General features: G+C 45.9%; 14 protein-coding genes across 58 annotated transcripts; 7 read left to right on the top strand and 7 right to left on the bottom strand.

The window, feature by feature from the left end:
• Nucleotides 1-10627: 10627 nt before the first annotated feature.
• Nucleotides 10628-12314, top strand: LOC119224871 (nuclear factor 7, brain-like). The gene has a single exon (XM_062562571.1). It carries the CDS (start codon nt 10774-10776, stop codon nt 12199-12201), a length of 1428 nt encoding a protein of 475 aa, XP_062418555.1. The 5' UTR covers nt 10628-10773; the 3' UTR covers nt 12202-12314.
• A 6154-nt stretch (nt 12315-18468) lies between these two features.
• Nucleotides 18469-20106, top strand: LOC119224870 (zinc-binding protein A33-like). The gene has a single exon (XM_037482320.2). The coding sequence runs from the start codon at nt 18613-18615 to the stop codon at nt 20020-20022; it is 1410 nt and encodes a 469-aa protein (XP_037338217.2). The 5' UTR covers nt 18469-18612; the 3' UTR covers nt 20023-20106.
• Nucleotides 20107-26859: 6753 nt separating this feature from the next.
• Nucleotides 26860-28638, top strand: LOC119224864 (zinc-binding protein A33-like). Its single transcript, XM_037482314.2, has one exon. It carries the CDS (start codon nt 26908-26910, stop codon nt 28282-28284), a length of 1377 nt encoding a protein of 458 aa, XP_037338211.2. The 5' UTR covers nt 26860-26907; the 3' UTR covers nt 28285-28638.
• A 1102-nt stretch (nt 28639-29740) lies between these two features.
• LOC119224824 (uncharacterized) lies at nt 29741-35723 on the top strand. Of its 2 annotated transcripts, XM_037482223.2 has the most exons (10): nt 29741-30056; nt 30404-31085; nt 31382-31461; nt 31601-31681; nt 31859-31909; nt 32015-32104; nt 32558-32656; nt 32919-34770; nt 34863-34937; nt 35039-35723. In XM_037482223.2, exons 2-10 carry the CDS (start codon nt 30449-30451, stop codon nt 35272-35274), a joined length of 3201 nt encoding a protein of 1066 aa, XP_037338120.2. In that variant the 5' UTR covers nt 29741-30056; nt 30404-30448; the 3' UTR covers nt 35275-35723. The 2 variants fall into 2 exon arrangements, with proteins under 2 accessions (XP_037338120.2, XP_037338121.2); XM_037482224.2 differs by lacking the exons at nt 29741-30056; nt 30404-31085; nt 31382-31461 and having other exon boundaries at nt 31605-31685.
• Nucleotides 35724-36019: 296 nt separating this feature from the next.
• On the top strand, nt 36020-42122 carry si:dkey-13n15.2 (protein transport protein Sec24C). Its single transcript, XM_062562577.1, has 21 exons — nt 36020-36194; nt 36586-37174; nt 37290-37348; nt 37642-37695; nt 37795-37934; nt 38173-38269; nt 38353-38488; nt 38584-38693; nt 38780-38892; nt 38983-39159; nt 39252-39360; nt 39449-39553; nt 39629-39796; nt 39884-39980; nt 40083-40234; nt 40365-40503; nt 40668-40789; nt 40883-41062; nt 41152-41349; nt 41451-41540; nt 41766-42122. Exons 2-21 carry the CDS (start codon nt 36619-36621, stop codon nt 41904-41906), a joined length of 2943 nt encoding a protein of 980 aa, XP_062418561.1. The 5' UTR covers nt 36020-36194; nt 36586-36618; the 3' UTR covers nt 41907-42122.
• Nucleotides 42123-43756: 1634 nt separating this feature from the next.
• On the top strand, nt 43757-78901 carry camk2b1 (calcium/calmodulin-dependent protein kinase (CaM kinase) II beta 1). Of its 44 annotated transcripts, none has more exons than XM_062562548.1 (25): nt 43757-44073; nt 47045-47139; nt 50254-50313; nt 50920-50974; nt 51314-51379; nt 56655-56727; nt 58523-58625; nt 58722-58805; nt 58957-59051; nt 59248-59370; nt 59520-59603; nt 60374-60416; nt 61514-61621; nt 64828-64862; nt 66889-66921; nt 69118-69186; nt 71005-71049; nt 72415-72463; nt 74127-74204; nt 74598-74741; nt 75155-75319; nt 75815-75890; nt 75970-76064; nt 76189-76422; nt 76561-78901. In XM_062562548.1, exons 1-24 carry the CDS (start codon nt 44012-44014, stop codon nt 76419-76421), a joined length of 2073 nt encoding a protein of 690 aa, XP_062418532.1. In that variant the 5' UTR covers nt 43757-44011; the 3' UTR covers nt 76422; nt 76561-78901. The 44 variants fall into 44 exon arrangements, with proteins under 44 accessions (XP_062418532.1, XP_062418530.1, XP_062418531.1 ...); XM_062562546.1 differs by having other exon boundaries at nt 64825-64862; XM_062562547.1 differs by lacking the exon at nt 56655-56727 and adding an exon at nt 53993-54065 and having other exon boundaries at nt 64825-64862.
• Nucleotides 78902-80693: 1792 nt separating this feature from the next.
• LOC119224862 (zinc-binding protein A33-like) lies at nt 80694-83515 on the bottom strand. Its single transcript, XM_062562570.1, has one exon. The coding sequence runs from the start codon at nt 82870-82872 to the stop codon at nt 81445-81447; it is 1428 nt and encodes a 475-aa protein (XP_062418554.1). The 5' UTR covers nt 82873-83515; the 3' UTR covers nt 80694-81444.
• On the top strand, nt 83205-88016 carry LOC134129031 (calcium/calmodulin-dependent protein kinase type II subunit beta-like). The gene is made up of 5 exons (XM_062562195.1): nt 83205-83245; nt 83491-83853; nt 83933-84027; nt 84142-84375; nt 84510-88016. The coding sequence occupies exons 1-4, from the start codon at nt 83205-83207 to the stop codon at nt 84372-84374; spliced, it is 732 nt and encodes a 243-aa protein (XP_062418179.1). The 3' UTR covers nt 84375; nt 84510-88016.
• Nucleotides 88017-88654: 638 nt separating this feature from the next.
• Nucleotides 88655-90986, bottom strand: LOC119224868 (zinc-binding protein A33-like). Its single transcript, XM_037482317.2, has one exon. It carries the CDS (start codon nt 90880-90882, stop codon nt 89455-89457), a length of 1428 nt encoding a protein of 475 aa, XP_037338214.2. The 5' UTR covers nt 90883-90986; the 3' UTR covers nt 88655-89454.
• Nucleotides 90987-96844: 5858 nt separating this feature from the next.
• Nucleotides 96845-98572, bottom strand: LOC119224874 (zinc-binding protein A33-like). The gene has a single exon (XM_062562573.1). The coding sequence runs from the start codon at nt 98570-98572 to the stop codon at nt 97166-97168; it is 1407 nt and encodes a 468-aa protein (XP_062418557.1). The 3' UTR covers nt 96845-97165.
• Nucleotides 98573-101359: 2787 nt separating this feature from the next.
• Nucleotides 101360-104244, bottom strand: LOC119224869 (zinc-binding protein A33-like). The gene has a single exon (XM_037482318.2). The coding sequence runs from the start codon at nt 104088-104090 to the stop codon at nt 102663-102665; it is 1428 nt and encodes a 475-aa protein (XP_037338215.2). The 5' UTR covers nt 104091-104244; the 3' UTR covers nt 101360-102662.
• A 3971-nt stretch (nt 104245-108215) lies between these two features.
• On the bottom strand, nt 108216-110767 carry LOC119224867 (zinc-binding protein A33-like). Its single transcript, XM_062562572.1, has one exon. The coding sequence runs from the start codon at nt 110366-110368 to the stop codon at nt 108941-108943; it is 1428 nt and encodes a 475-aa protein (XP_062418556.1). The 5' UTR covers nt 110369-110767; the 3' UTR covers nt 108216-108940.
• A 1537-nt stretch (nt 110768-112304) lies between these two features.
• si:dkey-174n20.1 (uncharacterized protein LOC796174 homolog) lies at nt 112305-114721 on the bottom strand. The gene is made up of 4 exons (XM_037482378.2): nt 114330-114721; nt 113832-114074; nt 113364-113666; nt 112305-113234 (listed from the first exon to the last, which is right to left on the bottom strand). Exons 1-4 carry the CDS (start codon nt 114448-114450, stop codon nt 112975-112977), a joined length of 927 nt encoding a protein of 308 aa, XP_037338275.2. The 5' UTR covers nt 114451-114721; the 3' UTR covers nt 112305-112974.
• A 706-nt stretch (nt 114722-115427) lies between these two features.
• LOC119224865 (zinc-binding protein A33-like) lies at nt 115428-117515 on the bottom strand. Its single transcript, XM_037482315.2, has one exon. It carries the CDS (start codon nt 117320-117322, stop codon nt 115895-115897), a length of 1428 nt encoding a protein of 475 aa, XP_037338212.2. The 5' UTR covers nt 117323-117515; the 3' UTR covers nt 115428-115894.
• Nucleotides 117516-125112: the final 7597 nt, after the last annotated feature.

Below are 125112 nucleotides of genomic sequence, written 5' to 3'. Positions count from 1 at the left end.
CCAGCACATACACACACAGACCAGACAATGACTCCATTTATCTCCTCTCCCTCTCTGTCCTCCTCCTCCTCTTCCTCCTCCTGCTGTGCTCATATTCATGAACACGGAAAACACAACATGTGGGATCGGCTCGGGTCTGATCGGGTCTGATCGGGTCCGATCGGGTCCGATTAAGCTCTTCAGGTGTTCACAGTCGTCTTTTGCAGACTGACGTGGGAGCGGCTTAACGAGCGGACGGACAAGTGCTACGACTTGTTGTTGACCCCTTCGATGACCTTTAACAGTTTAGAGCTCTGATACCTGAGCTCAGACCATTGTTTGGGGGAATTGAGATAAAGCAACAAGTGCCGTGTAGGTATATAAAAAGTCATAATCAGCTTAAATCACCTTAACGAATATTAATAACAATGCAGCTTATAACTGTAATAATAAAGCCTTTTAAGTATGTCCTTAATGCATTATAGGGGTCATAGAAAGGTTTTCTAGTAGGTCTCTACTGTGAATGATCAATAAAAGGCACAAGTCAATCATTGACAAGCTACAAGAAGACGCTGTCACTTAACCCGTCGTTTGCCTCCTTTGTTAAAGAGGTGTTTGGTTCCGTCTTCACTTAAGGGAAAGGAACAAGTCGTTTGGTTCTCTTTGTTCTCGTTAAAGTCCTCCATACACGCTTTGAGACTCTCAAAGTGGATCTAAAACGTCCTTCCGTCTGGTTTCACTTCCCTCTCGTGTCTCTGGTCTCAGGTGCAAAAAAAAAACAAGGAAAGGAAACCTGTTCCTCACAGACGAATGAACCTCAACATTCCTCCCCATTGTCTCCCCACGCGTCTTCTTCTCCTGTCCTGAACCCCGTGGAGCCACAGAAGCCTCCGGAGACACGAGACCCCCCCCCCCCCCCCCTCAGAGAGGTGACATGAGGTCAACTGTGCTCGGCTTGGACACTTCCTTCTGACCTGACTCACGCCCCGTAGTTTCTTCTTGGTCAGGTTCACTGCCGGAGAAGATAAGAAGATAATAAAAGAGGTCCTACCTGGCTGATGTTTTCCCTCAAAATGTGCCTTCCTCTTCTTCCTTTCCTCCTTCCTTCTCGTCAGCTGAGGAGGCGTGTGCCGAGTGTGTCTGTGTGTGTCTGTGTGTGTGTGTTTGTGTGTGTGCGCGTGTGCAAGCTGGTAATAGAGCGACTCTGTTGTGCGTCCGACCCCGGTGAGCTCGTTGTTGCTTCTGACAGAGTGAGAGGGAGGGAGGGGTGTGTTTGAGTGTGTGTGTGTGTGTGTGTGTGTGTTTGTGTGTGAGAGAGAGAGAGAGATTAGTTCACACACACACACGTCTCCGCCTCAGGGAAACACCCCACTGTCTCCCCTCCTTCCTCCTCGTTTTCTCTACTTCTCTCACCTCAGGTCTTTTCTTTTCTTTCATCCGATCACCTCGGAGGACTTGCGCTGCTAAATAACGTTTTCCTCTCCTCCTCCTCCTCCTCCTCCTCCTCCTCAGCCACCGCTCTCCTTCGACTCCAGCTGTTCCTCCTTCTCAGTCTTTAGCCTCCTCTTTTGTCGCATCTCCTCCCCATAGTCATTTAGTTTTGCTGTTGTGAGTCCCCGGCATCATAAATAAGTCAAAAAGAGGCAACGAAACAGGCCAAATATCTCTGTTGGGCTTCTCTTCTGCTTTTCCTTTGACTCCGTGGAGTCAGTGAGAAATGAGAGGAAGAGAGGAACAAACGACATGTTGTGATGTTGAATGTTGGAGAACCATGACACGAGTACTTTGAATTACCATTACAAGGAGTAACGCATTTTCCAGATTTAAAAAGCAACCTGAAAGAAGTAAATACGTCTCCATGTGCCCAAGTTCTTTCTTAAGGTGACGCTCCAGACAAGTACTTTGGAAACAAGATAGAACATTAATTCCCCCCCCTGTGCCTCCTCCTTGAAAGAGTTGAAGACAGAAAATGACTCGATCAATGAGGGTTTTATGGAAAACACAACTTTCAACATCCCCAATCAATACCGGGACTCGTTTGAAAAAAAAGGGGGGGAAGCCGAGCACGTGAAGGAACACGGGCCGTTAATACGAAACGACAGCCGAGCCGTTTTAACCTTGACGAGACCCCTACTCCGTTCTCTTTAAGCCAATCATAGCGATTACAGGATCCAGCTCATAGCCGGCTAATCGGCTCCGGATCCGCATTAAACTGCTCCTCGGGAGGCCGAGCAGGGCGGCTTCTGCAATCATTTAGCGCCCGCACTCCTGGCCAACTCGTCTTTTTTGGGGGGGGGGGGTTCATGCAGGTCACCGACTTTGAAATTCAAAATCGATGACCTGCAGTCAAAAAAAAAGGCACACCGTCATTTAAAGGCTTCAAGGCTGAAAACACCCTTCACCACGATGAAGGACTTTCACCTCACGCCACACCCCATCTACGAACAAGTCCTTTCACTGTTCAAATGTCCCACAAAGTATTTTACTGACTAGTTTCTTCTTCGTCACTGTCCCTCTGTTGGAGTTCTGCCTCAATGTTTACGAGCATTTTAGTGCACGTGAGCGGTCACGAGGCGACAGGGCCGCTAACTGCTAGCTGCTAACTGCTAGCTTCCAGCTTCTAGCTCTGCCGTCACATTTTTTACACTTTCTTTTCATTGAAACTTTAGGTTTTAAAAAACATTTTTATAATGTATTAGATGTGCAGAATGTGTTATTTTTTAAAGGTGCAGGTGGATAGAAACACTTTTTCTTCTCATTGTTCATGCTCCAAACAAAGAGAAACGTGTCTCTGTTTCAAACACTGACAGACTGCGTGTCTACGTTTTTGTGTCAGTGAATGTGTGTTAAATCTCTTGGGCAGGGTGTCTGAGACTGTGGGGACGGAGCGTGGGGGTGTGGGGAATTAGAAGAAGAAGACGCCCCCCCCCCCCTAAACCGCGCGGTGAATGAGGCTCTGGTGTCGTCATGTTCCTCTCGAGGGGGCTGAGAAGGTTTGCTTTTCTTTTTTCCTTCTTCTCTCCAAAAACAAAAAGCCGACCCCCTGTTGAGATCTCTGCAAGGGGGGGCGCACTCGCCATCTTCCTCTCCCTCTGGGAGGACGCTCCGCCAGCCCCTCCTCTCCATCGACCCCCTCCACCCACTCCACCCCTCCCCATAGTCTCTCTCCTCTCATCTTTCTCTTCAAGTTAACTCTCATTTTCCCCCGTTGAACAACTCTTTTTCTTCCCTTTGTGTTTTCAGGTATCTCCATCTCCTCTCCTGCCGTCTCTCGACCCCCCCCCTCCGACCCCCCGACCCTCGGCCCTGTAACCTCCCTCCTCTCATCACCCTTTTATTTACAACTTCTTGGGAAAACACTGCCTTCTTTTTTTACTACTCTTTTGTCTTTCTTTCCTTTTCTCTCCGGTTTGGCGCCCGTGAGAAGACCTGGGGGGGGGGGGGGGGGGGGGGGGGGGTGGATCTGTGAAGCTGCATCTCAGAATAAATAAGCATCGGTAATTTGCTCCAAACCTGCAGCCCCCTTATTTATCTGTTCCTCTCCTCCCCCCCCCTTAGAGAGACGAGATAAAGACACAATAAAATGGAGGCAGATCGTCACATGGTTGTCAGCGAGGTTTCCTCACAGGGCTTTAGACGGGGGATCTACCGTCTACTCCTTTTCAGGGCAAAGCATCTACTTTGCATTCTTGTTTTTTTTTTCAACTGTTTTTTTTGCAATGAAGCGTCAATTGGAGCTCGGCAGCATCTTGTGCGCTGGACTGGGTGTGATGAATCCATCCATGGAGGTCGTAACACCAGTACCTAATTACCTGTCTGTGTCCGCCACACACACACACAGTGTTTGAGAGGCAGGTCAACTGTGAACATCAGGTATTATTAATGCACGGGAGGAAGCAGCGCCCCCCCCCCCCCCCCCCCCCCTGCTGTGAGGAGCGAAACAGACCGCAAGGAGGCCAGAGGTGTGTGTGTGTGTATAATAGAATGTGTGTACCGTCATGTAGAATCGGACCCGTTCTCCCTTTTGTCTCAACATATTCCACACACGGCAGTTAGAAAATGCAACTTCTGCATGAGGCCTGCCTCAGAATATCCAAACTGATAATGCAAATAACATGGAGCAACACAAATACCATGGAGAAACACAAATAACATGGAGAAACACGTCACTGAGAGACAACGTCCTGAATGGAAGCTGCCCTCTTCAGTTCCACCTTTGACTGAGTGGCCTCACAGTGATGTCCTCCCTATGTGAATGTATGGTGTGATAATAACCTTTCAGAGGTGTCTCTCCAGCACAGTTTCTTCCTTTATTGCATTTTTTAATGTGATTGTTTTACTTTGTGCCACAGAAAACTATGATTTTATTATTATTTGCATCTCCGCAGTGACTGGTTTGTTCTTGTGGATAAATCGATTAAAAAAAGGAGATAAAATCAGAATTTTTAATAAAGGTTGACTCACACAAGCACACCAGGTATTATTATCAGCAACAATTATTACGACTTTAAGGCAGAATTTCTGTGGAGTCTAAATGAGTTTCTGGTGAACTTTTATGACTCATCACTTTTAAATTAATGCTGTTAAAATTTTTTGTAACTTTGAACTTGACACTAAATTTAGGAGTTCCCACACTTTTCTTCTTAACTGCACAACTCGCCATCATTCACCGTTATTTCATTGGTTATTATTTATTTAAACAGTCTGCCGATGAGTCTGAAGGAAACCTGATAACCAGATAAAATGCATTGTGGCAGGAAATACACATTTCCTGGAGGTCACATCCGTTTCTTGCTATTTCGCTATCGACCCAATCGAACACATCTGCATTTCACAGTTTAACCTGAGAAACAGCAGTTTTCTCTGTGAAGAGACACGATGACCTGCAGGCTAAAGGCTAAAGGCTAAAGGCTAAAGATGCACGCACACCGTCTTCACAAATTAGGGTTTCACGCTCTTCACTAAACATTTCTGATATGTGCAGGTAACAAAACTACTACTCGGGTTTCAAGAAGTCTTTTTTTAAACTGAACGCAAACAGGCGGTTTTTACATATTTGGGTGTGTTGAAGGCCATGTGACTCCAGGCTTATTACGTCTCGTTCTGGTACGGATTCATATTTATGCCGACACCACAGCACCTTATCGCTTTGTCTAAAAATATGTATGAACACAAATAGAAGAGTGTTAGGCGCTTAGGTGTTAGGCTATGTGACATCTTTTGTTACTCTGCACACACACACACACACACACACACACACACACACACACACACACACACACACACACACACACACACACACACGTGTGTATCATTGTGCCTCAGCCCCGAATAGACATGACGTGTCATCCACGTGAAATAAATCAGATTCAAGCAACAGAGCATGAAGGCCTGCGGTGAGACTGCAAGGACACACAAACATGGTTAAAGTAAACACACACACACACACACACACACACACACACACACACACACACACACACACACACAGACATATAACTAACTCCCCATCTTCGTCGGCTCATCTCTCGCTCTCGTCTTGTTTTTTTATTTATTCGATCCTTCATTTCAGCTCATTTCATGTTCTACCAACCTCACCTGTCTGTTCACACCTGCCTGCACACCTGCTTGCCATCAGTCATCAGTGCCGACACGTAAACGCTCCTCAGCCGGCGTTCCGCCCTTTGCCAGATTGTCTGTCTGTGCGTTTTTTTTTTTTTAAAGACGTGGCTCAACTTTTTAGACTTCAGCTTTCCTCCGCATGGCGAGGTTTTGCATACGGACAGAATAGATGTGATGAATGCGTCCATGTTGTCAAATAACTTCTCCGCGCTGCCACTCACCGTCCGCCATGAACCCTTCAAAATAAAGTGCGTCTGAGCAACGCCGGGGGCCCTCGAGCCTCGGCTGCATGTCGCCCCCTTCTTACGCGCAATAGATGCCACGTTGAGCCGCGGTTAAGGGTTCTCGTGTGTGCACGAGGATGCGCGCGCACACACGCACACACACACACACACACACGCACACACACGCACACACAAAATGCAAGTAAACAGGTAAATGAGGAAAAGATGCAGGAAACACATTTTTTAGACCTCAGGGACGTAAACAATATGAAGCGTAACTACACACGGCTTAAGTTATTTTTGTGTGGTTTATAAATGGCAAAGAAGAGGAACATTTATTCTGATGATGTGCATTCTTCAGGGTTTCCAACATTCTGTAATACTGTGTAGGTTCATTTTACTTGGGTTGAGGACACGGATTTCAATGTGATGCATCTTTAAACTCCGATTTTTTTTTTAACAAGATGCAAGAATAGATTCTTTTTCACGTAGGAAGAGGACATTGTGTCTGAAGTGAAGGTGGTGAAATGATCGGTGGGTCTCCAAAGGAAGATCTCATCCGACCCCCCGTCGCCTAAAAACTAACCAGGATGTCACGCGTCACAATTCTGCTGGACACAAAAGTCACTTGCAGTAAAAAGTCACATGTGGTCCCATTTGCTCTTTTCTTCTCTTCTTAAAACATGAGGTTGGTTTGATCGGTTTGACATGGAATGAATTACAAACAAATAACTCAGAGTGAAAAACAGGAAAAGGCAACATCTGCGCGGCAATAAAACAAGGAAACACATTTTTCTTTTGCGAGAGAATATAAAACTTTGCTTTCAGTAGCAAAACTGTTAGAATGAAGGTTTCAATGTGTGAAAACTCCCAGAGATTTTAAAAATATGCTTCCTCCGCCATGTGAAGCCTCATATGAGTTCAGACCACAGGCTTTGCACTACGGAGGGTTTCTCATTGTGACCTTCGCCATCGGGTTTGTGCAACAACTAGTGTTAAATAAGATAAGCTGGATAAGATGTTTTTTATCTGACCTAAATGTTAAAGTTGAAGAACTGTGAAGGGTTTCAAGTTAAAAGACAAAAACAGAAAACTAACTAAATTGACTAAATTTATGACATGAATAGATAGTGACAGAAAACTACTGAAGTCAATCTTTCATTTAGATGAATAAATGTAATAATTCAATGAGTCAGTAATAACGGGTCATTTGTGGGTATCAGTCTTGAAGTCTGAAGATGCCAAAATCTGACAATGGAAGAAGTCAGCGTTGATTTATTTGTCACATGACTTCCAGACTTCTGTAGTTCTTCTAAACCAAAGATCCTGGGAGATAGACACATACTGTGCATTAGAAGAATGTGAGATAACGTTGGCTCTGTGCAGTGTGGAATCCCAGATAACCACCGGGAAAGCAACACAACGCTCCGAGGTCTTCGTCACTCCAAGGTCTTCGTCACTCCAAGGTCTTCGTCACTCCAAGGTCTTCATCACTCCAAGGTCTTCATCTTACCCTCCAGACACCCGGAGGCCGCTCACATAAAGCTCGCCGCGTGTGAAGGACTTTTTAAAAATACCAAACCATCACAATGCACACACCTCGCAGTCTTCTCAAGTATAATATTTACTTTTCAAAGATGACCCGGCTCAGCAGCACCTCCAGTGGTGACAACGCATCAAAACCACTGATACCACAAGAAGAATCATGAAGTAGGTAGAGCTGCTCCTCTGCTTGACGTTTATTCGCATCGGAGCACTCGATGAAGCAGCAGCTCATAGAAGGTGAAACATGAATGACTTTGCCTGGTGGTGGTGGTGTTGTTGTTGTTGTTGTTAGTGTTGCGCGTTGTTAATCCTCTCTGTCAGACTCGCTCCCTCGGGCCCTCGCCTGGATCGGGTGCCTTGTGTCTGGAGCCCTGAGCTTGGAGATGCTCCACTATGACGTTCCTCGGGGCCTTAGGGGTGCATGACACAAGAGGAGAGAGGAGAGGAGAGAGGAGAGAGGAAATAGATTCAGGAGATGAGGGAAAAAAAGACGAGGGAAAGGGGAGGAGACATGAAGGAAACAAGAAACTTAGGAAAGAAGGGAGGGAATTAAGAGGACAGGACACATACGAAGAAAAGAACAGAAAGGAGAAGAAGCAAGGACAGGAATGAAGTAGAGAGGAGGCATAGTGGCTTAAACAACAAAGGTAGAGGGGAGGAGTCAGGAGAGGATACAAGGAAATAAGGTTAGTGGAAACAGGGACGGGATGTGAGACATGAGAGGAAACAAGAAAAGGAGAAGGAAATAAGCAGTGAAGAAACAAGAAAGGAGAATGAAGGATGCGAGGAGAGGAGGGGAAAAGATCAAATGTCCAAAGGAGATGAGAAAGGAAATGAGAAAGCGGTAAATGAGGCGGAGAGGAAATAGGAAACAAGACAAGGAGGAGAAACACACATAGGAAGCAGAGGAGAGGAGGCAGGGAGACAAAGAAGGAAGAGGGGGGAGACACCTTATTGTGAGGAGAAGAAACAACGAGAGAAGGCGAACAGCTGAGAGGAGACAAGAGGAGAGGAGACAAGGCGCAGAGGAGAGGAGGGCATGAAGGACATGGCGGAGAAGACCACATTCATTAGTAATGTGGAAACCTGCAATGCCACTCCGACCCACCAGAGGGCCGCGGCCCAATCTTTGAGAATTATTTTACTGGCTTTCAAATGAAAGATGGGGCGTGAGTCATTGCATCAGGATGAGTTGACAAACACAATTTGTTTCCTGAGGGGTTTTTATTTGGTTTCAGGAGTCAAAGTGTGGAATAATACTAAAACTAAATGTCGCAGTTCAAAGAGATAAACTTTACATGAGGGGTTTGGCTCCCACCTTTCAGGGCGCCCCCCCCCCCCCCGGGGTTTAATCACAAAGCTGTGGGTCAGTTTTCAACAACTACTGTAATCCGCACTATGTGTGTAAATGTTGTGTGTCCCTCTGAGTGTGTTATTCCGTCTGAGCCCAAAGAGGATTTGGTGAACAGATCCCCCCCCGCCCCCCCCTCCTGTCAATTAGCTAACATGTTGATGTCAGCATGGTCAGTATGCCAGAATCCCTCGCTTAATGTACTGTAATAACCCCCCTCCCCTCCTCTGCTCACCTTCACTGGCACACACACACACACACACACACACGCACACACACGCCGCAGGGAAGCAGCCACACAACAACATGACAGGACGCTGCGTTGGCTCAGCCGTCACATTGAGCCAGGAGCATAAAAAAATCAGGTCCTTTGAAAGGGAGGGACTTAAAAACAAACTAATTTAAACCTTTTTTTTTTTACAAAATCACAGTTCTGTGTGTTTATTTTAAATAATTCGCTGTGTTTTGTTAGCTTGTGTAATTTAATTCAGACCTTCACAGCTGGAACAAAAATAGTCATCCAATTCCCCCCCCTCGAGAAACCTTCTACATTCATCGACACAAATCACAGCCTCGGCCTCCGTCCCTCTGCTTCTGGGGGGGCGCCGCGGCCAAGATGGCGGTTAATGATGTGCATCTCGCCAGGGGACGGAGGAGAGGACGCCATTTCAGCCGGCGGCCCGGTCCAGCCCGGCTAACGCATCCAAGACAGCTGGTGACACCAACCCAACGTTCAGAGGAGCTCCCCAGTTTGTGTGTGTGTGTACATGCGTGTGCATGCGTGTGCATGCGTGTGTGTGTGTGTGTGCGAGTGTGTGTGCGTGTGACAGAGCACCTCCAGGTGTCTTTTGCAAATCGTCGTGGTGTCAGGTGCCGCTGCCTGTCCCCTTCCTGCTGTTTAACACATCTGGCTGCGAAGCCGTGTACGCCTCACAAACACATGGATTGCACTCACCATGTGTGTACACACACACACACACACGCACACACACACACACACACACACACATTCTAATTGGGGAACAAACTCGACTCATTTGTTCAGATGAAACAATTTTGTTGTGAGATATTCCACTGGGTCGTCTGTGTATTAATAGATTATGGTGCCATTTGTGATGGTGTGTGTGTGTGTGTGTGTGTGTGTGTGTGTGTGTCAGTTGCTTTCTCCATCCGAGCCAGTGTGTGTTTTCTAGGGCTGACAATAGATTAAAAAAATAACCGCACATTTCTAAATTCATTAATCGATTAAATATATTACACTAACTAAAAGTGTGTTTTAGGGACACAGTGGTGGTCCTCTGATGACCGCGTGTCACACAGGGCAGATGTTTAGATGTATGTAGCCTTGCAGTTAGCTTAGCATAGCAGCTAGCTTAGCCTAGCAGTGATCAAAGTGGTCCTTTGTCACACTCATCCTCTGCACAGTCCTCCGCTGTACGTCGCCTCTGTTGGTTTTGGGGTGAAGGTTCCAACGCACAAAGCTCTCTCTTATCTGACTGACTGCAGAGAGCACCGCATTCGTTTCTCGGCACAGCGGAAAAGAAACAACATTTTTATCGCATTAATCTCGGGCAAATGAATCACTATTAATGGGTTGATTTTGACAGGCCTTAGTTTTTTCACATGGTTAAAGTTAAACCTAAAGGACATTTATTTGTTCAGCACATTTCAACAACATGGTGATTCAAAGTGCGTCACATGAAACCATTAAAAGTTTGTGTCAAAGATACGGCTTTGTCTTTGTGACAAGAAACGAATTCAAAAGTAGTATCAATGAACAATGAACATTATTAAAAGTAACAATTCTCCCTCACACCTATTGGATAGTTCTTGTAAAATCTGAGTATGAATGAAACATCACCACCTGCTGGTGACTAAAGGAAATGTCAACTACTTACACAATAAAAGGAGAGAAAGTGAAATTTAAAGCTGTTTTGCTTCCTCGTTGCTGAACGGAGCCAGAGACGCATCACAGGGTGAGATATCTCTACTAAACACAAGAACCATCCAGATCTGTAGTTCAGAGAGACTCAGATTTGATCATTAAAGGAAATGGCTGAAAAAATCGCTATAGTTGAAAGTTTCCTGAGCTGCCATGTTTGTTCAGAGACCTTCAGAGATCCCGTGTCTCTGAGCTGCAACCACAGCTTCTGTTCAAGCTGCCTGCAGCGATTCTGGGAACAAGCTGGAAACAAGAACTGTCCCATTTGTAAAACTAAGTCCTCAACGGATGAACCAGCAGTGAACTTAACGCTGAAGGGACTCGCTGACTCCTTTGCTGAGAGACAGAAGACTGGATCAACTGAGACGGAACCAGAGAAGGAGAAAGAGGAGGTGGTGTGTGAAGACCATCCAGAAGTCCCTTATTGGTTCTGTGAGGACGAGCAGAAAGCTGTGTGTCCTGTCTGTGAGTTCTCTCTCCACCAGAGTCACAAGGTGGTTCCTCTAGAACAAGCAGTCAGGAACCTGAAGGACCAGCTGAGATCTGACTTGAAGTCTCTGCAGGACAAGAGGGACACTAGTGAAGAAGTGATGGAAACATACAATGACATGATTGAACTCTCCAAGAAGCAGCTGGTGTCCACAGAGAGGAAGATCAGAGCAGACTTCAACAAGCTCCACCAGTTCCTGAGAGAAGAAGAGGAGTCCAGACTGACAGCTCTGAGGGAGGAAGAGGAGCAGAAGAGGAAGACCATCAACAGAGAGATGAAGATGATTGAGGAGCAGATCTCCTCTCTGTCAGACAGCATCTCTGCTGTTGAAGAAGACCTGCAGAAACACAAGGTGTCGTTCCTCAGCAGTTATAAAGCCACTCAGACCAGAGCCAGAGTCCAGAGCTCACTGACAGATCCACAGCTGCTCTCAGGAGCTCTGATAGATGTGGCCAAACACCTGGGCAACCTGTCCTTCAGAGTCTGGGAGAAGATGAAGGACCAGGTCCACTTCAGTCCTGTCATTCTGGACCCAAACACTGCAAAGTACAGTCTCTATCTGTCTGATGATCTGACCAGTGTGAGACGTGGAGACACAAAGCAGCAGCTTCCTGATAATCCAGAGAGATTCACTAAGTATGTAAATGTTCTGGGCTCTGAGGGCTTCAGCTCAGGGAAACACAGCTGGGAGGTGGAGGTGGGAGACCATCCTCACTGGTTTTTAGGTTTGGTTAAAGAGTCAATTGACAGAAAGGGAAAGATAGGCTCTTCACCAAAAGATGGAATCTGGTGTTTAGTTCATTACCATGGTGGATACACTGATGGAGCTTGTCAGACTGTCAGAGTGAAGAAGAGTCTCCAGAGGATCAGAGTCCAGCTGGACTATGACATGGGGGACGTGTCCTTCTACGACCCTGAAGACATGACTCACATCTACACTCACAGAGACACTTTCACTGAGAAACTCTTCCCATGGTTTAGTTTTGGAAAGTCTGGTGATGCTAAAACTACTGATATCAAAATCTGTCAAACTGATGTTTCTCTGTGATGTTCAGTGAAGGTGGTGAGGTCAAAGTGACTCATCAGCATGTTTAATATAGTTTTTTGTTGTTGTATTCTGTAAATATTTTCAAATTAAAGAATGAGAAACTAAAGTATAAATAAGCAATATCCTTCAAGTACAGATGAGTAGATTTACTGTGATAATTTTTTTTAAAGTGTAAAACTACTTAATTTGTGTTTGTAACGGCTTTATTCATGTCACAACATGAAGCCTCATCTTACTTTTTTATCTTTGACATTAAACAAGTTCTTCATTGTGTTTTATAGTAAACTGTTCAGTTTCATAAATAAATGGTTCGGTTCCTTCAGGTGTTTAATTTATTTACTTATTTTAGTTTTTATTGCTAATGATGCAGAATAATGTTTTATTCCTATCTTCCTTAACAAATGTTCAGCATATAAAATTAATGTAGAAGGATGATTTCATTATTTTTAGTCCAACAAAGTGGAGACAAAGTTCACATTTTGGTTGCAGACTGTCTTCATCACAATCTGACCTATTTTCAGCAGGAAATGCATTTTTGAGTCTTCAGATTTGTCCTTTTTCAATAATCACAAGTTCAAGTCAATAACCTTCTCAACATGCTTTCACCTGAAATCCTTCAAATCAATAAATAATTTTAGTTTTATCTGTATAAGCACGTGTGAACAGCATAAAATTCTAATAAAAAGTGACATTGATTTTAAGATGTGTTTTAGTGCTGAAACCAAAAGCTGATTCTACAATAATCTCTTAAGGATTTTAGTCAATCGATATCAGATAATTGTGGAAAAATCTGCGAATCATCAAATTTGAGCAAGCGGGTAGATTTTGCCGGATAAATTATTTAAAAGTGTGATGATTAGTGGTATTGTGAACAATACGTTCATTAAATTGCATGAGATCTACCTGCTCAGTAAATATTGTGGTCTAAAACATGATCGAGGGACATCTATCAATAAAAATAAGCTGTGCTGCAGTTTGATGAGTTTACACAGAAACCGACTCACTTTTCTATTTAAATGATCATTTTATTGATGACACCGTAACACATTTTGTTGAAGTCATAGAAACACGTAAGAGAACAGAGCACTAATCCAAAGAATCAGAGAACTAGAGGATCAATATTATTATACAGAAGAAACCCAGAGGGACACAAAGGGACAAAGGTGAAGTAGAAAGAGGCGACTGCAGAGAAATGATGAAATAAAGTCAGAAACAGAGGGAACGGGACAAAGAGTGAAAGAGCAGAGAAGTCAACTCAGTGTTGTCAGTGCAACTTAGTCCCTGTGTGGAGGGAGAAGATGGAGGAGCTTCAGAGGAACACAGTGGCTCCAGTGGATCTCAGTCCTGCTTCATGTGACTAAAGCAGCAGAGCTCTCACTGACCTCCAGAGACCAGAGAAGGAGCCTCACTCTACTTCCTTCTACTGGCTCTTCTTCTACGCTGATGACCTGCTGCAGGTTGGACACTAAAGTCAACTGGTTGTGCGTCTGCATCAGAAGCCTCACTGGGCTGTCTGTGTGTGTCTGTGCCTCACGTTGTGTGACTGCGCCCCCTGCTGGAGCTCCTTCTCTCTCTGCTGCCTCTCATCGGTCACTTGGACCCGACTGCTCTTCCTCAAAGAGACCTGCAGGCTCAGTGAAGCTCCACTCAGTCTTGGTGCTGATGGTCTACGATGCTCCTCGTGTTCTCTGAGCTACGTGAGGGCCACGTAGGAGAGCATCTTCATCATCATCATCATCACTGTCAAAATCTCTTCATTCGCTGAGAGAACAGACAGAAAGGTTGAGTATAACAGCATTCAGTAGAACATGAGGAACTTAAAACAAAGTGTCCAGTGACTGTCATACAAAGTAAATGCAGCTATTTATCAGCTAGTTATCTGCAGGTGTGTGATACTGTGTCCTCCCTCATTTCAAACAACATTAGAATGTAATGAGACCCAAGCCGTCATAGTGGACGTGGTCATCTTGCAGCACGGTGAGAACCCTTTTCCTCTCGCGCTATTCGAGGTATTTATTAATATTAGTTCCCTTATCGTGTTTTACTCGGACTCGCGGTCTTTCCCTTTAACTTCCCGTAAGGAGAAACACTTCTCGCGAGATCTCCGAGTGGAAATCCTCAGACGTGAATGAAACCCAGGTGTCCGGTGTCGCTGCACCTGTCCCCTCATCACCGGCGGACTGCGAGTAAAGAGGGAAGCGGGACGCTGAGAGAACCTGACACGCGGGTCATCGGTCCGCTTAAAAGTCCGTCTACAGCTTGTTTTATGAGGGATTTACAACCGTCACTAATCACGACTCCCACGCAGCAGATATTCATAATATGGATGATCATATGATCAAAAAGTCTTTAGTCTTGCTTGTAAGGTTAAAACACTTGTGTCCCCTCTTTCCTATCCTAAACCCTTCATGGTTATTCATCCTTAAAAGGTCATATAACGTCATATCCTCTCCACACTTAAAACACAATACTGGATTATGAGATTTAAAGTGATAAATGTTCCACTCAGCTGAAACGAGATCGTTCACCATGAAAATGCTTATTAAGTTTGCATAATTTCTCTCATTTACTGGTAATATACAGAAGAAATAAAATGAGCAAGTCCCAGACCAATCAGCAGGCAGTATTATAGTATATATTATATACACCACCACCAGGGGGCAGTTCTGATGACATGATTGACTAAAGGTTTCAGAGGAATTAAAACACAGATCAGTTCCTTCACCACTTGATTCTTCTGATTTCCTCACACTGCTTCCTTAAGCGATGCACTTGAGCTCATTACATTTATAACTGCAGTCATCTTTCATACAGAGACACGTGTGAGATGAGGCTGATCCAGTAGTCAAGCTTTAGTGTTTCTTTGTAATAATCTTCAGCCAGAACAACAGTGGAGGCATCAGGTGTCTGTTGAGGCGTTTAAGTGGTTTTAAATGTGACTTAAAAGAGGAATCGTGTGACTTTCATGGTGGATAAAGTATCTAATTATATATTGTAGATGTAGATGTTGCAGGAGGAAAGGTTCCTGCAAACAACTTCATGATTCAGCTCAACTTTTCAGTAACATTTATCCAGACAAAGCCCTCAATGCAGCAGATTCCCAGAGAGGCCCGAGGCAAACTTTAGGAGCAACAAGCGTCATTTTGTATACTCATAACTGAAACAAATACAGGGATTGTGTGGTCATTTTTGGAAGATGAACCATGATGAACCATTAAAGTTGAAAGAATTAAAAAATAAATGCTCTGACTTTGCACCAATCGTGTGTCTAAAGGTTCATGTCAAATAAACGGATTTGTCTTTGTGCCAAGAAACAAACTGAAGACTCTCAGTGTCAACTGCGTTAAAAAGTGAACTCTGACTGAGACTCATCATGTGGACACAGGGAAATAAAACAGGTTTCCGCACCTGAACGCCCAAAAGGAATTTTCCTGAAGAACAGGTTTGGTGAGTTAAAAACATCTGAATGAATGTATAGATGAATGTTTTTCCTTCACCAGCTTGGAAAAAGAATATGAAAGAATAAACCAAACATTTTGTGAAATCTTTTCATAAAAAACGTGGGGAAATTAAGTATTTAAACCCTAAATGCTTTCTTAAAATATTGAAGAGAATATAGAAGAGCTAAGGGGAAACTTGATGGTCACGTGACCTATTTGCGAGACAATGTAAATGTATAGGCCATAGAACGTGACATTGTCGTTTTCCCTTACTATTACACTTGTTTTTTGTGATACCGGGTTGGGCTAAATTTACAGTGCAGACATCAGTAACAGTGCTGTCCATGTTTACCTGAGGACGAACCAGCATCGACAGCATCGTTACATGTTTAACTGCAGTCATCTTTCATGTAGAGCAGGGGTCTCAAACTCAAATGAGCTGGGGGGCCGCTGGAGGCAGTATCTGTGTGTGGCTGGGCCGCATCAGGTATTCCACACAAAAAAAACTTCTCAAATGTCATTACTAACAGTTATTTAACTTAAATGGGTTCTTCTGAACATTAATAGAATATTGAAGAACATGAACGGTTCTGTAGATTGAGGGGCAATGTGTTCCCATCAGATTTTGTCCACACGTCCCAGTCACAGGCAGACACAGCTGTAGCGGCTGCTTCTCTGTCCAAAGCACGGGGATCTGAGTCAGGAGGAGCTGTGGATCTGCGCTCTGACGCGCTCCGGTGCGCAGTGGAGAGCCCAAAGAGGGAGAGGAGAGGACTATATGCGGGTCATTGTGTGACCACGGGGTTCAAATGCTGCTGGACACTGTCGGGGCTTTCGCTGTCATCAGTCACATCATCACATTTTTCTATACATTTCTGTGGTTACTTTGTGCCGGCGTGTTGTTACTAAATGACGTGTTATAAACTGCTGCGGTTTAGAATAATCCGTCTGCGTAAAGAAGCTCCAAATGCTCACAGCGCAGCGTGTGCGTAAAGGAGACGTGGTTTCCCTTGAATTTTCCTTCAATTTAACAAATGGTGTGTGTTGTGTGTGTGTGTGTGTGTGTGTGTGTGTTTCTCCGCTGCACACAGAAGTCGTCTTTGCTCAAGCTTCCACTTTATTAATCACTGACACAAAGACTGATACCATCACTGCAGTGTAGCCTCAAGTCGCACTGCATTGAAAGTGCATGTGTGCGCTGTTTTAAGTGTCGTTTTATGTGCGTTCCGGGACCTGTGCTCGTCGTACCTGCGCTGTCACGTGTACACCTTGTGATTTACAAAGGAAGCACTGGATCCATGAATTTCACCCTCCTGCTCTCCGCACATCCAAAACCACTCTTTTCTCTCCCGGCTCTCTCTCTCTCTCTCTTTCCCTCACTCACTTTCACACGTACACAAACACACACACACACACGACCCCGCCCCCCCCATGTCACTCACATTCATGCCGCATGCACTGGACAGGCACACAGTAGGAAACCAGAACATCAGAACATTGTCCCACACAGAAGCTAACAGCGGGGTCCCTACAATATAAAACTCGCGGGCCGCACCAACATTAAACTTTCATATCAAGGTGAGGGCCACAAAATGTCGTGCTGAGGGCCGCAATTGGCCCGCGGGCCGCGAGTTTGAGACCCCTGATATAGAGAGACGTGTGAGATGAGGCTGATCCAGTAGTCAAGCTTTAGTGTGTCTTTGTAATAATCTTCAGCCAGAACAACAGAGGAGGCACCACGTGTCTGTTGAGGTGTTTAAATACAACGTCAAGGAGTTACTAAAATATTTGATTTTAAGGGTGGATAAAGTATCTAATTATATTGTATATTGTATATACCTGTCTGCACGGTTTTGAAGCAGTTGTAGTTTGTTTATGTCCTTCTTAGAAGCTGCTGATCACACGAATGGACAAAAGACCACAGACCGCAACAGCTGACACACAACAGAGTGTTGAGTAAGCAAAGCACTTCCTGCTCATAGCTGTGCTTCTTCCCATTTTAGTGGCAATGCCGTCAATGTGCTCAGCACATTTTGCATTTACAGTTGTTGTTTTCAATGGTGCATTTTTACCAGCAATTACATTCATGAATAAACTGAGTGCCAAACACACACACATTTTTTTTCATCACTAGATTTATCCAACACTTCACACATTGAGTCTGAGCAGGACGTATCCGAGAGAAGGTTTAGTTTGTGGCAGGTGAACTTGTCACCACGGCTCCTCAATGTCACAAATCATTAAATCACCTGGTGATTGACAGGAATGTTGTTGTCGACATAAGAAGCCGCGCCTCCACCACACCTATTCCAGTCCTTCCTGAACAGTGTGGATCCTTCCACAGCTTGAGTTTTTAAATGAGGGCTAATACAGAAAGCATGAATTTAACTTTATGGATAAACACTCTCTGACGACCTGTTGCTCCCTGACTGAGTTACATCTGTTTTCCACTAAGAGGAAAAGATTTCATCATTTTGTAGACCAAACATTTATTTCAGAAAATATTCATTAGTTAAAGCCCTTCTTGTTTTTGGATTACCGTTTTTAGTAAAACAGTCAGAAACTGTTTGACATTATCGATTTACAATATTTTCAACTGTTATTTGAGGATGTAACATTTCAAACACTTTGCTTTTAAAACACATGAATAGAAGTGGTGATTAGTTCCTGTAACGTTTAAACAACTCAACCTAAGAAGTATTTTTGCATTTCAATTGTGTTTATTTGTGTTACTTTGAAATGCTTTTTTACGTTACAATTTGCCCTCACTTGTTGTCGTTTTGAGTCACGTGTGACTAAAGGAAATCTCAGTTACTCGCACAATAAAAGGAGAGAAAGTGAAACTTAAAGCTGATTTGCTTCCTCGTTGCTGAACGGAGCCAGAGACGCATCACAGGGTGAGATATCTCTACTAAACACAAGAACCATCCAGATCTGTTATTAACAGCCTCAGATTTTGAAATTAGAGCAAATGGCTGAAAAAATCACTCTTTTTGAAAGTTACCTGAGCTGCCATGTTTGTTCAGAGACCTTCAGAGATCCCGTGTCTCTGAGCTGCAACCACAGCTTCTGTTCAAGCTGCCTGCAGCGATTCTGGGAACAAGCTGGAAACAAGAACTGTCCCATTTGTAAGAGAAAATCCTCTAAAGATAATGTTTGGGTGAATTTCCAACTGAAGGAACTCGCTGACTCATTTGCTGAGAGACAGAAAACTGGATCAACTGAGACAGAAAGAGGAGAGAAGAAGGTGGAGGTGGTGTGTTGTGAACATGGAGAAGAGACTAAACTGTTCTGTGAGGACGAGCAGAAAGCTGTGTGTCCTGTCTGTGAGTTCTCTCTCCACCAGAGTCACAAGGTGGTTCCTCTAGAACAAGCAGTCAGGAACCTGAAGGACCAGCTGAGATATGACTTGGAGTCTCTGCAGGACAAGAAGAACAAACACCAACAAGTGAAGGAAACATACAATGAAGTGATTCAACTCTCCAAGAAGCAGCTGGTGTCCACAGAGAGGAAGATCAGAGCAGAGTTCAACAAGCTCCACCAGTTCCTGAGAGAGGAAGAGGAGTCCAGACTGGCAGCTCTGAGGGAGGAAGAGGAGCAGAAGGAGAAGACCATCAGCAGAGAGATGAAGATGATTGAGGAGCAGATCTCCTCTCTGTCAGACAGCATCTCTGCTGTTGAAGAAGACCTGCAGAAACACAAGGTGTTGTCCCTCAGCAGTTATAAAGCCACTCAGACCAGAGCCAGAGTCCAGAGCTCACTGACAGATCCACAGCTGCTCTCAGGAGCTCTGATAGATGTGGCCAAACACCTGGGAAAACTGTCCTTCAGAGTCTGGGAGAAGATGAAGGACCAGGTCCACTTCAGTCCTGTCATTCTGGACCCAAACACTGCATCCTACGGTCTCTATCTGTCTGATGATCTGACCAGTGTGAGACATGGAGAAACAAACCAGCAGCTTCCTGATAATCCAGAGAGATTCACTACGTATGCAGAAGTTCTGGGCTCTGAGGGCTTCAGCTCAGGGAAACACAGCTGGGAGGTGGAGGTGGGAGACCATCCTCTATGGCTGTTAGGTTTGGTTAAAGAGTCAGTTGACAGGAAGGGAGAGATAGGTGCTTCACCAAAAGATGGATTTTGGTGTTTTTATCATAAACGTGGTGAATACACTAATGGAGCTGGTCAGACTGTCAAAGTGAAGAAGAGTCTCCAGAGGATCAGAGTCCAGCTGGACTATGACAGGGGGAAGGTGTCCTTCTACTACGCTGAAGACAAGACTCACATCTACACTCACAGAGACACTTTCACTGAGAAACTCTTCCCATGGTTTAATATCGGATTTTCTGATGATGCTAAAACTACTGATATCAAGATCTTTTAAAGCAATGTTTCTCTGTGATGTTCAGTGAAGGTGGTGAGGTCAAAGTGACTCATCAGAATATTTATTATAGTTTGTTGTTGTTGTTGCTGTTGTGTTGTGTAAATATGTTCAAATTAAAGGGAAAAAAGAGTATTTTGTCAACCACCAATTGTGCAAGTTCTGCCACTCAAAAGACGAGAGAGGCATGTCATTTTTTGAAAGTACACTTCAATGAGACACAACGTTGGGGGAAGTATACAGGAAATCAAGTTTGTCATTGTCTTTTATAGTAAACTGTTTCAATAATAAATGGTAAAGTTCCTTCAGTTGTTTTTACAAATCAAAGTGTTTATAGCTGAGGGTTCAATCTAGGAGACATGCCGCGCTAGCGGTCGCCGGCCGGACTTGCACTCGCACAACTACACAACAACCGGGAGTTTTACGCGGGTCATTGACTTAGGAGGCTGTGATTGGAAGTCGGGACTGGAGCTGTCAAAAAGCTGGACAAATCAAAATTGCCCATAATTCGGGATGTCACGGGACGGTTGGCAACCCTACCCCCGGGAATTATGCATTCTTTCATTGAAAACTCATAAAAATAAGGCAATTTATGTTTAAAAAGTCATAATGTGATTCGAGTGCTTTGTGTTTATTTTGTTTGGCGATTAGTGGATTTAAGGCTGAACGGAACACAGTGGCTCCAGTGGATCTCAGTCCTGCTGCAGGTTGGACACTAAAGTCAACTGGTTGTGCGTCTGCATCAGAAGCCTCACTGGGCCGTCTGTGTGTGTCTGTGCCTCACGTTGTGTGACTGCGCCCCCTGCTGGAGCTCCTTCTCTCTGCTGCCTCTCATCGGTCACTTGGACCCGACTGCTCTTCCTCAAAGCGACCTGCAGGCGCAGTGAAGCTCCACTCAGTCTTGGTGCTGATGGTCAACGATGCTCCTCGTGTTCTCTGAGCTACGTGAGGGCCACGTAGGAGAGCATCTTCATCATCATCATCATCACTGTCAACATCTCTTGACATCTCTTCATTCGCTGAGAGAATAGACAGAAAGGTTGAGAATAACAGCATTCAGTAGAACATGAGGAACTTAAAATAAAGTGTCCAGTTGACTGTCATACAAAGTAAATGCAGCTATTTATCAGCTAGTTATCTTCAGGTGTGTGATACTGTGTCCTCCCTCATTTAATGTAATGAGACCCAAGCCGTCATAGTGGACGTGGTCATCTTGCAGCACAGTGAGGACACTTTTCCTCTCGCGCTATTCGAGGCATTTATTAATATTAGTTCCCTTATCGTGTTTTACTCGGACTCGCGGTCTTTCCCTTTAACTTCCCGTAAGGAGAAACACTTCTCGCGAGATCTCCGAGTGGAAATCCTCAGACGTGAATGAAACCCAGGTGTCCGGTGTCGCTGCACCTGTCCCCTCATCACCGGCGGACTGCGAGTAAAGAGGGAAGCGGGACGCTGAGAGAACCCGACACGCGGGTCATCGGTCCGCTTAAAAGTCCGTCTACAGCTTGTTTTATGAGGGATTTAAAATACAATACTGGATTATGAGATTTAAAGTGATAAATGTTCCACTCAGCCAAAGCGAGATCGTTCACTATGAACATGCAAATTAAGTTTGCATAATTTCTATCATTTACTGGTAATATACAGAATAAATAAAATGAGCAAGTTCCAGACCAATCAGCAGGCAGTATTATAGTGTATATTATATACACCACCACCAGGGGGCAGTTCTGATGACATGATTGACTAAAAGTTTCAGAGGAATTAAATCACAGATCATTTCCTTCACCACTTGATTCTTCTGATTTCCTCACACTGCTTCCTTAAGCGATGCACTTGAGCTCATTACATTTATAACTGCAGTCATCTTTCATACAGAGACACGTGTGAGATGAAGCTGATCCAGCCCAGTGAACATTTTTTGGTTGAAAAGACGTTGAATCAACGTCTTTTCAACGTCTATGCCCGACGTTGAAAAGACGTTGCAAAATGGTTTAAAAGGGAAAGTTGTTTCAACGTCTATTCGTAGACGTTGAAAAGACGTCTATGTTTAGACCACATATCAACGTGATTTTTAATACGGTAAAATGTCGTCCTCTACTTTGTGCTATAGCATTATTTTATAGGTGTAAAAAGAAATGACGTCTACATTTGTGCGTTTACCACCGATATTAAAAATCACGTTGAAAACTGGTCTAAACATAGACGTCTTTTCAACGTCTACAAATAGACGTTGAAACAACTTTCACTTTTAAACCAATTTTCAACGTATTTTCAACGTTATGCCATAGACGTCTTTTAAACGTCTTTTCAACGGCAAAATTGCTCGCTGGAAAAGTACAGGTTACACACAATCAGCTGTTGACAGTTGTCAATCATGTCAACAGCCCTTAACATGGACAACACAATTTGATTAATTTGTATTTATTCATATCAATATAAAACTAAACACTTTTCCTATACAAAAATAAATTATATTTTGTGAAAATAAACTATGAAATTATAAGTGGAGCAACAACATGAACCAGTTAGTTTAGAATTTTGGTGTTTGTAAACCGTTTTTCTGAATCATTGGCACTTCATTTTCAGATTCTGTAACAAGATCTAGCTCTGAGTCACTTGAATCCGGATCGTATACCTGAAATTAGCTCCGTCTCCCTCATCGTCACTTCAATGATTCAGATTGCGCAGAAGACACCTCAGCTGCAGATGCCTCTTGTCAACATGTTAATCCAATTCAATTAATTTTATTTTGTTCAACCCAAAATGAAAAATAAGCCTGAGGGAGGTTTACAGACTGTAAACATGCAGCATTCTGTCCCAAAACCATCACATCGGCACAGATAAAACTCCCTTCAACTGGACAACCCTTAAGGGTGAACAGCGGAGGAGTAGGTGTGTACAGAAAGAACAACTTAAAGATGTACAGTACGTTCAATTCCTACGACAGATATTATTCAAATATTCAGTAGTAGTACACCAGGTGTAAGGCAGGACAACTGCAGGGACAAACTCCATCAGGTGTAACCTCCATCCACAGGAACCTGTGAGGAGGGAAGAACAAAGACTTTAGGGAAAATGCAAAGTGTGTAATTTGGGTTTATAATGACAGTAATAAAAAAGTGACTTATAATGATAACAGCAGCAGGTGTTTTAGAACCCTTATTTATTGATTATTTACTTATGACATTATAAACAATTAATGACATTTCTAGAGTAACATTTCCAGGTATATTACACAGTACCATACTTTACAATGTTGCTTTAAGCATGCAGTAACTTACAATGTTTTGGCTAGCTTGTTTACAGGCCACAACTTGTTCACCTGCAATCTGTGTTTAGGCCGCGTTGCTTTAAAAACGTGTATTTTCTACATGAAATGGGAACGGCAATAATATGATATGGGTACAGCAACAACCTAACGCATAAGCAACTCCAAACACACGGAAAATACTCTATGATGTTTACTTTTGGTCCAGTTCATGTTGAACGCTAAGCATGCTCCGAGCTAGCATGCGCCAAGCTAGCGCGCTAACTAGCAAACTATCTGCGCTAACGCTAACTAGCTTACCAAAATAACAGTCCTTCCCGTATCGAGTGGGCAGCACAAGTAAAATAACTGGTTATAGTTCCCGGTGTGCTTCGTTCAAACACTCACGTACTTACAGAGTATTGGGGCCGGTAGCCGTGGTTGTATCAGCCAGTTCACGTCGCTCTGCTCCCGGTGGAAGCTCTGCAAGCAAGAACTTGCGCATGCGCGTTACAGATGTGATCAGAGTTACGTGTTTTCAACTAATGTTTGAAACGGCCCGCATTGTTTTGTCCTTAAAGCATATTGTTACGCCCCACCTCCTCTCCCGAGCCGGAGACTCTGTACACACACTCTCTATTTCCATATTCATGACGTTTTAAGGAAGATCTTAAATGCGTTGAAATCACGTCTTTGCGTAGACCAAATTTCGCCGACCAGTTCATTCATTATTATGATAATGTTAATGATATTATCGTCTCTCTTTCAACCATACGTTACAACATGACACGTAATCAATAAATTTACCCGTTTCTAGCACGTTGATGTTTCACGCACTGTTTTGCCGGTTGAAAAGACGTTGAAATGAGGTCTTAGACGTTCAGACCTCATTTCAACCCGATTTCAACCATATTTCAACGTTGAAATAACGTCTTGTGCTCACTGGGAGTAGTCAAGCTTTAGTGTTTCTTTGTAATAATCTTCAGCCAGAACAACAGTGGAGGCATCAGGTGTCTGTTGAGGCGTTTAAATACAACTTTAAGGAGTCACTAAAATGTGTGACTTTCAGGGTGGGTAAAGTATCTAATTATATATTGTAGCTGTAGATGTTGCAGGAGGAAAGGTTCCTGCAAACAACTTCATGATTCAGCTCAACTTTTCAGTAACATTCATCCAGACAAAGCCCTCAATGCAGCAGATTACCAGAGAGGCCCGAGGCAAACTTTACATCACATGTCATTTAGCTGACGCTTTTATCCAAAGCGACTTACAATAAGTGCATTTCCACATAGAGATACAAACTCAGAAGAACAAGTAACAAGAAAGTACATTTTTCATCAAATAAGCAGTTACAAAACATGTTAAAGATAAGTGGCATTATAAGTACAATTTAAGTGCTATCATTTGTTAGTGCTACGGTTTGCTAGTGTTTTAGTCAAGGTAGAGTCTAAAGAGGCGTGTCTTGAGTTTTCGACGGAAGATGTAGAGGCTCTCTGTGGTCCTGATGTCATCGGAGAGCTCATTCCACCATCTGGGAACCAGGACAGCAAAGAGTCGCGATCTTGTCGAGTGCTTTTCTCTCAGTGAGGGAGGAACAAGCCGCTTGGCAGATGCAGATCGAAGTGAACTTTAGGAGCAACAAGCACCATTTTGTCTACTCATCACTGCATCAAATACAGGGATTGTGTGGTCATTTTTTGAACCATGAACCATGAAAGATTGTTAAAGTTGAAAGATTTCAAAAATAAATGCTCTGACTTTGCACCAATCGTGTGTCTAAACGTTCATGTCAAATAAACGGCTTTGTCTTTGTGCCAAGAAATAAACTGAAGACTCTCAGTGTCGACTGTGTTAAAAAGTGAACTCTGACTGAGACTCAACATGTGGACACAAGGAAATAAAACAGGTTTCTGCACCTGAACGCCTGAAGGTCATTTTCCTGATGAACAGGTTTGGAGTTAACAGGAGAGTTGAGTTAAAAACATCTGAATGAAAGTATCAACAAATGTGTTTGCAGGTTATAAAGTTAATGACTAGAAAAAGGGGGGAATAACAGAATAAGAAAATATTAAACATTTGAAATGTTAGAGTTGAAAATTCAATTTGAAAGTGTGCATGGATGAAGCTTAAAAGAGAAAAAAGATGAAGTTAAAAAGAACGATAAATGATGCCGTTGAAACAATGAGGAAGGGACAGAGAAATCTTCTCAGAATTCTTCTCCACAGAGAGGTAATACACAGAAAACATGACGTAAAACAAAGTGTTAAAAATAACCAATTATATAGTCCGATACATAGTGCAGTCGAGGATTGTCCAAAACACCTGCAATTTTCAAAGAATCAGCAGATGAGTAAAAAAGCAGAGGCAATTCAAGTGATTAATGGCCAGATGTGCCCCTCACTTGTTTTTTAAAACACAAAACATGACTTGCATAAGTTAGATGAGGATGTAAATTCCAAGCAGTAAGTGCACAAAAGATAACTACGTTTTAGGAGGTTTGTTACGTTACATGTGATTCACTTCAACACGGCTAATAAGTTGTTTATGTCCTTAGAAGCTGCTGATCATACGAATGGACAAAAGACCACAGACCGCAACAGCTGACACACAACAGAGAGTGTTGAGTAAGCAAAGCACTTCCTGCTCATAGCTGTGCTTCTTCCCATTTTAGTGGCAATGCCGTCAATGTGCTCAGCAAATTTTGCATTTACAGTTGTTGTTTTCAATGGTGCATTTTTACCAGCATATATCAATGTTTAAATTGCAAACAAACACATCATGGTTTTCATCACCAGATTTATCCAACACTTCACACATTGAGTCTGAGCATGACGTATCCGAGAGAAGGTTTAGTTTGTGGCAGGTGAACTTGTCACCACGGCTCCTCAATGTCACAAATCACCTCGTAATTTACAGGAATGTTGTTGTCGACATAAGAAGCCACGCTTCGAACACCTATTCCAGTCCTTCCTGAACAGTGTGGATCCATCAACAGCTTGAGTTTTCAAATGAGGGCTCTAAATACAGGAAGCATGAATTTAACTTTCTGGATAAACACTCTCTGACGACCTGTTGCTCCCTGACTGAGTTACATCTGTTTTCCACTACGAGGAAACATTTTTATCATTTTGTAGACCAAACATTTCATTCAGAAAATATTCATTATAGGCCCTATTGACCTGTTGTTTTACCTTTTTTAGTAAAACAGTCAGAAACTGTTTGAATTATTGATTTGTAATATGTAATACATTTAATTGCAATGAGGATGTAATATTTCAGACACTTTCTATCTAAAACACATGATTTGAAGTGGTGATTATTTCCTATAACGTATAAACAACTTCATCTAAATTTGTATATAGTATTTTTGCATTGCGTTTATTTGTCTTACTTTGAAATGAATCTTTTTTTCTAAAGTTACAATTCTCCCTCACTTGTTGTTTGAATCACCTGCTGGTGACTAAAGGAAATGTCAGTTACTCACACAATAAAAGGAGAGAAAGTGAAACTTAAAGCTCATTTGCTTTGACGTTGCTGAACGGAGCCAGAGACGCATCACAGGGTGAGATATCTCTACTAAACACAAGAACCATCCAGATCTGTAGTTCAGAGAGACTCAGATTTGATCATTAAATAAAATGGCTGAAAAAATCACTCTTTTGAAAAGTTACCTGAGCTGCCATGTTTGTTCAGAGACCTTCAGAGATCCCGTGTCTCTGAGCTGCAACCACAGCTTCTGTTCAAGCTGCCTGCAGCGATTCTGGGAACAAGCTGGAAACAAGAACTGTCCCATTTGTAAAAGAAAACCGTCTAAGGAGAATCCTGAAGTGAATTTCCAACTGAAGGAACTGGCTGACTCGTTTGCTGAGGTGGTGTGTTGTGAACATGGAGAAGAGACTAAACTGTTCTGTGAGGACGAGCAGAAAGCTGTGTGTCCTGTCTGTGAGTCCTCTCTCCACCAGAGTCACAAGGTGGTTCCTCTAGAACAAGCAGTCAGGAACCTGAAGGACCAGCTGAGATCTGACTTGAAGTCTCTGCAGGACAAGAAGAACAAACACCAACAAGTGAAGAAAACATACAATGAAGTGATTCAACTCTCCAAGAAGCAGCTGGTGTCCACAGAGAGGAAGATCAGAGCAGAGTTCAACAAGCTCCACCAGTTCCTGAGAGAGGAAGAGGAGTCCAGACTGACAGCTCTGAGGGAGGAAGAGGAGCACAAGGGGAAGACTATCAGCAGAGAGATGAAGACGATTGAGGAGCAGATCTCCTCTCTGTCAGACAGCATCTCTGCTGTTGAAGAAGACCTGCAGAAACACAAGGTGTCGTTCCTCAGCAGTTATAAAGCCACTCAGACCAGAGCCAGAGTCCAGAGCTCACTGACAGATCCACAGCTGCTCTCAGGAGCTCTGATAGATGTGGCCAAACACCTGGGCAACCTGTCCTTCAGAGTCTGGGAGAAGATGAAGGACCAGGTCCACTTCAGTCCTGTCATTCTGGACCCAAACACTGCAAACTACAGTCTCTATCTGTCTGATGATCTGACCAGTGTGAGACGTGGAGACACATACCAGCAGCTTCCTGATAATCCAGAGAGATTCACTAACTATGCCAGTGTTCTGGGCTCTGAGGGCTTCTTCTCAGGGAAACACAGCTGGGAGGTGGAGGTGGGAGACCATCCTCACTGGGTGTTAGGTTTGGTTAAAGAGTCAGTTGACAGAAAGGGAAAGATAGGCTCTTCACCAATAGATGGAATCTGGTGTTTAGCTCATCGCAGTGGAGAATACACTGATGGAGTTGGTTTGCCTCTCAGAGTGAAGAAGAGTCTCCAGAAGATCAGAGTCCAGCTGGACTATGACAGGGCGGAGGTGTCCTTCTACGACCCTGAAGACATTATTCACACCTACACTCACAAAGACACTTTCACTGAGAAACTTTTCCCATGGTTTTATATTGGAAAGTCTGGTGATCCTAAAACTACTGAAATCAAAATCTCTCAAACTGATGTTTCTCTGTGATGTTCAGGGATCTTTGTGGTTTTGAAGGATTTACTCTGACTTCACTGTGTTGATATACTTAAATACGACTTTATTAAACTTTCAGATCCTTCATTTTTTACACAAAAACCGATCATTGTCTAACTATAGTTTAATCAAAATTTAGAATTTAGTCAAAACAAAATCTAACATTTAATAAATCAACTAAACAAAATTCTGTTGTTAAACGTTGTTTGTTTAACTTTAATCATCATTCCACATAAGATTTTGTTCAGATTTGTTCCTCATCTTTAGCTGAGTGTTTTCCTTTTTTACTTTACATTAAGTCTTAGAGGTCAGTGGATCAATACACATTTAGAGTTTTATTTTTTAATGTTTTTTTTTTGTATATGTTGTGATTGCTCTAACAGTGTTTTTTACAACTAATGTGGCTACAAAATAATACATCTTGATCATCAGATGATAACATTTACAAATAAATGTTATTTGTTATTATTAGCATTTTGGCAAAAAACATTGTACAGTAGTATCAGCTTTTTCTTAATTATTTTGTGGTACTTTGATGAGTTTCTTTTGTTCGTATAATTGTTGGAAATTCTTAAAGTCTTACAAAACTTCTTTATTCTGTTTATTCTAGTTTTTGTAGCGCATACATGCTCCATATTATGTGAAGGATTAACAACAAAGTTACGTTTAAAATTTAAATTATAGATAAATATATAATTTGTAATCTGAATCTGCATAAATGTTTCTGTCACGGTTTGGTTCTGCTTCCTGTTTTATTTTGTAGTTTCATGTCTCTTGTGTCCCTGGGGTAGCTTCACTTCCTGCCTTGTCCTGAGATTGCCTGATTGTTTCCACCTGTGTCCAATCACCTGCACCTCCCTTTTGTATTTAAGCCCCGTGTTGCCTGCTGTCGCGTCATTGTTAAGTCTACCCGCCGTTGGTGCACGTCGGTTTTGGAATAATGAGCACCTTTTTGGAAACCTGGAATCCCACTTTTGAGTCCTGCCTCCCTGAGGGAGGCTCCCTTAACCTACACCAGCAGCACCCCCGTGACAATTTCCAAATTCTGTGCATCACAAACCAGGAACCAAATTATATCACTGTGATAAAAGGCTAGTTTGCATACGAGTGAAGATTAAAGCATGGTATATTAAATAAGTTATTGCAATTTTGATTTTCCAGGGGTTGCTTTGAGTCTCAAGTTTGTATCTCATATGTGTTTTTTTAAATTAGAAACAGTCAGAAATCTCATCTAATGCAAGTCATTCACTTGCTAAGTACTAAAATCGTGGTATTGTTAATTTTGTTTAAATAAAGAGTTTTCTCTCCCGCCACTGTTTCCATTGATATTGGTTCAGTTGGCGTATTTCCAGATGTTTTCTCATTTTGTCATCGTGTCGCTGTCTGCTAACACCCGGAGAGAGATTCTGCTCTTATTCTGAAGAAAAAAAAACGCACCGGAGCGGAAGTCCTCTTTCAGCGAGTTGAGATGCGCGAGGTAAACAAACGGCGGATACTTCCTGTCATGTTCCCCGAGAGGCTCCTCGTGTGAATGCCTCTTTTTTAAAATAAGTTAGATGTATGTTGTGCACACACACACACACACACACACACACACACCCTTCTTTTTTTGAAGTCGTTGTCGGTTCTACGAAAACTCCGGAATTTCACAACTCGTCGTGCTAACAGCTAGTTAAGCTAACGTAGCTAGCTAAAGAAGAAAAGGGGGCGACGTGCTCATGGCTGCAGAGAGTTAGAAATACAACGTTAGCTGGGCATCCTCTACTGTAAGTATACATGTCGAGTGTTTAGGGACGAATTGGCTCCCTCTTAAACTGTCCTGAAAGTGACGTGTTTGTGTGATGTAGCGTCAGCTTCAACACTTTTTTACGTTTAGTATTTAACGTTAATACGCTGTAATCTAACGTTACGTTACTTAGCCCATTCTTCAACGCTAGTTTAAACATGGCTAGAACATGCTAACATATTATTATTGCATCAAAAAAAATAAGGTGCACGTCCTGAAAAGTCACACACAGTAACTTATTTTAAATAATTAAAAATAATCATGAGAAAACCATGACTCCTCGATTGTGTTTTTTTATTTTTTACTTTTCTACATCCTGTCTCCAAGGAAACAAAAGGCGGCAGCGAGCAGCAGACTCTTATGTGATGGAGAATGATGGATAACCTTGCATCCAACGAGAGCCACGCGCCCTGTCAGTCGTGGGGGGCCCAGAATGGCTGGTCCAATGCCTCGACTCCGGGACCCCTCCTCAACCCGCTTCCCGGCCCTCAGCACCTCGGCCTGGGCTCGTCTCCCGACCCGACGCCCTCCTACGACCACCTGCGCGAGTCCAACCAGAGCTGCATGAGCGACGCGCGTCACGCGGCGCTGTACAAGGCCTCGCTCATCACCGGGGGCCCTCCATCCAACGCGCTGTTTGCCCCCGCCCCCGCCGCCCCCCCTCTCGGTTCCTCTCGTGCGATGTCCTTCCCCCAGCAGGCCCCTCACGCTCCCGTGACCCTCTTCCACGCGACCCAACCTCCACAGCCCCGCGGGCCCCCGCTTCTACCGCTTTTCTCCCCCCACGACCCTTACAAAGCGCCGTTTCAACACGCGCTGTCCAATCAGAGTTTGCCAAACGGACTCCTGCCGGTGGGCGTGGCGCCGTGTGGACGACGCGCGAGTGCGCCGCGAGCTGCTTTTGATGGAATGCAGGTGGAGTTTTCCGGCGTGGCTCCAAACGCTCACAGCCGCGCCTCGTCCACGCCTCAGGAGCAGAGTCAGTGGACGCCTTCGTCCCACTGCAGGGGTGAGCTTTGTTGACCCTGTTGTGCGCTGCTATATTTGTCCATCAGTGAGGGATTGATTAATTTGATTGATTGATTGTAATTCACACCACGTTCAATACTTGAACTGGTTTATTGTTTGTTACCCTGGATGTGTGAATCCGATGTTTCCACCAGGATTTGTTCAAGCCAACATGAGCAAACACATTATTTCTGTTAAATATTTGATGATCTGGAGAGTGATGCAGTTCAGATCACTTTGCTGTTAGATGTTGCCTCCCAACTCTCTCTCATATTATCTAACTGCTTTTGTCCTCAGGTGCTGGAGAGATATCGATCCCTGTCACAGCTCCTCATCCTGAAAACCAGCTATCGCAAGAGGGGAGGATTAGTGCAGCGGTAAGTGACAGTTTTCCAAAATAAATGCTACTGTTAGCTGCATGCTATCATGAGGATGTTTCCAGAGCTTTCAGATTTTATAAGAGGTCTTTCCCTTTATTTTTAACCTCAGTTTCTCTCCACCTCCATCTCATTTCAGACCAACAACGAGAGACAACGTCAGGTGCTTTTACTTCAGCGTGCACAACTACTCCAACAAGTGGCAGAGCTGGATAAACTTGTAGGTGTGCTTTGAAATTCTCTTATCTTTATTGGTGGAAGATTGTTACCCAGTACAACTTAAAACTGTACCCTTTTTTTGTACGAATTGCTCACATTTCTGTTGTAGAAGTTATAAATAACACTGTAATTCTACACACTATCAGGACATTTGACTTTACTTTCTGCCCCTGCTAAGCTGGAATCAATACCCCCAGAGGAGAACGAGTCTCCACACGAAGCTCTTCAGGTAAGTTACCGTTTACTAGATGCTCCGTGGTTTGATTTGATCTCATCGAACGCAAAAAGATACGAATGCATATCTGTTTTTTTGTATTTTCTCCTTCACTTGTAGTCTCCTCCGTCGATGGAGGCTTCGTCTCAAGGGGAACAATCTGAGGCCAGTGATGCGCGGCAGCTTCCGCTGTCTGAGGGAAAGTCAAAGGTACGTCGGAACATGGGAGAAGAGCAGCTGCCTCTGTTAAATCCTCTTGAGTCTATTTATCTAGGTTAATTATTATTGATATTGTGCTATTTGTTAGATTACATTCCAGTGCAAAACATTTTAAAAATAAATATTGTGTCCTAAAATAAAAATGTCTAATCAAGAAGATGGACCTATTTATATCGGGCAAAATATACTACTTTAAACCGACTTTGTTCCCACTTGTCACACAAAGAGAAGCACGAATTGATGAGTTTCTTTAAAGTAACGTTGAGACTCCCCGTAATACTTTATTCACATCAAGGATCAAGCTATTTTTTAGGGTCACTTCTAAGATTCATTAAAAGCTTTAAAAGTAAGAACATTCATGTCCATTCTTTACATTTTAGAGTGTTAAACATGTACCTTAAAAGCTCAACCTTTCTACTTGTTTTTACTTTTTGTGTTTTTCAGTCCGAACTTTCCTCTGGTTGTTCATCTCCCGCCTCCCGTGATGAACAAAGTGAAGCCTCCGACACGCCAGACGATCAGATGTCAGCAGTAGAATCCAAGGTAGTATTCTGTGTTTCATCGACACTTCAACCCTCTGGAAATAATGCACGTTAGTTCATGTGTTGTTACAGAAAGTTATTAAATACACTCAATGTTTTGCCTTGTAACTTAGAAGTGGCTCTTTTTGAATAATATGAAGGCAGCAGGACATAACAGATTTAAAAAGATCATTTAGTGTTTATATATTGTTGTCTCTAGTTATAAAAATAGAATATTCCTAATTATTTTAAGGTGCAGATGTTTTTCTCCCCTTTTGTTCTAGAAAGAAGAAAGTGAGTCGGCCCACGACAGCGACAGTGACTTCTCTGACTTCCTGTCTGACTCTGACTGGGGCTCTTCGGATGAATCCAGCCCCTCGGCCCCCGCAGCAGAGGAGCCTCCTCCGCCTGACCTGAAAGGAGGTGAATCGGGGAGTTCTTTGGCTCAAGAAGAAAGCGTCAGTCCCCCAAAAAAGATCCGGCCCACCAATCCCAGGAATTCCTTTGAAACGGTCGTGCTGCCGAGTTCGAGCTCTAAATCGGGCCGCGTCTACGACAGGAGGAACTACTGCTTGTTTTGCAAGAATCCCTTATCCAAAATGTCCCGACATTTAGAGAAGATCCACAGCGACAAGCCGGAGGTCGCCGCTGTGTTCCAGCACCCCAAAAAATCCAGAGAAAGGAATAAAATCTGGAACCGACTCATAAATCAGGGAAACTTTGCCCACAACAAAGAGGTCTTGAAAACGGGGCGGGGCCAACTGGTCTCCCGAAAAAGGCCCAGCACGACTCAGAGGGCCCAGGACTTTCTCCACTGCCTGTACTGCCGAGGCCTCTTCATGAAGAAAGCTCTGCACCGCCACGTGAAATCCTGCCCGGAGAAGGAGGCCAACGACGCCTCCGACGAGCCGGAGCCGGGCCGGCGCCGCCTGGCTCTGCGCTGCGTGCTGGAGACCCTGGAGGACCTCGGGATCAGCGACGGCTTCAAGGGCATCATCTCCACCATGGTGTTCGACGACGTGACCCAGGGCATCATGGCGGACGGCGTCATCCTGCAGTACGGCGAGGAGCTCTTCGCCCAGCAGGGCGCCGATCCCAAGAAGCACCAGTGCATCCGGCAGAACCTGCGACAGATGGCGCGGCTGGTGCAGGAAGCGCGGCGGACCACCCCGCTGAGGAAGCTGGAGGACTTCTTCCTGCCGTCGGCGTTCCCGCACGTGGTGTCGGCGGTGAACGCGCTGGCGGGCTACGACCCGGAGAGGAAGACGTACGCCCTCCCGTCGCTCGCCATCAAGCTCGGCCACAACCTCCAGAAGACCTGCGCCATCGCGGAGGGCAACGCCGCCGGGCGCGGCGACGCCGCCGCGGCCGAGGCCGCCCGCAGCTTCCTGGCCGCGTACCGCGAGCGGTGGAACGCGCTGGTGTCGGGGGCCGCGCTGACGTCGCTGAGGGAGACCAAGCTGGCCAAGGACAAGAAGGTGCCGTTCGCCCGGGACGTGAAGCGGCTGAATTCCCACATGGAGGCGGCGCACCTCGTCGCCGAGAAGAACCTCCGGGAGGCGCCGACCGCGGAAAACTACGCCTCGCTGGCCAAGGTGACGCTCGCCCGCACGCTGCTCTTCAACCGGCGCAGCGTCTCGGAGGTGTCCTCGGTGGAGCTGTCGGCGTTCGAGTCGCGGGGGAAGTCCGGCGCGGCGGCGGACGACGACGGCGCCGCCCTCTCGGACCTGGAGAGGAACATGTGCGAGTTCTTCGCCAGGGTCGACGTTCGGGGCAGCACCGGGAGGATGGTGCCCGTCTTCCTGAAGCCGTCGTTCGTGGCGGCCATGGAGCTCCTGGTGGCCGTGCGCAAGAAGTGCGGCGTCCTCAGGCAGAACCCCTACGTCTTCGGCCGGCCGCAGACCCTGTCGGCCTACAGCGCCGCCGAGTGCGTCCGCAGGTTCGTCAAGGGCTGCGGCGCCGAGGACCCGGAGGCGCTGACGACCGCCAAGATCCGGAGGCACTACGGGCCGATGCTGCAGCTGATCAACCTGGACGAGGACGAGGCCGCGCAAATCCTGGGCCCCAACAGTCGAGTCCAAAGCCGCCTGCGAGAGGACAGCGGCCCGCGGCCCGATGCGGAGATGGACTCTGATGGTAGGAGCTTGTGTGCGAACGCTTAAGACGTGTATCCTTTGAAACGTCTTGATGTTGAATTACGTATTTTTCTTTCTTTTTATCATCGTCAGATCTTTGCCCAAAAAAAGCCCCCAAAGCAACGACAGAGGGCAACGCGACTCCACTTCTGAAATCAGACAAAGAAGGTATGGACGAAGAATGGCGTGCAAACAGTATCTTTTAGTCGTTTATTTAGTGATTTCGAACGTTAATCTTCCTTCCCTCCCCCCCCCCCCCCCCTACACAGGCTACAAATACAGGGGCAAACATAAATGGGCGGAAGAAGAGGTTCTTGCTGTTGAAAGACACATGAAGCGTTTAATCGAGGCTCACAAGGTCCCCCAGAAGTTCGACTGCTTCCAGTGTCTCGAGGCCGAGCCAAAGGCCCTGAAGATGCGCTCGTGGAAAGGCGTGAAGGACTACGTGAGAAACAGGATCACCGCGCTGAAGAGGCAAGGGAGAACCCCCAAAGCCCCGTCCTGAAGCGGGACCATGCCGCCTCAAGTGGAAACGCAGAAGAAGGGCTTCAGCGTTTTGTAGAAGGGACGTTTGGTCTTTGGTTTTTCCTTCTAGCAGCTTCACCTCCCCTTGTTCCTCCTTGCCTTTCCTTGGTCCATTAGAACGCAGACAATAGATTAAGTGATTAGTAATATCACTTTTATTCCTGCAGATTACAGTTCGGTTCGTTTCTATAATAACTGTACAGTTTTCACTGTAGTTTTGTTCCTTTGCCAAAGGACAAGTTATCTGTCTAATTCTCTAATGGATAAAAGTTCATACGTTCTTTGCAAGTTGACTTCTGTTATCAGGTATGATGCATTTAGTTATTCTTGTTGATCTAATGCATTATGTTTGACGTTCTATCACAGCTTTACCAACAATAAAGTACAGTTCGTCTGAGGAAAGCACAAGTTAACTCAAGTGGTGTTTCATTGATTTGTGTAAGGACGTACAGTATATATGAAAGACTGATGGAAGTATTCAGATATTTTAATAGTAGCAGTTAAGTCCCACATTTAAAATTATACTAATAATAGTACAGAACTTGCAGCAACACAATATACACATATTTTCCCACAGTTTTATATTTGCATAAATGTGTATGTGTTAAGTACGAATCCAACAAAGTAATTCCTGTTCTTGGCTTTACTTTGAAAGAATGACCGGAAATGCGTTGTCGTGTGCCTTCTAACTTGACGTCATTTACACTCAAGCTCCGGTACGTCAAACCACGAACTTAAACGCGTCGTACAATCATTTACACACAACCGTTTCTAGTCGAGTGGTGTAAGTTCAATACGTTTTAATTTAAATATTTAAGTATCTTGACTTTCTGTTTGTCGCAGAGGGGCTCGATGGAGACGAGGACACGCGCAGCCCCCCGTGTCTCCCGATGTCCAAAGGTATCCTCTCATCTCCTGTTACGTGAAATAATGGTTTCCTACTCGCGAGCTTTTCAATATATCGGCTTACTCGTGTCGGAACCTCTTCCTCCTCCCCGTGTTGTAGGCTAGCAGTTAACGTTAGCTTCATGCAGAATAACGCTGATGTTAGCTAATTCAACAAATTAGCTAACGTTAATCGGGTGTTGCCGACGATTTGCTTTAATTAGCATGTGTTTGGATAATGAAGTGAGTCAAATTTATTAGTGGTAAGACAGAACATTTATTAACTCATTAAAACACGTTGGGCCTCTGAGAAGAAAAAATGAGAGTCGCATCACGACCCTGATGGAGCCATTCGTCAAAAGACAGATGTGTAACGTCTTTTATTTTGTTGTTACCCGCCTCTCAGGTGAAACCGACCAATCGGTGATGGTTATGGAGGATGATGGACGCCCCCTCCGCCAATCAGAGCCGCGCACCCGGCACCCAGTCGTGGGCGGGCCAGAACGGCTGGTCTCCAGCTTCACCTCCAGGGGCCCCCTGCAACCCTCTGCCCGGCTTTCAGCATCTCAGCCTGAGCTCGCCTTCTGACCAGAGACCCGAGCACGGCCTGCTGCAGGGCTCCGCCCCCGCCTCTCCACCCGGAGACCACGCCCTGCACCCCCGCGGCGCCTCCTCAGCGGCCCCGGCCGCGGGCCAGGGGAGACGCGTTCCTCCGTGTTCCCTCCCCCTGGCGAAGGAGGATCCATGCAGGGTGCAACAAATGCCGTTTTACTCCCCTCACAGCCCTTACCAAGGCGCGTCGCCCCCGTACACACAGCAGGGTTCACCTTCCGTTGCCGACGGGCCGCTGTCCTCGCGTCAGAGTCACCTGCCGGTCGGCTCTCCGTCGCTGGGTGCGGACGGTCCGCCGTGCAGCCCTCGGCCCGCCTTCGAGAGGGCGGACGCGGGGTCCGCCTCGCGGCAGCCTCACTGGACGCTCGCAGCACCCTCGAGGGGTACGTTTGTTTGTGCACGACGTGTTAACGGAGCCTCCCTCGGGCAGTCCCGGAGCATTAGTGACACTCTAGCGTGGCTCCCTCCTCCACGGTGTAACTCCTGTCTTCTCCTCAGGAACCATCGACGAGTTGGTTCCCGATGCAGCAGCCCCGGCCTGGAACGCCGCGCCACAGGTGGGAGTTGCCTAAATTAAGAGTTTCTTAATTAATCAATGTAGTGTTTGGCTGATAAATATGTCACAGGTGTTCCGTGTTGACATCCTTAAATGTGCTCAAATCTAAAAGTTACTGCAAAGAAGCTTACAGTGATAACAACAACAACAACAGGAAGCGGCAGCGACGTCTACATTGAAGAAGAAACATAATATAATAAAGTGCATGAAAATGTGCTTACGTGACGGAGTGCAAGTTGAGATATTTGGCTTCAGAGCGGAAATTTATTTTGTTATGTTATTTTTCATTCCCAGTCCCCCCCCTGTGAGTCCCGTTACGGGCTGGACCCGGAGCTCCTGCCCAGCGTCGTAAGTCCTCACACAGCCAAACGCCCCCCGTAACTCTCCGCCGCCGCACCCTTATTGCCATAGCAACCCCTCAGCCCCCCCCCCCCCCTGCCTCCTCAGGTGAAGGTGATGGCAGAGGACGCGGCGGAGTGGGAGGGCAAGGTCTTCGTCTCGGAGCCCTTTTCCCGTCTTCCCCCTCTGGCGACCACGTCCTGCACCATAGAGGACCGGGGTAAACGCACACAGGGTTTGACCCGCTGCCGTGGGTTCTAGACGCTGGACACATGTAATGTAATGTAATGTAATGGACACATTGCATGTTTTTAATACCCAAATGACACCAAGCGGTAAATCAGACATAAAACGATAGAAACTAATTGAATTGTCCCACTTAATGTTGCAGCTTTGCACATCGCAGTGTTTTAAAGCCACATCAGCGCGGGAGGTTCATGCAACATGTCACCATGTCGAGTTTCAGCTTATTTTTTTATTTTTTTTTATTTTTTACTGCGTTCCTTGCGAAGGCCAGTCGGCGCTCCTCAGCCGCCTGCCGCTGGCAGCTCTGCTCACTCCTCTGGCCAAACTGAGCGAGGCGGTCAGTGCGCTTGAAACCACCCGCTGCGCAGCTTTCTGTCTGTAGTCATTACAACGTGTTGTTGTTGTTGTTGTGGCCTCTAGGAGCCGCTGCCGGTGGGCAGCGAGGCGGAGTGCGTGACGGGCTGTGGCTCCTGCGGCGCCGCCATGTGCCCGGCGATGGGCTGGCAGGACTGCGGTCAGAGGTTCTTCTGCCCCTTCTGCGGCAAACTCAACGAAGGTACGATTCCACGTTCAGCGCCGCTGCGGCGCGTCGAACCCGCTGAGCCTAACGCCCCCCCCCCCCCCCCCTCCCCCCCCCCTCTGGTGTTCCAGTGCCGTGGCACCACTACCAGCCCACCAGGGGGCCGGAGGGCGTCCGGGTGGACAGAGACCAAAGGCCTGAGCTCAGCAGGGGGTCCTACGAGATACTCGGTCCTCAGAGGGTTCGTGTTTAGATACGGGATGTGTCCCAGGGAGACGTGTGTGTGTGTGTGTCATTGTGTGTGTGTGATGCTGTACTTTCTTTCAGGGGGAACCTGCCGCCCTGATTCTGGCCGTAGATGTTTCCGCCTCAGCGGTGAGAGGAGGACATTTGGAGTTTGCCACTCAACAGATATTCACTCTGCTCACCTCTCTGAACAGGTGAGAACCGCACACACACACACACACCCAGGCACACACACACACACACACGCAGGCAGCCTCTTTACGGTTTCCTCCCGGCGCGCGCAGCGGGGACGGCGTCCGCGTGGGTCTGATGACGTACGACCGCCGGATCCACCTGTACGACCTGAGCCCGGCTCTGACCCGCCCGCACATGCTGGTCATCGCCGAGACCGAAGACCTGCAGCTGCCCGTGAGGGAGGGGCTGCTGGTGCCCCTGAAGGACTGCATCCACGGCCTCCACAGGTAGCGCCGGGGGCGTGGCCTCTGCTCCTGCAGCTGCATGCGCCGCACGCCTCACTCTCCCTCCGCTTGTGTGTGTGTGTGTGTGTGCGCAGTGTGTTGCAGCTTATTCCTCAGTTCAGTCCGGAGGGTGGAGGCTCGGGTGGAGGCTCGGGTGGAGTCCCCGTGGAGCTGCCGGTCAAAGCCGGCCTCGCCGTGCTGCAGGTCGGGCATCACCGACCAACAGAAACAGTTATTTACCGTTATTTTCACTCAACTTTAGACGCCTATGAACACGTGGACTTGGTTTCAGGCCCTCAGTTGTCCCGGCAAGCTGCTGGTCTTCCACGCGGCTCCTCTGGTGGAGACGGGGGACACAAACTCGTCCTCGGGGTTCTTCGGCTCCACCAAAGCGAAGGTGCGTCGCGCTTCCTCTGCTTTTCATCCTCTCGCACCCTCCGCAAAATGACTTTTGACCTTTTCCCCCCCTCAGTCCATCTTTCAGCCGTCGGAGGCGACCGCCTCATTGGCCGAGGAGTGCGTCCGTCAGGGCTGCGGCGTTCACCTGTTCGTCCTCGCCCAGCAAGACGTGGGCGGGGCTTGGCCGGGTCACATTCCATACCTGACGGGCGGAGCTCTGCGCACCTACGACCACCTGCAGGTACACCGGCGGCTTCCCCCCCCCCCTCAGCGTAACACATGATCGGCACGGGGATGAAATCTGTGTTGGGGGGGCGTCTCTCTGCAGGGAGAACTGGACCGGGAGCGTTTCATCGCGGACCTGCAGCGCGTCGTGGAGACGGACACCGGCTACAGGGCCCAGCTCAGCGTTCACGTCAGCAAAGGTGAGATTTTCATTTATTTTTTTGTGTTTTGGGAGTTGTCCTCAACAAAATACCTGAGGTTCCAGCATCCGTCCCCCCCCCCCCCCCCCGTCTCCCCACCAGATGTGCGCGTGTGCGGCTGTTACGGGCTCTTCCTCCCCACCGGGGCCAGCCCCGCCCACGTCGCCATGGCGACCCTTGACCGGAGGACGACGCTGGCCGTGGAGCTCGCACACAACCGAGCGCTGGACGAGGCGAGAGGCGTCGCCATACAGGTGGGGGTCATTCAGACCTCTAAACCCTGTAGTTGAGATTGAAATTATTTGTCGACTCCATTTGTAATTCAACCCCCCCCCCCCCCCCCCCCATAATGCCCCTCTCCCTCCCTCCCTCCCGCGCCGTCAGACCGTTTTGTCCTACAGCACCCAGGCGGGACGCAGGAGGACCCGGGTCCACACTCTGACGCTGCGATGCTCTCGTCACCTGCAGGACACTTTCCGGCAGTACCAGGCCCAGACGTTACTCACCTTCTACTGCAAAAAGAGTGAGGAGCAAGATGATTGATTTTAATTGACATTTTTCACCCAATTTCTGGAAATCAACAGACTTCCTGGTCCTGGTTTTATTTTATCATAAATATATCAGTCCAATGTTTACTCATCTTTGCATTGATGTTGTGCGTGTTACGTTTGTAACGTTCCCCGCTAGTTTACTGCTCGGTGTTGGAGCGCCCCCTGCAGGAGCTGAGGGAGGAGCTGCAGACGGAGGTGACGGAGGCGCTGGCCTCCTACCGCAAGCACTGCTGCTCCGCCTCCGTGTCCGCCGGGCAGGTGAGTTCAGGAAGGTCCGCAGAGCGCCATCATGAATCTGAATGACTCCTTTCACTGTGTGTGTGTGTGTGTGTGTGTGTGTGCGTCCCGCAGCTGGTCCTCCCTCAGTACCTGCGCGCACTTCCTGTTTACATCAACGGCCTGAGGAAGAGCGAGGTGCTGCTGCCGGGGCTGCGGAGCTCCGTCCACCAGCGGCTGCAGCAGCGCTGCCAGGTGCTCGCCATGGACGCCGCCGCCACCTCCGCCCACTTCTACCCGCTGCTGCTGCCTCTGGTCAGTCGTTTGACCTCTGACCTTAATTTCCCGCTCGGGCTGACGGCGGCGTCACTCTCTCCTTTTTGTCCCCCCCCCCCCCCCTGCAGCCGCTCTCGGTGGACGCCTCCTCCTCCTCCTCCTCTGCGGAGGCGCTGCGCTGCTGCGCCGCCAGCATGGAGCCCGGACGTCTGTACCTGGTGCACGCGCCCCTCACCCTGCTGCTGTGGGTGGGCTCCCGAGTCCCAGCATGCACCCTGATGGCGCTGTTCAACGCCGGCTGCTTCTCCTCGCTGCCCTCGGGGGAGGTGAGCGACCCCGCGCAGGCGCTCGGGACTCCCGCTTATGTTGCCGGCGGCGTTTCATCGCTCCCTTTTCTTTCTTTTCTTTTTTTTGGGTGTTTCTTTAGACCAAGCTGCCGGTTCTTGAGAACCGCCTCTCCGCCCGCGTCCGGTCCCTGGTCCACGCGCTGGACGCCGAGGCGCCCTGCGCCCGCAAGGTGAGCCGCTCTCAGCGCTTCGCTTCTCAAAACAACGCAAAATACACATATAATGAATACTTCTGCCAGGGGGCCTGTTTTAGCGCAGAAGTTGTCCACTAGAATATCAGAACATTAGAATACTAGAATATTCCTTCCATTGTTTTCCTTCCTCTTCCTCTTCCTCTTCCTCACCGGCCTCATGTCAGGATAAATGTCCCCTGACGTCCGTTTTTTCTGTCCCAGCTGTGGGTGGTGAAGCAGGGCGACGCCTGCGAGGAGGTCCTGCAGCGCCACCTGGTGGAGGACAAGAGTCCCAACGGGGGGGCGTCCTACGCCGACTTCCTCTACCATCTCCACGTCAACTCTGTCCGGCTCCTGCAGTGACCCCCCCCCCCGGCGCAGAAAGGACTCAGCCGCGTTACTAAAATGTGGGAGTTCTGAAGGCCTCTGGCAGGACATTTTTAAGAGTGCTGTGAAAGTGTTGAATGTGACCCGTGCTGTTCTGAGAAATGTGGTTATGATGTTAATTTATTTGTGTGTGTGTGTGTGTGTTTCTGTGTGGGAATAACCCAGAATTAAATCCATGAAGGCTTTAATTGAACCGTGTTTGAGGAGGGGTTTTTTCTGAACATTTCCCTTAACCACAGTCAATGGAGGATATTTAGTGCTGAGATTAAGAGGTTTTTTTTTAGACTTAGGCTATTAACGAGACCCCAATTGGTGAGTTCAGCATTATATAAAAAAAAATTGGTCATGCAAATAGCAGAAAAACAAGTTTGCATTGCTTTATAACTTTTATCAAAAATACAGCATATTAATAATGCATACAAGGAAATTAATGTCACAATTCCTTCTCCACATTTAATTCAGGCTTAAAAATGTTTGTAACGTTTCCTAGAAACCATGAGGAGAAGCCCCATCAATCAGCTGGGGTTCAGGTACACACGTGCCGTTTCAACACACACACACACACACACACGACCCCCCCAAGGCACAAAGGCAGCTCGCTCATATTTGCCCCTATTTGGAATTACGCACCGTGCAGGCGGCGGGAGGTGTGTTCGATTACAGCACCGCGCATTGCAGCTCTGCCTTCTGGCCGCCAGAGGGCGCCAAAGCGGCTCCCGCACCGCCTCTCACTGGAGCTGCTGCGACCGAAGCCAGCGCGGACTGCGTCAAGCTGGACACATTTATCGGCATAGCACCGGAAAACGGTTGATTGTTTCCTACAAAGTAAACTACGATTTTTGTCCAACACACTTCTGGGTGAGAAAAGGCGGGTAAAACATTTATGAAGCTGAATATAAATACGTACATTTAAAAAGGTGATTTATTTCTAAATATTATATCTAAAGACAAAGACTGTATACATAGTCACTGATTGTAGTTATTCACAGTGCACTATGGCCATCTTCTACCGGCATGGCAGGAAAAGTAAAAACACTCCATTAAAGCAATTAAGTATCTCCATTATTCAAAACAACATTTTTTACCATTCGTCTTCGTGAAAGGAAGAACTATTGTGAACGATGGAAAGAAGTACATTTAGGCTGAGCTGATGTGAATCAAGTGCATAAGTTTGGTACAGACAGTACAATCACTTATTTTTAATCATATCAATATGTGCGTGGAAAGACGAGTGCAGACGACATGCTAATAATCAGTCTGGAATAAACTGGTAACTCGATTATTTTATATTACCTTTTATGTAACCACATTTGTACGAGAAGGCTAAAACAGAGTCAGACCACTTCATCTGCATTACTGACTGATGACCACAAGAGGGCAGAAAATCCCTGAAAATACACTTATATTCGACCAATATTGAGAACTTGTTACTCAGAAAGTTAAGGTTCGGTATAGAGTTTTTAATTACATCCAAGCGGTTTGGAAGGTTATTTATGAGTCCCACCCCCAAAACTCCTAGCGTAGCGTTTGAACAAGCTAACACCGTAGCATGGTGACGTTAAACTGGTGAACACGCTGTTAGACAGTGTTGGTGAGTGGAGCTTCCCGGAAGTAGCTCCACCAACACTCACTTGTTTAATTTAGTCACTCAATTCATCGACAATTAAAATGTGTTGAATCAAATCTAATAATATGTACACACACAACACGAATATGTAGAAAATGGCATGTTTCTACTGTCAAAATAATGCTAAAAGAGATTTGGTTTTATTTTGTAACTCCCAGCAGGAAGTGGCTCCGCCTCGCCGGGTTGCCTGCGGGTGCGCGCGTGCGCGCGCGGGCTGTCAGAGAGCAGCACACAGACGCAGAGACGGAACAGCGAGCCGCGCGCCTCTCAGCATCGAAGCCTCCTTCCACTGAAAGGATCTCACTCGCTGCAGGGCGGACCCCGCGCGTGTCTGTGTGCGTGTATTTATATGTTTTAAAACGCTAATTTAGGCGCAAACGTACCTTAGTTTCTTTTTTTTTTTGCCTTTTGGGAGCTTTTCAAAGTAAAAGAATCGAGAGACCAGAGGAGAGCCATGGCCGCGACAACCTGCACCCGCTTCACGGACGAGTTCCAGCTGTACGAGGAGCTCGGGAAGTGAGTACCGGCCGTGTGTGTGTGTGCGTGCGCGCGTGCGTGTGCCTGTGTGTGTGCGAGCGCGTTTGTGTGTGTGTACGTGAGTGTGTTTGCTTTTTTTTGAGCTCTCAAAATACCCCCCCCCCCCGCTCTCTCTCCCTCCCTCCCTCTCTCTCCCTCTCTCTTAAACATTCGCTTGCTCTTTTCATAACACAGAGTCACGTGTGCAGCGGGATCGACGCAAACAAAAAAAAAGTGACGTAAAATGCAACAATGTCGCTATGACGCGCATTCGTGATGCGCGTGGATGTTTGTTGTACATCCTGCTGTACATCCTGCAGAGAAATGTGATCTTCGCGCACATACCAGTCGGGTTTTCACACCGTTATGTGAAGGCGTGACGCCTCCCTTGCAACATTGTGGGGGCAGATAACGCAAGTAGACACATTCTGCAGGGGCAACAACAACAACAACAACAACAACGGCCATCCGCCCCCTGCACGAGGCTCCACTAACCGCACGTGCACGCAGACCTCTTTGGAACAAGTTCTCAAGAAACATATTCTAGCAACGTATTTAGGCTTTTAAAATCATTTTATTACCACGTGACTGCAGACTTCTGTTTTTCTTCAGCTTCTCAGAAATGTCCTGCCAATAAATTTAATGTATTTGGCTTAATATAAAAATTAAAAAATTAAAATTATAATAAAAATTAATATTGTCCATTTAAGTATTGCGTTAAAAACATCCTAAAAAATGTATTTTATTCAAATTTCTCGCCCAAAACCCCAAATCCCTTTGACGATAAATGCGTTCCACGTGACCAACCATCAGTAACCGCCATGGCAACGGGGGACATCGGTGTGTGTTGAACCACACTGGACTGTTTTGTTTGCTAAATACTGAAAACAAGGATGCTAGCTAGCTATTACAAGTCTTTATTTGTATATTTATATAATATTTTTATTCGGGCCCTTCCTTTTCCTAGAGCCCACCTTCTGTAAGCTGAGCTAGACATTAAAGCAGTGTCACAGATCCACGACATACATCCCAGTTATTCTCTTTAGTAATGAACATCGTCAACATGGCAGAAGTTATTTTAATATTTCCCAAAGCCGGCGAGACTTCCTTCACAGTGTTATTCTCCCCTTTTTGCTTCCATATAATGATCTTTTACAGGGCACAAAGGCACCAAAGTAGTCGATGAATATGAGACGTGATCGAGTTTATGGCTTCATTCCCGCTCACGCCCACCGTCTCTCTGGGTCACGCTCGCCGTCTCTGGAGAACAATGCAACCGACGGAGGGAGATGAAACGTCTCGATGTCACACAATACTCCAATAATCCGACCATTTCGCACGAAAGCGCAGATGTGCTCTGAGGTTTCCGGGGAAATAAATCGGGCCCCGATTAGCCGACCCGACGGCGCCGTGGTCTCCTGAAGGCCTCTCTGATCCAGGAGCACCTCTCTCGAAGCTCGAGGGGGAGAGCGCAGGTGCGGATGGACTCTGCCGTCGCCACGGCAACGCTACCCCGCGATTCCCGCGACGCTAATCCGACATCTGAGGGGGGCGGCTAATTCGAGACATTTGAGCCCTCAGTGCGTTCGTCCCGTTTGTGTCTACGTTCTTTAATGTTCTGCCGGAGGGTCTCACCCTCGTGAGAAGATGTCGGTGTCTTATCTAAACGATTTAAAAGGACACTGCGGCACACCAGTGAGTGAATTCTTCACACTGGGAGCACAATAAAAGGAACGGCGACGCAGCGTCGAGCGTCGAGGAGGAGAAGGAGAAGAAGGAGAAGAAGAAAAAAAAAGAAGCCTCCGACAGAATGTCCTTCTGTCCCACACAGCTGCTAGAAAGACATTCCCAGCAGCCAATGGAGCTGACGGAGAACCCGCGCGTCCTCGCCGGGCCGGTGTCCCGTTTCACCTCGAGTTGGACTCCGAGCGGCCCGAGTGTAGATTTACAAACCCTCGTCCTACAGAGTCCCACCAGAGTCTTCATCGCGCTGCAGCAGAAGGTCGAAGTGATCCGCTTACAGAGAGCCTTTCGACCGCTGCAGCCACTAATTCGGTTTAAAAAAAAAAAAAGTTTCAATCCACTTTGATTCATGACCTGTGTGTGTGTGTGTGTGTGTGTGTGTGTGTGTGTTTCAATGGACTCTTACCTCACGCAGTGTGAACTTTCCAGGCACCGCTGTGGAGTTCGGTGTCAGCAACGAGTCACACTGTGACCCCGAGGGGGGGGGGGGGGGGGGGGGGGTCTACGGTCAGGTGGCGTATTGCACATAATCCAGATTTCACTTCCTGTCAGACGTTACCATGGATTTGCTCCCTTCGTGAAACATTCAAACCGCCGTCGTTGGTGTTTTGCGGCCGTGAGCCATAATTATCCCCTCACCTCGAATATAAAAGATGTCAAGCTCAAATCCCCCCCCCCCCCCCCCCCCCCCCAGTGTGCGAGTCACATGACGAAACGCATGGAACATCCAAACGGGGGAATCAGAGCTTTAATGCGATATTCCCGCGTGGAGGGAAACCTCGTTACTGCAGCAATCAATCTGATGGCCGCGATTCCCTGCTTTCTGTGCATAATCAATCACGGGGAGCTTTACATGGCTGTATGGGGGTGTATAATGTGGGGTGGGGGGGGGGGGGGGGTGGATTTGCATGCAGACTTTCTAAGTTAATTTGGGATTTTATATAAGGGGAAAATTGTGTCGAGGCCATCGCAAATGTGACTTTTAATATCCAGGCGCATCTCGCTCTCCCCCCACATGTTCATAATTTGCTGACGGCGCGTTATGGGGGGGGGGGGAAACCCCGCGGGAGCTCATTAAGCCAACAAACCCTGACGCCGGCGTCTTGCTGCTCGTGCAGAAAAAGTCGTTGTTTGAGGCGTCCTCAGGGGCCTCCGCGTCGGTTCCTACAAGGATCCAAAGTTGACCAAATGTCTGTCTTTCTTCTTTTTTTTCTTTTTTTATTTACAGGGGAGCCTTTTCGGTGGTGCGCCGGTGCGTGAAGCTGTGCACGGGACAGGAGTACGCCGCCAAAATAATCAACACCAAAAAGCTGTCGGCCAGAGGTGAGCGCCTCCGCCTGTCGGGGTTCCTGTTTGTGGTGGTGTTCTGCTTTTCCACCCGACCTTGGTGCCGCGTGGACGGGACGTCACACGCGTTCCGCGCGGACGCCGCACTCTTCACAGCTAACGCGACGTCGAACCGCTTCGTTAATGCAATAATGCCGTTTGACGCGTCACAACAACAACAACACCATCCGCACGGTGTGAATCTCCTGCGTAACCGGAGGCCCCCCCCCCCTCAAAAGCACTACGCCGTCCCCCCCCGGACGCATGCAGAGGGCATCGACCCCAGAAGGTCTGCTCTTAATGCGCTCTGTTGGAGGTTCTTTGTTGGTCAGACGGGCTTCCTGTGTGAAGCTCTGATGTCGTAATGCACTGTCTGCGTTTTATTTCAACACAACGTGCTTCCGCCAGCTGCAGCAAGCATTAAGAATGCATTTGGCTACTGAGGTTTTTAGAGGATTTAACAGTTTCTCAAATGTAAACAACAAAGTAAAGGCTCCTCCCTGCTTTCCATTTCAAATAAATCAAAAATTAGGATTTTTCGGTCGAGTTCGTGCTGCACACCCGGACATTTGTACGGTTTTCCTTTTGAGGCTTGAGTCTTCTTTTGGCCGCAGAGCCGCTGTCACGTCATATTTAATCTGGTTTGATTTGGTAATTAAATAAAGCAATTAAGGCTCGTCCACAACAACAACAACAACGGGGAAAAAACCCCAAGTCTGAGTTTTTATTTTTATTAGAACCGCCGCTGCCAACGGTTAATCCCGCCAACCAAAGCAACTCACTCACAGTAACGACACACCTGTGTTGTTGTTGTTGTTGTTGTTGTGGTATTTCTGCGGGGTCAGGTCTGTGAGCTTAGAGGGTTGCAGCCAAATCAGGAGGCGCGTTTCTTTTCTGCACTGGCAGATGGAGGTGGAGGCCGAGGGGAGGGAGGGGTCAAGCGAGAGAAGGCACCCCAGGCACTTGGCAGCTGAGGGCCCGCGCGCCTGTACGCCTACATGCCTTTAGCACGGGACGCTCATCTGACTCCGTGTTTCTCTCCGGCACGCCAACACACACACGCACACACACACACACACACACACACGCACACACACACACTCAAGCAGACATTCAGACATTGCAGAGGAGCTTAGAGTGATGCACTTGGTTTCTTGCTCGTTGCTCATAATATTACAAGCACACACCCCGGCTTCTTCTACTCGAGTGCGTGACATCTTCTAATAACCAAACCACCCTCCCCGGCCCCCCCTTCCCGACCCCCCCTCGGCCCCCCCCCACTGTGCAACAGCATGAAGGTTAATGCCAATGTAGGACAGGTCTGTTGGGCGAAGCTTCCGGCCAATGGCAGAGCTCGTTGGCAGTGATCTCTGGCCAGGGGTCGCCAGAGGTCGCCGTGTGGCCTTTCCATTTATCATGATGATGGAGATGATGTGTGTGTGTGTGTGTGTGTGTGTGTGCGCTCTACCTGCATTGCAGCAGCAGTGATCTGACCTGGTTTTTGGCCAGCGTCAAATAACCAGGGCAGATGCAGTCGCTTCAACTTTTAATATTAGGAAAAGTCCTTTGATGCATTCGAAGCACGTCAGCTGTGATCAGTAAATCCTGATTTGTTTGTCATTTTCTCCTCTTTATTTCTCACGCGAATACGGTCTTGTTTATGCGGTGTGGCTCCTTTGCGAAGAGACGCCATCAAAACGCCTTGTTTGAGAGGTCGGGTCCTCGGTCACGTGATGCTCATCCACCATTGATTGAAGCAGGTTTTTTTTAAAGTCAGAATAAAGGACTTGAATGTCAAACGTACTCCTCACAAAAGAGGTTGCGATGTCTCGTTTCAGGTCAACCTGAATCCGTAAATCCCCAAAGGCAAATTCTCAGTGTTCCATTTAAAGATTTAGCTTATTAGAGTCCAGAAAGAATTAGATCCAGTTGTATTTGGTATAACTAGTTTACATGCTTAATAATTATAGAATTATCTTGCTTCACTCCATCAGAAAGGAAAATGTGCTTTAACTTGCTACATTTATTGAGCAAATCAATTAAGTAAATTAAAGGATTTTCAGTCCTTTTATCCTAAAAATGGATTTTTATACAGCAAGTTAAACCTCACAGTATAAAACATGAAATGATATGCAATCATGTAACGACTCATTTGGCTGCACATTGTGTGCTTTTGCTTTGTGCTCTATAAACATTAATAGAAGCATCCGCAGTCTCCTCATTGCTCCTTTTTTAAAATAACTATTGACCGCTTCATTTTTGCAGCACAGGAAACAGCTGCACACACAAAAAAGGAAAAACAACAACAACAACAACAACAATCAGAGATGACGTCGTCTTCTTTAAGCAGAGCCACAGCACACAGGCCTCATGCATAATTACCCCCGCTTTGCTTTTACCCCCCCATCTCCCCCTCTCCAACACTCCTCCACTCCTTTTTCCTCCGCCTCGCTCCTCTCGCTTCCCCAGGCTTTAATCGCCGGGCTCACGCCCTTCGCCGTCGCTCCTCGCTGTCAGCGCCGCGTGCGCGCGCTGCGGTTTGGTGCATCGCGCCGTCCCCCCCCCCCCCCGATTGTGGGTATTTAATCCCATGCAATTTGCACATGTGTGTGGGTGCACTCGCATGTCTGCACACAAGCGGTGGAGGGCACCCGTGTGAGTGCATAACCGGCGCCTCCAGTCTGAATCAGAGGGAATTTAAATCCATGAGCCCATGTATTTCCTGTTAATGCAGAATAATGTAACAGAATGTAACAGAAAATAAAAAGTTGTTAGTTGGTTGCATTGTTTTTTTTGAGGGTTATAAATAATGTTCTTGCAGGAACCTTTTTAGAAGTGGAGCCTCTTGTTATGACGTATAAAGCTGTGTATTAAAATGGCTCGAGGGTGGCAGCAATATGAAATCTGCACTCAACCGCATCCGTCTGCAATAATCAACACAATCGCAATCGTTTGCAGCTCCTGCAGTACGTCTACGGTTCAGAGTATATGCGTCAGATCTCAGACCAGCAAACTGTATCCAGAGGTGTGAAGTGCATTTGCAGTAATATGATGTGAATAACGTGTGTGTGTGTGTGTGTGTGTGTGTGTGTGTGTGTGTGTGTTCTTCAGATCACCAGAAGCTGGAGCGAGAGGCTCGGATCTGTCGCCTGTTGAAACACTCCAACATCGGTGAAGACATTTCTCTCTTCTGTCGTCTCACTAAATGAATCCAAATGGACGCAAATTCCATTCGTTCGAAATAATTTATTACAACTCAATAAAAGGACAATTTGTCTTTGTTGACTAGCAGATATAAGAAATATTGATAAAAGAACGTAGCTTTTATATATTTAAATTGATATATAAAAGTTTTTTTCAAAGATTTCACCAATAATTCTTTTTTTTATTAAATAAATGTAATTTGGATTTTACAGATCTTATACATTTTTTATACATCTAATACATTTTTTATCCATTTATCTTGTGTGGTTCTTTCTCATAACACAAGTACATTTGATTGAAGCCTTTATTCTTATATTATATACCATGTGACACTGAATTATTATGACTCCCTGTAGATTCACCCACTCACACAATCTCACTCTCCCCTTTCCTCTCAAATATCTATTTTAATCTCCGAGGTAAAACGCAGCAGCGTAACTGTGTTTTTCACAAACGGTTGGCAGGCTGCATTTAAAAAAAAAAAAAACACACAACAATACCGACGCACAACGAGCACAACGACTCGCACACAACCAACATTCATCCATCCGACCGGTTCTCCTTCTCTTCCAGTTCGTCTCCATGACAGCATCTCAGAGGAGGGCTTCCACTACCTCCTGTTTGACTTGTAAGTCATCCTCCTCTCCTCCCCCTTTCCTCCTCTCCTCCCCCTTTCCTCCTCCCCCTCCACCACCCTGATTCCCCAGTTACATAACTCTCTACAGTATCTCCCCCCCCCCCCCCCCCCCCCCCAACACCACCACCACCACCACCACCCACGCCCGCACACCCATCTCTTGGCAATTCCCTCTAGTTTCCATGGTAACAGTGTGGGAAGGGGGAGGAAGTGTGGAGGGAGGGGGGGGGGGCGAATTTAGGTTTCCTAGACACCCCCCCCCCCCCCCCCATTTCTTTCCAACCCAGCGTTCCAATTGTGTGTGTGTGTGTGTGTGTGTGTGTGTGGCAGGGTGACTGGAGGTGAGCTCTTCGAGGACATCGTAGCCAGAGAGTATTACAGCGAGGCCGACGCCAGGTAGGAACGCCGCCGCCCCCCCCCCCCCCCCCTTGCCCCCCCCTCCCTCTGCGTGTGTGTCCTTGTCCTTAAATGGTCCCCGCTGTCTTCTCTTGTCTGTTGTCTTCTACTCAACTCATTGTTGTGTTTATTATTTTGCTTTCCGCTCCTCTTTATCTCGCTTTGGTCCTTTTCTGCTCCTCACGTCTCTTCTCCATAAGTTTCTACTTTGTTGCTCACTTCTTTTCTTTCGTCATTCTACTTGTTTCTGTAAAACCCAACGTCTGACTTTACCTCCTACGTCCACCTTCATATTAGTGCCAGTTGCTCTTTGCTCTTTCCATCTCTTCTATCTCGTTTCTCTTCATATTCCTTTCCCTGCACATGGAGCGACCTTCATGTCCAATCTCAGCATCAACGTCCGATTTAAATAAGTCTGACCCGAATGGGAAATTAAAGGTCTGAGTCCTCGGTTCAATCTAAAAAAACGTAAAGCCCCAAATGACCCCCACCAGCTTCACTAGTAATTCAGACTGAGTACGCAAAGTGGACATTTCTCACCTTCTCTGTGTCTTCTATCTCACTCTGACCACTCCTTCCTCTCCCTTCACCCCCCCCCCCATGCTGTTTGATATCTGGCTCCCACCACTCATGCTGACTCATACACACACACACACACACACACACACACACACACACACACTGGAGTGGACTGAGATGAGGGTGAGAGATACTTGGAAATGACAGTCCTGATGTGGGCGTCCATTCAGCTGAAAGCGAAGCGTCTGACGTCGTAGATGATCGTCTCCACTGCGCCGGACCACCGGGAACTCTGGGTAGTGGGCTCTTAATCAGACCCCCCCCCCCCCCCCCCCGCCTGTCAACCACAGAGTGATGGGTAGATTATTTAAGCGTTATTACTTTAACACACACACACTTTCCCTCTCTTCACTTTTTTGAATTTCAGTCATCCAGGCCAGTACCCCCCCCCCCCCCCCCCCCCCCCCCATCATTGCCTGGGAGAACAGGAAGAACTGGGACTTTAATTAGCTACGTTAATTAGTCTCAGACTCACTCGGACCCCAAACTGTGCTGCACCCCCCCCCCCCCCCCCCCCACCCGCCCCCCCAGCCTCCAATCAGAGTTTCTCCTCAGTAGCGTTTGTTTAGCTGGAGGCTAATTACGAGTAGAGCTAAACCTGAAGCTGAACTAAGCAGCGTTGATGTGGACGTTTCCACGGTGACGGGTCACATGGCTCCTGTTGGCTCCGGGCTTTCAGTCAAAGAGCAAACGGCAGCGCCTCCGTCAAAGGCTGCGTATTGATCTGTGTGTGTGTGTATCGGCCTTTCTGCACCAATGTATCACTGCTTTTGATGCACAGTGTAAAACGTTCCAAACCGCCCCCCCCCCCCCCCCCCCTGCAGCGGTAACCTTTTTGAGCGTAATTTATACCCGCTGCGACGAAGCCGCAAATGACGTTAACCGTGGCCCTGAGCTCGGTCGGGGGGGGGGGGGGGGGGGGGGGCTGTGAACGCTTTGTGGCTCGGTCATGTGACTGTGACCCCCCCCCCCCCCCACCCCCCCGATTACAGACTCTCACAGAGAAGGGCCATTCGCGTCTAAAAGCTTTAGACACAGGGGGCCTCCAAGATGTGGCCGAGTGGATTTGTTGACCGGATTGATCCAACGACCGGAATCAGCCGGTCTGATCCGGTAACTTCTAATTATCTCCATCGTGTTCTTCCCTCCCCCCCCCCTGCACCTCCATGTTTTCACTTCATCGCACTACACCTCCCAGGAGTGTTATGAGGGTAAAACGCTGCGTCGTGGGCCTTTTTTTTTTTTGTTCGTTAATGTTCACGACGTCGAGGAGTGTCGCGTCGGAAAGTGTGTTTGTGTCGAGTTTCCTTAGATTTGCGTGTATGGGAGCAGAGAGTTTCTGTGTGTGTGTGTGTGTGTGTGTGTGTGTGTGCACCCGGGTGTTGATGAGCCAGCGTGCACACATTTCTCTCTCAGTCCACCCACTAACTAGACACAGTGTGGGAGTGGATCCTGCAGGCCGCCTGTCTCTTTACGCCTGCTATTAGTCACATATTGCACTCTCTCTCTCTCTCTCTCTCTCTGCACCAAGCCTCACATGCACGCTCACAATAGAGTGAGGTAGGAATGTGTGTGTTTTTTTTTTTACTCTTTAGTGATGGAAAAATAGCCCTGGCGTCGGCCCACGGCTCTTCTTTGACTCAGATGCGTCCGATACGTACGCGTTCCATTCCTTTCATGCCTTATCTCTCCTTTGCTCGTTCCACCTTCTCTTTTTTCAATCTGTCTCCTTTCATTTGTTTCTCCTTTCCTCTCCTCTCCTCTCCTTACCTCCCTCCTATGTGTGGGTATTTGTTGTGGTTGCAGTCTGCCAGGTTGTTGTTCTGTGGCTGCTCTTGTCTGTCATGTTTAAAAAAAAAAAAAAAGAACAAGCAAAACGAAACGTTTTTTGTCTCCTCCACCTGCATCCACCCACCCAATCACACCCCCTCCCCTTCTGACTTCTGTACCTGCACCAATCACCCTCCTGTCCTCCCCTCCCTCCCCCCCTCCCTCCCTCCCACCATTCCTCCTACCTCTGTTTTGTCTTTGCAGTCACTGTATCCATCAGATTCTAGACAGTGTCCATCACATTCACCAACATGACATAGTGCACAGGGACCTGAAGGTTAGTACGTGTGCAGCAGCATCTGCACCCCCTGCTTCCTTCCCCTCCTCCGGCCCTTTCCTCCGTCCTCACTCCCCCCCCTCCCTCCCTTCGGTCTCGTCTGTTCTGTGTCGTCGGCTGCTGGTTCTAATGTCCGTCTGTCCGCCTTGTCTCTTGTTATGCCCCCCTTTTTTTGCCTGATCATTTAACGGTGTTTTTCTGTTTAACTGGACGACCCCCCCCACCCCCCCGCCCTGCTCCATCTGCCCTCCCCACCCTTCGTCATTTTACAAAAGATGAAAGAAACTCAACTGACCACCAGATCAATCGATTAAAGAGCGATGTATGCACACACACACACACACACACATACAAGTGGATATCCAGCGTTTAGACACGCCCACGGGCCATCAATCCCTCCCACCAGGTTTGTTAAATGAGGCCGCAGTCATATTTATTCTCATCTTCATTGATTTTATTTTCCTTCCCCGCTCTCCAGCTTTGAGGCTTTTATTTCCCTGTATTGATCTGTGAATCTTCCAGACGGCCTCGTTCAACATCTTGATGGTGTTTACAGATCTTCAGCCCAGCGATAAGCACCGTAATAGAAAAATTTCATTTTCTATTTGTCAGCCGGGGGTTCGTGGATGGAGATGCTTTTATCAGTCGGTCAGACTCAAACCATCAGGCTCATCAAAAGGACGCCACGCTTTAAATTCTTACATCATGTTCTTTTTTCTGCTTGCCATCTGACCAGAGAACAACATTTCTGCAGCTCTTGTTTTATTCTCTACTTTGAGTCAGCTGGTATTTAGTAGCGTATCATGTGAGACGTAATTAGTGCTCAAACTATATAATTACAGCTATTACAACAACTAAAGGGCTTTACACCTTTGATGTGGGCTAATTATGCAGATGCAATTAGAAAAAGGTGGAACATATGACTTAAATGTGTCTAAGTAGTATAGTACTGTTTTATTGCTTGCTTTAAGGGAACTTTACCCACAAAATTACCATTTGTATCACTTATTAAACAGAAGTTTCCTATATTCCTAGTATTTGGATTTAGTATTTAGTATACACCCCATCACTTCTATCCAGAAATGAGAAACAAGAGCTAACCGCTAACTAACTCGGGAACGCTAGGGAGGAACTCAACAGCTGAAAATGTGTGTGTGTGTGTGTGTGTGTGTGTGTGTGTGTGTCTGTGCGCATACCTACACACACACACACACACACACACTCACATTATGTGTGAATGAGGTTGCGTAAGAACTCGGCACACATTTCCATATTTCATGGGTGGGAAGTCTCTTCTGCCGCGGCCGCACACTCAGACGCATGCAGCCACATGCTCACACACACACACACACACACACACACACACACACACACACACACACGGCCCTGTGAGGCTGTAGATGTGAGCTGCCTAGGACTCATTCATTTAAAGACCTTTAGCAACCAGCCACAGAATTCAGGTGAGACGATGAAACATCGAGTCTGAGTAATTAATCCCTGAGATCAAAGGCTCATCTCACAGGAAAAGATGTTTCGATCGCCGCGTCATTTCGTCTTTCCGTGTGACGACCGATCGGATGCACCTGGCGAATTGGCTTCATTTTAAATTCGTCGCGTAGCATCAGATCCTCGTCTGTCGGGCTTCAAATTGTGACAGTCTGTTTGGTGCAGAGCCCTTTTTAAAATATTGTACACGTTGAATTCCTTGATATTTCCTAGGAATTTAAAAATGGCCACCACAGAAGTCCTCTTTACCAACAGCTGGTTGGTATAATTGATGAACTCTGACCTGCAGCTGAACGGTCCCACGTTCAACACCCCCCCCCCCCCCCCCCGGCCCTCGCCTGGTGGTTTCTGCATACACTCGGACCTCGAGCGTCCCTGCGTGTCCCCGTGTGTCCCTCACACCGTCCCTGAGCCTTTGTCTTCAGGTCCAGGTGTCCTGAGTGACACCGTAGAGTCAGATCTTGTCAGGTGGCCGTGGCATCGATCCCGGACACTTCTTCTTAAATGCTGTTAACTGCACAATGACTCACTCAACGTCAACGCCATCTGTTCCCCCCCTAACCCCCCCCCCCCCCCTCCCCGCCCCTCCCTGTGGCCACGTTTCTCACACCCTCTGTCATCACCTGAGGCTTGCCGACTGAGGGTGGGAGTGTCTAGGATCAGATGTAAAATGTGTGTCTTAGATGAGCGGGTCCGTGGATGATGTCATCCACCAAGAATAGAGTTCTGGAGGAGGTCATAGAGCCAGAAGAATGAATCACATCAAAGGAATCTTCACCACTAGCCACGGCTTGCTAAGATAACGGGTTCAAACGCCCCTAAAGCGCGCTGATCGAGGTCATCGACGACGCCTGCTAAGACTTTTTATTACTTGTAAACCATGTAGATCGACCCTGATTGGCCTCATTTGCATAATCCTGGGTGGGCCAGAGTTTGACAGCTGGTTACAGAAGAGCCCCCCCCCCCCCCCCCCCTCCCCCCCGACACACACACACACCTGGCCTGTGCACGGGATTGTAACGCTGCTCAGACTAACATGCTTAACCCCCCCCCCCCCCCCCCCTCCTTGGTGTGTGCATGCAGTCATTGCATCCAGCAGATCCTGGAGGCGGTGCTTCACTGCCATCAAATGGGCGTGGTGCACCGGGACCTGAAGGTGAGTAATGGCCGCCGTCTTTCTGTCCCTTCGGTTCCGGTGTCTTTAAACCATGTGTGTGGGAGGGGGCGGGGGGACTTGTGATGTGTGTGCGTGTGTGTGTGTGTGTGTAACGTTTGTTGACATCATGTCACCTGCACGTCCTCTGGACTCGGCGTGTAATCGAGGTCGTCACGCCCCGGCTGACGGGTGACCTTCGATCAGTCTTTTTTGGATCAGTTGATGATCTCAGTTTGTCAAAACGCGACCCGCCAATCTCCTGTGAGCGGCGATTGATTGACCTGTCAACCGCGCAGAGGTTTATCAATGGATGCATTTTAAATACAGCAAGTTTTAGACTAACAAATAAAAACAGATGGGGATTAAACCTCTAAGCCGCGCGCGAATCTGCAAAAAAAAAAAAAATGCATGTCCACGCCTTGCCGCTGCACGCTGCACGGTGCTGCTCGGGCCGAGTGGACCTCTTTCGATGCAAATGTCAGGCCCGGCGTGGCAGGCGGAGGCGCGTCGTGTTGGTCGGGGGCCGCTGTGTCTTTATTTAGCCGACGCGCCGATCCGGTTTCACGCCGGCGGACCGGAGGGCATTTGATGCGATAGGTCGCGGCGTGACGACTAGAGGGCGACCTGGGTGACAAGATCCCTCAAATTAGAATTTAGGCTGTTGGCAAATGAGATGACAAGCACCATATTGTTCAGAGTGCTCTCTGCAAGTAGGGTTTTAATCTCAGTTAACGTTGTACTGCCTTTCAGATTATTATTAATTATGGCTTTCATTCAAGGTGAAATATGTCTGTGACACAATCAACTTTTTTTTTGATGGTATGGTCTATTATTTAAATTCAAAATGACAAACTCCTGGCAGTTTTTAGTTGTTTTTTCTGTTCCTTTCTCTCAGGTGTCAAAGTAATACCTGAGCTTTCCTCTAATCCAGTCAGGTCGAAGCTCAAAGGGAATCATTTTATATGGAACACCCCCCTATGAACTGCTCTCTAGTGTGTGTGTGTGTGTGTGTGTGTGTGTGTGTGTTGCTTTGTCCATCCCTTCGATGCTTTGCATTCATGCACCTTTTTTTTTTTTAAAGCGAGTTCACGCTTCATCAGACATTCCACCCACATCCGTTTTCCAGGGATTATTTCACCGCTGCAGCGTTGGCGAGTTCCAACTCCCCGCTTTTACTCAAAGAGAGCGAAGCGGCAGGAGCGGGAGGACGTGACGCCACGCGGTGGGCACGGCGCCTTTCGGATTCTCCTCTCCTTCTCTTTTGCTTTAAAGCCGGCTTTTAAGCCTCTGCGCTTTTTAAGTAGACAGTTTTCTCTGTGTGCTTCTCCTCGATGAGGCGTTCCGAGAGAGAGAGAGAGAGAGATGTAAGAGATGCGGTTGCTTAGAATCGTACGAACGTTGAGCCTTGTTTGTCGTTCCGGACGCCAGTCGCTTTCACACAAGGCAGCGATCAAATGAGGGCTGAGGGACCGAGGACAGAGGAGGGAGGACTCGGGCCGGTGGGGATAGCGGCTCGTTATCAGAGCCCCGCTCCTGAGAGGGAAATAATGAGGCTGACTGCACTATCTGGGCCACGCGGAGCCTGCAGAACAAGTTCACACCACAGAAAAGCACCTTTACTCACACACGATACAAGTTAGTCCACAAAGTCCACTCGGGTTATGCAGATGACATCCATGTCTGTGTGTATTTTTGTCGTGTGTGTGTGTGTGTGTGCGCTGAATGTCAACATGGACTCCATTGTGCGCGATTGTCCGGTGACCAGATGCCTCTCCTCTCCGCCCCCTCCCTGTAGCCGGAGAACCTGCTCCTGGCGAGCAAATGCAAGAACGCCGCCGTGAAGCTGGCCGACTTCGGCCTCGCCATTGAGGTGCAGGGGGATCAGCAGGCCTGGTTCGGTAGGTACCGCGTGAGAAGAAGCTACTGCCCGTGGTGCGGATTGTGGTATGATGATTGGTGTGTGTGTGTGTGTGTGTGTGTGTGTGTGAGTGCAGGATTCGCTGGCACACCGGGGTACCTGTCTCCTGAGGTGTTGAGGAAGGAGGCATATGGCAAACCTGTGGACATCTGGGCCTGCGGTGAGTGAGACGCAGTCATTCAAACACAAAACACACACACACACACACACACACACACGTGGTGTTTCCTAGATAGCTACACACAAACACACACACAAGGACATTTTCTACCAGGTGTAGCATTGTGTGTGTTTGTGGCGTGCGTCTACAGGCGTGATCCTCTACATCCTGCTGGTGGGTTACCCTCCTTTCTGGGACGAGGACCAGCACAAGCTGTACCAGCAGATCAAGGCCGGGGCGTACGATGTGAGTCCCCCCCCCCCCCCCCCCCCACACACACACACACACCCTAAACTACAATGACAGAGGCAGGCAGATTCCCTTGATTTGGGGCCTGGGCTCAGCGGCGAACATTCATTGCTTGATTGACGCGTGTTAAATTGAAGATTTGATTAAACCGAGCTCAACGCTGGATGTCAAGCCGTGGTCCTGTTTTGTTCAGTTTCCTTCCCCCGAGTGGGACACAGTCACCCCAGAGGCCAAGAACCTCATCAACCAGATGCTCACCATCAACCCGGCCAAGAGGATCACCGCCCAGGAGGCCCTCAAGCACCCGTGGGTCTGCGTAAGTGTCGCCCCCCCCCCCCCCCCCTCGAGGCTTCTGCACACACGGAAAAGCCTTTCTAAGAACCTTAATTGACCGATGTCTCCTTGTCTCCTTCCCTTTCGCCTGGTCTCCTCCTGGCCTCCTCCTGGCCTCCTTCCCGCCGCCAGCAACGGTCCACGGTGGCGTCCATGATGCACAGACAGGAGACCGTGGAGTGCCTGAAGAAATTCAACGCCAGGAGGAAACTCAAGGTGCGTTTTCGGGGGTTTGCTCTGCCGCCCCCCCCAGCTTCGCTTCCTGTGCAGATTTAGCGCCGATTTAGCGCCGATTTAGCGCCGATTTAGCGCCGATTCGGCCGCGGTTTGCTCTTGAAGTACCAGCACACGTGTGAAAAAAAAAACAGGGGACGGCATTAGAGATTCACTTGCAGAGTAGGAAAGATGCATAATTGATTCTGTCTGTTCATCCAAGCATGTGGTGATTAAAACGTACAGGCCGGGGACTCTGTGATCCCACTTTGTTTAAATAAAAGAAAAGCATGTTGTAATATGCACATGAATCCCACATGATATTATTTTGTAGTCTGTTGAATATCAAAAGGCTTCGGGCAAAAAGATACATTTGCTGAACTCTTTTATCATACTATATTCAGAAAAACAAAATACAATGTAAAGAAACAAGCGTTGCAACAGATGAAAAAAAATACAAAATATTGTTTAGGAAAAAATGTCTTCCATCGAGGTGGAACAGGAAACCCACCTGTGCGAGTTTGTGCACTGCTCATTTCAGGTATGAAGTATAAAATAGCACTATAAAAGATATTTTTCTTTGGGAGTTAATCTGAATAAAATGTAAGCGTCACCTGCTGTGAGTGTGGATTTTTTCCAAAGAAAAGGACGCGTCTCTGTTTTGGGTTTTGAACAGCGAGCTTTAATCAAGTGGATTTTGATTCATTAATGCGATCAGTCACTGACAGTCAGTTTAAGCGGTTGAAATGAACCTTTTGTTGCTCTGCTTTCAGGGGGCCATTCTTACCACGATGCTGGTTTCTCGAAATTTCTCCGGTAAGTGTTGCCTTTTGTTTGTTGTGTCATTACCGTTGATATCCGTGAGCTGAACATCACTCAAACTAAACTATATGTAAACAAGCAAAATGTAGTTCTTATACCATCTAGGAGGACCTTTTCAAAATAAAAGCGTGTGACACAAAAAGCTGTTAGATTTATAGCGGTAAAGAACACTTCCAGATTTGCATTGTTTTGCTTATTTCTAACACGATTACCTTGTGCCCCCCCCCCCTCATCCGGAGGCTGCCCCTCAGAGACATCTTCCACTAATTACTTTCTCAAGCCAGACCACCTCAACCAAAACAAACTTCACCTACTGTTGGAGTCATTATGATGGAATAAAAAGCGATTGTTTTTTCTCTTCAGTGAGCAACAAGATGTCAGGGTTTGTGTGTGGGAACGTTCGGGTGCAGCCAGACTCGGATTAAATCTCATTTCTGAGCTTCATATCAATATGATTATCAGCTTTGACACATTCTAAATAACGATATCGGATCGAACACTTTGTTCAAATGAAACCATAACCTCTGAGGCTCACACGCCGGGCAGGTGTGCGCTGTACCTGCGTGGCGTAGACGCGCAAATAACGTGCGTTAAAGCATGAAGCTTCGCTAAAAACTCACAGGCGGCTAAATGCTCGCTCACATTCTCCAACTCCCCTTCATCCTCGCCCTCCTTTCGCTGTTAGCGCTGCGCTGTTAGCTGCGCTGTTAGCGCTGCGCTGTTAGCGTCGTTTAGGCCGTTAGGGGAGTGAGGAATCGCTACGAGGAAAAACATCGAGGAACAAACAAATCTCGAGTACAAAGAGCAGCAGCTTACCAGCTACAGTCTTGTGCGTCTTGTTCCCACGGCGGATGATCCACACACAACAGACACCGCCGTCGTCTCGTGGCGTTCGTTTAGGAGTCCTTGCACAGTGCAAGCTGTCAATTAATCCAGATTAATAAACACAATAAGCCCATTTGAAAATGTTGCGCACAGCTGTTTCCTCATTTTCCCCCTCTCCCCTACCCCCCCCCCCCCTTTTTTCTTGTCTGCCTTGCTTTCTAACCCTCTTTCTCCATGCGTGGCGGGGCGCTCGGACTCTTTAACAGTGGGCAGCAGACAGACCACCGCTCAGGCGTCTGTCACGGCGGCGGCGGCGGCGGCGGCAGCGGCGGCGGCTGCGGCCGCCGGCACCACCGCGGGGCTGGTGGAACAAGGTAGCGTTTGTGGCTCGGGCCCGGGGGGCATGCCACTCCTTCTTCTCTGTCGCTGTCTCTTACCACTTCTACACCGCCCCCCCCCCCCCACCTCAGAGCATGATGGACGGCACTCACTGCATCTGCCTCTGGCTCCTCGTCTGCAGCATGTTATCTTTGTTTCCATCTTCAGTCAGAGATAAGATTTATTTTTATTTATTTATGAAGAAAAGAGGAGTCGTCACCTTTTAGGTAATATGTCATGAATCTGTTATATTCCATGTTTGTTCTTATCTCAGTAAGACGTTTGGAGACATCATTTCAAACCTTCTTCACGGCTTATTAACATAATTCATATTTCATGCATAATTAGTAAAGTTTGCTCTGTCGTTCCCACTGACCCACATTCATCCCATCATCATCATCACCACCATCATCATCTTGATCTTCATCTCGCTGCATAAGAGCCTGGACCGAGCCCTCCGTCTCTCTTCCTCTCACTGCACCACTCGGCTTCACCTCATTCATTTCCACCTCCCTTATGATCACCTCTTAAGTCACTGTTCTATAACTCTACCGCCATCACTTCCATTTTAATTCATACTCACCTAGCCCCCCCTCCCCCCCCCATCACTTCTCCCCCCCCCCCCCACCCCCTCTCTCTTCTTTTCTCTGTCTGACAATGACACTGGAAAGTTTACTTTTTTAAGGACGGAGCTGCCGGTGAATGCTGCATGTGGCACTGGACTGGTGCATGTGCTGCTACACGGTGGGGGGGGGGGGGGGGGGACTATGGTGCATGGTGAACACTGTGGAAGACACGAGGCTGGGCCTGGATCTTCAGCGTTGGAGACATCGGACGATAAATCCTCAGACGAGCTGCAGCTCTCGTATCGCTGACGTTTTTCCAACGTTTTTAAAGGGGTCAAAAATGAATATTTCAGAATCGCTCACATTTAAAACCACCCCCCCCCCCCATTTAAAAATGCAGCAGAGGCCGAGCAACACGGCGAAAATGATCATTCACGTCTAGCCACCAACGCTACCGCAGTCCTTGTTGTCTTAACCATGTTTTTAGCCTTTTTTGTAGACAGAACCCCTTGATTTATTCATGCGCTGCCAACCCACGCTGCTCACAATAACACAGCCCCCCCCCCCCCCCCCCCTCCTCCCCTGACAAATGTAAATCTAATATTTACTCGCCCTAAGCTGTTTGAATTTGCCTCCTCTTCAGAGAAATATGGGCATCCTGAGAGGTCAGCCTGTGCGGTTTACACAGTATTTCATTAAAGATTAATACTGTTCATTCAAAGGTGTCTCAGCATTTTAATATGAGTGAAACAGCCCCTTTGTGTGCTTTTTTTCTTTTATTCTGGGTTTGCGGGGAGAGAAAAAAAAAAAAACCCCAGCGCCACATGCCAGCAGCATTGAGCTGGGGAGACAGAAGCCGCGTCCTTGTTTCTGAGGCCCCCCCCTGCGTCCCTGAGCCGCCGCCACGAGGCTCCCATCAAATATTCACGGTGGCGCTGTCTCCCCCGATCAGCCTCACGCCGCCTCGCTGGCGTCCCGCGGGCCTCGCTCTACCTCACCTTAAGTACGACCACTCGCTACTAGACCTCCTCCTCCTCTGCGGGAGGGGGTGAGGGGGGGGACGACACGTGTCCTTTCAAATCTGTCCCGGCCTTAAGCATTCAACAGTTTACTCCCCCTCCTCCCGACGTGGCTTTTTTGGGGTGCGTCTATCGCCTGGATTCTTCACGTGAACCCGAGCCCATCCTCGCCCCCCCCCCTCCCTCAGTGGTGCGCCTTGTGGGGATCAGCAGCGGTGACTTTGTTTTAATCTCTTCCCTCTCTCTCTCCTCGCTTCATGTGTCATTTGTGGCAAAGGTAAGGAGCGCCCTTCTGCTTCTCCACCTCCGGTTTCTATTACGCAACCGGTTTGGTTTTTCCAGGTGGCGCTTTGAGGTTTTCTGACTTTTTTTTTTTTTAGAAATGGCAGTTTTTTTTCTTCTTTTTCTTTAATATGCACTTTGACAGAACAAAGTTGTTTTAGAAGAAGCAGAGTCCATCCTCTCTCCTTATCTGCACAGCCGAATGCATGAACTTGACCTCTTCATGACCCCCTCTTTCTACTCCGCAGTAACAAGCAGCTTCCTTCTGCAAGAAGGAACAACAGCACAACAATAAGCTATGCAACATTCATGCCCTCCTCCCTTCTAAATTCTCCGCCCCGCTAACCTCACTTCGGGCATGAGACGCTGCGCTGGAAAAGTTAAAGGGGCGTAAGAGACACTTATATAAATGATGAGTCGTTATTTAAGAGGCTCCGCGAGACTTTGCTGATGTGATTGCTTCTGATTAGACTTCCAATTGCACTCAGCCCCCCCCATTTAAAAAAAAAAAAAAAAAAAAAAAAACCTGTCTCGGTGACTGAGAGAGTCGAGCGCTGGGAGTGGCAGGTCAAAGGCACCGGCATCGCACAAAATGACGTCGCGTATCCCCTTTGTAACGTTCCATTATGCAACGCGTTACTGTTCCTGATGCAGGAACCGTCCCAGAGAGGAAGATCTAATAAACTTCATCAATGCTCCCAAACACTGACGTCTGGCTCATGACGATGAAGACTCTTCCTCTAGGAAGCATTGTTCAGTGCTTACCTGCAAACATACAGTATGTTGTAACTTTTAGACATGACTAATAGCCGAATGGAGGATCTACTGCATCCCTCTGATGGACCACCTTCGCTCTCCGTATTTTCGGCGCAGTGACGGCTCGACGCTGGTGTGCCTGCGGCCTGTTGTCATTGTTGTAAGGGATTATGGGTATTATGCTCATCAGAGAGAGGCCATTGTCTGCCGCGCTACTCTTTATTAGAGAGCAGACGGAGGTCTAATCCTCCTTCAGAGCTCTTTAAAGGCCGGGCTCAGTGGCAGGCAGGGCAGCCATCTTTGTTTGTACCAGATCGGTCAGATTTGGATATTTTAAACGTCTTCAAAGATTTGCATAACGCTCTTTCGGCCTCAGGCTGCTTCATCCGACCCGTTGCTTTTGCCAAAAGATGTATTTTTTTTCTGCAGAGGTCAATGCAGAGCGTTTTTCTCCCCCCACAGAGTGAATGGAACGGGTTCAATGCAGCGTGAGGACGTAGCGGACGGAGTGAGTGCTCGCTGCTCTGTTTCCTCTGACTGGTGTTTTTTTTTTCTCTCCTGTGTTTGTCATTGCAGCAGCTAAGTCCTTGCTCAACAAGAAGGCCGACGTCAAGGTAAGGGTCACCGGGTCACTCGCCTCCCCCGTCACAGCCCTCACCTCCTCTCACGTTCTTCTCCTCCATCCTACTATTGGATTCTTTCCTTCTGTAGCGTGTGTCGTTTGCTCATTGATGTTGTGTCGTAGTCCCGGTGGATGTGTTGCTCACTGTGACATGTGTGGGGATGCTGTGCGTCTGCATCGGGGCTTCTGTTGAGTTTGGCACGGCGTGCGACGAGAAACTCACAGATTTGTTTTGTATGAAGCCAGGATGTGTGTCTGTGTGTGTGTGTGTGTGTGTGTGTGTGTGTGTGTGCGCGTCTCCTTTTGTCCGCTGTAACCGCACGCAGCACATCCTCCTGAAAGCATCCTTTATTTTGATCTGGCGCTATCCAGCTCACTGCCACCTCTCTCCGTCTCCATTATTAAATGCAACCATCTGTCGGCCTCCCTCTTCCTTTTTTTTTCCTTTTCTCTTTTTCTCCGCCTCTCATCCCTCCATTTCTGCCTCTTTCTCCTCTTTTCACTGCCTCCTTGTTCTGTGCTCACCCCATCTGGTCTTTAACCCCACATTCTAGTTCATCTTTTAATGAAGACCTCTCACCATCCCACGCTCGCTCGCACACACACACACACACACACACACACACACACACACACACACACACACACACACACACACACACACACACACACACACACACACGCACACACACAGTAACACATCCCACACAGAGCTTCTACCAACGTGTCTTGTCTGTGTGTGTGTGTGTGTGTGGCGTTCATGTGCGATGGAGGGCGACAAATCTGGGAACGCCGTGTACATGCAAAAGAATGCGTTTGCTTCTCGAGCTTTGCGCGCACGCTGTGTGTTTGTGTGTTTGTGCACGATGCAAATGTGACTGTGTGTGTGTCTGAATACATCACATTAGTTTGTCAGTTTGAAAAGTGTGTGCGTGGAGGTGAGGCGGGGGGGTGCGTAAGCGTGGGTGTCCACATGTGTGGTTTGCTCGTGTGCAGCGGTGTGCGCGCGCGCGTGTGTGTGTCTGTCTGTGCACGCTTCCCCCCCCCCCGCCCTCCGCCACTCATTCTCCTTGCTCGGTTCAGCCGGGAATGTGACTCCGGCTCCCGGAATAGCTGCCAGTCTGGACCCTGGAAACTCAGAAGACCGAAATAGACGCTCGCTTCCACTGCGGCGCGCTCGTCGCCTAGCAACAGGCTCCCCACACACTCGCCCCCCCAACCACTTCCAACGGCGTCTCCCTCGCTCGCTGCCCGCCCCTCCCTCTTCTCCCGTTTCCTCCCGCCCCGTGTCCTCTTGGCGACTCTGGCCTCCTCCCCCCCCTCGGCCTCCTCCTCCTCTTCCTCCTCTTCCTCCTCTCGCAGGTTCATTAATGCGTGGTGGCACCTGGCATTTTTTGCAGCTGTAACACCTGCTAAGAGCGAGCAGGCTGTCTCCACTCAGCACCTCATGCAGCGATGTGCCCAAAACATCTCGCATGTGGCCTTCTCACACGTCACTGCGCGGGGGGGGGGGGGGGGGGGGGGTTTGATGAGCCGCGACCAAACTACTCCCGTAACACCAGAATGTACCAGAATGAAAATACACCCTGACTGTGAGGTTGATTTGAAGTGATTACATCTATGTCCTAAAATGACACAACGGTGATTTAGTTGTTGTGTAAATGCAACAGGTGACTCGGGAGAACACTTCTTTCCTTTCCACTTTACCTCCATCTTGCTACTTAAGTCCTCTTCTTGATTACTTCCCCTCAAAACCACTGCTCTTTTTTTCCTCTGCTTGCCCCCCCTCCTTTCATCCGCCATGACACTCGAGGAGAAACACTCTTTTTCTGTTGAAGAATTGAAATCTCTTTTGCCGTCAAAGTGCACAAGTTTTAGTTTAGACTTTTTATTCTTTGTACTTTGTGACAGTCCATTCATTATTTTTTTTTGTTGTCATTCGTTACTTTTCTCTCCATCCTTCTGCCGTCCATCCATCTGTCAAAAAATCCATCCATCCATCAATCGCCTGCTGACAGAAACGCAAGTCCAGCTCCACCGTCCAGTACATGGTGAGCATGCTGTTTATGCATTTACCCGCTCACTCTTTCCCACTTTCTCCACTTCTTTTTTTCCTCTTCCTTTACCTTTACTCTATTCATGGAGTCTCCTTCACTTCCCTCACGTGGATCTATGGCCTGGAGTCATAACCACAAACACAGAATGTCCCACATCAGAAAAAGCCTTGCAAAGTGCGCATTGCCTTCCTTGACTCGTCTCCGGCAACATGGTGGAAGCAGGATCTTCTCTTTTTTTTTTTTTTTTTAAGCATCCGTCAGAGTTACTCCAGGGATTCTGCTCCAGATCTGTCACACTTTTAGAACAGAGGCGGAGCTGCTGCTCGTAGTTGAGACACGAGGCGTCTTTGGTCCTACGAGACAGATCTCCCAACATAAGGGAGGAGTGGAAGTACAGGTAGATGGGGGCACACCTGCATCCAGCCACTGACTGCATTCACAAATGTGAACAGAAACCTGCTACAAAACAGCAATAAATATCTCATTTAAGTAGATGAAGGTAAATGGTTGGAGGCCTCAAACCAGCCAGCGGGATTTAAAAGCCTAAGAAAGCTTTTGCACCCACCAGATCCTGTTAAAAAGCATCATTCTGCCCCCTTGTGCGTGCAGGAGGCTTTTGATTCGCTCCACTGAGAGCGGCGGGTTGACTCCTCTTCCCTCTGATCGATGTGACCTTTGCCCTCCACGTGCCCCTTCGCCTCCCCCACCTCTCCCTCCTTTGTTCTCCCAGATCGCTGCTTTCTTTGCCCTCCTAAAGTCTGTGTGATCTCCTCCTTTTGGAGCTCAAACGTGGGGACGTGTGTCACGAATCATCAGATCATTAAATGCCCTCAAAGACGCAAACGTGACACAGAAGCCGAGACCGCAAACGAGCTTTGGAGCGACACTCCTCAGCAGCCGGTCGCCTTGGCGAGGGACGCGTTGCTCCTCAGGTGAAGGACGGCGGCGGCGGGTTTTAAGGCGTGCGTTTGGCGTGTGTGATAGAGCTCAGTGTCTGTCTGTGTGTTTGCACGCATCGGCTTATCGTCCACTCACACCAGATTCTAACTGCACAGCTGTTTGGTGTTTGTACGTTTCGCATCATGTGTGGTGGCGTTTGAGGACTCTTCCTCTTCTCTTCCTCTCCTTCCTGTTCCTTCGGCTCAGACTCAGTTGGTTTGGCACAGAGCTTATTTTTCTGCAATAATCCTAAATCCTTTGTAGAAATCCTGTTGGCTCCTCGTTGGGGGAAACACTGGGATGCTGACTTTCATAAATGTGTCGTCCCTGCAGCAGCTTGTTATGACCTTAGCTATGGTCACCACATGGGGACCCAAGCAGTGACCTCACTCGTTTACTGTTTCATCCGTCGAGTCAGAAAAAACAAATTGTGCCACACCATTCATTTAATTTTATGCCTCTATCTTTTTTCCTAATTGCCGTGCTTTTCTTTTTTTTTCTGACATTTTCAACGAGGCTCAATGAGGAGTTGAGTAATTCATGACTTCTCTTGACCTCACCGACTAATAGGACTTATTAGATGTATGTTGGTGATTAGGAGGATTAAGCAGAAATAAGATTATTAGTAATTTAATGTAGATTTAATGTTAATGTCATTATGATCAAACTAAGCAGTAAAGAACTGACGGCTCTTTGATGTTCGTTCTTATAAAGGTGACTCGTTGTGGCCAATTAGCTCCGCTCAAACGTGGCGGTGTGTAATCAATCGTAAGCGGTGACAGCGTCACGGTGTCACCTGTCCCCGCCCCCCCCCCTCATGTCACAGATCATCACAGATCAGTCCGGTGAACAAATGGCTTCGGTAACGGTTCCATCAGTGCTTGCCGCCTGTCACCTACGACACCATTAGTTTTAATGGTTTATAACCCATTACAGACCTATTGATGAAGGAAGGTGTTGCCCCAATCACACTTTGTGGTGTCTGGGCCTCACAGTTTGACACAATAGACGGGATTTGTTTTAATTTAAACATTTTTTTAAAGGATTGTTCATTGGCTAAGCCCCGCCCACTCCTGCTGCTCCCACAGGCTGTCAGACGCGCGTCACCGAGTTGTCACACACGCCGATGTGCGAAGTGACACGGAGCTGCATACAAGCACACGCGTGCACGGACACACACACACACACACACACACACACACACATTTCACTGTTGTTAACACTCTTGTGTCTCCTCCCTTTCCTGCACAGCCCCAGACAAACAGCACCAAAAACAGCACAGTCACCAGCCCCAAAGGAAACGTCCCTTCACCTGCTCTGGTATTTACCTCCTAACACCCCCCCTCACTCACCCCCCCCCCGTATGTGTGTCCATCCAGACCCCCTGTCCCCACTCTCCCTCCACCTTCACTTGGTCTTTTCTCTCTGTCCGTCTTGCCGGTTCGAGGCCTCTGGGCGGCTTGTGCTTCTTTTGGTATTTACGTGTCACATGTGGGTGAAATGAAGAGATTCGATGGTCCCGCCTTACAGACACACACGTTGTTGTTGTTGTTTAATGATCTGTTTAGATTATAAGTCTTATATCCTGCACTCTGTTTGTCAGGAGATGCACTGCAGGAGGCGACGGTTCATTAACACGCACTCGCATGGATTTTCAGAGCCACTGTCGTTGAAATTTAAATGTTGAATACGTCTTTTTTCAATATCTGAGTTTCTGTTGAAAAACTAAACACAAAGAAAAAGAGGTAATGATCAAGTATTGTAATACAGGACTTAAAAAAGCATTATAGCTTTTTATCAGCTTTGTGAATTGTACATGAGATGATAACACATCATCATTATGTTTACAATCCATTTAAGACATGAAAGGATCATTTAAAATATCACGTGACCTCAGTCTTCATGACAGGGATGATTTCAGTTGTGTTCCAGCAGTGAGCTGCTGCACTGCAGACGTAACAGGAACATCACGTATTTCATCCCGAACACTTCATTCAGCCAGAAGAAGAAGTGGCTCATTCCCACTCGGCTCACCGTGTTAAGTGAAGCGCTGGCACCCCGAAGCCCAGCTGGCCGACAGGAAGCTCCGTCCCGGCATGTAGTGATCGTGTTTAACTGTTCACTGGGTCACCAGGACATGCACCCCGGGGTGCTACTTTACTGATGACCTGTTTGATGGCTGTGGCCTCGGCTTTCACGCCGCTGTTAGAACCAGCTACCTGCTGTCAGTCTGTGTGTGTGTGTGTGTGTGTGTGTGTGTGTGTGTGTGAACCATGTGCAGAAGAGGCCTCCTCTTATTCTGCTCCTTGAAGGGAACAGCGCGTGGGAGGCCTCCTGTGATCTTGGTGCCGTTGCCGGGGAGCTCGTCGCCGTTTAGCCGCTCGCTGCATTAACTCCTTCTGGGTCGCGCGGAGGCACGTTTTTTTTTTTTTTACGCGACCTCAATTTCGACGACCTGGAAACCCCTCCTTCCCGACCCGACCCACTCGCCATCGATCGGGGCTGTTGCCCCGGGCGACGGGTTCCCGCGACAACACTGCCATCATCAGCGAGGGGAGAGAGCTGATGATTAGTCGCTTGGGGGGGAGGGGAGGGGGGGGGGGGTGTCACTTCCCGTGCAGAGACATGTGTTCGCGGTGGACTCTGTGAAACACAGCAGGTTATGGAATGTCTTTAGGTCTGGTGGAGGAGCTCAGGGGCCGGTGAGATGTTCAGGACCGTGTCCAGATCTACGTCCGCGTTTTTTTGATTTACAATCGTCTCGGTTCTGGATCACTGCTCCATGAAGGCGATTCAGAACGATGGATCAGGGCAACGCATGAATACATGAAAACGTCAGTTTTGAATGCAACTTAAATGCCGTGTGTGTGTGTGTGTGTGTGTGTGTGTGTGTGTGCGACCACTGATGTGCTCGTAGCAGAGTTTCACTCCCTTCTCTGGCTTTAAATCAGGGTTTTCAGCTCCTTTCCGTGAAGGATTCCTCCTGCTGTCTCCTCTTCATCTGTCATTAATATCACTGTCTTTTTTTTTTATTTCAACACTTAATCCATCTACTGTTATGTCACAATCGTTTCTCTTTCTCTCCTTCCTCTCATTTACACCACCTTCTTCTTCCTCCTCCTCCTCCTCTTCCTCCAGGAGCCTCAGACAACCGTCATCCATAACCCGGTGGACAGGACGAAGGTACACGTGTATCATTCCCCAGTCCTGACCTACTCTTTATCCTCTTTGCCATTCTCCTCCTCTTCCCCATCTCCTCCTGCCCTTCGACCCTTCTTTTCATCATGTGTTCAAATGTGTGACGTGTGTGTGTGTGTGTGTGTGTGTGTGTGTGTGTGTGTGTGTGTGTGTGTGTGTGTGTGTGTGTGTGTGTGTGTGTGTTTTGCTTCAGGTTACACTCGGAATAATGACTTCATAAAATGAGCAGCGGATGTTCCTCATGAACCAGAGTAGAAGATGTGACTTAAAAACACGTCCTCGTCTTCTTTGTTGTGCGTTTGTCGTGCAGCACAACGAGCCAACGTGTTGTTATATTATTATATATTATATATATTATTTAAACAGATCGTTGAACCTAGATGGTTGTCAGAGAGCTTCAATGGAGTTTGAACGATGATGTTAATTTTTAAAATAGATTTTTGTATAATTGACATAATTAATATTTGGTCACATGAGCTCGTCTGTTTGTGCTTGGAGGTCGTGCATGAACCTGCATGACTGCAGTGACACCATCTTCCTCGTGGGTCTGTAACAGCTGTGTGTGTTTGATCAAGTCGTTTGTGTCGCGACGCACAAACAAAATGAGTAAGATGCTTAATGTCCCAAAGAAAATATGAATGATAGTATTTCTAAAATGTGAAGATCCACAGTTCTGTTCCTCAGTCTCACACACACACACACACACACACACACACACACACACACACACACACACACACACACACACACTTTTCCTCCTCAGGTCACCAGCTGCTCTTTATGCGGCTGTCACACCACTTTTGTGCTGTTGGTTCACGCGTGCACCTCTAATGAGGTCACCGAGTCATGCAGGGGAATTTAGGCTCATTTAATGTGCTAATTGGAAATCACAAGCTAACTGGTTGAGAAGCCCGCGGGGGGGGGGGGGGGGGGAAGAGAGGCAGAAGGTGGACGGATAGATCGAGATTAAGATGACGGCTGATTGACCTTTTGAGAATCCATCCTGCGTGCAACCAATGCTGAAGGAGATGGAGGCAACACAAAAGCACCCTGTGGAGGAAAGACATCGCTTCTCCACACACACACACACACACACACACAGAATGAAGCAGAGGCAGGTACCCCTGGGGTGGAAGAAGAGAAAAGCGGTTTTAGGCCAAGGGTCAAATATGTCGAATGGAATAATGAGCCAATCTGTTGACGGGTCTTTGTGTCACAGATCAGGATTCACACATACACACATCGTCTGTCACATGACGTCTGTCACATGACGTCTCTCCACCACTCACGTGTGCAATGTGTGCGTTACGACCTTTGAACCGGCGCTGACCGTCTTTCTCTGATCTCCAGGAATCGTCAGACAGCAGCAACACCACCGTGGAGGACGAAGATGTGAAAGGTAAGACCCCCCCCCCCCCCCCCCCCCCCCCCGACACCTGCGGGAGAAACACAACAAATCCCCAAAGCTCAAGAAGCTCAAGTGGTGAATGATTGCTGAGGGTCTGAATGCTTCTGAGAGGTTTGCGGCCCCCACTTGACATTTCTACACCGAGTGACTCTTTTTAAAACCAGAGCTCGCTCCGCCGGAAACGGATGGATTTGGTCAGTCGGGTTCAAGTGTTTGTAATTGGTGGTCATGCTGCTGGTGGGTGACCTCTTACTGCCCCCTGGTGGAGTCCTGGCTGTATCTTAACATTCAGAAAGGCAGCTCTGAGACACCAACATGGCGCTGTGCGGTGTCCACTCCCACAGTGGATCTCAGACGGGGTCGTGCGTGTATCGTCTTCCCCCCCTGAAGCTGAGCCGTTGTGTACGGTGCTCATTTAAGAAGCAGAACCTCATGTTTTGGAAAAATACAAAGTTGTGGGCATAAGAGTGATTGGAGGAGGAGGAGGATTGCCTCCACGCGGCTCTCAACATGGAGACGGATCAGACCACGTCGTGGGGGTCTGCTCTTTAAAAAGCAAATGGCAACTAAGAAGTAAAGTAGACATGGAAAAGATCTTCTCATATAAGGTTCCAAGTAAAAGACAATACCAGAAAACACAAGTTTTATTTATATTTACTGCTCTGAAGTGTGGAAAAAAAGATTTGACCAACATACGTATAATGCATAAAGTTTAGTATAACGATATGCAGCTACATCACAACATGCTTTCTAGTAATGCAATCAATGCTCTTCATTAAATAGCTGGAAGGTTTTTGTAAACTCATGAGTCAAATGAATATTTGATCAAGTAAACTTCACCCATTTGCTCACTTAAAATAAATAATCATTCTACCCTTGATGGCAGTAAATCAGCCCAAAGATCCTCCGCTACACGAGGTCCCCGATTGGAGCCCCTCCGGCTGGAGAGGGCGAGGGCACCTTGGAAGGTGGAGGGGGGGTCGGGGCTAAAGGGGGAGGTGTGTTTAAATTTAGCCCCGGGCGGGGGGCAGGAACCGGAGATGGGTGCCCACAGAGGGGTTTAAACACACACCCTGCTCTGCTAGCGCCTCCCTTGGAGAGCGTCAGTCTCACAACAGCTTTCAGACTCTTAAGATTTGACCCACGAGAGCCGGTGAGTGCGGGAAGGAGGAGGAGGGGGGGGGGGGGGGTCGTGTAGGACCAGTGTGTGTGTGTGTGTGTGGGCGCGGGGGGGGGGGGTCATGTCGGCCTTTCGTTGGGTCTTGTCCGGTCAGCGAGGGCTCGACAGCTGGTTTTGTAACCCAGCACCAAACGTCTGTCCTGTTGCTCTCGATGCTTTTACAGCAGTAAAAAGTCCTCTGAGGCCTTTAATATAAAGTGTCCTTTTTTTATTTTTTTGTAAGGTGATAATCTTTCGGGTTTTGTGAGATCACTTGCTGACTGCTACTTCGTGGATGTTCTTCTGAGCCGTCTTTCCTATTTCCATAATTTAACTTTTAATGGACGCATTTCCATCAGCCGTCTGTCCCCACTGTGACATTTGTGTTGTGTTTTTTCTGCGCGCTGCTGGTTGTCATCTCTCTTTGCCTTCTGTGCGTGTGTGTGTGTGTGTGTGTGTGTGTGTGTGTGTGTGTGTGTGCGCGCATGTTATCAGGAAAGAGCTTAGACAAGGCGCAGTCCAGCTCGAGCTCCCAGCCAGATAGCACTCAGGCCTCCTCCGCCGCGGCGTCCTGTAAGTCCGCACGGCCCAGCCCCACGCCGCCTGCAGCACGCACACGCACACACACACACACTCACACAGACTCACACAGACCTTCCTTCGCTACTAGAAGTCTGCCTTCACCAAAGCTTCCCTCGTACGTCGTGCATTCCGTGTATTAAAAGCATCACATCTGCTGCCGTCCAGCGCCACCAAATCCCTCCGGTGGCCCGACTCATTCCTCCTTCTTTGTGGGCGGGGCGTGACCATATATGGAGCGCTGGACGCTCCACCCAGCATGGATTTTGTATTTCATGTTCCCCCTTTGTCTCGGGGGAGCCCCCCCCCCCGAGAAAATGTCTGCCCCCCTGCACGGCTCCCATTCAAAGTGTCTCCCGTCTTCCTCCCTTCCGGAAAAACTCGCAGCCGCCACAAAGTTCTCTGACCTGCTGGGCTCCGTGCGCAGGGGCTCAGGGGCCGCGTCCGACGGGGAAGGCAGAGCCAGCACCCCGCCCCCCGCCGCCCTCTCTGCCCCCTCCCCTCCACACACCCCCGTCGTCCCCATGCAGAGTAAGTAGAGCGAGCGCAGCGTAGGAGGAAAAGATGGAGGGACCTCTGCTCTGCGACCTCATTGGCTGTTTTTCTGAGGGGAAAGTAGTAAAATATCTTATTTCTAGAAAGATCAGCATAGAACTAATTTGTTTTCTACTTTTGTTGTGTTTGCATCTTAATATATTCTCATTTAAGAGTTTTATTTCGGGCAAAAGTTCTTAAACTAAGGAACAAATACTAAAGCTGCACTATAGAGAAGTAACTGTGAACTAAAGGCAGAATCAAAACGTGACAAACACTAAAACACAGACTCATTTCTGCATTTCTTCATTCCTTTGTTCTCCTGTTTGTTTTACCTTCCTCCACCTGCACCTCCACCTCCACCTGCACCTCCACCTCCACCCACCCGCCCTGCCCCGGGCGCCGCTCAGTGTCCCGGCTCACAGACCTGGTAAGCAGCATCCGCAGGGTGCCGCCGGCCGCTGCACCCGAGGGCGACGCCCCCCCTAGCGCCAGGCCCGCCCCTCCGCCTGCACACACCACCTCCCCGCCTCCCCCCCGCTCCCCCTCCAGCCCGTCCCCGTCTCCCTCCCAGAGTGAGTACCGAGCCCCTGCCCCGCGCCCGGGGAAACCCCGCGGCCGCCAGGTGCCACGACGCTGAGGTGGAAGTTGAGCGACCAGGACACGTGTGTGTGTGTGTGTGTGTGTGTGTGTGTGTGTGTGTGTGTGTGTGTGTGTGTGTGTGTGTGTGTGTGTGCGCTCTTTTGCTTCCTGGGCGTTGTTTACTTCCTCGTCAGTCTGACGCTTGATGGCTTTTGACTGTAACGGTTTGCGGTGATACGAGGAGATGAACTCAAGTCTCTAGTGTGTGTGTTTGTGTGTGTGTGTGTGTGTGTGTGTGCGCGCATTTGATTTGTTTGACAAACTAATTCGAGAGGGAATTAACTTTTTAATTTGTTTCCGATGTTTCACTATAAAGCTTCTTCTAAAGAGACTTGCGTTGCATGAAGACTCGAACGATTCACAAACCGCGCCGCATCCGTCGGGCTGTTTGCGTTTGCTTCTGATTCGGCTTCTGCTTCTCTCTGCAGCGCGCAAGCAAGAAATCATCAAGATCACCGAGCAGCTGATCGAGGCCATCAACAACGGGGACTTCGAGGCGTACGCGTGAGTCGGGGCTTCACGCGCAAAGTTCACTAAAGCTCAACGTGTAGCGTGTAACGTGTCGTCTGTGTTCCCTCGTCAGTAAGATCTGCGACGCCGGGCTGACCTCCTTTGAGCCGGAGGCGCTGGGCAACCTGGTCGAAGGGATGGATTTCCACCGGTTCTACTTTGAGAACCGTACGACGACCGACTCCTTCGCCATTTGTTCTCTTTTTGTCCTTTTTTTTTGCTTCTCGCAGTAAATACGGTTTTACAATTGTTTTTTTTATCGTAAACGCACAATTTTTTTTCTCTCTCGCAGTTTTGGCCAAGAACAGCAAGCCCATCCACACCACCATCCTGAACCCCCACGTCCACCTGATCGGCGAGGACGCCGCCTGCATCGCTTACATCCGCCTGACCCAGTTCGTGGATAACCAGGGCCGGCCGCGCTCCAGCCAGTCGGAGGAGACGCGCGTCTGGCAGCGCAGAGACGGCAAGTGGCAGAACATCCACTTCCACTGCTCAGGAGCACCGGCCGCGCCGCTCCAGTGAGGTGAGGGCGCCCAGCAGGGGGTTGGTACTGCAAGGGCGGCTTTAAAAGGTCACAGAAAAGGCCTCAAACTGCTGCACAGGCACCAGAAATGGGTCTATTTTCCTTTTTTTTTAACACAGTTTTTCCTTTTCCTCTCAGGGTCGAATGCTCTAGCTTCTTCTGTCAGGGGGGGGGGGGAGGAGGAGGAGGAGGAGGAAGGGATGGTTTGGGCACAGACCCCCCCTTCTTCAACGGACCCTTCATCAACAGACCCTCCCACGCGAGACACTCGGCTCGACCCCCAGCATGCATCTCTTCCTTCTGCCACCAACCAGCCGTCTGTCACACCTTCAGCGGCTTCGTCGTCCTTCCTCTTCTTCGCTGCCCCCCCCCCCCCCCCCCGACAGGCGAGGGGGTCGTGGTCCCTTCATTTCTTCCCCACAGGTCACCTGCCCCCCCGACCCTCTCACCCCCCCCCTGTCAATCCACACTTGTGTGACATAAACACTGCACTGGAAATACAATATGTAAAGTTTTAAGTAAAATCTATTATCATTACTCTTAATATTATTATTATTACACATTTGCAAATGTACATGTAATTTATATAATTCTATCTTCTTGATGCCAGTGGTTTCTAGAGTTGTTTTGTTTTTATCTTTTTAAGGAAGCATGTTTTTTTTCCATATTAACAGTGGCTGTTTTTTTTATTGTGGCTCTATAGTAGAGATGATATTGGCAGTTTTTGTATTTTGCTTCTTCAACGTGAGCTTTAATACTTAAATACTCGAGTTCAACGCAGTATTATTTGTTTGGGGGTTTTCTTTTTCTTATTTTTTTTTTTTGGAAGGGACATATCTGAACGTGTGTGTGTGTGTGTGTGTGTGTGTGTGTGTGTGTGTGTGTGTGACCATGTAGGAGAGGTTCACTCAGCTCTTCAAGCCTCCCAATCGTTCACATCCAAAGCAAACCGCTTGAAATAAGAGGTTTACGAGAGAAGGTGGACGCAGTGATGATAGAATGAGGCTGAATGTTGAGACCAAAGAGGACGGATCAGACCTTTGATTCTTCACTGAGGGACTTTGAGGGACTTTGAGGGACTTTGAGAACGTGGAAGCCTCTCAGTCTTGGGGTCTTGGAGACTGGACCCAAGAAAGATCTCCTGAAGCCACTTAAATGAAGTGGAGGCCACAAAAGGCCACAAAAGGACACAAGCGACAGTACCATTTTAAAACAAACTCTGGATTAGTTTTAGTCCCAAACTGGACTCTAAAACAGGTTGAACTTAAAAAATCCCAAAATGTTATTTCGCTCTACATTTTCTTTTTAATTGAAGAACTTGTATTTAAAACGCAAATCAATAAAATCGCTAATTTTCTTATTAACCCTTAACACACAAACTGTTCTCTGCAGCCAGCGGTGATGCACAAAGGTGCTGGGGGGCTGTCGGGGGCTGTGCTTCTGTTGCTAGGCGACGGCTGAAAAGCTGCTCGGGGCTTAGTGAGCTCTCCTTAGAAGGTGTGATATTTTTAGCTCGCTAGAATGTCGACGGACAAAAAAAATCAAAACAGACGGAACATTTTAAGTCAGAGAGAATCCTGCAGACTGCGTGACCCCCCACATGCACAGTGTGTGTGTGTGTGTGTGTGTGTGAGTTGTGAGGAGGAGGCTTTGTTTTGGAGGACCTATCAGTCCCCTGCCTTCAGCCCTTGGTTTATTTTTTAATTATGATTTCATCAGTTTGTTTCTTCTTTTCTTGCATTGTGTTCTTCACGTGGTTTTGGCTTCTTACAACATTAAGTGCTTGTGATTAATCCGACGGACTCTGCAGCACTGAGAACTCTTTCTGTGGGGTTTGACCTGCGATCAGCTCCTCGTCCACCATTGGCTGCCTTCACACTTGTCTCGCTCCGATTGGTCAGACCAAGATATTAAAGAGACCAGGCAGTCCTCAGGTTTCTATTTATTTTTCAATATTTATTTATTTATTTCAGTGGATGATTTTAATGTGCTTTTCCTTTTTGTGTCTTTTGCTCTTATTATACAACTCTTGTGCACTTGTGCAGGTACCGTCTGTTGTTGAAAGGGAGTCGACTCTCCTGCTTTTAAAGGGAAAGTTCAACCACTTTGTGTCCTGCATGTGTTTCTCTGAAACAAAAAACATGGTGGGAAATAGTTTTCTTTTTTTTGTGTGCTACTTTAGATTTCGGGGGTTGTGTTGACATTCTTTTCTTCCATTTTCATGGTGAGGATGGATCTCATTACCACTTTAGCTGAGTGGGACATCCATCACTTTAAATCTCATGATTCAGGTTTGTGTTTTAAGTGATCTGACGTTTCAAAAGTTACATCCTCAAATTTTTAATTTTAAAGTGATTTAAGCTTTTTAAATAATCAACGCAAAGACGTTGTGTTGTTCTCAGTGTTGATGCCTAGTTGACCAGTAAAGGGTCAAAGGTTAATCATGCTGGCCAGACACGAACCCCCCCCGCCCCCCCCTCCTCCATAAGAAGAAGAGACAGCAGCATGTACGCTCCACAGGTGTTGTTCTTCTTGTGTGTTTCAAAGTATTAAAACACAATAAGAGTCACATGATTGAAATGAGCGAGGACACAGTATCACACCTGCAGATAACTGCATTTACTTTGCATGACAGTCAACTGGACACTTTGTTTATTGGTGTTTTTATTTTAATTTGGTTCCTCGTGTTCTACTGAATGCTGTTATACTCAAACTTTCTGTCTGTTCTCTCAGCGTATGAACACTTTTATCTCCAGATGATACAGAGGAGATGATGATCAGGAGGATGATGATGATGTGGCACTAGGAGGATGTTGACAGTGATGATGATGATGTTGATGATGAAGATGCTCTCCTGTGGGGCCCCGTGTTGTCGGTGCAGAACGTGGCCCTCACGTAGCTCAGAGAACACGTGGAGCATCGTTGACCATCAGCACCAAGACTGAGTGGAGCTTCACTGAGCCTGCAGGTCGCTTTGAGGAAGAGCAGTCGGGTCCAAGTGACCGATGAGAGGCAGCAGAGAGAGAAGGAGCTCCAGCAGGGGGCGCAGTCACACAACGTGAGGCACAGACACACACAGACGGCCCAGTGAGGCTTCTGATGCAGACGCACAACCAGTTGACTTTAGTGTCCAACCTGCAGCAGGTCATCAGCGTAGAAGAAGAGCCAGTAGAAGGAAGTAGAGTGAGGCTCCTTCTCTGGTCTCTGGAGGTCAGTGAGAGCTCTGCTGCTTTAGTCACATGAAGCAGGACTGAGATCCACTGGAGCCACTGTGTTCCTCTGAAGCTCCTCCATCTTCTCCCTCCACACAGGGACTAAGTTGCACTGACAACACTGAGTTGACTTCTCTGCTCTTTCACTCTTTGTCCCGTTCCCTCTGTTTCTGACTTTATTCCATCATTTCTCTGCAGTCGCCTCTTTCTACTTCACCTTTGTCCCTTTGTGTCCCTCTGGGTTTCTTCTGTATAATAATATTGATCCTGTAGTTCTCTGATTCTTTGGATTAGTGCTCTGTTCTCTTACGTGTTTCTATGACTTCAACAAAATGTGTTACGGTGTCATCAATAAAATGATCATTTACATAGAAAAGTGAGTCACTTTCTGTGTAAACTCATCAAACTGCAGCACAGCTTATTTTTATTGATATAAGTCCTTGATTCATGTTTTAGAACACAATATTTACTGAGCAGGTAGATCTCATGCAATTAAATCAACGTATTGTTGACAATATCACTAATCAATACACTTTTAAATAATTCATCCGGCAAATTTGCTCAAATTTGAGGATTCGCTGATTTTTCCACAATTATCTGATATCGATTGACTAAAATCCTTAAGAGATTATTGTAGAATCGGCTTTGGTTTCAGCACTAAAACACATCTTAAAGTCAATGTCACTTTTTATTAGAATTTTATGCTGTTCACACGTGCTTATACAGATAAAACTAAAATTATTTATTGATTTGAAAGATTTCAGATGAAAGCATTTTGAGAAAGTTATCTACTTGAACTTGGGATAATTGAAAATAAAGGACAAATCTGCAGACTCAAAAGGGCATTTACTGCTGAAAATATGTTTAGAAAAATATTTTAAAATTACTAAGAAGTAGTAGTGGTAGGAGTAATTTTAGTATTATTTGCAGTAGAAACACTAGTAGTACTGTTAGTGGTAGTAATATCAGTTGTAATATTGGTATTGGAATAATAGAAATGGAACAGAAAGGTGTAGATGAGAATAAAGTATTTTATTTAGAATTTTTAAAGCTAAACATCAAGCTGCAGTTAAAAAAAAGCAGGTGATTGATTTGTTTATTTGATTTCAGAGATAATAGATTAACAATTTATAAACTAAGTATCTGATCCAGAGGTGGATTCTCTTGTGATTGTCTCCTGGATTGAACCCTGAGAGATGGATAGAAATGTTCTGAAGGATCAGAAATACAGACATTTTCTACCAGACCCTGAACAGAGGTCAGAATGTGATGAAGACAGTCTGCAACCAAAATGTGAACTTTGTCTCCACCTTGTTGGAGTAAAAATAATTAAATTCTTGTTCTACATGAACTGTATATGTTAAAGATTTGTTTGGAAAGATATAAATTTAACATTATTCTGCATCATCAGCAATAAAAACTGCAAATAAAACCAAACCATTTATTCATGAAACTGAAAAGTTTAATATGAACCACAATAAAGAAGTTGATTAATGTTAGATAAATAAAGTAAGATGAAGCTTTATGACGTGATTTAAAACTAAAGCATTTTAATGTAATCTTAACGTTGTTGCTCTTAGAAAAAAACTAGTAATACATTTCAAAATAAAATGATCACAGTAAATCGACTCGTCTGTACTGTAAATTTACACCAAAACCACTATTTAGAACATTATCCCTCACACATAGTTCTGATTATTTATGCTTTAGTTTCTCATTCTTTAATTTTAAAAATTGTGAAGAATACAACAACAAAAACTATAATAAACGTGCTGATGAGTCACTTTGACCTCACCACCTTCACTGAACATCACAGAGAAACATCAGTTTGACAGATCTTGATATCAGTAGTTTTAGCATCACCAGACTTTCCAATACAAAAAAATGGGAAGAGTTTCTCAGTGAAAGTGTCTCTGTGAGTGTAGATGTGAGTCATGTCTTCAGGGTCGTAGAAGGACACGTCCCCCATGTCATAGTCCAGCTGGACTCTGATCTTCTGGAGACTCTTCTTCACTTTGACAGTCTGACCAGCTCCATTAGTGTATTTTCCACTGCGATGAACTAAACACCAGATTCCATCTTTTGGTGAAGCATATTTCTCTCCCTTCCTGTCAACTGACTCTTTAACCAAACCTAATACCCACTGAGGATGGTCTCCCACCTCCACCTCCCAGCTGTGTTTCCCTGAGCTGAAGCCCTCAGAACCCAGAACATTTAAATACCTAGTGAATCTCTCTGGATTATCAGGAAGCTGCTGGTCTGTGCCTCCACGTCTCACACTGGTCAGATCATCAGACAGATAGAGAATGTCACATGCAGTGTTTGGGTCCAGAATGACAGGACTGAAGTGGACCTGGTCCTTCATCTTCTCCCAGACTCTGAAGGACAGGTTGCCCAGGTGTTTGGCCACATCTATCAGAGCTCCTGAGAGCAGCTGTGGATCTGTCAGTGAGCTCTGGACTCTGGCTCTGGTCTGAGTGGCTTTATAACTGCTGAGGAACGACACCTTGTGTTTCTGCAGGTCTTCTTCAGCAGCAGAGATGCTGTCTGACAGAGAGGAGATCTGCTCCTCAATCATCTTCATCTCTCTGTTGATGGTCTTCCTCTTCTGCTCCTCTTCCTCCCTCAGAGCTGCCAGTCTGGACTCCTCTTCCTCTCTCAGGAACTGGTGGAGCTTGTTGAACTCTGCTCTGATCTTCTTCTCTGTGGACACCAGCTGCTTCTTGGAGAGTTGAATCACTTCATTGTATGTTTTCTTCACTTGTTGGTGTTTGTTCTTCTTGTCCTGCAGAGACTCCAAGTCAGATCTCAGCTGGTCCTTCAGGTTCCTGACTGCTTGTTCTAGAGGAACCACCTTGTGACTCTGGTGGAGAGAGAACTCACAGACAGGACACACAGCTTTCTGCTCGTCCTCACAGAACAGTTTAGTCTCTTCTCCATGTTCACAACTCACCACCTCCACCTTCTTCTCTGCTCTTTCTGTCTCAGTTGATCCAGTCTTCTGTCTCCCAGCAAACACGTCAGCGAGTTCCTTCAATTGAAAATTCACCTCAATATTGTCTTTAGAGGATTTTCTTTTACAAATGGGACAGTTCTTGTTTCCAGCTTGTTCCCAGAATCGCTGCAGGCAGCTTGAACAGAAGCTGTGGTTGCAGCTCAGAGACACGGGATCTCTGAAGGTCTCTGAACAAACATGGCAGCTCAGGTAACTTTCAACAATAGCGATTTTTTCAGCCATTTCCTCTAATTTCTAAATCTGAGGCTGTTAACTACAGATCTGGATGGTTCTTGTGTTTAGTAGAGATTTCTCACCCTGTGATGCGTCTCTGGCTCCGTTCAGCAACGAGGAAGCGACGGGATCTCTGAACGCTTTAAGTTTCACTTTCTCTCCTTTTATTAGATTAGATTAAGAACAATCTTTTCAGCCATTTCTCTGACTTTTTCAAATAGTTCTTAAAAAAAGAAAGACTCAGCAAATTATATTTCCATTCATTTGTCTTTTCTCAGTCCAGGTGCAACATTATTCCTCAGATTTCTCACAGTGAAACGTCGTCGTGTCTCCTTTCAACAATGTCTGAATCTGACTTCAAGTTCACGGACCTCCTTCATTGGTTAATCATTGATGGTGAGCGATTTTTTCAGCCATTTCCTTTAATGATCAAATCTGAGTCTCTCTGGATTACAGATCTGGATGGTTCTTGTGTTTAGTAGAGATATCTCACCCTGTGATGCGTCTCTGGCTCCGTTCAGCAACGAGGAAGCAAAGTTTTACTTTCTCTTTCACACACCACCTCCCCCTCCAGCCCGTCCCCGTCTCCCTCCCAGAGTGAGTACCGAGCCCCTGTCCCGCGCCCAGGGAAACCCCGCGGCTGCCAGGTGTCACGAGGCTGAGGTGGAAGTTGAGCGATCAGGACACGTGTGTGTGTGTGTGTGTGTGTGTGTGTGTGTGCGTGTGTGCATTGGATTTGTTTGACAAACTAATTCGAGAGGGAATTAACTTTTTAATTTGTTTCCGATGTTTCACTATAAAGCTTCTTCTAAAGAGACTTGCGTTGCATGAAGACTCGAAGGATTCACAAACCGCGCCGCATCCGTCGGGCTGTTTGCGTTTGCTTCTGATTCGGCTTCTGCTTCTCTCTGCAGCGCGCAAGCAAGAAATCATCAAGATCACCGAGCAGCTGATCGAGGCCATCAACAACGGGGACTTCGAGGCGTACGCGTGAGTCGGGGCTTCACGCGCAAAGTTCACTAAAGCTCAGCGTGTAGCGTGTAACGTGTCGTCTGTGTTCCCTCGTCAGTAAGATCTGCGACGCCGGGCTGACCTCCTTTGAGCCGGAGGCGCTGGGCAACCTGGTCGAAGGGATGGATTTCCACCGGTTCTACTTTGAGAACCGTACGACGACCGACTCCTTCGCCATTTGTTCTCTTTTTGTCCTTTTTTTTTGCTTTGCTTCTCGCAGTAAGTACGGTTTTACAATTGTTTTTTTATTTTTTTTCTCTCTCGCAGTTTTGGCCAAGAACAGCAAGCCCATCCACACCACCATCCTGAACCCCCACGTCCACCTGATCGGCGAGGACGCCGCCTGCATCGCTTACATCCGCCTGACCCAGTTCGTGGATAACCAGGGCCGGCCGCGCTCCAGCCAGTCGGAGGAGACGCGCGTCTGGCAGCGCAGAGACGGCAAGTGGCAGAACATCCACTTCCACTGCTCAGGAGCACCGGCCGCGCCGCTCCAGTGAGGTGAGGGCGCCCAGCAGGGGGTTGGACTGCAAGGGCGGCTTTAAGAGGTCACAGAAAAGGCCTCAAACTGCTGCACAGGCACCAGAAATGGCTCTATTTTCCTTTTTTTAACACAGTTTTTCTTTTCTTCTCAGGGTCGAATGCTCTAGCTTCTTCTGTCAGGGGGGGGGGAGGAGGAGGAGGAGGAGGAGGAAGAAGGGATGGTTTGGGCACAGACCCCCCCTTCTTCAACGAACCCTTCATCAACAGACCCTCCCACGCGAGACACTCGGCTCGACCCCCAGCATGCATCTCTTCCTCCTGCCACCAACCAGCCGTCTGTCACACCTTCAGCGGCTTCGTCGTCCTTCCTCTTCTTCGCTGCCCCCCCCCCCCCCCCCCGACAGGCGAGGGGGTCGTGGTCCCTTCATCTCTTCCCCGCAGGTCACCTGCCCCCCCGACCCTCTCACACCCCCCCCTGTCAATCCACACTTGTGTGACATAAACACTGCACTGGAAATACAATATGTAAAGTTTTAAGTAAAATCTATTATCATTACTCTTAATATTATTATCATTATTATTATTACACATTTGCAAATGTACATGTAATTTATATAATTCTAACTTCTTGATGCCAGTGGTTGTTTTGTTTTTATCTTTTTAAGGAAGCATGTTTTTTTTCCATATTAACAGTGGCTGTTTTTTTATTGTGGCTCTATAGTAGAGATGATATTGGCAGTTTTTGTATTTTGCTTCTTCAACGTGAGCTTTAATACTTAAATACTCGAGTTCAACGCAGTATTATTTGTTTGGGGGTTTTCTTTTTCTCATTATTTTTTTTTGTTTTGGAAGGGATAAATCTGAACGTGTGTGTGTGTGTGTGTGTGTGTGTGTGTGTGTGTGTGTGTGTGTGTGTGTGTGTGTGACCATGTAGGAGAGGTTCACTCAGTGTCTTCAAGCCTCCCAATCGTCCACATCCAAAGCGAAGAGGTTTACGAGAGAAGGTGGACGCAGTGATGATAGAATGAGGCTGAATGTTGAGACCAAAGAGGACGGATCAGACCTTTGATTCTTCACTGAGGGACTTTGAGGGACTTTGAGGGACTTTGAGAACGTGGAAGCCTCTCAGTCTTGGGGTCTTGGAGACTGGACCCAAGAAAGATCTCCTGAAGCCACTTAAATGAAGTGGAGGCCACAAAAGGACACAAGCGACAGTACCATTTTAAAACAAACTCTGGATTAGTTTTAGTCCTGAACTGGACTCTAAAACAGGTTGAACTTAAAAAATCCCAAAATGTTATTTCGCTCTACATTTTCTTTTTAATTGAAGAACTTGTATTTAAAACGCAAATCAATAAAATCGCTAATTTTCTTATTGACCCTTAACACACAAACTGTTCTCCACAGCCAGCGGTGATGCACAAAGGTGCTGGGGGGCTGTCGGGGGCTGTGCTTCTGTTGCTAGGCGACGGCTGAAAACCTGCTCGGGGCTTAGTGAGAGCTCCTTAGAAGGTGTGATATTTTTAGCTCGCTAGAATGTCGATGGACAAAAAAAAATCAAAACAGACGGAACATTTTAAGTCAGAGAGAATCCTGCAGACTGCGTGACCCCTACATGCACAGTGTGTGTGTGTGTGTGTGTGTGTGTGTGTGTGTGTGTGTGTGTGTGTGTGTGTGTGTGTGTGTGTGTGTGTGTGTGTGTGTGTGTGTGAGTTGTGAGGAGGAGGCTTTGTTTTGGAGGACCTATCAGTCCCCTGCCTTCAGCCCTTGGTTTATTTTTTAATTATGATTTCATCAGTTTGTTTCTTCTTTTCTTGCATTGTGTTCTTCACGTGGTTTTGGCTTCTTACAACATTAAGTGCTTGTGATTAATCCGACGGACTCTGCAGCACAGAGAACTCTTTCTGTAGGGTTTGACCTGCGATCAGCTCCTCGTCCACCATTGGCTGCCTTCACACTTGTCTCGCTCCGATTGGTCAGACCAAGATATTAAAGAGACCAGGCAGTCCTCAGGTTTCTATTTATTTTTCAATATTTATTTATTTATTTCAGTGGATGATTTTAATGTGCTTTTCCTTTTTGTGTCTTTTGCTCTTATTATACAACTCTTGTGCACTTGTGCAGGTACCGTCTGTTGTTAAAAAGGAGTCGACTCTCCTGCTTTTAAAGGGAAAGTTCAACCACTTTGTGTCCTGCATGTGTTTCTCTGAAACAAAAAACATGGTGGGAAATAGTTTTCTTTTTTCTTTGTGTGCTACTTTAGATTTCAGGGGTTGTGTTGACATTCTTTTCTTCCATTTTCATGGTGAGGATGGATCTCATTACCACTTTAGCTGAGTGGGACATCCATCACTTTAAATCTCATGATTCAGGTTTGTGTTTTAAGTGATCTGACGTTTCAAAAGTAACATCCTCAAATATTTAATTTTAAAGTGATTTGAGCTTTTTTAAATAATCAACGCAAAGACGTTGTGTTGTTCTCAGTGTTGATGCCTAGTTGACCAGTAAAGGGTCAAAGGTTAATCATGCTGGCCAGACACGAACCCCCCCCGCCCCCCCCTCCTCCATAAGAAGAAGAGACAGCAGCATGTACGCTCCACAGGTGTTGTTCTTCTTGTGTGTTTTCAAAGTATTAAAACACAATAAGAGTCACATGACTGAAATGAGCGAGGACACAGTATCACACCTGCAGATAACTGCATTTACTTTGCATGACAGTCAACTGGACACTTTGTTTATTGGTGTTTTTATTTTAATTTGGTTCCTCGTGTTCTACTGAACGCTGTTATACTCAAACTTTCTGTCTGTTCTCTCAGCGTATGAACACTTTTATCTCCAGATGATACAGAGGAGATGATGATCAGGAGGATGATGATGATGATGTGGCACTAGGAGGATGTTGACAGTGATGATGAAGATGCTCTCCTCTGGGTCCCCGTGTTGTGGGTGCAGAACGTGGCCCTCACGTAGCTCAGAGAACACGAGGAGCATCGTTGACCATCAGCACCAAGACTGAGTGGAGCTTCACTGAGCCTGCAGGTCGCTTTGAGGAAGAGCAGTCGGGTCCAAGTGACCGATGAGAGGCAGCAGAGAGAGAAGGAGCTCCAGCAGGGGGCGCAGTCACACAACGTGAGGCACAGACACACACAGACGGCCCAGTGAGGCTTCTGATGCAGACGCACAACCAGTTGACTTTAGTGTCCAACCTGCAGCAGGTCATCAGCGTAGAAGAAGAGCCAGTAGAAGGAAGTAGAGTGAGGCTCCTTCTCTGGTCTCTGGAGGTCAGTGAGAGCTCTGCTGCTTTAGTCACATGAAGCAGGACTGAGATCCACTGGAGCCACTGTGTTCCTCTGAAGCTCCTCCATCTTCTCCCTCCACACAGGGACTAAGTTGCACTGACAACACTGAGTTGACTTCTCTGCTCTTTCACTCTTTGTCCCGTTCCCTCTGTTTCTGACTTTATTCCATCATTTCTCTGCAGTCGCCTCTTTCTTCTTCACCTTTGTCCCTTTGTGTCCCTCTGGGTTTCTTCTGTATAATAATATTGATCCTCTAGTTCTCTGATTCTTTGGATTAGTGCTCTGTTCTCTTACGTGTTTCTATGACTTCAAGAAAATGTGTTACGGTGTCATCAATAAAATGATCATTTAAATAGAAAAGTGAGTCAGTTTCTGTGTAAACTCATCAAACTGCAGCACAGCTTTGTAAATGTATTAATAGAAGTCCCTCATTCACGTTTTAGACCACAATATTTAATGAGAAGGTAGATCTCATGCAATTTAATCAACGTATTGTTGACAATATTACTAATCATTACACTTTTAAATAATTCATCCGGCAAATTTGCTCAAATTTGAGGATTCGCTGATTTTTTCACATTTATCTGATATCGATTGACTAAAATCCTTAAGAGATTATTGTAGAATCAGCTTTTGGTTTCAGCACTAAAACACATCTTAAAATCAATGTCACTTTTTATTAGAATTTTATCCTGTTCACACGTGCTTATACAGATAAAACTAAAATTATTTATTGATTTGAAGGATTTCAGGTGAAAGCATGTTGAGAAAGTTATTGACTTGAACTTGTGATAATTGAAAAAGGACAAATCTGCAGACTCAAAAAGGCATTTACTGCTGAAAGTATGTTAAAAAAAATATTTTAAAAATACTAAGAAGTAGTGGTAGGAGTAATTTTAGTATTATTTGCAGTAGAAACACTAGTAGTACTGTTAGTGGTAGTAATATCAGCTGTAATGTTGGTATTGGAATAATAGGAATAGAACAGAAAGGTGTAGATGAGAATAAAGTATTTTATTTAGAACTCTAAAAGCTCAACATCAAGATGCAGTTAAACAAAAAGCAGGCGATTGATTTGTTTATTTGATTTCAGAGATAATAGATTAACAATTTATAAACTAAGCATCTGATCCAGAGGTGGATTCTCTTGTGATTGTCTCCTAGATTGAACCCTGAGAGATGGATAGAAATGTTCTGAAGGATCAGAAATACAGACATTTTCTACCAGACCCTGAACAGAGGTCAGATTGTGATGAAGACAGTCTGCAACCAAAATGTGAACTTTGTCTCCACCTTGTTGGAATAAAAAGAATGAAATCATCCCTCTGCATGAATTGTATATGTTAAAGATTTGTTTGGAAAGATATAAATTCAACATTATTCTGCATCATCAGCAATAAAAAACTGCAAATAAAACCAAACCATTTATTCATGAAACTGAAAAGTTTACTATAAAACGCAATGAAGAAGTTGATTAATGTAAAAGATAAATAAAGTAAGATGAAGCTTTATGACGTGATTTAAAACTAAAGCATTTTAATGCAAACTTAACGTTGTTGCTCTTAGAAAAAAAAAAGTTATACATTTCTAAATAAAATGATCACAGTAAATCTACTCGTCTGTACTTAAAGGATATTTACACCAAAAACACTATTTAGAACATTATCCCTCACACATAGTCCTGCTTATTTATACTTTAGTTTCTCATTCTTTAAGTTTAAAAATTGTACAGAATACAACAACAAACTATAATCAACATGCTGATGAGTCACTTTGACCTCACCACCTTCACTGAACATCACAGAGAAACATCAGTTTGACAGATTTTGATTTCAGTAGTTTTAGCATCACCAGAGTCTCCAATAGCAAACCATGGGAAGAGTTTCTCAGTGAAAGTGTCTCTGTGAGTGTAGATGTGAGTCATGTCTTCAGGGTCGTAGAAGGACACCTCCCCCCTGTCATAGTCCAGCTGGACTCTGATCCTCTGGAGACTCTTCTTCACTTTGACAGTCTGACCAGCTCCATTAGTGTATTTACCACTGCTATGAGCTAAACACCAGACTCCATGTTTTGGTGAAGCACCTATCTGTCCCTTTCTGTCAACTGACTCTTTAACCAAACCTAACAGCCAGTCAGGATGGTCTCCCACCTCCACCTCCCAGCTGTGTTTCCCTGAGCTGAAGCCCTCAGAACCCAGAACATTTGCATACTTAGTGAATCTCTCTGGATTATCAGGAAGCTGCTGGTTTGTGTCTCCATGTCTCACACTGGTCAGATCATCAGACAGATAGAGACTGTAGTTTGCAGTGTTTGGGTCCAGAATGACAGGACTGAAGTGGACCTGGTCCTTCATCTTCTCCCAGACTCTGAAGGACAGGTTGCCCAGGTGTTTGGCCACATCTATCAGAGCTCCTGAGAGCAGCTGTGGATCTGTCAGTGAGCTCTGGACTCTGGCTCTGGTCTGAGTGGCTTTATAACTGCTGAGGAACGACACCTTGTGTTTCTGCAGGTCTTCTTCAACAGCAGAGATACTGTCTGACAGAGAGGAGATCTGCTCCTCAATCATCTTCATCTCTCTGCTGATGGTCTTCCCCTTCTGCTCCTCTTCCTCCCTCAGAGCTGCCAGTCTGGACTCCTCTTCCTCTCTCAGGAACTGGTGGAGCTTGTTGAACTCTGCTCTGATCTTCCTCTCTGTGGACACCAGCTGCTTCTTGGAGAGTTGAATCACTTCATTGTATGTTTTCTTCACTTGTTGGTGTTTGTTCTTCTTGTCCTGCAGAGACTCCAAGTCAGATCTCAGCTGGTCCTTCAGGTTCCTGACTGCTTGTTCTAGAGGAACCACCTTGTGACTCTGGTGGAGAGAGGACTCACAGACAGGACACACAGCTTTCTGCTCGTCCTCACAGAACAGTTTAGTCTCTTCTTCATGTTCACAACACACCACCTCCACCTTCTTCCTCTTTGCTCTTTCTGTCTCAGTTGATCCAGTTTTCTGTCTCTCAGCAAATGAGTCAGCCAGTTCCTTCAGTTGAAAATTCACCCCAAGATCCTTAGAGGATTTTCTCTTACAAATGGGACAGTTCTTGTTTCCAGCTTGTTCCCAGAATCGCTGCAGGCAGCTTGAACAGAAGCTGTGGTTGCAGCTCAGAGACACGGGATCTCTGAAGGTCTCTGAACAAACATGGCAGCTCAGGAAACTTTCAACAATAGCGATTTTTTCAGCCATTTCCTTTAATGATCAAATCTCAGTCTCTCTGAACTACAGATCTGGATGGTTCTTGTGTTTAGTAGAGATATCTCACCCTGTGATGCGTCTCTGGCTCCGTTCAGCAACGAGGAAGCAAAAGCTTTAAGTTTCACTTTCTCTCCTTTTATAGTGTAAGGTGACATTTCCTTTAGTCACACGTGACTCAAATGACAACAAGTGAGGGAGAATTGTAACGTTAGACAAAAAGTATTTCAAAGTAACACAAATAAACGCAATTGAAATGCAAAAGTACTTCTTAGGTTGAGTTGTTTAAACGTTACAGGAACTAATCACCACTTAAAATCATGCGTTTTGAAAGCAAAGTGTGTGAAAGGTTACATCCTCAAATAACAGTTAAAGTATTGAAAATTAATAGCTTTAACTAATACATTTTTTATGAATTAAATGTTTGGTCTAAAAATGGAAAACGTCTTTTTCTCTTAGTGGAAAAAAGATGTGACTCAGTCAGGGAGCAACAGGTCGTCAGAGAGTATTTATCCAGAGAGTTAAATAAAAAAAACTTAAATCTGATATAAACTGATATCATTTCTGCCCACCTGCAAAATCTTTCCTCCTTTCATTCAACGGCTGATAAGTATTTTATATTTATGGAAACACCAGGTTTGTGAGGAACTACACTTCATGTAGTAAAAATGATCTGTTTTTAAAGTGAACATATAGTTCTGGATTTGTCCTCATTCAACATCAATGCTGTTCCATAATGCTTAAACTTTAAATCCCCTTTCTGATTAAATGACAAGGTGCTCTTCAGAGACAGAGATCACTGTGAAGACATTCTTATATTTATGCAAAATGTCCTGCTAAATTACTCAAGCACAACTCTGGCCATCTGCTAGTAGCTCATTTAAATATGTGTATCTTAAGAAATAGAATCAATAAATTAAGTTGTATGATCCATCTGAACAACATCCACAAACAACTCATTGGAAAACTCAAGCTGTGGAAGGATCCACACTGTTCAGGAAGGACCAGAATAGGTGTGATGGAGGCGTGGCTTCTTATGTCGACAACAACATTCCTGTCAATCACCAGGTGATTTAATGATGTGTGACATTGAGGAGCCGTGGTGACAAGTTCACCTGCCACAAACTAAACCTTCTCTCGGATACGTCCTGCTCAGACTCAATGTGTGAAGTGTTGGACAAATCTGGTGATGAAAACCATGATGTTTTTTGTGTGTGATTTAAACATTAATATCTACCTGTCCAGTAAAGAAGCAGCTCACCTAACACCAACCAGTACAAATCAGAATGGGCTACGGCCATCCAAATGTATTGAGCACTTTTTCACTAACACCACTGATCACTGCTCTAAAGCAGTGTCAATAGTTCTTTTCAACAATCACAATTTAATCAAACAGAAAAACTAGTCCTGAAGTCCTGAAAGCCGCCTGTAGGATCACATACAAAAGTTCAAACGAGGTCATCCCCACCTCCAACGAGCTCCAACTGAGGTGGAAACGTAACTAATGCTTATTATTATTTTTCTGATTATTTATTTCTAACTGTGTATATTTCGTCATTTTCTAAAGAGTCAGCTGATGGGGATCCAGAAAATAAACATTACACAAAACCTTTACATCTACAAAAGACACCTCTGATGTGAATGAAAACCACAAACACAGAAGAAGCACATGAGGTCTAACCTGCCCTGTGAAAGAAACAGAGACCTTATTGAGGCCTAAATGAATAGTGGAAACATTTATGCATTGGAATTCTCATTGATTAAATACTTCATTTTATCACTTTTTTTATGAAGAGATTTCACAAAACGTTTGGTTTGTTCTTTCTTATTATTTTTCCAACCTGGTGAAGGAAACACGGTCGTCGATACTTTCATTCAGATGTTTTTAACTCATCTCACCAAACCCTATTCTTCAGGTAAATTCCTTTTGGGCGTTCAGGTGCAGAAACCTGTTTTATTTTCCTGTCCCCACATGTTGAGTCTCAGTCAGAGTTCACTTTTTAACACAGTCGATACTGAGAGTCTTCAGTTGGTTTCTTGGCACAAAGACAAAGCCGTTTATTTGACATGAACCTTTAGACCAGTGGTCCCCAAACTAAGGCCTGCGGGCCGGAAATGGCCTCCACATTTGGCCCGGCCCCCTGAACAATACCAGAGGGGCATTAGGATTTTTTTTCAGTCTGGCCACCCAAATGCTAGACTAGCCCCTGTGAAATAGAACGTAATAATGGAGAAAGGTTGATTCAGAATGCAGGGTATTTAACCTGCAGAGGTCAAATGATTATTATTTTGTTCAATGCTCTCATCTGTCAAGAGGCGGTGGCCGTTATTATTTATTAGACAAATAGTGTTATTTATTTCCTGACTTTTTTTTCTGTGAAGGTCCCGGATTATTAAAATTTGGTTATATGTGGCTTTCTAGAAAACAATAAATGTTTACATTTAGGCACCCACTGCAATCGTCACACTTTTTCTGACTCCGGCCCCCTCCAGAGAAGAGAAAAGTTATGTGGCCCTCACAGGAACAAGTTTGGGGACCCCTGTTTTAGACACACGATTGGTGCAAAGTCAGAGCATTTATTATTTAATTCTTTCAACTTTAACAATCTTTCATGGAAATCTTCCAAAAATGACCACACAATCCCTGTATTTGATTCAGTGATGAGTATACAAAATGACGCTTGTTGCTCCTAAATTTTGCCTCGGGCCTCTCTGGGAATCTGCTGCATTGAGGGCTTTGGAAGTTGTTTGCAGGAATCTCTCCTCCTGCATCATCTACATCTACAATATATAATTAGATACTTATGAAAGTCACACATTTTATTAAATCCTTGAAGTTGTATTTAAACACCTCAACAGACACCTGATGCCTCCACTGTTGTTCTGGTTCAAGATTATTACAAAGAAACACTAAAGCTTGACTACTGGATCAGCCTCATCTCACACGTCTCTCTGTATGAAAGATGACTGCAGTTATAAATGTAATGAGCTCAAGTGCATCGCTTAAGGAAGCAGTATGAGGAAATCAGAAGAATCAAGTGGTGAAGGAACTGATCTGTGTTTTAATTCCTCTGAAACCTTTAGTCAATCATGTCATCATAACTGCCCCCTGGTGGTGGTGTATATAATATATACTATAATACTGCCTGCTGATTGGTCTGGGACTTGCTCATTTTAATTATTCTGTATATTACCAGTAAATGATAGAAATCATGCAAACTTAATTTGCATTTTCATAGTGAGCGATCTCGTTTCGGCTGAGTGGAACATTTATCACTTTAAATCTCATAATCCAGTATTGTATTTTAAGTGTGGAGAGGATATGACGTTATATGACCTTTTAAGGATGAAGAACTATGAAGGGTTTAGGATAGGAAAGAGGGGACACAAGTGTTTTAACCTTATGAGCAAGACCAAAGACTTTTTGATCATATGATCATCCATATAATGAATATCTGCTGCGTGGGAGTCGTGATGAGTGACGGTTGTAAATCCCTCATAAAACAAGCTGTAGACGGACTTTTAAGCGGACCGATGACCCGCGTGTCAGGTTCTCTCAGCGTCCCGCTTCCCTCTTTACTCGCAGTCCGCCGGTGATGAGGGGACAGGTGCAGCGACACCGGACACCTGGGTTTCATTCACGTCTGAGGATTTCCACTCGGAGATCTCGCGAGAAGTGTTTCTCCTTACGGGAAGTTAAAGGGAAAGACCGCGAGTCCGAGTAAAACACGATAAGGGAACTAATATTAATAAATACCTTGAATAGCGTGAGAGGAAAAGGGTTCTCACCGTGCTGCAAGATGACCACGTCCACTATGACGGCTTGGGTCTCATTACATTCTAATGTTGTTTGAAATGAGGGAGGACACAGTATCACACACCTGCAGATAACTAGCTGATAAATAGCTGCATTTACTTTGTATGACAGTCACTGGACACTTTATTTTAAGTTCCTCATGTTCTACTGAATGCTGTTATACTCAACCTTTCTGTCTATTCTCTCAGCGTATGAACACTTTTATCTCCAGATGATACAGAGGAGATGATGATCAGGAGGATGATGATGATGATGTGGCACTAGGAGGATGTTGACAGTGATGATGATGATGTTGATGATGAAGATGCTCTCCTGTGGGGCCCCGTGTTGTCGGTGCAGAACGTGGCCCTCACGTAGCTCAGAGAACACGTGGAGCATCGTTGACCATCAGCACCAAGACTGAGTGGAGCTTCACTGAGCCTGCAGGTCGCTTTGAGGAAGAGCAGTCGGGTCCAAGTGACCGATGAGAGGCAGCAGAGAGAGAAGGAGCTCCAGCAGGGGGCGCAGTCACACAACGTGAGGCACAGACACACACAGACGGCCCAGTGAGGCTTCTGATGCAGACGCACAACCAGTTGACTTTAGTGTCCAACCTGCAGCAGGTCATCAGCGTAGAAGAAGAGCCAGTAGAAGGAAGTAGAGTGAGGCTCCTTCTCTGGTCTCTGGAGGTCAGTGAGAGCTCTGCTGCTTCCCCTCACATCTTTAGTCACATGAAGCAGGACTGAGATCCACTGGAGCCACTGTGTTCCTCTGAAGCTCCTCCATCTTCTCCCTCCACACAGGGACTAAGTTGCACTGACAACACTGAGTTGACTTCTCTGCTCTTTCACTCTTTGTCCCGTTCCCTCTGTTTCTGACTTTATTCCATCATTTCTCTGCAGTCGCCTCTTTCTACTTCACCTTTGTCCCTTTGTGTCCCTCTGGGTTTCTTCTGTATAATAATATTGATCCTCTAGTTCTCTGATTCTTTGGATTAGTGCTCTGTTCTCTTACGTGTTTCTATGACTTCAACAAAATGTGTTACGGTGTCATCAATAAAATGATCATTTAAATAGAAAAGTGAGTCAGTTTCTGTGTAAACTCATCAAACTGCAGCACAGCTTTGTATTTTTAGGGTTAGGATTCATGTTTTAGACCACAATATTTACTGAGCAGGTAGATCTCATGCAATTAAATCAACGTATTGTTGACAATATCACTAATCAATACACTTTTAAATAATTCATCCGGCAAATTTGCTCAAATTTGAGGATTCGCTGATTTTTCAACAATTATCTGATATCGATTGACTAAAATCCTTAAGAGATTATTGTAGAATCAGCTTTTGGTTTCAGCACTAAAACACATCTTAAAGTCAATGTCACTTTTTATTAGAATTGTATGCTGTTCACACGTGCTTATACAGATAAAACTAAAATTATTTATTGATTTGAAAGATTTCAGATGAAAGCATTTTGAGAAAGTTATTGACTTGAACTTGTGATAATTGAAAATAAAGGACAAATCTGCAGACTCAAAAAGGCATTTACTGCTGAAAATATGTTTAGAAAAATATTTTAAAATTACTAAGAAGTAGTAGTGGTAGGAGTAATTTTAGTATTATTTGCAGTAGAAACACTAGTAGTAGTGTTAGTGGTAGTAATATCAGTTGTAATATTGGTATTGGTATAATAGGAATAGAACAGAAAGGTGTAGATGAGAATAAAGTATTTTATTTAGAATCTTTAAAGCTAAACATCAAGCTGCAGTTAAAAAAAAGCAGGCGATTGATTTGTTTATTTGATTTCAGAGATAATAGACAAACAATTTATAAACTAAGCATCTGATCCAGAGGTGGATTCTCTTGTGATTGTCTCCTAGATTGAACCCTGAGAGATGGATAGAAATGTTCTGAAGGATCAGAAATACAGACATTTTCTACCAGACCCTGAACAGAGGTCAGATTGTGATGAAGACAGTCTGCAACCAAAATGTGAACTTTGTCTCGACCTTGTTGAAATAAAAAGAATTAAATCATCCTTCTACATTAATTGTATATGTTTAACATAAGAATGATATAAAAAAACATGACTCTGCATCATTTGAACACTTTAATCTGCAAATACAATACTTTAAGGAACCAAATAATTTATTCAAGAAACTGAACCGTTTATTATAAATACAACAAATAACTTGTTTCATGATGAAGATAAATTAGGTAAGATGAGGCTTTATGGCGATGTAACTTAAAACGAAAGCTTTTTAAGGCAAACTTAACATTGTATTTATACTTTTTCAAAATTTCAAAATAACATGTCGACAGTAAATTTACTCTTCTTTACTTAGATGATATTTAAACCAAAAACACTATTTAGTACACTTTCCCTCACATTACTTTAGTTTCTCATTCTTTAAATTGACAATATTGACAGAATACATCAACACATTTTTTCAAAATAAACTTCCCAATGAATTGTTTCTTTAGATCTTGATATCAGCAGTTCTAGCGTCACCAGATTCTCCAATATTGAAATATGGGAAGAGTTTCTCAGTGAAAGTGTCTCTGTAAGTGTAGATGTGAGTCATGTCTTCAAGGTCGTAGAAGGACACCTTCCCCCCGTCATAGTCCAGCTGGACTCTGATCCTCTGGAGACTCTTCTTCACTCTGAGAGGCCGACCAACACCATTAGTGTATTTCTCACTGTGAAGAGCTAAACACCAGAACCCATCATCCGGTGAAGCACCTATCTCTCCCTTTCTGTTAACTGACTCTTTAACCAAACCTACAAACCATAGAGGATGGTCTCCTACCTCCACCTCCCAGCTGTGTTTCCCTGAGCTGAAGCCCTCAGAGCCCAGAACATCTGCATACGTAGTGAATCTCTCTGGATTATCAGGAAGCTGCTGCTTTGTGTCTCCATATCTCACACTGGTCAGATCATCAGACAGATAGAGAATGAAGTTTGCAGTGTTTGGGTCCAGAATGACAGAACTGAACTGGACCTGGTCCTTCATCTTCTCCCAGACTCTGAAGGACAGGTTGCCCAGGTGTTTGGCCACATCTATCAGAGCTCCTGAGAGCAGCTGTGGATCTGTCAGTGAGCTCTGGACTCTGGCTCTGGTCTGAGTGGCTTTATAACTGCTGAGGAACGACACCTTGTGTTTCTGCAGGTCTTCTTCAACAGCAGAGATGCTGTCTGACAGAGAGGAGATCTGCTCCTCAATCATCTTCATCTCTCTGCTGATAGTCCTCCACTTCTGCTCCTCTTCCTCCCTCAGAGCTGCCAGTCTGGACTCCTCTTCCTCTCTCAGGAACTGGTGGAGCTTGTTGAACTCTGCTCTGATCTTCCTCTCTGTGGACACCAGCTGCTTCTTGGAGAGTTGAATCATGTCATTGTATGTTTTCTCCACTTGTTGGTGTTTGTCCCTCTTGTCCTGCAGAGACTTCAAGTCAGATCTCAGCTGGTCCTTCAGGTTCCTGACTGCTTGTTCTAGAGGAACCACCTTGTGACTCTGGTGGAGAGAGAACTCACAGACAGGACACACAGCTTTCTGCTCGTCCTCACAGAACCAATAAGGGACTTCTGGATGTTCTTCACACACCACCTCCTCTTTCTCCTTTTCTGGTTCCGTCTCAGTTGATCCAGTTTTCTGTCTCTCAGCAAAGGAGTCAGCGAGTCCCTTCAGCGTTAAGTTCACTGCTGGTTCATCCGTTGAGGACTTAGTTTTACAAATGGGACAGTTCTTGTTTCCAGCTTGTTCCCAGAATCGCTGCAGGCAGCTTGAACAGAAGCTGTGGCTGCAGCTCAGAGACACGGGATCTCTGAAGGTCTCTGAACAAACATGGCAACTCAGGTAACTTTTAAAAAGAGTGATTTTTTCAGCCATTTCCTTTAATTATCAAATCGGAGTCCCTCTGATTAACAAATCAACAAACATGGCAGCTCAGGTAACTTTCAAAAAGAGCATTTTGTTCTGCCATTTGCTCTGAATTTTCAAATCTGAATCTCTTTGAATTGAACATGACAATTCATCTGATCTTGTGCTTAGTAGAGATACTTCACCCTGTGATGGTGTCCCTCAGCTTCTTTCAGGAACTTCGAAGCAGTGTTGCCAACTCCTCAGCAAGGAAAGTCGCTCTTCTTCTTCTTTAAATTTGATTGGCAAGGCGCACCAACTTTAGTAGGTGCACATCGCCACCTACTGTACCGGAGTGTGTTTTAGGGTTTTAGGGTTATCATGTCATCACTGATTTAACTAATGAATAGTATAAATACAATACAATAACATAAAAACAAAACCTACACCTACTAACAAATAAACCCTACAGCCTAAGCCTGTTTCATTAAGATATCTCAACAGTGCCCTGAATCACTGGCGTCATTCTTCATCCGCTGCCAAACTCCACATCTGTCCCAACTGACCTACTGTTTGTTTCGAGATGAACCTCTCTGAATTGTATCTTCAACACTTTAGGATAAAATCCTCCACATCTTCTTTAGCACTACACATAGTGCACTTATCTGAGTCCTTTTTTGCCATTAAATTCAGGGTTCAGTTAAGTCCTGTCCGAATCTCTACCTTCGTATTATGACCTCCTCTGTTTTGTACTTCCCTTCGTATGTCTTTACATTTATGGATTTCTGAATGTTATGATATTGTCTTCCTTTTTTGTCATCACCCCACTTCTTCTGCCGTACATTGCGTGCTGCTGCTCTTTTTACAGATTTAGCTTCCGTTTCCAAAAGGAATAATCAATGTCTTCTCTTCTTTTAGTTTTAGTGCTTTCTTTGCAATCATATCTGCTCTGTCATTGCCCTCTACACCTACACGAGCAGGGACCCTTCAAAATTGTAGATTTACTCCCAGTCTGTGAAGTCTGTATACACTATCAGCGATATTCCCATTAATAAATACGGTTACCCACACATACAGAGGACCATTGTCTCAGGTCTGACCTCTTCTAACTATTGCAATCCCAAGATTATTGCAATTATTTCACCTGTAAGGACAGACAGTCTGTCAATAATTTGTTTGCATACGGCCACAGTACATTCTAAGGAATCAGGAACATTCATTGCCAAAATATGTTAGACATATAGGAATTTGACATGGTGGTTGTTGCATAACATCGGACAGTAAGAAAATGAGACAATGGACAACAACAGAAATAACATCAGAATTTACAGTTTAATTTTACACTATAAAATATATGGATACGGGTTAAGGGGATATAGTATAAACATTTCAAATTAAAGATAAGAACTAAATTAAAAATTAAAAATAAAGTGTACTGGCAAGCACATAATGTGTTGTGACTGTAGTGTGAAGGGAGTGACCAGTGGGAAAAGGGATGTCAGTCAGTCGGAGATAGGCCACTGTTGATGAGCCTGACTGCCAATGGGAAGAAACTGTTAGTGTGGCGAGAGGGCTTGTTCCTGATGGACCTCAGCCTCCTGCTGGATGGAAGGGGCACAAACAGGTTTTGTCCGGGGGTGGGAGGGGTCGGCTACAATCTTTTAGCTCGCTTTATGGTCCTGGAAGCAAACAAGTCCTGGAGGTACGGCAGATTGCAGCCGATCACCCCGGATGACACGCTGCAGCCTGTCCTTGTCCTTGGCTGTGGCTGCGGCGTACCACACGGTGATGGAGGAGCAGAGGATGGACTCCATGATGGCCGTGTAGAAGTGCACCATCATCGTCTTTGGCAGGTTGAATTTCTTCAGCTGCCTAAGGAAGAACATCCTCTGCTGAGCCTTCATGGTGATGGAGCAGATGTTTAGCTCCCACTTGAGTTCCTGGGTGATGATGGAGCCCAGGAAACGGGAGGAATCCACATGGAACACATTAGAACAGTTAAAATCGAAAGTATTTAATAAAGGAAAAGGTGTTGTGCTAAAAAGAACATCCCAGCTGAGGAGCTGCTGGTCTCCAGAAACCACAAACAGGCCACAGGGAATGCTTTGACCGTCCCTAGTGCCAGTCTGTTGTCTCCACCGGCGAACTCTAGAACAATACTGCCTACAAGTATTTATACAGATCAGTAAAGGTGTGAAAGTTGGTGGCCACGCCCCCTGGGAGTGGTCTATTGGTGAGTTCAATTAGTTCAATGCCCCTAGTGCCAGTCTGTAGTCTCTACCCAAATTCGATGTATGTTAAACATATAATGGTAATAAACGTTTCCTGATTAAGCTGCAGACACAGTAACTTCATTTCTTTACGTGAATGACAGGAGATCATTTCAATCTTTTTTTTTTACACGGGTGACAGTGGTTCATGGAGTAGAGAGGGTGTGCCGGGAACTTTAGGTTTGGTGGTTCAAATTCCGCCTTCTCCATGTCCCCATGTCGAAGTGTCCCCGAGCAAGACACCTAACCCCTACCTGCACCCCGGGCGCCTTAACTGGCAGCCCACTGTTCCCACTGTGGGATGGGTTAGATGCAGAGGACAATTTCCCCATGGGGATCAGTAAAGGATACTTTGTTCTTCTTTTCCTTTACGCAGCTAAGCATTAACTAAATACATGAAATAGAATTCCAAATAAACAATATATACACCTCTGGCTCCAACAGAGACACTGTAGGTATACTGTAAACTGTTAACAGTTTATATATTGTTATAGTTTGAAGTTTAAAAAAAAGTTCTTTAATGTCGTCAATCCTTTTGTGCTTTAAAAAAAACGTATCGGTTCAGGCACAGGTGTGTTTTCAATTTGGTTAAAAGTAATGGAAATGTCGTAGATATCCGTTGTTCAGAATGTGTCTAAACCCTGAGTGTGTCATGATTGTACCACTGAATCCACTGTCTTGGTGTGTCGGTCCATCATGACTTTATCTGCTCCTTCCTCATTGTTTACACTTCATCATCATTTTTCACCCTTTTAATCTTCTTTATTTATTTTTATATTTTAAGATTCATCCATCCACAGTTTCGACTTTCTAACATTTTCAACTGTTTATTCAATTCTTATTCTTTCTTATTTCCCCTTTTTTTGTCTTTTTCTAGTCATTAACTTTTTAACCTGGTGAAGGAAACACATTTGTCGATACTTTCTTTCAGATGTTTTTAAATACACTCACCAGACCTGTTCATATGGGAAAATAATTTCAGGCGTTCAGGTGCAAAAACCTGTTTTATTTCCCTGTGCCGACATGTTGAGTCACAGTCAGTGTTCACTCATAAACACAGTCTTTAAGTTGTTTCCTGGTACAAAGACGAAGCCGTTCCTTTCACATAAGCCTTTTACTCTCGACACACCTTTTGGTGCTTTCATGTCAGAGCATTTATTCCAGACGACTCTTTATCCCTTAGGTCAAAATACTTCAATATTGGATGTTACCTCATGTTCAAAAGTAGAAACCTTTGTTTTCCAGTTCTTTTTTTAGCCACAATTTGTTTTCAATATGTTATATGCCTTTAACTTTTACAATCTAATCTATTTCCCAATTCTGTAAAAAAAATGTTTAATTCTTTCAACTTTAACGATCTTTCATGGTCAATATTCTGTCATCTTTTTTTAGAGATATATGTGTTTCTCACAAGACAGCAGCACTACAAATATATGATGACAATATGAACAGTATACTGCATTATACTGTTATAGTCTATAACAGTAAAATGCTGCCAATAATGAGGATCTTTCTTGAGTACATTTTACAGATGAAACCTTCACATCAGTAAGGTTTTAAAGGACTTGAAGATGAGGCTTTATGACGTGATTTAAAACTAAAGCCTTTTAATGCAAACTCTTTAGATGAAAAGTAGTTAATGAAATAAAATAATCACAGTAAATCTACTCATCTGTGCTTTAAGGATATTTACACCAAAATCACAATTTAGAACATTATCCCTCACACACATAGTTCAGCTTATTTATGCTTTAGTTGCTCATTGTTTAAAAATATTTACAGAATAAAAACATAAAACCTATAATATACGTGCTGATGAGTCACTTTGACCTCACCACCTTCACTGAACATCACAGAGAAACATCAGTTTGACAGATCTTGATATCAGCAGTTTTAGCATCACCAGACTTTCCAATACAAAAATATGGGAAGAGTTTCTCAGTGAAAGTGTCTCTGTGAGTGCAGATGGGAGTCTTGTCTTCAGGGTCGTAGAAGGACACGTCCCCCATGTCATAGTCCAGCTGGACTCTGATCTTCTGGAGACTCTTCTTCACTTTGACAGTCTGACCAGCTCCATTAGTGTATTTTCCACTGCGATGAGCTAAACACCAGACTCCATATTTTGGTGAAGCGTATTTCTCTCCCTTTCTGTCAACTGACTCTTTAACCAAACCTATATTCCACTGAGGATGGTCTCCCACCTCCACCTCCCAGCTGTGTTTCCCTGAGCTGAAGCCCTCAGAACCCAGAACATTTACATACTTAGTGAATCTCTCTGGATTATCAGGAAGCTGCTGCTCTGTGTCTCCACGTCTCACACTGGTCAGATCATCAGACAGATAGAGCTTGGAGTTTGCAGTGTTCGGGTCCAGAATGAAAGGACTGAAGTGGACCTGGTCCTTCATCTTCTCCCAGACTCCAAAGGACAGTTTTCCCAGGTGTTTGGCCACATCTATCAGAGCTCCTGAGACCAGCTGTGGATCTGTCAGTGAGCTCTGGACTCTGGCTCTGGTCTGAGTGGCTTTATAACTGCTGAGGAACGACACCTTGTGTTTCTGCAGGTCTTCTTCAACAGCAGAGATGCTGTCTGACAGAGAGGAGATCTGCTCCTCAATCATCTTCACATTTGTGCTGATAGTCTTCTCCTTCTGCTCCTCTTCCTCCCTCAGAGCTGTCAGTCTGGACTCCTCTTCCTCTCTCAGGACCTGGTGGAGCTTGTTGAACTCTGCTCTGATCTTCCTCTCTGTGGACACCAGCTGCTTCTTGGAGAATTGAATCACTTCATTGTATGTTTTCTTCACTTGTTGGTGTTTGTCCCTCTTGTTCTTCAGAGACTTCAAGTCAGATCTCAGCTTGTCCTTCAGGTTCCTGACTGCTTGTTCTAGAGGAACCACCTTGTGACTCTGGTGGAGAGAGGACTCACAGACAGGACACACAGCTTTCTGCTCGTCCTCACAGAACCAATAAGGGACTTCTGGATGTTCTTCACACACCACCTCCTCTTTCTCCTTCTCTGGTTGCGTCTCAGTTGATCCAGTTTTCTGTCTCTCAGCAATCGAGTTAGCCAGTTCCTTGAGTTGGATATTCACCGCAGTATTATCTTTAGAGGACTTAGTTTTACAAATGGGACAGTTCTTGTTTCCAGCTTGTTCCCAGAATCGCTGCAGGCAGCTTGAACAGAAGCTGTGGTTGCAGCTCAGAGACACGGGATCTCTGAAGGTCTCTGAACAAACATGGCAGCTCAGGTCATTTTCAACAATAGCAATTTTTTCAGCCATTTGCTCTGAATTATCAAATCTGAGTCCCCCTGAATAACAGATCTGGATGGCTCTTGTGTTTAGTAGAGATTTCTCACCCTGTGATGCGTCTCTGGCTCCGTTCAGCAACAAGGAAGCAAATCATCTTATAAAGGCTGCCGCATTCTTCTGCGTCTTGTGTCGACGGACTCGTTTCAAAACAAGGTTATGAAAGACTTGTGCGTGTTGCAAAGCAATTCACCGCCGGAACAACAGGCGGAGTAACGTTTTTTTTGTCCAAAACGACCTAGAGAGTGACGTCTTTGTGTGTGGATGTCGTTGGTTTGTTTATTTATTATTCAAAGCCTTTTTTGCCCCGTGCATCACCACTGCTGCTTTTCGTCATATTTTTTTCACGGACATATTTGTCCCGTATTTTGCTCCACAACTTTGTGGACCCCTCGACAGGTGTTACACCTCTACTGGTTTTTACACCTACTGGTGCGTGTCCATTGCAGCGCTTGTTGAACTCTGCTCTGATCTTCCTCTCTGTGGACACCACATTTTCCCTCAGATTTCTCACAGTGTAACGTCGTCATGTCTCCTTTCAACACTGTCACAATCTGACTTCAAGTTCACCGACATCCTTCATTGGTTAATCATTAGTGGTTATAATTGCTGCTCTATGTCTGTATGATCAGCAGAAGATGACACTCTGCGTTCCCTCTCTCATAAACTGGAAAAGTACTTTCAGCCTTTGTGTTCTTCTCCGTGTGATGATCTCACCTGTGTGAGAAACAATTCTAAACACTGACAGAAAGTTGAAGAAAGTTATCAGGACAAAATGTAGTAACTGATGTTTCCTGTGTTAAAATGAAAGAAAACCTCAGTTGGAAACACTGGTGGCATCCGTACATGAAAGGATGGAAAACGTTCTTACAGACTTTCATACTCTAATGGTCTTAACAATAAAACATGTCATGAGATATTGATGATCTATTGTCTCTATAAATAGAGGAATAATCAATAGCTTCATAGGTAGAAAATGCAGAAGCAGACACCGAGGGAGACAATAGATGTGAGTATCAATACTGCATCAGACTAGAGGGGAAAACCCAACAACAGCTTCCCTGAAGTGACTCCGCCCTATGCTATCAAGTGTCGCGAGGTAATGAGCCATCAAGTGATTCACCTGAAGCGGCGCCACCTGAGAGACGTCAGGTAATTAGTGGGATCAGATAAAGACTCCTTGAACCAGTGTGTGTGGTCTCTGTTCTCCTTGTGGTCCCTTCCTGGCCACAAAAAGCAAGGATCATTATTTGATTTAAGCAACTCCACTCCACACATCAGTGAGATCACTCCATCTGTTGGATGATTTCGTTCCTGTGAAACCTTTAATCATGTCCAGAGCTGCCAACTGGTGATGGTGGAAGGATAAAATGAAGTTTCCAAGATGACCTCGTCCCACGTGGTGTCTTGGGTCACACCGTCAAACACCGTCAGGGACATGATGTTCTTCAAAGCTTTGCTTACCTTCTGAGAGTTCTAGCACGCAGCACAAAGGTTTAGATTTGGTCGACATTCTTTTCTTACATTTGAGTGGAACATCCATCACTTTAAATCTCATAATCCAGGGTGGTAATTTAAGTGTTGAGAGAAAACTGTTACGGTTGTTATATGAACTTTTAAGGATGAACGGGTAAGGGTTTTAGTAAGGGAACGGGTTTAGGCCAGGAAAGAGGGGACACGTGTCTCAACCAGTGGCAGCTGATGGATTTTTTTTTTTTGGTAGGGCCAGCCAATCAGTTTCAGTAAACATCCCAGTACAATTCAATGCAAAAAGTATATCAAACACAACTTTCCAATACTAAACAATGGGAAGAGTGTCTCACCCCTGCTTTCTAAATTCGTCATCTCAAGTCGATCCTTTTCGATTGGTGGTGTTATTTAAGAGCTCAAATGCTGATTTTATGTCATGGGCTTGGTTGACCGTGTACCTGTCAGAACCTGGAAGCATTCTGATGACATTAGAAGCACTAAGTGCACCTGTTGTTCATGTTGGGAGATGGACCATAATAACTTTACATTTTTGGAAGGTAGAGTGTTTGCTGGTGGTTGAGAGACAACAGCAGGGTCAACAATGAGGGTCTTATTCTCATCAGAGGAAGATGCCTCATAATCAGGGTCCTCCTCAACATCATCTTTTGTCTCAGACGCATTCTCCTCTACGTCACATGATCAAAGAGCTGTGACAAAACCTCATTGACAGAAAATCTTTAGAAGTAATTTTCCGTTGAGAGAGAGAGAGGGCAGAATAATAAAGCACCCAAAGCACTAAAAGCTAAATGCTTTAGAAGGCTGCTGGTCAGGTGGTCAGTCTCACAGTAGCCCCTGGTGCAGCAGTCCCAGCTCCCCCCCCCCCCCCCCCCCCAACCCAAATAGGTTCAAATGTGTTACTTTGTAGATTATTTAATAATATACTGCAGGTGCAGATGTTGTGTCTGACCTGTGGACGACCTGATAGTAAAATAAATACAATACAATAACATAAAGACAAAACCTACACCTGCTAACAAATAAACCCTACAGCCTAAGCCTGTTTTATTAAGATATCTCAACAGTGCCATGAATCACTGGCGTCATTCTTCATCCGCTGCCAAACTCCACATCCGTCCCAACTGACCTACTGTTTGTTTCGAGATGAACCTCTCTGAATTGTATCTTCAACACTTTAGGATAAAATCCTCCACATCTTCTGTAGCACTACACATAGTGCACTTATCTGAGTCCTTTTTTGCCATTAAATTCAGGGTTCAGTTAAGTCCTGTCCGAATCTCTACCTTCGTATTATGACCTCCTCTGTTAATACTTCCCTTCTTATGTCTTCACATTTATGGATTTCTGAATGTTATGATAATGTCTTCCTTTTTTGTCGTTATTCCACTTCTTCCGTCATACATTGCGAGTTTCCCTCTTTCCAAAAGGGGAAATCAATATCTTCTCTTCTTTTAGTTTTAGTGCTCTCTTTGCAATCATGTCTGCTCTGTCATTTAAATAAATAAAATATAAGGCTAGGGCAGGGCCAAGTCTAGACAGGCATGTATGAGGGGGCAGCCACAAATCTTGAGGGGGCATTGTGCTCTGCAACATAGCTGCTAAATTTAGTTTGAGGGGGCACAACATTTATTTGAGGGGGCCAGGCCCCCTCTTGCCCCTGCCTAGACCCGGCCCTGGGCTAGGGGACTAGGGCACACGTGTCAAACTCAAGGTTTGCGGGCCAGAACAGAACAGAAGGAATCCACAGTGTTGACGGGGAAGTCACACAGGGTGAAGGGGGGGGGGGCAGGGTTGTTGGCATGTCCAGCTATTTTCCACATTTTCAACTGTTTATTATTTTCTTATTCACATTTTTTCTCTTTTTCTAGTGATTATCTTTTAAACCTTGTGAAGCAAACACATTCGTCGATACTTTCATTCACCTCAACAAACCTGTTCTTCAGGAAAATTACTTAATTACGCCTGAGTTTTTATAGTAGTAAAAACTCAGGCGTTCAGGTGCAGAAACCTGTTTTGAGTCACAGTCAGTGTTCACTTATAAAAACAGTCAACACTGTGAGTCATTAGTTTGTTTCTTGGCACAAAGATGTTTCTTTGACATGAACCTTATTGTAGAGACAGGTTTAGTGCACTCAAAGTCAGAACATTAATTCTAGACATTTCTTTGTCTCTTAGGTCAAAAGACATAAAGAAATACATTTAAAAAACTAATGTTACCTTATGTATAAAGGTGTAAATATCTACCTTTGTTTTCTAGTTCAGTTTTTATCCACAATATTTTGTGTTCTCTCTTGATACTTACATTTTACTTGTCAAAAGACCAGATCATCACAGCTGTGATTTTCCTCATTAGAATTATTCATTATCATTTTATTGTGTTTGTCCAGATGTCAGGACACATGTTCTCTGAAACTGAAATAAAGTCCTTCTTGTAACAGAGTGATAATCTTTGCTTCATCAGGAATAGACAATAATATGTAGGTGCAGCTCAGCAGTGATGGTGCACAGTGTCCCTCACCTCTTGTACGTACTTCTACATCTCATCAACCAACACCAACCCAGAATGAAACAATGAGAGGAGCACAGCATGAGGAATGGAACACAAAGGGGTGGATGAGAATAAAGGATTTTATTTAGTAGAACTCTGGAAACACAACATCTGGATTAAATTAATTATACTATAGTTACACAAACAACAGGCCAGTGATTTGTGTATTTAAAAAATAGACAAACAATTTATAAACTAAGCATCTGATCCAGAGGTGGATTCTCTTGTGATTGTCTCCTAGATTGAACCCTGAGAGATGGATAGAAATGTTCTGAAGGATCAGAAATACAGACATTTTCTACCAGACCCTGAACAGAGGTCAGATTGTGATGAAGACAGTCTGCAACCAAAATGTGAACTTTGTCTCCACCATTATTCTGCATCATCATCAATAAAAACGATAATCTGCAAATTAAACACCTGAAGTAACTGAACCATTTATTTATGAAACGGTTTACTATAAAACACAATGAAAAACTTGTTTAATGCTAAACATCAATAAGGTAAGATGAGGCTTTATGACGTGATTTAAAACTAAAGCCTTTTAATGCAAACTTTGAAAAAAAGTTAGTTATACATTTTTAAATGAAATGACATCACAGTAAATCTACTCGTCTGTACTTGAAGGATATTTACACCAAAACACTATTTAGAACATTATCCCTCACACATAGTTCTGATTATCCACATTTTAGTTTCTCGTTCTATAATTGAAAATATACACAACAACAAAAACTTTAATCAACATGCTGATGAGTCACTTTGACCTCACCACCTTCTCTGAACATCACAGAGAAACATCAGTTTGACAGATCTTGATATCAGCAGTTTTAGCATCTCCAGACTCTCCAATATTAAAATACGGGAAGAGTTTCTCAGTGAAAGTGTCTCTGTGAGTGCAGATGGGAGTCGTATCTTCAGGGTCGTAGAAGGACACGTCCCCCATGTCATAGTCCAGCTGGACTCTGATCCTCAGGAGACTCTTCTTCACTTTGACATGCTGACCAGCTCCATTAGTGTATTTTCCACTGCTATGAGCTAAACACCAGACTCCATATTTTGGTGAAGCGTATTTCTCTCCCTTCCTGTCAACTGACTCTTTAACCAAACCTAACCGCCAGTTAGGATGGTCTCCCACCTCCACCTCCCAGCTGTGTTTCCCTGAGCTGAAGCCCTCAGAGCCGAGAACATTTACATACTTAGTGAATCTCTCTGGATTATCAGGAAGCTGCTGCTTTGTGTCTCCACGTCTCACACTGGTCAGATCATCAGACAGAGAGAGCTTGGAGTTTGCAGTGTTTGGGTCCAGAATGAAAGGACTGAAGTGGACCTGGTCCTTCATCTTCTCCCAGACTCTGAAGGACAGGTTGCCCAGGTGTTTGGCCACATCTGTCAGTGCTCCTGAGACCAGCTGTGGATCTGTCAGTGAGCTCTGGACTCTGGCTCTGGTCTGAGTGGCTTTATAACTGCTGAGGAACGACACCTTGTGTTTCTGCAGGTCTTCTTCAACAGCAGAGATGCTGTCTGACAGAGAGGAGATCTGCTCCTCAATCATCTTCACCTCTCTGTTGATGGTCTTCCCCTTCTGCTCCTCTTCCTCCCTCAGAGCTGTCAGTCTGGACTCCTCTTCCTCTCTCAGGACCTGGTGGAGCTTGTTGAACTCTGCTCTGATCTTCCTCTCTGTGGACACCAGCTGCTTCTTGGAGAGTTGAATCACTTCATCGTATGATTTCTTCACTTGTTGGTGTTTGTCCTTCTTGTCCTGCAGAGACTTCAAGTCAGATCTCAGCTGGTCCTTCAGGTTCCTGACTGCTTGTTCTAGAGGAACCACCTTGTGACTCTGGTGGAGAGAGGACTCACAGACAGAACACACAGCTTTCTGCTCGTCCTCACAGAACCAATAAGGGACTTCTGGATGGTCTTCACACACCACCTCCTCTTTCTCCTTCTCTGGTTCCGTCTCAGTTGATCCAGTTTTCTGTCTCCCAGCAAACACGTCCGCCAAATCCTTCAGTTGGATATTCACCCCAGTATTATCTTTAGAGGATTTTCTTTTACAAATGGGACAGTTCTTGTTTCCAGCTTGTTCCCAGAATCGCTTCAGGCAGCTTGAACAGAAGCTGTGGTTGCAGCTCAGAGACACGGGATCTCTGAAGGTCTCTGAACAAACATGGCAACTCAGGTAACTTTTAAAAAGAGTGATTTTTTCAGCCATTTCCTTTAATTATCAAATCGGAGTCCCTCTGATTAACAAATCTCAATAGTTCTTGTGTTTAGTAGAGATATCTCACCCTGTGATGCGTCTCTGGCTCCGTTCATCAACGAGGAAGCAAATCATCTTATAAAGGCTGCCGCATTCTTCTGCGTCTTGTGTCGACGGACTCGTTTCAAAACAAGGTAATAAAAGACTTGCGCGTGTTGCAAAGCAATTAATCGCCAGAACAACAGGTCGTTTATTTATTATTCAAAGCCTTTTTTGCCCCGTGCATCACCACTGCGGCTTTTTGTCGCATTATTTTCGCGAACATATTTGTCCCGTATTTTGCTCCCCAATTTGTGGAGCCCTCGACAGGTGTTACACCTCTACTGGTTTTTACATCTACTGGTGGGTGTCCACTGCTGGTTCCATTTACGATTGTATAAGTGAGCACTAAATCACAGCCACGTATGAAAACATTTGAGAAAATATATTCGGAACGACCGGGATTTGAACCCCTTTGGGTCAAAACATCCTTTCGCCTCTCTGCCTGCTGATCTACGCAACGTGCCTCAAAATCTACACTATTGACCCCGCCATTTGTATAATTTATTTATTCAGTTAAAGCGGAACACGATGGAGGGTGTGTGGGATCTTAAACCACAGGTTACCTACTGGTTACACTTCCACGCATGTGTAACGCTACTTTTTAGCGAGGCTGCAGCTTTGCGCCGACACATTTGGATACAAAACGGATATTGTTTTCTTAAGGCCATACCGTGACGTAAAGTTCCCTGGAAGTGTTTAAAGACACGCCCAATGTGACCTGTTTTTTCAGATCCCCCACACCAGAAGGTTTCCTCCATACCGATGTATCACAATAATGATTTAATAAAACTAACTTCCTTGTCCCTCAAGAGCTGCCACGTGGCGCAGTGTGCACGCTGATGAGAGGGATGTATGTTTTGTGTCGTTTTGTGTTCGAATCCTGGTCGGTTCAATCAATTAATATAGTTTCCTAAATGTATTTTGTAAGTGTCTGTGGTGTACGTCAGATTGCTGTTTGTCATGTTTTCTTAAATAAACATTTTTTTTTGCTGTGATGTAGTGCTCACTTATACAATCGTAATCGCTGCAATGCATTTGTGATGCGTTTTGTACATTTTCAGCAATATGTTTGTGAATGTGTGACTCAGGAAACAGAGCAGACACATCTGCTGCTGTCGGGTAAACACAAACACGCGTAGGGAAAACCAGTTTCGGTACATTTAGCATTATCATATGAAAAAAAAACAGGACAATAGTCACTTTTAGAGACAAAATCATGTAAATACAACTTTTCCAAGTACAATGTTTGGCAGTAACACAAAGTTGTTAAATAATATAAATATTTAATCTAAATGTAAATGTTATATGTAAATTTTAAATATGAATGTAAATGTTAAATATAAATGTTATATGTAAATGGTTAATGTTATATATAAATACCATTTACATATACATTCAACATTTACATTTAACATTTAGATTTAGATTTATTTAAATATAACATTTAACATTTATATATAACATTTACATTTAGATTAAATATTTATATTATATAACAACTTTGTGTTACTGCATTTTACTTGCAAAAGTTGTTGCATGTACATGATTTTGTCTCTAAATGTTTGAAAAAGTGAAATGAATATTGTCCTGCTTTTTTTTCATATGATAATGCTAAATGTACCAAAACTGCGCAGGATTTTAGAATGTGCAACATTTTACAAACGGCGGCCCATAACCAACAGGTGGTGATGTTTTATACATACGCAGATCTTTTTTCATTTTAAAGTGACAAAAATAAACGTATTAAAATGAATGAAATTTTCAACATTTCTTTACTAAAAAATACATTAAAACACAATGTTTTCTAAAGTTGTATACACTTTATAGGAAATCACCACTGTAGTGGCCATTTGTCCTACAAATCTTTAAATGTCAAAGGGCCACTGCTGCACCGTTTGTCTCCTTCCACGCAGTAAGAGAGCGCATTGTCCAGGCGATCTTTTCTTGTTGTTTCTCATTTATTTGCAGAATCCACCAAACACATAAAATTAACTTGCCTGCTTTGCTATGCAGTGCTCTGTCTCACTGGTAAAAACTTTAGCACCTAGGTGCATGCTGGTCCTACCTGGCTATGCCCTTAAGTAACCTCCAGGTGGCCACATTACCCAGTTAGTGGTCCAATTAACCAAACAATTAAGAATTTGTTTAAGAATAAATAACCGGCTAATAGCTCCCACAACCACGTTGAATCATGTGTTTTACAAGTTTTTAAAAGAATACGTCGTCATTATAATTAAATTACAGTAAAAAAGTATTGTAAATCAATAATGTCAATCAATCAAACACTCAGATGTAGAGAGAACATTGGATAATTTAATACTAAACTCTGACTGAATCCAACAGATGGCATTAAGACAATTAAGAATAGCTTCTGATTTAAATTGTTGTTTTACTATAAAAGGTTTATCAAAAAACAGAAATAGGGTTTTAACTGTAATGAATATTTTCTGAATTGAATGTTTGTTTGATTAAATGCCCCAAAAAGGTGAAAAAAGATATCTGCCCTCATCTCCCCATCAGGCCTCCTTCACCAGCCTCTCGCTGGCCTCCCACAGTTTTTTGGCCACTCCAGCGTCTCTGGCGAAGGGACGCAGAGCGGCGGGTCGGCAGTCGACGAAGTAGCCCCCGTTGTGCTTGGCCGCTTCCTGTGACACAGCGCAGTAGACGACGGTCTGCGCCCCGACCTCACACGGCACGAAAAACATCCACATGACCACCTGCATCAGCATGCGGAACAGGACGGAGTAGTGGCACGTCCAGCCGCTCTGGACCAAACCTGCGGACACAAAAAAGGACGTGTGTTTGTGCGCTGTCACGGTGTCGCTTGTAGGATCTCGTGCGCAAAAACGAGGTGAACGCTGAGCACAATGGGGCCCACGTCGCGTCCCGATGCAGCGCCTCTTACCGGGGTGCACGGCGTAGGAGGTCACTCCTTTCCCTTCAGTGACGCGGGCCACTTCCTGGCTGAAGTAGATGTTGGCCAGCTTGCTGCGGCAGTAGGTGAAGAAGGGCAGCAGGTTGTAGTTGAGGTCCTGGAAGTTCAGCTTCTGGTATTTGTAGGTGGAGCATGTGAGGGTGACCACCCGGCTGGGGGCGCATTCCTTCAGGCGGGGCAGCAGCAGGTTGGTTAGGAGGAAGTGACCCAGGTGGTTGACGCCGAAACACATGCTGAAGCTGTCGTCCGTCCAGTCCAGGACGCCGGGCATGGCTGCAGGAAGCGCCGCGGGAAGGTGGAGAAGAAGGTCAGAAGCAGGAGGTGGAGGAAGTAGAAGCGGGTGGGCTTTAGCTGAAATTGCTATAACATTTAATGGAATGTTCTCTGGCGTTTAATTCCATCAAGGGATTCCCACGTTGGTGTATGTGACAGCCTCACCTGCGTTATTGATCAGGATGTCAAGCCTCTTCTCCCTCTGGAGGAAGTTCTTGCAGAATTCCCTCACAGAGCGCAGGTTGGCGAGATCCAGCTCCATGTGGAGGACGTTGAGGCTGCGGCTCCTGAACCTGATCTCCCTCACGGCCTTCTCAGCCTTGCCGCTGTCTCTGCAGGCGACGATGACGCGGGCGCCTCTCGTTGCCAAGGCAACGGCTGACTCCTTGCCGATGCCGGAATTCCCACCTGCAGAAGAGCATTTATAGAGAAATAGGGAATTGATCGTTGATCTTCATGCATGCAGCAGAACTCAGCTTTTTATATTCAATAAAGACTAGTTACATCACTGTATGAAGTTACTGAGTACAAACGTATCAGCATCAAAAGTATTGTTTATCTAAATGTTTTTGACAGCATATACTTTCTATCCACTACTGAACAAAACCCACCCGGTTATAAACGTTACATTACAATATTTTCTGTTAAAAGCAACATATTTACCTGTAATAACAACCGTTTTGCCATCAAGTCTTTTCAAATCGGTACAATATCTCCTCTTTTTCATCCATTTTAAAATGAAAAAAGCAACTAAAGACGCGATGATGGTGTAGAGAAAGTACATCTTCCTGCTTCTTATAATGAGCAGCAGCACTGATGCTGCTTCCTGCGGGAGCCTGGTGCTAACGGCAGCTAGCCGGTTAGCTTAACGGATGACTAACAAATACTTCATCTTTTTGTGCCCCTCCTCTTCCTCCATTGCGGTTCGGGACGCGTTGAGAAGGCAGTTGTGATCCAGGATGAATTAAAAGCAACATAAGACTGTTTTATTCAATGTGACGTGCCCCTTCTTATTCATTCTGAGCGACACTGCGGGAGTAGAGACGTGAACTGCGCATGCGTCAAATGCTAAACTAACGCACCGTATCGCGAGAGTACAGTATTACTGCAACGGGAATTGACACAGACGTTGACGGTGTAGTCAGAATACAAAATACAGTTTAAAAACGAAATTATAAACATGTCAGTGTGTACTGTGAAGCACACGTTGTGTTGAGGGGAAATGTTCCTTGTTGTCCACCATATAAAATGGGTAAGTAGGGATATAGCTATATTAATATATCCCTTTAGATTAGAGTTACGATTGGAAGGGAGAACCTCCATTTCCAGCGTCTCTGGCGAAAGGACGCAGATGTTTTGTCTTAGTTTTACGCAGCAAACTGAAAACTAAATATAAAATTCCATCTCCTTGAGATACAGTGTAAGTATACTGTACGAAACGGTACTCATCCCAAGTAAATGTTAAAAAACAGACTTTCTTGAGGCCTAATTGAATGGTGGAAAACTGGACTTTGGAATTCTCATTATTAATTTTTTTAGAGATACGTGGTTCTCACAAGACAGAACTACAAATATATGACAACCTTCAAAATGTGATGCGTTACTAAAAAGATGAAACCATCCAACAGGATATGAAGGAGTTTAAATTAACAGAAGCATCAACATCTATAAAAGTAAAATGCTGCACATTAATGAAGCAGAAATATTCATCCAGAAACTTTATGTCAAACAGACAGGAAATATTTTACTGCACAATGAAGTACATTTTACAGATGAAACCTTCACATCAGTAAGGTTTTAAAGGACTTATACTTTTAGTGGAGTATTTTCCCAGTTTGGTATGAGTTATTTTTATTGTGTTTGTCCAGATGTCAGGACACATGTTCATGAAACTGGAATAAAGTCCTTCTTGTAACAGACTGATAATCTTTGCTTCATCAGGAATAGACAATAATATGTAGGTGCAGCTCAGCAGTGTTGGTGCACAGTGTCCCTCACCTCTTGTACGTACTTCTACATCTCATCAACCAACACCAACCCAGAATGAAACAATGAGAGGAGCACAGCATGAGGAATGGAACACAAAGGTGTGGATGAGAATAAAGGATTTTATTTAGTAGAACTCTGGAAAAACAACATCTGAATTTAATTAAAGGTACTACAGAACACGACACAACTATGATCAACGTGCTGATGAGTCACTTTGACCTCACCACCTTCACTGAACATCACAGAGAAACATCAGTTTGACAGATTTTGATATCAGTAGTTTTAGCATCACCAGACTTTCCAATACCAAACCATGGGAAGAGTTTCTCAGTGAAAGTGTCTCTGTGAGTGTAGATGTGAGTCTTGTCTTCAGGGTCGTAGAAGGACACCTCCCCCATGTCATAGTCCAGCTGGACTCTGATCCTCTGGAGACTCTTCTTCACTTTGACAGTCTGATTGGCTCCATCAGTGTATTCACCACTGTAATGAACTAAACACCAGAATCCATCTTTTGGTGAATCACCTCTCTCTCCCTTTCTATTAATTGACTCTTTAATCAAACCTAACAACCACTGAGGATGGTCTCCCACCTCCACCTCCCAGCAGTGTTTCCCTGAGCTGAAGCCCTCAGAGCCCAGAACATTTAAATACCTAGTGAATCTCTCTGGATTATCAGGAAGCTGCTGCTTTGTGTTTCTACGTCTCACACTGGTCAGATCATCAGACAGATAGAGACTGTACTTTGCAGTGTTTGGGTCCAGAATGACAGGACTGAAGTGGACCTGGTCCTTCATCTTCTCCCAGACTCTGAAGGACAGGTTGCCCAGGTGTTTGGCCACATCTATCAGAGCTCCTGAGAGCAGCTGTGGATCTGTCAGTGAGCTCTGGACTCTGGCTCTGGTCTGAGTGGCTTTATAACTGCTGAGGAACGACACCTTGTGTTTCTGCAGGTCTTCTTCAACAGCAGAGATGCTGTCTGACAGAGAGGAGATCTGCTCCTCAATCATCTTCATCTCTCTGCCGATGGTCTTCCCCTTCTGCTCCTCTTCCTTCCTCAGAGCTGTCAGTCTGGACTCCTCTTCCTCTCTTAGGAACTGGTGGAGCTTGTTGAACTCTGCTCTGATCTTCCTCTCTGTGGACACCAGCTGCTTCTTGGAGAGTTGAATCACTTCATCGTATGTTTCCTTCACTTGTTGGTGTTTGTTCTTCTTGTCCTGCAGAGACTCCAAGTCAGATCTCAGCTGGTCCTTCAGGTTCCTGACTGCTTGTTCTAGAGGAACCACCTTGTGACTCTGGTGGAGAGAGAACTCACAGACAGGACACACAGCTTTCTGCTCGTCCTCACAGAACCAATTAGGGACTTCTGGATGGTCTTCACACACCACCTCCTCTTTCTCCTTCTCTGGTTCCGTCTCAGTTGATCCAGTCTTCTGTCTCTCAGCAAAGGAGTCAGCGAGTCCCTTCAGCGTTAAGTTCACTGCTGGTTCATTCGTTGAGGACTTAGTTTTACAAATGGGACAGTTCTTGTTTCCAGCTTGTTCCCAGAATCGCTGCAGGCAGCTTGAACATAAGCTGTGGTTGCAGCTCAGAGACACGGGATCTCGGAAGGTCTCTGAACAAACATGGCAGCTCAGGAAACTTTCCAAAAGAGTGATTTTTTCAGCCATTTCCTCTAATGATCAAACCCGAGTCTCTCTGAACTACAGATCTAGATGGTTCTTGTGTTTAGTAGAGATATCTCACCCTGTGATGCGTCTCTGGCTCCGTTCAGCAACGAGGAAACAAATCAGCTTTAAGTTTCACTTTCTCTCCTTTTATTGTGTAAGTAGCTGACATTTCCTTTAGTCACCAGTAGGTGGTGATGTTTGATTTATACTCAGGACACTAGGAAAAGATTATTTTTAAGTGACAAAAATAGACTTATCAAAATTAATAGAATTTGCAACATTTCTTTACTATTAAAAAAGTTTTGTCATTTTTTTAAAGTTATAGGAAATAATCACCACGCCTTGTGTTTTACAAGCAAAGTGTTTGAAAGATTACACCCTCACCCCCGACCGGGCCCATGACTGGGGCTCGGAAAGGTGGAATATATTTTAAATAATTTGATCCAGTTGAAGAAAAATGGAGAAGATTTTTTTAACTTTCTGTTTCAATTCAAAAACTCTAACATCATGGCTTGTCCCTCAAACTCCATGGCATTGGCCCAAAGCCGTCATGTCTGTCAACAGGAGACGGGTAACCGTAGAAACCAGGGTCAAAAGTGTCGGTGTGTGCGTGTCATGTGAACATGGCCCTGTCCATCAGTTTTTTTCGGCCTGATATCTAAAATTGAGGAATCTCTAGCATAACAAAACATCCATCCATGGTGTCCCTTTTTCTTATTAAATCCGGCCTCCTCCTCCTCCTCCGTCTCTCTTTTTCAAAGCAAACATTGAACGGCTCATGCAGGCCGTCGGCTACAAACTATAAACTTCTTAACCTGGATTGGCTCGGCTTTGAGTTTGTAAATCAGAAGCACCTGGGTCCAGCTCCCAGTGTCTTTGTACTTCTCCACTGGTGCCATCAGGTGGCAGCATTTCCCACCAAATTCCTGGTGTGAGCAGATTTCCCTTCTTGTGCTGCTGTGTAGTGAGAAGCAGGTTAGTGGCTACAGAAGTGACATCTTTTTTTTAATCTGTGACGTGTGATCCACCGCTTGCAGGCGTCGATGCAAACTGCAAACCGAGACTTGAATCTGAACCTGCCTCGCGTGGCAGAACACTGAGGTCCACTCATCGACCGGCCGGGACGCAGCTTGGACGCAATCGATCCTGACTCCTTCATTGGGTGCACGTGTGCGCCTCCTAACTTCGTTATCCGCTGCAGTGCCGTTTAGGAATGTCTCTCCGATCAAGCCAGGCGATCGTATTTTATCCTTTCTTTATCAAATTGAACGTTGGCTCACAGAGACATTAGGACGAGATGTACAGTGAGTCACTGACAGTATCCGGTGGCTAGTGGGGGGAGGGGGGGGCGGGGCTTATCTGGTGTCATCAACACGCCTGGGTGCCACCTGCCATGAAAACAAAAGAAACAAAAGGAGAAGCCAGTTCCACTTGGCAGCGCATTCAAAGCTGGGCCTTTGAGCTGAGCTCACTCTCGTTGCCCAAATGCGACTAACGACTGTCACCGTGACCACAGGGGCTGCAGGGCAGGTGTTTGCATGAGCTGCTACCACCACCATTCAAATGTGACCCGTAGCCATGTAAACAGCACTAAGTACAGGGCCGAGCCTCCTCCTCCCCCTCCCCCCACGGCGTGTAGGCGAAGATGAACTCGGCGTGCCGCTCGACAACAAAATGCCGCTGCATCCGGTTTGACTTCTTCCGTGAGTCACTTGAAATGAGCCTTCGGCGGAGGTGTTGCCGAGTCCCTTCTGCTCAAAGGGAGTCTCTCTCTCTCTCTCTCTCCCTTTTTCTCTCTGTGTGCCCGAACGCCGCTCCTGAAACCGCTTGAGAAGGACGAGGTTACGGAGGTTACGGAGTTTACTCGCGTGGCCGCGCCTTTGTCTCGGGCCTTTGGAAAGACAAAAGCCCTGGTTGAGTATCAGATGCTTACGGATCGGCCTGGTGGCACGAGGACGTTCAAAGAGCTCCTCGTACGTAGTTTGAGCTGAAGACCAGTCGGAGACCAGATATTTTGCAAACAATGTTTTATATATATTACGAAAAGTGTCGCTAAGGTTCAAAATTGTCCAAATATATAAAGTTGAAAAAAGTCCACATGGTCTATTTTACTGTAGATGGACCGTCATTCACTCAATGCACAGCATACTGGTCTATGTGGATTTAAAATAGAGATACAGGAAATCATGTTGACCGAGGTAATAATCGATTCCCATTCACTCATTAACAATCTGACTTGTTTTTGCAGCCGGTTGAGTTTAAGATGCTTTATTTTTTGCTGACTGGCTGGAACACAAGCTTTACTGAAATTACAATATATCTTCCAAAAAAGGGATGAATTCTCATAAAGATGTAACAGTTATGAAAAAAAAAATATTGGGTAGGAAAATGGCACGAAAAAGATAAATAATACTGAAAAATTACCTGAAAAATAAGTCAATATGTTTGGTGGAGAAAAAAAAAATGTGGTGGAAAAAAAAGTTTATATATATTGGTGTTTAACTTTTTCCACCAATGTATTGTTTTTATTTCGACTCTTCAATTGTCTGTTTTTCACTGTTCTTCCTTCTTCCATGGTGTGTTTTTTACAACACGATTCTGATGCCCCACGTGTGTCCGTGCATTCATGCGTCAGGGAATGAAGGTACTCTGGGGATTATCTTGACATTTCAGACCTTCTTATCTGAACCCAATCTCACCGAAGCAAGTGCAGACAACGTGACGGCAACTCTTTGGAAACCTCGGCCGAACGGAAGCAGAGCATCCAGCGCCACGCTCCGTGTGCTCCAACGTGACGCCACGACGCCCTCGTAACAGAGATTACAAATCTCAAAGGGATTAAAATGCTAAACAATCGCAGCCACTTGGACGTTGGTTGATGTTTAAATGAGATGATTTGATGTAATTTTAATGCTGTCACACTTTCCACAAATGTGCTACACAGCGAGTAGCTCTTTTGTGGATGGAATACATGTTGGAAGTAGGAGGTACTTGTTGTCTTGAGGAAATCGGTAGCGAGAAATGATTTTTTTTTTTCCCCGTTTGAAGTGCGGCACGTGACTCATGAAAGTCCTCTCTGATGTGATCAAACCAAATAACCCCAAATAGCCGGTGGGATCGACCTGAGTCCAGAGGCGCTTCAGACGAAAGGCCCGTTTTATGGCCTCGCAGACTTCTTCTGGGGTTTTCCCCTCGTGGAGGCGAGGCAACGGCTGGTTTTTCCAGTGGCGAGGGGCAAGGAGCGAGCACACCTGCCCCCCCCCCCCCCCCCCCGCCCCTCCCGAGGCCTTGAGGGACCACGGGAGGCCAGGTGCGTAACGAGACGGAGAGTGTCAAGGGGTCGCACACACACACACACGTGTTAGTGAGCAGAGGAGACAGTAAACGCACTGCATCAAACACACCGTGTCTGCATATGTACAGTAGCCTGTGTGAAGAGGGACCTTACACATTCCTATGAGTGTGAGTGCTAACACTGACATGCATGAACACACACACACACACACATACACACACACACACTATACCAACAAGTGCAGACACATTGAAGCCTCCCAACATCAGAAGCGTAGCAGGATGGAGGTAGCGGGGGTCTTACTGGATTTCACTTCATGTCTGGGTTGCGTGTCTGGTGGAAAGAAGCAGTGATACTACACAACAGTGTGTGTGTGTGTGTGTGTCTGCGACAGGTAGATCCTCTGCCTTAGTAAACCTGTGTCTCAGACTCGCGGGGGTACTTTCCACATCTAGGGTTACCCTGCAGGTCTCAACAGGTGTGCTGGCCGCAGGAGCACGAAAGTCATTACACCAAAAGACGTGAGTCGCTTGTATGTGTCTGCTCCCTTTCTGCTGTGACACATCAGAAGGATGGGGGGGGGTGGGGGGGGGGGTCTTTGTCTGAACCTGGCTCGGGTTCACAACGGACGGAAGGAGGGAGAGGAGGAAACCCATTTAGCAATCTGCCATAACTCCGAGGAACTGAAATAAATGTGGCGACCAGGAGCTGGAAAACATCACGTTTGACTCCAGTGGGAATCTCTTCAAATTAAGATGAACTGACCATAAGTTAACTGACCATAACTCTCATAAACGTTATAAAGTGATGAAATGTTGGTCAGTAAAGGATGTAAACTGTCAAATGTATTGTTTTAGGACACAAATGAATAATTATTATTATTATTATGATTATTGTTGCATTCAGAGGCCTCTGTTACAATGACTCGTCGTGGCAGTTGCTCTTCTTTGAGCTGCTGGCTGATATGCCGATATAATCCCAGGCATCATTGGTATTGTTATTTTAAAAACGAGTAGCCTTGAGAATTCCTTCCTGCGGTGCTTCAAAGGGACGGGAAGATAAAAACCCACAGTTCCAGTTCTGCGTGAAAATGAAATGAGCGAGAGAGAGAGAGAGCCTTCTCTCGCGGGACGGAAATCGTTCCTCCAGTTTCCCGCTGAAGTGAACCTCCCCAAAACCTTCATGTGGATAAAGACAGACTGCATGGAAGTGAATGGTGTCTCTGCTGAGCTGAGGCTGGGGGGGATTAATACCGTAAAGCCTCATATTAGCATCGGCTGAACTTCGGTGTGTGTGCATTTTCTGCAGAGAGAGAGGACGGGATTTTTTTTGCTGCTTATCTCCCCGCAAGTGAATCCACTTTTTTAGGAAGGGATCTGTTTTCAATGTCAGCAATGAGCTGCAGGTTGAGTGAAACGCTTTGATCAGACGGACGGTTTGCGCGTAGAAACTCGCGTCTCCTCGCGGTTCAAAGGTCGCTTCTCCCGGAGCTGCTTCGAGTTAATGAAACACTATGAATGAGAACAACATGGTGCTGTTATAAGCACCCGACCCCTCAGGGACACTATTCCCCATAACGTCACATGCGCAGGTCCCACGATGTGTGGAAAGGTGAAGAATTAGACCTTAACACCCGTCTTTTTAAATTCCTAAATTCTGAAGTTTTTTTGTTGCATTTGTTGCATTTGTATTTTTTCAGAGAGCAAAAAAGGAGGACGAGGCGGAACCTGCTGAACCCTCTGCGTTTTCCTCTTGTGTGGATCCACAGTGAAGCCCTGTTTGAAGCAGTATTTCATAATTACGTTGTATACGTTGTTCTGTTTGGACAAGCGTTCCCCTCCTGACCCGCTGACCTCGTCAGGAGAGATCTCACGTCGGGCTTTCAGCGCGTTGTTCGGCTCGTGTTTTCTCCCTTGTTTTGTTTGGAGAGACTCCAGGTCGCGGTAACCCGCACATGGGGGGGAGGGGGGGGGGGGGTTTAGGATCAAGCTACAACGAATAGGGGAAAAAAAGCTTTATTCTTTTACGTTCTTTTTGCATGAGTGCTCTCCAAATAAATACCACGCAGTGATGTCTACGTGACAATCAACACTCCCCTTCTGCTGTTTAAAATAGGACCAGATGTGTCCATGTTCCTGTCACATGTGAAGCCGACCTGATCATCTCTTCGGTTGAAAAGACCAGAACAACACATGTGCGGCCTTTGTGAGTCGGTGAAAACGAAGGCTTCTGCTGAGTGACGGGCAAAGAAAAATGTAACGAGTCGCGTTGTATCAACACAAATGAGGGAGTCATTAAATGAGTTACGATCCTGCGTGGCTTTATTAGTTTTCTTTTAAACTACCTGTGTGTGTGTGTGTGTGTGTGTGTGTGTGTGCTTGTTTGAAGCTCAGAAATGCAGAATCGCCCCCCCCCCTTCAAACCTGCAGGCATCGTCTGTGACTGCCACATGCCCCGACGGACGGGCCGTCATCTCATGTTACTCCGGGCTCTTCTCCTCCACTTTGAACCTGATTCAACTCAACTTTTCCAAAAACAAAGCTCTTGTGGATCAGGAGGAGGGTGAGGGGGGTTTGGGGGGGGGGGTCAGTCCTGTGTGGCTGATCCCCGGGAGTGATAGGTGGGGGTCCAGCTGGGAAGGACGAGGGCCTCTTGTTGGAGACTAATTGAAATGAGGTGTCCTGCTGGACCCACCGGGCTTTGAAGAAGTGCAGTGTGCAAATGCTCTCTCTCTCTCTCTCTCTCTCTCTCTCTCTCTCTCTCTCTCCCTCTCCTGCAGACGCCACGCCTCGGGGACTCGCGGGACCCGATGGGACCCAGGTCATCGTCTCTTTACGCGTGCCCGAGGCCGTGGACCCTCACGAGGGGGGGGCGAGTGAAGCCTCCCTGCGTGCCGCCGCTGTGTTTCCCTGCGTTCATGCGTTCCTTTGCAGAGTCGGATGAAAGTAGAGTTTTTTTTAATTTTTTATTCTCCCCCAGCGAGGGGCCCGTTTTGAGGCCTGAATGTTGACGCTTCGCATCCCAACACCGCGGCGTAATTAGCTTGATCAAATTCAAACGCTAGTGTTGTGTGGAGGCCTGTTGCTTCCACGCGGGACTTTTTCCACATCCCTGGATTATGAAGAAAGGCTTCCGAAGAAGCTGGATGAGCCTTTTGTTTTGGGTGTGTGGGTGTGTGTGTGTTTTTTTTTTTCTTTCATTTTTCTCTTATTCATGTCAGCTCCAGCTTTGCAGGTGTGCTTTGTCCCGTAACTCCTAATGCCGCACGGTTCAGCCGCGTCTTCTGATGTCAGCTCCTAATTTCAAGGCGTAGGTTGAAATAAAGGCGGATTTCAGGATTTAAGGCGTTTGCCCAAACAGAGAGATTTGTGTTTGATTTGGTTTCTGGCAACACTTAATCCTTAATGCCGAAGGAAGATTACAGCAAAGGGATTTTATTCTAAGGTCTGCAGTATAATAACAATTTTTTTGAGGTGAGTTCTTTGATGAGTAAAGGTTAAAATCTTTAGACGTCGACAGTCTTCTGTTTTCTGTCACGGTTTGGGTCTGCTCTGTCTTATTTTGTAGTTTTCATGTCTCTGGTGTTCCTGGGTAACTTCACTTCCTGCCTTGTCCTGTCTTGCCCTGTCATTGTCTGCCGTGCCTGATCGTTTCCGCCTGTGTTCAATCACCTGCACCTCCCTTGTGTATTTAAGCCCTGTGAGTCCCTTGTCTGGTGTGGCGTCATTACATGTCGACCGTTCATGTGTCACGTAAGTCAGGTTTGTGTTTTCAAGTCCAGGTCCCTGTTTTGTTTGTTGGTTTTGTTTTCTCCTCCTTCCTCCCCTTTTTGGTGGGAGCGATTTTGATTTTGAGTTTTGACTATTAAAGCCCTTTTATTTTTCATCAACTCTGCGTTTGAGTCCTCCCTCCTTGCCCTCGACCGCGTCCCCCCCTGACAGAATGACGCCACCACCTAAAGACTCAGCAGGGTTTGACATGAGAAACCCGTTTTTGGGAACTCGCCTGGCGTTTGGGGACCCACACGGCACGCAGCTGGCTGCCCGGCGCAACGCCAACCCCGGCTCGGAAGCAGGCTCCAGGCAGCGCCCCGGTCACCGCCCTCGCCGCTCTCCAGACCCAAGTTGGGCCTCGCCGATGGAGGCCAGCGTCCAGCCCCCAGTCCTCAGCGCACGCTGGAAACAGGTGCTGGAGCTGGCCGCCCGCCTACAGGCCAGGTACGACCCCCACGCCCTGGACCTCCGCATTCGGCAGCAGCGACGGCGCCAACCACGCCCGTCTCCGCCCGAACCGGCCCCAAGACCCACGCCCCCAGCTCCAAGACCCACGCCCCCAGCTCCAAGACCCACGCCCCCAGCTCCAAGACCCCCGCCCGTTCCGGCCCCAAGACTCCAGTCTCCGCCCGTTCCGGCCCCAAGACTCCAGTCTCCGCCCGTTCCGGCCCCAAGACTCCAGTCTCCGCCCGTTCCGGCCCCAAGACTCCAGTCTCCGCCCG

The sequence above is a fragment of the Pungitius pungitius genome, chromosome 5, assembly GCF_949316345.1.
Source record: "Pungitius pungitius chromosome 5, fPunPun2.1, whole genome shotgun sequence".
NCBI lineage: Eukaryota > Metazoa > Chordata > Actinopteri > Perciformes > Gasterosteidae > Pungitius > Pungitius pungitius.
The sequence above is the reverse complement of the archived record's forward strand: the minus strand, read 5'-3'. Positions and strand labels throughout refer to the sequence as shown.

What these genes read in the sequence shown, in the direction of transcription:
- LOC119224864 (XM_037482314.2), top strand. Translation starts at nt 26,908, where the DNA reads ATGGCTGAAAAAATCACTCTTTTGAAAAGTTACCTGAGCTGCCATGTT.
- si:dkey-174n20.1 (XM_037482378.2), bottom strand. Translation starts at nt 114,450, where the DNA reads ATGTACTTTCTCTACACCATCATCGCGTCTTTAGTTGCTTTTTTCATT. An exon ending in CATCCTGATCAATAACGCAG is followed by an intron (nt 113,667 to 113,831) that starts GTGAGGCTGTCA and finishes CGCTTCCTGCAG; the next exon opens with CCATGCCCGGCGTCCTGGAC. An exon ending in CTCCTACGCCGTGCACCCCG is followed by an intron (nt 113,235 to 113,363) that starts GTAAGAGGCGCT and finishes TTGTGTCCGCAG; the next exon opens with GTTTGGTCCAGAGCGGCTGG.
- si:dkey-13n15.2 (XM_062562577.1), top strand. Translation starts at nt 36,619, where the DNA reads ATGATGGACGCCCCCTCCGCCAATCAGAGCCGCGCACCCGGCACCCAG. An exon ending in TCGGCTCCACCAAAGCGAAG is followed by an intron (nt 39,554 to 39,628) that starts GTGCGTCGCGCT and finishes TCCCCCCCTCAG; the next exon opens with TCCATCTTTCAGCCGTCGGA. An exon ending in CAGCGTTCACGTCAGCAAAG is followed by an intron (nt 39,981 to 40,082) that starts GTGAGATTTTCA and finishes TCTCCCCACCAG; the next exon opens with ATGTGCGCGTGTGCGGCTGT.
- LOC119224867 (XM_062562572.1), bottom strand. Translation starts at nt 110,368, where the DNA reads ATGGCTGAAAAAATCACTCTTTTTAAAAGTTACCTGAGTTGCCATGTT.
- LOC119224824 (XM_037482223.2), top strand. Translation starts at nt 30,449, where the DNA reads ATGATGGATAACCTTGCATCCAACGAGAGCCACGCGCCCTGTCAGTCG. An exon ending in CTCCACACGAAGCTCTTCAG is followed by an intron (nt 31,910 to 32,014) that starts GTAAGTTACCGT and finishes CTTCACTTGTAG; the next exon opens with TCTCCTCCGTCGATGGAGGC. An exon ending in TGTCTGAGGGAAAGTCAAAG is followed by an intron (nt 32,105 to 32,557) that starts GTACGTCGGAAC and finishes TGTGTTTTTCAG; the next exon opens with TCCGAACTTTCCTCTGGTTG.
- LOC119224871 (XM_062562571.1), top strand. Translation starts at nt 10,774, where the DNA reads ATGGCTGAAAAAATCGCTATAGTTGAAAGTTTCCTGAGCTGCCATGTT.
- LOC119224874 (XM_062562573.1), bottom strand. Translation starts at nt 98,572, where the DNA reads ATGGCTGAAAAAATCACTCTTTTTAAAAGTTACCTGAGTTGCCATGTT.
- LOC134129031 (XM_062562195.1), top strand. Translation starts at nt 83,205, where the DNA reads ATGTCTGAATCTGACTTCAAGTTCACGGACCTCCTTCATTG. An exon ending in GGGGACTTCGAGGCGTACGC is followed by an intron (nt 83,854 to 83,932) that starts GTGAGTCGGGGC and finishes TTCCCTCGTCAG; the next exon opens with TAAGATCTGCGACGCCGGGC. An exon ending in CCGGTTCTACTTTGAGAACC is followed by an intron (nt 84,028 to 84,141) that starts GTACGACGACCG and finishes TCTCTCTCGCAG; the next exon opens with TTTTGGCCAAGAACAGCAAG.
- camk2b1 (XM_062562546.1), top strand. Translation starts at nt 44,012, where the DNA reads ATGGCCGCGACAACCTGCACCCGCTTCACGGACGAGTTCCAGCTGTAC. An exon ending in TACAGCGAGGCCGACGCCAG is followed by an intron (nt 51,380 to 56,654) that starts GTAGGAACGCCG and finishes GTGTGCATGCAG; the next exon opens with TCATTGCATCCAGCAGATCC. An exon ending in GCTCCACCGTCCAGTACATG is followed by an intron (nt 66,922 to 69,117) that starts GTGAGCATGCTG and finishes TTTCCTGCACAG; the next exon opens with CCCCAGACAAACAGCACCAA.
- LOC119224869 (XM_037482318.2), bottom strand. Translation starts at nt 104,090, where the DNA reads ATGGCTGAAAAAATTGCTATTGTTGAAAATGACCTGAGCTGCCATGTT.
- LOC119224868 (XM_037482317.2), bottom strand. Translation starts at nt 90,882, where the DNA reads ATGGCTGAAAAAATCGCTATTGTTGAAAGTTTCCTGAGCTGCCATGTT.
- LOC119224865 (XM_037482315.2), bottom strand. Translation starts at nt 117,322, where the DNA reads ATGGCTGAAAAAATCACTCTTTTGGAAAGTTTCCTGAGCTGCCATGTT.
- LOC119224870 (XM_037482320.2), top strand. Translation starts at nt 18,613, where the DNA reads ATGGCTGAAAAAATCACTCTTTTTGAAAGTTACCTGAGCTGCCATGTT.
- LOC119224862 (XM_062562570.1), bottom strand. Translation starts at nt 82,872, where the DNA reads ATGGCTGAAAAAATCGCTATTGTTGAAAGTTACCTGAGCTGCCATGTT.